Source organism: Arvicanthis niloticus, chromosome 26 (assembly GCF_011762505.2).
Source record: "Arvicanthis niloticus isolate mArvNil1 chromosome 26, mArvNil1.pat.X, whole genome shotgun sequence".
In the NCBI taxonomy this organism is placed as follows: Eukaryota; Metazoa; Chordata; class Mammalia; order Rodentia; family Muridae; genus Arvicanthis; species Arvicanthis niloticus.
Window position 1 is genome coordinate 36374146 of NC_133434.1, and position 134134 is coordinate 36508279.

General features: G+C 49.6%; 1 protein-coding gene and 2 long non-coding RNA genes across 3 annotated transcripts in view; 2 read left to right on the forward strand and 1 right to left on the reverse strand.

The window, feature by feature from the left end:
• Positions 1–3829: 3829 nt before the first annotated feature.
• Positions 3830–4682, forward strand: LOC143438902 (uncharacterized). The gene is made up of 3 exons (XR_013107449.1): positions 3830–4011; positions 4327–4455; positions 4554–4682. It is a non-coding gene; the product is annotated as an uncharacterized LOC143438902 (long non-coding RNA).
• Positions 4683–57130: 52448 nt separating this feature from the next.
• On the reverse strand, positions 57131–120982 carry Smad6 (SMAD family member 6). The gene is made up of 4 exons (XM_076925745.1): positions 119099–120982; positions 111242–111295; positions 106917–106994; positions 57131–57940 (listed from the first exon to the last, which is right to left on the reverse strand). Exons 1-4 carry the CDS (start codon positions 119925–119927, stop codon positions 57408–57410), a joined length of 1494 nt encoding a protein of 497 aa, XP_076781860.1. The 5' UTR covers positions 119928–120982; the 3' UTR covers positions 57131–57407.
• An 8191-nt stretch (positions 120983–129173) lies between these two features.
• Positions 129174–134134, forward strand: part of LOC143439399 (uncharacterized) — an 18096-nt gene continuing 13135 nt past the window's right edge. The window contains exons 1-3 of the long non-coding RNA XR_013107661.1: positions 129174–129542; positions 129837–129896; positions 131400–131512. This is a non-coding gene — a long non-coding RNA (uncharacterized LOC143439399). The remainder of the gene's footprint in view (positions 129543–129836; positions 129897–131399; positions 131513–134134) is intronic.

The window sequence follows — 134134 nt, forward strand, 5'->3', positions numbered from 1 at the left end:
GTGTGTGTGTAGAGAGAGAGAGATAGAGAAAGACAGAGAGAGAGACAGAGAGACAGACAGAGAGACAGAGAGAGACAGAGAGACAGACAGAGAGACAGAAGAGTGCACAGGTGGAGCCTCTATCTCAGCAAACATGTGAAAGGCAGAATAGTTTCCTTGAATCTAGGAGTGACATGAAGGGTCCTGATGGTATTGAGGAACCTTTGGAGAAGCCTAGTGATGCCACCCCTATATTTCTTTTACACAAAGAAGGAATTAACCCATGATTTTAGTTGTTTTGGAGAGCTTCTCTGAAATGTTGTTTCTACTTAACTCCACAACCACGTTTCCTTACCTACCAAAGCCAGCGCAATCATCTGACAGAAACACACAAAACAGGTGGCCCATGTAGAGTGGTGACCATGTACAGCCCTTCCATGGTGTTCCCCAACCCGTAGTGAGGAGAGGCAGTGCAGACTGTGGATCTAGGGGTCATGAAGAAGCGAGCTAGGATCCCTCTCCTATACAGCTCCTGGATCCTCACACCCTCCACATAGCACTTCCCATCCCAAGGGTGGCTTTGCCACACTAAAACTCAAGTCACACTCAAGGGGCGGAAAGATAGCTCTTCTGCAAAGGGCCCGAGTTCGGTTCCCAGCACCCACACGGCAGCTCACAACCAGTTCCAGGAGATCTGACATCCTCTTCTTGTCTCTGTAAGCACTGCACACACATGGTACACATATGAACATGCAGGCCAGCATAAAATTAAAGTAAATAAACTTTTCGAAAGGTTACATTTGATTCCCACTGTGATGCTTCCTCCAGTGGAGGGGAGCTGGGGAGAGGGGGTCAGGGTGGGTGGGGAATGAAAAGAAGGTGCCTTGATCTATTTCCATCCTGTCTAAGACAAAAGCAAAAGGGAGTGACAGTGGTTGAGCTCCTATGCCAGGCATGTCACACCCGATTTCATTGTATCCTTGAAGCTTATAGTTGGCATTAGTCACACCATCTTACAGGCAAGGAGGTTAGGGTCCAGGGAAGTTGAGGGACACATCTAAGGCCACACAGCAAATGTGGGAGTCACTTCTTCATCTGAGGAGCACACATCTCACGATTGCCTGAAACTTCAGACAGGACCAAACCCCTTTAAATACTAAGTCTGGGGGTCTAGTCTAACACACTGAAGGGCCTGGGTTTGATCCCAGCACCACAAGGACAGAGAAGTATTGCTTACACTACTATATTCTGAGCCAAGGAGAGAGCTCTGCAGGTAAAAGCACTCACTTCATAAGCTCGACAAGCTGAGCTCAGTCCCTGGAACCCACAGCGGCAGGAGAAAACCGGTCTCCGTGCGTGAACCACAGCATATGCAGGCCTGCACACACACATTTGCCCACACGCAACAATAAATTCATAAGAACATAATACATTTTTCACCCACACATACCTATGATGATATTTAACTTATAAGTCAAGTAGTAAGAGACTACAAATTAATAATTTGTAATCATTGGTGATGGTAATTGGGCTGGAGAGACAGGTCCGTGGTGAAAAGCATTTGCTGCTCTTCCACAGGATTTGGGTCCCAGCACCTAGGTGACAGCTCACAACCTTCTGGTAACTCTAGTTTTAGACAACCTGACGGCTCTTCTGGTCTCTGTGGGTACTGTATGCACACAGTTCCCATGCACGTGTTGGCAAGACCACCCATACACACACACACACACAAATGTTTTCTTAAATAATGATAGTGATTGTGGTGGTGTGAATGACGATGGTCCCCACAGGCTCATATATGTGAACGCTTGATCCCCAGTTGGTGGAACCGTTTGGGAAGGATTGGGGGGCGTGGCCTTGTTGGATAGGGTGTGTGTCACTGGGGGTGGGCTTTCAGATTTCAATAAGCCCACACCATTCCCAGGTAGCTCAGTTTCTGCCTCCTGCTTACAGGTCAGATGTAAACTCTCAGGACTCTTGATGACATGACTATCTAGTGGTCATTTGATGATTCCCCATAGTCTCTTTTTTGTCATTATTCTCTGAGTTGGCCAAACTGAATAACTCTTAGAGATTCCTATTGATCTTCATGTTAATGGACGCCCTTGGCTCATCTCTGTTCCTCTATTGAAACATTTTGTTATATTTTTTCATTTCTATAATGTGAGTTTAGTTCTTTTATCTTCTGGTTACTTCTTGAGACTTTTCATATTTTATTTAACCCCTAGAGTGTTCATCTGATTTCCTCCAGTGTGCTCTTAATAACTGCTCTTAAATCTCTGATCAACACCCCTGTTGTCAGAGTTAGAATTTACCTTCCTATGTCTGTCTGTCTGTTTGTCTGTCTGTCTACTCTATCAGCTGTCTTTTCACTGTGAATTGGGTTTTTTTTTCAGAGTTCTTCATATTCTAAGTTTAGATTGTATCCTAGATGTTTAAGTTATTGTTTATTTTTTGTATGTCCTCGTTTTCTTTTTATCGATGAGATAAAACACTCTGGTCAAGGAAAGAAACTTAGGGAGAACAGGGTTTATTTCATTTTATAGCTTATAACCCGTCATCAAGAAAAGCTCAGGCAGGAACTGGAGGCAGAAGCTAGAGCAGAAGCCATGCAGGACTACTGCTTATGCCTTACTCCGCATCATTTGGTCAGCGTGGTTTTTTCTTTTATAGAATTCTAGGACCACCCCCTTCAGGGGTGGCACCGCCCACAGTGGGCTGGGCCACATCAACCATTAATCAAGAAAATGCCCCACAAACCAGTCTGATGGAGGCAATTTCTCAGCTGAGGTTCCTTTTTCCTAAGTGACTCTAGTTAACGTTGACTAAAACTAACGAGCACTTTAGGAAGCCACGGGTCTTATTTAAATTCAAAGAAATTTAAATAAAACTCTACCTCTGGACACACAGAGGTAGAGTGCTTTTGGCAGAGCTGGGGCCAGGCTACGGGTTCCAACCAATTTTCTGCAAACTCGAGTAGAATTCTTCAAAGCCTTTTGCTCCGCTCTTTAAGTAGGTTCTAAATGTGCAAACAAGCGGCTAGTCACACCTACAGGACGGCCCATCGCCCCACAATTTAGGTCTCAGGCCAGAAAACCAAAGCACAACTGTCCTTCCCCACTTCCACTACATTGCCCTTGAGGCAAGGGTAGTCCTTGAGGGTGGTGGGCGACGGAGTTAGCAGTACCGAGGTGGGAAGAGGGATGCACCAGGAAGATCTGCTCCTTGGAAGATCTGTCTGGATGTAGGCTGATGTAGTCATGGACTCCTTCAGCCTCACTCAATCCCCTCCCCTCCCTCAGCCCCATTCCTACCTTCAGCCCCTCCTCCTACCTTCAAGTCCCTCCTCCTACCTTCAGCCCCTCCTCCTACCTTCAGCCCTGCCTCCTACCTTCAAGCCCCTCCTTTTACCTTCACCTTCAGCCCCTTCTCCTACCTTTTTTTTTTTTTTTTGTTTGTTTTTTTTTGTTTTTTCGAGACAGGGTTTCTCTGTGTAGCCCTGGCTGTCCTGGAACTCACTCTGTAGACCAGGCTGGCCTCGAACTCAGAAATCCGCCTGCCTCTGCCTCCCAAGTGCTGGGATTAAAGGCGTGTGCCACCACCGCCTGGCCCTCCTACCTTTTCTTATGTCTTGTCTGTGTCACACTCCGGCACAGAAGAAACACATTGTCAAGTTCACCCACTTCAGGTTGTTCGAAATTCTGGCACAAACGTGTGTTCTGCTGTCCCCAGTTCAGAGAGTTCACCTGGCAGGGACATTTCGACGTCCTCCCAGGAAGACTTCCTCTTCTCAGCCCAGGTCTTTCGCGCTGAGATCTGCTGTGACGCAGAGACGCCAGGCTCCTCCCACGGCTCTGGCTACAGCAGGAGCCCAGGCCTCCCTACAGGTGCAGCTTCCTTGCTCACCCTTAGAGGCTTAAGTGAGTTGTCGGTGGTGGGAGGAAGGAAGTCCTAGATTGAAATCCAGATGTCTAGCGGTCCAAGTTGGACTCTTCCAAAGGAGTGACATTCTGCAACATGCCTGGAGCTGCGGTTAGTATTCTAAAAGATCCTGTTCCCGAGGCACCCAGCCTAACATAGGCGATACAGGAAGTGCTCCACCTATGCTGAGGGAATAAGCCTGGGACCAGGCAGCTAGGTCTGCAGAGCCTTCCGGCTCTCCTGCATGGCTGGGTTCTGAATATGGACTGAGCACGGAGTCAATGCTTGGCTCTTTAGCTGGGGAAATGGGGTTGGGGGAAGTGGGCCTGGGTAGAAGCGGAAAGGTGGGGAATAGTGAACTCCCCCCTCCCCCCACATGCACCATCTCAGGGAAGGAAGAGTCTTCCTTACTCCTCTCCATTGTAGGGAAACTGAGACCCACTGCAAGGAACCGGAGAACCTGGATTAAAACTGCTCAACACAGACCCCGAGTCCTGCTCACTACAGTCCTCTCCCGTCTCTAGTTGATGTCATAAGACAGATGGGGAAGCCAAGGTCTGGCACATGTGGGTCTTGCTCAAGTTAGTAGGACAGTTGGTCCCAGCCCAAGACAAAGCCTGTGGCGCTGAACCTCGGTGGTCTTTCCTTCCCAGGGACTCAAAGGCTAGTGAAAACACACCAGCATACTGTTTGCTGTACAAGGGTGGCAACCATTGGTGAGGAATAAGGTGGGCTCTTGCCAGCAGAGGTCAGCCTTTTCAGGGTGTGCTGCATTGGAGGGGGGGAGGGGGCATTCTGACATCCCACAGCAGATGACGTGCCCACCTCTGCACTGAAAGAAATAAAAGTCCCCTTCACGGAGCTGCTGTTTGTCACAGTAAGTGGCTGTATTCAGCAAGACTCTGGCACCCACATGTCACGCTGCCTCATTTCCTGACCAGTGTCCACGTCCCACCATGGGAAGCATTCCCTTCAAACTGCATGTCTGAGGGTCTGTGGCTTCAGAGGGCGTGGCTTCTGCTGGGTGAGCATCTGAATAAGTGGATTTAACTTATTAAATCTGGACACACAGGGGCTGGAGAGATGGCTCAGCGGTTAAGAGCACTGACTGCTCTTCCAGAGGTCCTGAGTTCAATTCCCAGCAACCACATGGTGGCTCACAACCATCTGTAATGGGATCTGATGCCCTCTTCTGGTGTGTCTGAAGACAGCTACAGTGTACTTACATACATAAAATAAACAAATAAAAAAAAAATTTGGACACACAGATGTTCCAACCCCCTTCCTTGCAACCGTGGGCAGTGGTTGGAGCTGGCATCCTCTAAACCAGGCTAGCGAGAGCAAGCAGGACCATGGAGGCTGTGAAAATTCCCAATACATGGGTTGGGGAGATAGGGTTGGCTGGCAAAATGCTTGGTTCACAAGCATATGGACCTGAGTTCAAATCCTAGCACCCACATAAAAGCCAGATGCAGTGAGGCACACCTGTAATTCCAGGGATGGTAAAGCAGAGATGGGCAGACCTCTGGGACTTAGGCCAGCCAGTCTAGCACAACTGGTAAGCTTCAGGCTCAGTGAGAGACCCTGTCTCAAAAAATAAAGTGAAGGGCTGGAGAGGTGGCTAGCTTTGCTGTTCTTGCAGAGGACCCTCACCCGTTCCCAACACCCATGTGGCAGCTCACAGCTGTCCATAACTCCAGTTCCAGAAGGTCTGATGCCTTCTAGCTGCTGTGGATGCTACACACGTGTGTTACACAGACATACATGCAGGCAAAACACCCAAACACTTCAAATAAAAACAATTCAATTCGTTTTTTAAAAAGTGAAGGTGCTGGCAAGATGGCTCAGGCATGCTCAATGCCAGGCTGTCTAAGTTTAATCCCTGTTATCCACATGGTGGGAGGAGAGATTCTCAAAAGTTGTCTTCTGGTGTCCACATATTTGAACACAGAGAGGAGGAGGAGGAGGAGAAGGAAGAAAAGAAGGAAGAGGAGAAGGAAGAAGAGGGAGAGAAGGAAGAAGAGGAGGAGGAGGAACAGGATGAAGAGGAGAAGGAAGAGGAGAAAAAGATGGGGAGGGAGAAGATGAAGAAGAGAAGGAGGAAAAAGGAGGAGGGAAAGGAGGAAAAAGAGGAGGAGGAAAAGAAGGAGAAAAAGGAAGAGGAAAAGGAGAAAGCAATGCCCAGCACAGATCTCTGGCCCTGAGGATCATAACCGACCAGCAGCTGTGAACCCTTGCTGTGTCCTGTACCTACAGTGATGTACTCCACCAGCTTGCTCCAGTCAGTCGGTAACAGCCCTGTAAGGTCTGGGCATCCTCCCAGACTCCCCCATATCTGCCTCAGTCTCCATGGATGTGTTCTCTGAGAAACCTCTGACTCAGCATCTGCCTCTCAGAGAACTGGGACTCAACACAGGTCCTGACCATGAAGGCTCTTCTGTCATGAGACCTGCCTGGCCTTCTGAGGTTGTGGGACACTCATGGCCACACCTCGGAGCTGACATATTGAGCAGTAGGTACTCCCTACATCACATCCAGGACCTACTACCTGCCAGGAACTGTGTGCAGGTAGGTCCTTCTCCCTTCAGCCCTTAGAGCTCCCACTCCTCCCCCCTCCCAATTTCAGAAACCATGGGTCAGCCATTCTTCCCCAGGCAGCGGTGGACTGGAGCTGGGCTGAGGCAGCCAGAGGTCAAATAGAAAGATAGGGTCATATCTTTATTAAATTCTGAATGTCGTTGTTCATGAATTCATCCAGCACCATCTAAGTGACCGGCATGGTGACAGCATGTGTTCTAGTTCTCTGATGCAGGCTTCAGAGACTATCGGGAAACAGAGACTCCATTTGAACATTCACTCTAAGAGCTGTGTGATCCTGAACAAGTTACTAAGTGTCTCTGAGCCCATTTCTCCTCTATGTAAAAGAATTGCATTAGCAGACACTAGCAGATGTCTCCCAGGGGTCCTGCTTTGGCTACAGCTAGTCTATTTTTGAAGCAGCTACTTGGGTTTAGTCCTTCATTTTGGGCAGCCAGATACCATCTTCTCACAGGCAGATCAGTAGATAGAGCCGTCTTCTTGCTGAAGGGAAGATTCCAGTGGAGATTTAGCCTAGGCTCCTGTGGGGAAGCGGGAATCAACAGTTCAGTAGAGTTGCAGGAGTCAGCCTGTAGAGGGCAGCCTGGGTACTAATGGGAGGTTCTGTGTTCCTTGAAGGACCTAGAACCGGGGAGCCACCACGGAGCTGCTTCTCATCCAAGGGACATATACAGGGCATCTTCATCCCAGGTTCCCCAGGTAGAGTCTCAATTTTTCACATCCAGGAGAATGATGGCCCCAGAGGAGGCGCCATGGGGACTGAAAGCAGGAGAGGGAGATTCTGGAAGACACACTGAGCAGCCGCAGAGGTCGGAAGAAAAGCGAAGTGAAGTGGCTAAGAGGGTAAAGAGAAGCAGGCAGCCATTAAAGCATGCAGAGTCAGAGGTCAGGGATTCAGTAGAGAGGCACCAGGTCTAGGTATTGGGCAGAGCAATGCTACACAAATGTATTTGAGAGCCAGACAACTTGGGCAACCAGATAAAAGGGGGTTGGGGGCAGAGGGTGCACTTGGGAAACTTGGACCTCCCAGGCCGGACGGTGCTAGGGTTAACCAGGTTTGCTTTTGTTTTAAATAGCTCCCACCTCTCCACCCATGTTCATAGAAATAACTGAGAACTGAGGAAACTCTTGTGTCTTGAGCCTGTCACATACCACCCCCACCCCGTCACAGTCACCCCCAGTGCACATTCACACCCACACGCTCCGGAGGAGCAAGGAACAGCACCTTGGGTGCATGCCCAATGTTGACCACCAGAGGGCGCCATCACCATCCAGCAATGAACTCTTTAAGAACCCGCCCAAGCAAGTACAACCAAGCAACTTAGAAAAACCTGTCTTTCTGCCTCATTTCACGTGGGTGAGAATTTGAGACTCGGAAGGAAGGAGTGGCCACTTCAACAGTTGGATACAAGTGGTGAAGTTTGGAAGTAGACACATTAAGCCCAGGAATGAGGCACCTGCCCTCATGTAGGCAAACACTTGAATGTTGAGACTATCCTTGCTTGTTGTTGTCAGGATACGACACTAATTAAAAGCAACTTGGGGTGGGGGGAGGGTTTATTTCACTTACAGGTTATAGTTAATCACTGAAGGAAGCCAGGACAGGAACTCAAGACATAGAGGCAAGAACTGAAACAGAGACCATGGAAGAAAGCTGTTTATATTAGTCTTATACAGCAGGGGCGCACCTGCCTAGGGATGGTACCACCCATAGTAGGCCTGGCCCTCCTAATCAGTTATCAGACAAGAAAGTACCCTGTAGACATGCCATATGCCAATCTGATGGAGGCCATTCTTGAATTGAGGATTCTTCTTCTCAGGTGTGCCAAGATGGTGACTAATGTTGGCCATCACACCCCATCCTAGACAAGGGCCTTCTAGCTACCTGTCAGCTCCCTGCATTCCCACGAGGGGGATACTCTTAGTTCACGCCATGTCTCAGCTTTTAAACTCTCTTTCAGTCTCTCACTCACTCTCCACCCTTTAGACCAGCCCACCCAACTTCCTCTTTTTTGTGGCCCTGTCCCAGTGTTCTCCAAAGCAGCCACCCAAGCTTCTTGTTGCTCACACCCTCACTGGATCCCAACACACTCAGAGCCAGAGACAGGGCCAGAATAGGGAGACGCAAAGACCAAGCTCTGTTCAGCCGCCAGCTCTTATCATGGTAGAGTGTCCCTCTGCTCTCTGCTCTGTCCCTTGAGACTAATGGCCTGGACATGCACACATCTTGAGTCTGCTATGCTCTTCCTAATACTCCTTCAGGAGAAGCCCTTCTTACTGTCTTTGTAGGGTACTTCCAACTCCTAAAATGAAGACATGCAGCCGCTATGTCTTGCCCAGCAACCAACCAGTATGTAATCCAGCATGTACAGGGACACACACATACAGGATAAACAAAATCTTGAAGTGGAAACTTAAGGGTTCTTTGGAAAGCTAGTTGTGTTGGATGGTGTTTTGCTGGGACAAACACACAAAGGAGTGGACACAGATGTGAAAGGCTAAGGCAGACTCATGAAGGAACGTTTCACTGAAGCAGACACAGGAGAAAGGATGTTCTGCTAAAGCAAGCACGTGAAAGGACACGCGGTGAAGGATTCACGCATGTATTGGTCTGCCTTACATTGTGTTCTTGAGCTCCGTTGTCGGGACTCCATAGAGAGGAACGCGCCAAAAAACTTCTGGTGGCGTGCTGCAGTTTCTTGTCACTTCCTTGGACTTAGGATGATTGGCCAAGTGATATCAGCTGAGACAGATGCACGAGCTGAGGCAAGACCCATGGGGAAGGAAGACACATGATGTTTGAAGCACCCTTCAAAGGGTTCGACAGACAGTGAGGGAGGCTGAGCTTGGCTTGCTTATAGAGCTGGCTGTGCAAAGCTTGTCAGACTCAAGTCTTCACTGATCTTTGCTTTGCTGAGAAAGGCACAGTGGAGAATTTTTCCTGACGTTCCTCCTGGTCCCTCCTGCTGACTCTCCTGCTGAGCCCGAGGCCAGGCTGTCTCTGCTAGCTGGTGCCACCACTGCTGATTCGTGTTTGCTATCCCGACTCTACTGAGCTAGACTGCTGGTGCATCCACAGAGTGTTTGCGAGTGGATCGAGCTGCTGTTAACCTGTGAACTGAACAGTCGGTTTCTAGACAACACAGACAGGAGTTGCTCCAAAGAACCTTTCTAAACAGGTGTTCTCCTGTACTCTTTCTTTCCCACTTCCTTGGGGGATGGGGGGGTACTAGAAGGGAGGTTAAAGCGTTTAAGAACCATCATTAAAAAATAGACTTAAAAAAATTAAAGTTACAAAATGTGATCAAGTTTTTTAAAGAAAGATTTTAGGGTCGGGCATTGTGGCACATTCCTTTGATCCCAGTACTCAAGACAGAAGCTGACAGGTCTCTGTGAGTCCGAGTCCAGTCTGATCTACTAAGTAAGTTCAAGCTAGCTGGGACTGCACATTGAGAACCAAAAACGTGGGGAAAAGAAATTTTTTGAAAGACAAAAAGCCTTTCAGATTCCATAGACTGCGCCTAGCTAATTTTTGTTGTTGTTTTAAGACAAGAGTATTAATTACTATGCAGCCCTGGCTAACCCGGAACTCATTTCTAGGAGTGTGACACTGTGCCTGGCTCGAGAAATCTCACTTAGCAGCAGGTATGGAGAACTATCTGAGGCCCTCTGACTCTGGCTAGCCTCTCTCTGCAGAAGAACAAGTCATGGTACTTCATAAGTGAGGAAAACACTCTGGAAAACACCTTAAACTCTGCGCCTGGCTTTCCAGTTCTTCTGCAAGGCCGTAGAGAAGAGGGTGACAGCGGGTGACAGCCCAGCATCTGAATTTGAGAAATCTGGAGGTGAGTAGAGCTGAGACTGGTCTACTCAAAGGTTCAGGAGGTCATCTGGCTGGTCATTTGGCTAGGCAAGGGCTCACACGCATGAAGGTGTGTCCCCTACTTCATCTAGGTCAGTGCTTCTCAAGTCTCCTAAAGCATGCACCTTTAATACAGACATCCCCTCATGTTGTAGTGACCCCCCCAACCATAAGATGTTTTTGTCGCTACTTCATAACTGTACTTTTGCTACTGTTAGGAATCGTAATGTAAATAACTGTGGTTTGGGATGGTTTGGGGGGTCGTGACCTACAGGGTGAGAACCCACTGTTTTGAACCCTTTCCTCTTTGGTCAAACACATAGACCATTGGGAGATCACAAGGGTAGTTAGGGGAGCCCTGGGCAGGAGTTCAGAGCCTCAGACCTCGTTACCATGCATGCTGCCAAGTGCCTTTCCATACCTCGGTGACTCATCAGACAGAGACAGTCACCACATCCAAACTACATGTCACACTTGCTATCACAAGGAATATATCCAGACCCCATTCCATACCTGCCCTTGTAAGGAACATACAAGGGAGATGCCACTATGGCCCCTATTGTATAGGGGAGGGAACTGGCAAGGGGAGGTTGAGTGGGAGAGGAAGACATGACCTTCCTTTCATTTCATGAATAGTAACATTATGGCACTCAGAGCACGGAGGCCTTCCAGGGATGACTCAGAGGTAAAGAGGGCTTGCCGCACAACCATGAGGACCTGAGTTCAAATCCCCACTGGCTTGGCATTGTGGGCACCTGCAACTCCAGTGCTGTAGTGGCAGAGACAAGAAGATCCCAGGGCGCCGGGCAGTGGTGGTGCACGCCTTTAATCCCAGCACTTGGGAGGCAGAGGCCGGCAGATTTCTGAGTTCGAGGCCAGCCTGGTCTACAGAGTGAGTTCCAGGACAGCCAAGGCTAACAGAGAAACCCTGTTTCAAAAAACCAAAAGAAAAAAAGAAAAAAAGAAGATCCCAGGGCTTGCTGGCTACCAGTCTAGTTCCAGGCTCTGTAAGAGATGATGTCTCAAGGGAATAAGCCAGGGAGTGACAGAACAGGACAGCTAGACTCCACAATGTTGTGCACATCAGCACAGACACACACACACACACACACTGTGCAAAGCTAGGTGTGGCCATACAGAGCTATAATCTCAGCACTTAGTAGGCTAAGGCAGGAGCATAGAAAGTTTAAGTCAGATTGAGGTAGCAAGAATCTGCCTCAAAGGAGAGAGAAGGAAGGAACATAAAAGGCATCCTAACTACTTTATCAGACAATTCACAAAAAGACATGCAAATGACCCTCCGCCCTCTGAAATGCTTCCTGACAAGGCACAGATAAAAGAAATGCAAATTCAAACTACTCCAAGATACCACTTCTCATCTATCAGATTGGCAAAAATCCAAAAGTTTGGCAACTCTCCTCACTGGGAAGGCTGCAGAGAAGCAGGCGCTCTCACAGAGGGCTGATGGGAATGCGGAAGTGGTTCGGCTTGGGGTGGGTGAGGCAGAGCTGTTCTTTTCTTTGCAGTTCTGGAGACTGAACCCATGGCCTCAGGCATGTGATCCAAGCCCTCTACCTTGGAGCACACCCACAGAGACACGTCAGCGAAATGCTCCTGGGTCAACAGAGAGCTCCTTACTGCGGTCTTATTTGTAACAGTAATCACCTAGTGAGGGGCACCCATGTACAGCGGGTTGTGCTGACAACACCAGAGAGGACCTGGTGGTTGCAATGGAACCCAGGAAAAAGTCCCTGATCCTGGGTGGCAGGGCCTGGGGAGGGATAACAACGGAGAAAACAAGATATAGGAAAGAATGACTACACATTGGTCCAAGGAAAGGGTCAGGTTGCATGCATGTAGGCAAGGGTGCTTTGTTTTTATCTTATTTTTAGGGGTGTGTGTGCGTGTGTGTGTGTGTGTGTGTGTGTGTGTGTGTGTGTGTAAGGGCATGTGTGAGTGTGTAAGTGCCTTAGCAGGCCAGGAGAGGGTGTCAGATCACCTGGAGCTGGAGTTATAGGAAGTTGTGAGTCACCCCAAAAAAGGCACAGAGAATAGAATTTGGGTTCTCTGGAAAAGCAACAAGTGTTCTTAACTGCTAAGCCATCTCTCCAGTCCTAGCAATTACACTTTATAGATAACTAAATCGATATAAACTGATGTAAGGTTAAGGCATAAACTTTCATTAAAGTGATGAGAAGGATTGGGTAAAGGGGACACAAAAATTGGGTCTCTCTGAAGACCTTTTATTTTGTCTGGAAAATGAATTTAATTAGCTTCCCATCACTGTGACAAAATACCCGAGGAAGACAACTTAAAAGGAAGAAAGGTTTATTGGGAATCACAGGTTCAGAGGCATCAGTGACTAGTTGCTTGGTCTAGCTGCTCACTCAACAGCAACTGGGAAACAAAGAGAAAGGAGGGACCAGTGTCCCAAATACCTCTTCAAAGAGGAACTTCCCACGTCTTAAAGTCTCCACCATTTCCCCAAAACACCAGCAGTTGAGGCCATTTTCAACAAATAAGCCTTTGAGAGATAGTTAGTAGTCAATCACAACAATGGACTTTGGCATCATAAGGCAGAGTTAGAACACACCTTTAATCCCAGCACCCAGAAGGCAGAGGAAGGAGAATCTCTTGAGTTTGAGGCCAGCCTAGTCTACAAAGTGAGGTTTTGTTGTGGTTGTTGTTGGGTTTTTTGTTTGTTTTGTTTGTTTGTTTGTTTTTGTTTTTTGAGACAGGGTTTCTCTGTGTAGCCCTGGCTGTCCTGGAACTCACTCTGTAGACCAGGCTGGCCTTGAACTCAGAAATCCGCCTGCCTCTACCTCCCAAGTGCTGGAATTAAAGGCGTGTGCCACCACTGCCCGGCCAAAGTGAGTTTCAAATTGGCCAGGGCTACACAGAGAAATTCTGTCTTGGGGGGAAAAATTTCTCTAAATAAACTCATAGAAGTCTAAAGCGAACCAGTGCAAGCCAGTTTATGCATGGCATTGCTAACCATGGTGAGAGGAGCCACACCAGACTTAAGTACACAGAACAAGTCACAAAGCCCTCTCATGGTTTGCCTTCTGCTTCAAATAAATCACTTTTTAGAATATGATACAGTTGGGAAGATGGCCCAGTGGTAAAGCAGTTGCCTTGAAAGGGTGAGGACCTGACTTTGGATACCTGGTATCCACATAAAAAGCCAGGCATGGCTTGCTCCTGTAATCACAGCTCTGGTGAGACAGGAAGCAGAGCTGGAAGGCTTCCTGGACATTCACGGCCAGTCAAAGCTCTCAGCCAAAGAGAGACACTGTCTCAAACAACAGGCAGAAGACACCTGAGGACTGACAACCAAGGGTGTCGTCTGAGCTCCACATGTGTGTGCCTTGCACGTGCGCACACACACACAGAGTGGTGTCCTTGAGACAACGAGGAACAATGGACACTGACTATGTATTTAAAGCTATTAAAATGTGATCATGGTGTAACTCCAGTGAAATAATAAGGATACTGTGGCTTTAAAAAAACAAACAAACAAACAAACAAACAAACAAACAAGATGGGCTGGTGAGAGGGCTCAGCGGTTTAGAACACTGATTACTCCTAAGGTCATGAGTTCAAATCCCAGCAACCACACGGTGGCTCACAACCATCCATTAATGAGATCTGATGCCCTCTTATGGGGTGTCTGAAGACAGCTACAGTGTACTTACATATAATAAATAAATAAATAACCTTTGGGCCGGAGTGAGCAGGGCAGGAGCGAGAGGGAGAAGGGAAGGGGGAGGGGGACAAGATTCTTGTATTTTAGAAATGATGTTGAATACGAGTGAATTGAGGGTGACTTCTGGAAGTTTCTTCAAAAGTGATTTAGCCGCTGGGAGCCAGTGAGATGGCTCATAGGTAGAGGGGCTTGTCACGCAAACGTGATGACTTAAGTTTGCTCATTGGATCACACAGTGGCAGAAAAGTGACTCCACAAAGTGTCCTCTGACCTTTACACACTCATGCCATGGCACACTAGAGCCCCCCCCACACACACACACTAATAATAAATACATTTCAAAATAACGCTAATGATCTGAATTATTGGGGGTGATGGTAATCCATGCAGTGGTGACTGCTGAAGCCACTACGGGTCTCAGAAGCTCTTTGAACACAATTCTTTCTACTGTCACAGATGTTAGAAAGTTTCCTTACAGAGCTGGCTATGCCACTCACTGGGGCAGTGCTCACCTAACAAGTATAAGGTCCTGAGTTCTAATTCCCAGGACCTCAAATAAATGTTTTTCATGACAAAACATTTTTAAAAATCTAGTGCTTAGTAAGAGTTAACTTTGGCTAGCAGCTGCTGCTGCTGCTGCTTCTTCTTCTTCTTCTTCTTCTTCTTCTTCTTCTTCTTCTTCTTCTTCTTCTTCTTCTCCTTCTCCTTCTCCTTCTCCTCCTCCTCCTCCTCCTCCTCTTCCTCCTTCTCCTTCTCTTCCTCTTCTTCCTCCTTCTTCTACCTCTTCCTCTTCTTCCTCCTCTTCCTCCTCCTTCCTTCTCTTCCTCCTCCTCCTCCCCCTTTTCCTTCTTTTTCTCCTCCTCCTGTTCTTCTTCAAGTAAGGTCTCCTCATGCCTCCACCTCCCAGTTTGTGAAGAACAGGGGATGGAATCCAGGCTTCATGAATACTAGAGAACCACTCTGCCAACTCAGTTAAAGCTCAGCTCTGGGGTGGTGGTGGCACATGGCTTTAATCCCAGCACTTGGGAGGCAGAGGCAGGTGGATTTCTGAATTCAAGGCCAGCCTGGTCTACAGAGTGAGTTCCAGGACAGCCAGGGCTACACAGAGAAACCCTGTCTCGAAAAACAAAAAGAAAGAAACAAACAAAAGCTCAGGTCTGACAGTTTCTTAGGAAACACCAACCACTTGACCCAGCAAATCCACTCGCTGCCATCTGCTGATGAAAACTAAAGCTAGCTTACTCACTGTCTGTCTTCTGAGTATGGATGTGGCCAGTTGCTTCAACTTTCTGCTTCCTTGACTTCCCCACCAGGATGGACTATACCCTTGAATTGTGAGATGGAATAAAGCCTTTCTTTCAGAGAGGAGAGGGGGCGGGGGTAGGGAGCGACAGGCGAGTTGTTATTGTTTTAGTTTATATTTCTTGCTTGTTTGATACTCAAGTTAAGATTTAAATGTTAAAAGTTATGCTTTGGAAATGATCCAGCTGTTCTGAACTATAGTTTGGCACACAGCTGTGAAGCTAAACACACATGTCCCTGTAGTTCCTCTGGTAGAGATCAACCCCAGAGAAGTGGCATCTACATCTGCACAAAATCTGGAAGTGTAACGTGTTCAGTGACACTCTTTATAACTATCTCAAACTAGAAACAAGTCCCTCATCCAGCAAGCAGACAAACAAATGGCACTGTGTCCATGCAAAGCCAAGAGAGAGGAGCCAGATTCCATGTGCAAAGGCACACTATGGGGACAGAAAACAGAGAGCAGGCTGGAGGTGGGAGGAGGGGTTGCCTACAGCAAGACTTGATGAAAGGGGTCTACATCTTGATTGTCATGATGTTTATACAGTTGCTATACATTTGTCAAGTCTCACAGACTGTGCAGTTTCAAAGGCTAACTCTTACAGCATGGGACTAAATAGAACACGGTGCTTGAAAACTGACCAGCTGTGTGTTGATTGACTATCTGATGCACGAGTGAAGGGGGAAGAATCATCTAGCAAAAAGAAAGGCACAGGCAGGAACGCCTAAGACCCACAGGATCTCAGGGTGGGCGTGACCAGTAGGCAGCAGGACATTAAGAGTGGAGGAGACCTGGAGGCCACAGGACCTTTGACTCTCAGCTGGCATTCCATTCTCCTGCCCCCACCACTCATGCATGCCACCCTGCCTCCTGGGAAAAGCATCTTTAGTTCCATGCACTACCCAGCTCACTCAGATCACACGTCACTACCCAAGTCCCCGAAGGGCTGAGCAGGGACCCGAGTGTGCAGAGAGGCCCGAGCTGGAGCCCACAAGGACCTTCCTGTTATTTCTGTATCTTGTCCAAGTTCCAGGAAACAGGAGTCTCACCTGTGTGGAGAGAGCCACTCTCATCTGCTTCTCTGAAACGGGCTTATCCCAGCGTGGGAAAAGGAAAGCTTAGCCTCTGATCAGGGGCATGGGAGAGCAGAGCGAGCGTCCCTGGACTGGAGAAATTGAGAGCCACTTTGTGGTTCTCGGGTTTCCCAGCCTCTCTGCCTTCCTGAAGACAGAGATGCAGGAGGAGATAGTTGTGTTTTAGCCATGACTAAGGATGTTTAGCAAGAAGGGGTGGGAAAAGTCCAAACTGAGGGGGGAAACCTTAGCACATGGGAAGGTGCTGGACCAAAGAGAGGAAGAAAATGTGGAACATACAACAGGCTTGTTAAACGGCACAGGTTGCAGAGCCATTGGTAGGCTGCTCAGGGAAGCAGGCCAACCTTGCAGGAGATAGAGGAAGTTTCCATACCCCACCCCCGCCAGGGGGAGTGCATATGCCACTTCATCTGCAGTGGCTGCTCTGTGTTAGTCCTGCCGTTCACTAATTAAGAAGATTAAGAGGTGGTGCAGGGAAACCACGGTGAAGCAGCCAGGAAAGCAAAGGGCAGGTTGCCCTCCACTATGAAGCTACATGGCCGTGGCCAGTTCACTGCACATTTCTGGGCGTCCGTTCCACCTCTGGAAAGCAGGGCGGTGCCTCTCCCACTCAGAAAGGACAGGAAAGAGATGACGCTGCAGACATCCACAGAGTTCGGCCTGCAGGAGTGTCTTTAGTGAGAGAACAGAAGAGGTAGGTGATCTAGCCTCTCAGCTGGGGGCTGAGTGAGCCCTGGTGAGGAGGCGTGCCCAGGGAATGGCCCTGAACACCAGGGAAGCTGAGGTTTGACCAGCACTCAAATCCTGACTGTGCCCGCAATTTGCCGGGGAGCTTCATCAAGTTTCCTTCTTTCTCCGAACTTGGATTCCTCCCTCCTTGAAGAAAGGGAACCATATCTGACTCTTGGAGCTCTGTGTATGATGAGAAGCTGCCATGTCCTGACCCAGCTGTTCCCTTCAGCTCCTCCCTGTCCAGTGGCTCTGGGGCCACCAAATCTGAAAAGAGGGCAGGTAGGGAGAAGGTCACCAGAATAGGCTGGCTCCCTATTTAGGGCCCAGAACAGGACACTGACCCTCTGTGAAACCCTGCATATTTCCTCACATTCCCCGGGAAGCCTGAGTCCCCAGGAATGGCCCTCTAATGCCATCCATAGCAGGGGCAGAGAACAAAGCGGGCGTGAGTTTTAGAATTGTTCTGGGAGCCATAGCTACTTTCAAGGGGAATTCCCCAAGGAGTTCACAGACGACACTGGAGGAGCCAGGGCAGTGGGACACAGGAAATCCTGGCACAGGAACACTGTCCTTTAAAGGGGGATCTGGGAAGACTGGGGCCTCACGGTGCCAGGCCCCTCCTCTTAGGAGTGATACAAGGACTTGGGTGAATTCCTGGTGGCTCCAGCTTTGAGGACGCCTCAGGCCTTATCTTCTACTGATATATACTGACAAGTTTATGGTTGAAATAACATGCCTGGCGTGTGCTTCAAAAACACCCAGTTGCCAGGAGAGGCAGAATGTTTGCATAAGGAACGAGGCTGGCCATGACTGATGGACAGTGGTTAAGTAGGTGATTGAAACATGGCGCCCCTCGCAATGGACTTTCTGCTTTCCATAAGAAAATATTCTCTCAGAGCTGGAGCTCAGAATGCTTGACTAACACGACATGAGGACCTGGTTTCCATCTATCCCCAATACCATATTCTTAAAACCCAGGCATGGCGTGGACTCCATGGCTCAGCAGGGTAAAGATCTTGTTCTGAAAACCATACATAGCCTGAGTCCCATCGCCCGACCTCACAGCACAAGCAGAGATCTGGCTTGTGCAAGCTGTCCTCTCTGACTTGCACACAAGTGAGCATGAGTGAGTGTACACCAGCGCCCAAGCACACACATGCGTGCACGAGTACACACACACACACACACACACACACACTAATTAATTAATTTTTAAGAACAGGCATAGGGATTGGATAAATGGTTCACTGGTTAAGAGCACTGGCTGATAACTTTAAGAGGACCTGGGTTCAATTCCCAGTACCTACACTGTAGTTCACAAATACCTGTAACCCCAGTTCCAGGGAATCTCATGCCTTCTTCTGATCTCTGTGGCCACTGCATGCACACAGTACATATCTGAGTATGCAGACCGAATACCCAAACACATAAAATAAAAATAAGTCTTTAAAAACAAGACAAAAAACAAAAACAGTCATGGTAGTGCTTGCCTGTAACAGCAGCATCAAACTACAGAGGTAGGACCACTCTCGGTGGCTCACGCCTTTAATCCCAGCCTTCCTGAGTGAGAGGCAGGTGCATCTCCAAGTTTGAAGCCAGCTTGGTCTACATAGTGGGTCCCAGGACAGCCAGGGCTACACAGAGAGAAACTCTGTCAAAAAACAAAAACAAGGGATGGGCAGTGGTGGCGCACACCTTTAATCCCAGCACTTGGGAGGCAGAGGCAGGCGGATTTCTGAGTTCGAGGCCAGCCTGGTCTACAGAGTGAGTTCCAGGACAGCCAGGGCTACACAGAGAAACCCTGTCTCAAAAAAACCAAAACAAAACAAAAACACAAAAACCCAAACAAACAAAAACAAAGAAACAAAACAATAGGGAGCTGGAGAGATGGCTCAGCAGTTAAGAGCACTGACTGCACTTCCAGAGGTCCTGAGTTCAAATCCCAGCAACCACATGGTGGCTCACAACCATCTGCAATGGGGTCTGATGGCCTCTTCTGGTGTGTCTGAAGAGAGCAATAGTGAATAGTGAATAGAGAAAAGAAAGGAAAGGAAAGGAAAGGAAAGGAAAGGAAAGGAAAGGAAAGGAAAGAAAAGAAAAGAAAAACTGTAGATATGGGTGGATCAGAAGTTCAAGGCCAGCCTGAAACTTGGAGGCAAGCCTAGGCTCCTTAAAACTCTATCTCAAAATGAGTTCATATGTCCACACACAGCCCCGTGCTCCAGGACTGGGCCCCCAGCCAGTGGCCTCCAAAGTGTGGCACAGGGAGCCGCTCAAGTCTTTCTGGTGGCCAGCCTGATCTCCACATGGCCACCAGAGGGAGCCCTGGACAGCGCCAGACTTTCCAGCCTGGCTCAACCTTGCTCTGTACCAGTTCTCCACACTAACTTCATCTGGCCACCACTTCAGCCAACCTGCTCTGCTGCCAAAGCCCCGCCTACCACACTTTAAACACAGCAGTGCTGTAAGGGCCACAGTTACGTTGTATAACATGTATCTGCTGTTTATCTGGAACTCAGACTTGAAGGAACAATCTCTGTCATAGCCGGAAGATGACCTCTAAGAAATTCTGTGCTCTTCCCAAAAGAGACATGCCATCTCAGTGTCCCCAGAGCCCGGTATCCAGAGGTGCTCCTTCCTAGCAGAGACAAAGCCTTAGACTGAGTTATACCCTTGTCTGCCAACAAGGATTTTAAGCTTGCTTCAGAAGACAGATGTCGATTTGTGGTATGCAACCTGCCCAGCTCTCCTGCAGTCCTGCAGGAGGCCAGACAAGCAGGTACTTTCTGAGTGAGGAGACAGACTTCTGGCTTTTGCTTCTCGCCAGTGGGGCGCTGGGACTGGCAGAGTGTGGCCATGTCCAGGCCTCAGCTGGCAGCCTGTTCTGGGTGTTTCTGGACTGGGGCCCTATCTGCTATGTGTCCCATGGTAGTGGGGAGAGGGACCCTGTGCCAGGCGCCAGCTGCCCTATGGCCTGAGGGTGTCCACTGCAATTATTACAAGTAATCAGTTGACCAGCCCGGCCCCAGCCCTCCTCCCACACCAACACTTGACCCTTGTTCCTGGACAGGCCCCTCTGTGTCCCGTCCTTTGTGGCTGACATTTCATTAGGATAAGGCAGCACTAGGGTAACCCCAAGCCCCAAGCCCATTCTGGGGAGAGGGGGCTGGTCCTGGCCTCGCAGATACTCGGCGTGGGGAGTCCAGGCAGACTGGCTCTCGCCAGTCAGGCAGCCACCCCCTCCCGCCCCCAAATATCCAGTGTGGGCCACAGGCTGATGCAGAGCCATGGGAACGCCAGCTGACTCCGGATGCTTTTGTTCTGGGCCTGGAGTGGTCTAAGCATGGTGGCTCTTTCACTGAGGAGACGCAGATAACAGGCAGCAGGGCCTGATAAGGTGTCTGCCAGTGGTTTTCTCCCAGACAGGTCCCATTGCTCCTACAGGCCCAAGAAGACTTGGCCAACACCAGTCACCAAAGGAAAGCTCTCCCTCCCTAGGGTCTCAGCCCTCCCTACACAGGCCAAAATAAAGGCCAGAGGAGGTTTCGAATGGAGAAGTCAGAGAATCCAGAGGCTCCAGGCCCAGAGCAGGCTTGGGTACCTCAGTTTTCTTCCCGTGAAGAGAATGTCAGGAAGGCATCACCCCTGGGAATTCTATAATGCACTTATAATAAACTGGGGATCCTGGGCTGGAGTTGGGGGGTCCCTGGACTTCTCTAAATCCCCTCAAATGGCACCTAGGATACACACAGCTTCCTCTATGTAAGGCTCTATGACAGGGCTTAGGAAGAGATAAGACATGGCCCAAGACTGCATGGGGCTGCCAAGAGGAATCAACTGAAAGATCCATCACCACTCACCAACCTAACCCAGACCAGACCCCCAGCCCCAGGCTCACAGATTGGAGGGGGGCCTGGGGTGAATGTCAGTATGAAAAGACCACAGCCCTGAGAGCTGAGGTGCCCAGGAGCAAGTCTAGTCTGATGGAGGAGGCCGGCCTGGCTTCCTGGGAATTGTTTGTTTACTCCTGACAAAAGCAACTTAAGACAGGAAGGGCTCATTTTTGCCTCACAGTTTGAGGAAGCAGTCCACCACGGTGGGACGGATGTGGCAGCGGGGCACATGGACTGTGCCACAAGAGGAGCTGGCATGGAATTGGCAAGGTAGAACACGGTCAAACCCCAGACATCTCTAAACTTGAGACCAGCAGGAGTAGTTTCCATGCCTGCCTCTAAGCACATAACCTGGAGACCCCCAGCCAGGTGGTCACAGGTAGTCACACAGCACAGCATCTGGAACTCTTCCCCATGCAAATGAGGCATCTCAGTAGCCTCAGCCTTCAGCCAATGACTTTTTCCCATGCAAATGAGGCATCTCAGTAGCCTCAGCCAATGACTTTTTCCCTCCCTGGATATTCTTTCCCCAAAACAATATAGCCCTTGGTTCACCCCAAATAAAGTGTCTCGAACAAGCTAAGATCATCTCAGAGAGCTGTTTCATTAAAGATCATCTGAGAAGACCTTCATCTAAAAGAGCTGTAACACTAAGATTCTCAAAGAAGGTTCCCATTCCCCCCACTTGTTCCCAGCAGGACCTGGATCCCATAGACCCCACGGGTTTCTCCAACTTGACGACGTCCAGACACCCTGAGAGGGGAGGTGGAACCCAGATGTGCTGCATCTGCAGTCAGGAAGCAGAGAGATGAACACTGGGACCCAGCCAGTCCCACCCACCCTACCCCCTGCCCCGGGTGGGATCCCCAGCCCGTGGAATGACACCACGTTCATTTAGAGTGAGTCTTCCCACGGTAGTGAACTCAGTCTACAAACTGCCTCACAAATGCACCCAGAAAATCTCCGGGATGGTTCTAGATCACATCAGGTTGTCAATATTAACCATCATAAGAACTCAAGGAACCCTTGGAAAGACTTAGAAAAAAAACATGGTCTTCTGAAGTCAGGCTTCTAAGTACCCCAAAGGGTGTTGGAGTGATCAGACAGCCTTGTGAATTACTTGGGAAAGGCTTTCTGACAGTAGTGGGTGTTCCCCTCAGGCCTGCATCAGAACCCTGGGCTCTGAATTTAGCCATAGTAAGCAGAGGTCAGGGCTGGCCAACTGCCATGTGTCAGCAGCATGGACATGAGGTAGGTGGTGGGAACTAGCCTAGGCAGCAGAGTCCTAGCTTTCCCTCACCCTTGATGTGTGTGGCCTTGCGCACTCTGATTGCTCTGGCTTACAGGCTCTCTGGAGCCTCTTAGGGATTAAAGCCACAGGTCAGTGGCCTATATGACTAGAGAGAGTGGCCTGGGCTTCTTCCTGCCAAAACATCCCAAGGAAGAATGAACACCCAGGTCCCTGCACCTGTAGTCTCTCCAAGGGACCTGACAGTACCACAGCCAGGCCCCACTCCCACTTCTCCAGCCCCCCCCCTCACCAAAAACAAAACAAAACAAACAAACAAACAAAAAACCCTGGCGGAGTTCTAGAATTCTGCTTCCCTACAGAAGCACATGACACCTTCTGCTCTGACCTTCAAACTCACCAACCAGCTTTCAGAGGCCTCCCCAAGCAAGGCCCAGTCAAACCAGGATCCTGCCTCACCCACCCACGTGCCTCTTCCTTCATAATCAAAGCCCATTTTGTCCCTGGCACCATCACACCCTTTCTCTAAGTACCACAAGCCAGGATGATGGTGACAGAACAGCTTCTGCCCTAGACACTTACAGCTCTGCAAAAGGCAGAGAGAGCCATAGAGACACAGGAACAAGGGGGGAAGGTCACATCTTGGGCTAGACCACTATGTAGTGAGAACTCTAAAATTTTGGTTTCCTTTCAAAACATAGAAATATGTTTTGTTTTAATCCCAGATGTGGACGTGAGGGGCTGTGTTGGACTGTCTGCAGCAGCTGACTATGATTTGTCTCACGCTCTAGCAGAGGCATGGTTTTGCCAGCGGCAGATAGTTTCTGTGATTATGCGACGTTTGAAATTCTGGGAAATTTTCAGGGGGTATATAAATACTTGAGTCCTCCTGATAGGTGGGGTTGGTGGTTGTTGGGTAAGTGTGGGGAGTTGTGGTTTGTTAGTAGTCATACTCAGAGAAGAAACAAAAGGAAAGAAATTAGATTCAGATCTGTCTCTCTGTCTTTCTATGTCTATGTGTCTCGTCTCTGTCTCTTTCTGTCTCTGTCTCTCTCTCTCTCTCTCTCTCTCTCTCTCTCTCTCTCTCCCCCAACTTCTCTCTCCTCTATCCTTTCTCTATTATCTAGTGATAAGGGGTGAAACTAAGGGAATCAAAGGTGGGAAAAAGAAGAATTCTCAAAGTAGCTAAGTCAAGCTACATTGCTATCTCTGCTCCTTCCCTCAGGCCACCGCCTCACTCCCAGCAGAGCACCAGACTACTCATACCAAGATGGTACTAAGACATGGGGAAGCTATGGAAGTAAAACAGAGGGCTGGACTGTGAGCCTGAGAGAAGAGCTGGGGTGACAGGGTTCACCCTGTACAGTACCTGGTAGTCATGATATGCTAAATTAATACTGAAAGTAAGCCATCGTTAATCCATCAGGAGTCCCCTTCAGAGCAGGGGATGAAGACAGATGCCAGCCTGTGCTCAGGAAGGGCCTGACTTGGTCTCTTACCTCCCTACTACCCAGAGTTTGGCCTGGATCTGCTGCACATTTCTCCTACGACCTTGGACAAATCACTTTCCCACTCTGAGCTTGAAACATTAACAGGGAAGGCTGAATGGATAATGAAGGTGCTTTGCAGTCACATGGGTAGGGTGTGGCAGCTCCTTGCTTGGCCAGCCTGAGACACACACACCCAAGCCCATCTTTGGGGAACTCCTTCCAAAGGGCAGAGTCACCCCTGACTCTGAGATCTTTACTACACACCAGGCCTGGGGACCTGAATGCCAGTGGGCAGTGATATATGATCTTAAGTGCTCTAACTTGCTCAGCACGAAACAAAACAGAAGAAAACAAAAATCAAAGGAACCCAAAGCCCAACAGCACAGCACCATGCCACCCAGAGCCACTCAGTTGCCAGTGACCACAGCAGTGACAGCAGCTGATGGGAGAGTGGACAAGAAAAGGGACAGCTTTCTGGAAAGCAACATCGTCCCTCTGGAGTGGTGCCAGGAGGCAGGAATGTTCACAAGCACCCATCCTGAGGAAGGCATAGCTGCAGCCTCCCTCACTCTTGCCCGCCCACACAGGCTTCGTGGGGTTTCCTCTTGTTCAGCCTTTATATGAACTCCACTGTGTATACAGCAGGCATGCAAACATGTACATGCATATACATTAAGCCATACATGATGCCAATCAAGATAAAACATTTCCAGTGTGCCAGAAGCTTCTCTAGAGATTCCTTCCAAGCAGCTCCCTCGAGGATAACCACAGGCTCAACTCGCACCATAAACTGCACAGTCTGCTCTGAAAAACACTGATGGAGGCTTGCAGCCTGTTCCTGTGCCTTTGGCTCCTTCACCCAGCAAAATCTCAGACTGGCTCATATTGCTGAGTCTACTGCTAGTTTCTTTCATTTAGTTATTTGTTCTTTCTTTTCTCTTTCTTTCTTTCTTTCTTTTTGTTTTGGTTTTTCGAGACAGGTTTTCTCTGTGTAGCCCTGGCTGTCCTGGAACTCACTCTGTAGACCAGGCTGGCCTTGAACTCAGAAATCCTCCTGCCTCTGCCTCCCAAGTGCTGGGCTTAAAGGCGTGCGCCACCACTGCCCGCCCCCCCCCCCCTTTTTTTTTTGAGACAGACTTTCTCTACTTAGCCCTGGCTGTCCTGGAACTGGACCAGCCTAGCCTCAAACTCAGAGATCTACCTGCCTTTGACTCTTGCATGCTGGGATTAAAGGTCTGTGCCCAACTTGGTGGTTTCTTTTAAAATGTTGACTCTTTATAATTTCTGTTGTAGGATTTCTGTTTTTGTCCTTCTCTTTTTAATTCCCCCTCTTCCTCCTCTTCCTTCTCCTCCTCCTCCTCCTCGGTTACTCCCCCCTCACCTCTTGTTTGTCTGCTTTTTGAGAAAGGGTTCCTTCTAGCCTAGGCTAACCTCAAGCTAGACAGCCAAGAATAACCTTGATCTTCTGACCCAGCTGTCTCGACTTCCTGAATGCTGGCATCACGAGCATGTGCCAACACACCTGATTTATACGGTGCCGGGGGCTGAACCTAGAACCTTGTGCGTGCTAGGCAAACTGAGCTGTTTTTCCAGCAACTCGATTTTGTGTTTTCAGGGTCTCCCTTTGTATCCCCGACTGGGCTGGAACAACTCATTAAATAAACCACTCTGGCCTCAAACTTGAGACAAGTCTTCTGCATCAGCTATCTTAGTGCTGAGATTATAGGTATAAACATAGCACACTAAGCTTTGTATATGTATGTGAGTGTGTGTATGTATGTGTTTGTGTTAATATGTGAGTGTGTGTATATGTGTGAGAGTTTAAGTGTGTGTGTTTATGTGTGAGTGAATGTATACATGAGAGTGTGTGTATGGGTGTGTGCATGTGTATACATATGTGTGTGTATTTAGACAGAGTATCTCCCATGTAGCCCTGACTATCCTGGCACTTCTTATGTGGCACAGGCTAGCCTCAAACTCACAATAATATGTCTACCTTAGCCTCCTGGGAGCTGGGATTACAGATATGTACCATAACATCCTTTCTTGCGCTGATAGGCACCAGGGTGGATCTCACTCGGGGCTACTGTGTCAACAACCTGCCTGAGCCTCTTGGTCATGTACATCTCAGTCTTATGGGTGGGCACCTGCACCGAGTGCTAGCCGTCATTTTCACAGCAGGTCCATTTCAAGGGACAGACAGGAGGTTCACAGAGTAGAATAATAGCCCTTCAGATCACACAGCACCTGAGTGCGCACAGGTTGTCCCGGACCCAGAGATTTCTGCTTCTGGAATCCTTTGGAATCGTCAGCTTACTTATCCACCTTTCTAATTCTGTTTTGTTAAACAAGTGGGAGAAGCCTGAGATGGTGCAGGTACAGCACATTCCTGCCTCTAAGCCCAGGCCCCTGCAGACCCTTCCTTCTGTACTTGTGTGCCCTGACATCAGCATTTCTGCCCCACTGGTTGTGGTGATTACCTGACCCAGCCTAGCAGATAGCTTACCCCAACACCCAGGCTCCCTTTCAGTCCTTTGCTTTTGTCCCACCCTGCCTGCCCAGCTTTGTGTTTCGTATATACTCACTTAACGCCTGTTCCCACTCTGTGATAGGAACTCTGAGGCTGGGCAGGGCCCCTCTTTGCTGCTCCACCCTCACAGGATGACATCTTGCAGCTGGCACATGCTTCAGAAATAACTTCTGAATGCAAGAATGAATGAAGGAATGAAGGAATAAATGAAAACAACTAGACACAGTGCAGGCACACACTAGGGGAGGTGGAGGTAGGAGGATCAGAAGTTCAAGGTCACCCTCAGCTACAGAACAATTCCAGGCCAGCCTGGGCTACATAAGACTATCACTGAGGTTAGGGGTTGGGGGTGAAAAGCAGCCCTGTGGATCTGGGTGGCAGGCATCATCAGTCAGAACAGTCTCTGGAGGGCTATCCTTGGCTACTGACATCCAAGTCTCAAGGAAAGACCCCAGAACACTGGTGTATGACCCTGGGGTAAAGTAAGGCACTATCCAGGTGGCTTCTAAGTACTGTAACAACTCAGCTGTCACAGCCAGCTCTCAGGAGACCTAGACCAGCACCTGACCCCATGAGCTGACCCTTTATGATGGGCTCTTCAGGATTCCTGGGTAAGAAGAAGAGTCTTGGTTCTCCCAAATGACTTTCACTTGTAGGGAAATAGACCAAAAAAAAAAAAAAAAAAAAACAAAAACAAATAAAAAACAAACAAAAAAACAAAAACAAAAACAAAAACAAAAACAAAAACAAAACAAAAAAAAAACACCTGTGTCCCTGAGGTTCCCAACTGCCCCGGCCTGGAATATATTAGTCATTCCTGCAAGGCTCTGCTGACTTGAATAAATGTTCTAGACCTTGGTTTCTCCCATTTATGAAATAGATGGAATTAAGCCATGAAACACACAGAGAAATGGTCCCATAGCCAACATCTCGCCCAGCTGGTAAAACCCTGCCCTCTCTGGTCTTCAGATTCCCCGGGGGTCAGAGGAATAAGCTTATCAGATGATTGAAGGATTGAAACCGCCCCTTGGTTGTAAAGTTGAGTCACAGACTCCCTGTCTCTCTCTTCAGTGATTTCTGTCTGCTGGATTGGCCGGCTAGTTTGTATTTGGTTTTTGGAAACAGTATCATGTTCTGTAGTCCAGGTTGTCCTTGAACTTATGATTCTCTTGTTTCTACTTCCCAAGTGCTGGGTTTACAGGTGTGGTTTCCATATCCAGCATATTTCCTGCAGGGTACAGGGAGAGTTTGCCAAGGGAGGAGGGTCAGGGTATGAAATATTAGCTTGGCCAGTGTGACAGGTTCCAGCCAGTACAGGTTTACTGGAGATGCCCCTCTGAACTATACTAAATCCTGGCTGAGACACAGAAGCCTGGTTGAAAAGGAAGGGAGCCGTTGGTACAGCTGTGGCACACTCCTGTTGACAGAGTTGGCTCTCGGCACCAGAGGGTGACCAGCTGCTGGCCCCAGCTGGGCCTGTCTCCCAGAGTTTGTCCAAGTTTCTCAGATTTCCAACAGCAATCTCCCATCACTACAGAGTAAGGAAAGGTGATTCCACCCTTTACTTCTAGTCAGGGAGACACAGAAACTGGGGTCCTTTGGGGAACCCTACAGTGAATCCTCTTTCTTTCTTTCTTTCTTTCTTTCTTTCTTTCTTTCTTTTAATTTTACATTTTTAGATTTTATTTGTTTGTTTGCTTTGTTGTTATTATTGTTTGTTTGTTTTTGTTTTGAGACAGTGTTTCTCTGGGTAGCCCTGGCTGTTCTGGAACTGGCTCTGTAGACCGGCTGACCTTGAAATCACAGAGATCAATCTGTCGGTGTGTCCCAAGTACTGGGAGCGAAGGCGTGGGCGACCACTGGGCAACCCATTCCACATCAAGCATGCCTGAGCTCCAGCCTGCAACAGGCAGTACTTCCTCACTGAGCTGAAGGATCGCCTTACCCACGCAAGCAAGCAAGCATGTCCTGCCCACCAGTCGGTGCGAGACTTATTTCACAAAGGCAAGTAAGTGATCGTGCAAGGTCACAAGGCTAGTGAGTTGCAGAGCCAGAATCTGAAGCCAGGTCTAGGGCTGGAGGTACAGCCAAGCACCGTGTTCCATTTGCCAACCTAAAATAAAATAAGTAATAAGCAAATGAGGACTGCCTTTTTGTGCTATGCTCTGAAGCTGAGGGTAACCTTCATCCCCCTCTCTGCCTCCCAAGTGGTGTATACAGTGTTGGAGACAGAACCCGGAGCTTTGTGCAAATCAGGCAAGCATTCTATCAACTGAGCTACATGCCCAGCCCCTTCTTCTGGCTTGCCACGATTTTAACCTCAAAGCTGGACTCGGGGCCTGGCCTGTGTTCCTGCTGGGTCCCATAGTCATTTTGGCAGAAAGCATGTACAATCACCCGTTGACCTTGACCAGTGAGAAAGCTGAGCATCAACTCCCTGCCAGGCGCACTGGTCCTTGGGGTCCGGGGCGTTCTGGCTCTCAGCCCGGCAGGGACCGCGGGCTGCCCTGACCCCCACCGCGGGCCCCCAGACTCGGGGCGCCGCAGGCCCCGCGGGCCAGGGGAACCGGCAATTTCCAGGGCCGCTCTGTACTTATCCTGATGAAGGGTTCCGCGGCCCTAATGGCCGGGCGGGCTTGGGTTCAGGGCGGGCACAGCCGGCCCAGCCGGTCCCGTGCTTCTCTCGCAGGCGGCCGCCTGGCCTGTGTCATCCACCAGGAATTTCTGTTTTCCCCTCCGCGGGGTTGGAAGAAAAAACAATAATTAGGTCACTGGGCAGGCGGCAGAGAGGGTGTGGGACAGGCCAGTGGCGCCCTGTTGGGCAGGGAAAGGGTCTGGGAAGCCCCAGGGTGCTGCCTCACCCCCTCCAGCACAGCGGGATGCAGGAGGGAGCCCTGCTGTCCCCACCCCACACTCTGGCAGCGTCCATGCTCCCCACTGCATTGACCTGGTACTTTCTGCAACAACCTCTGATCCTGAAATGAAAGAAGAAGGGAGTGGGGTGGGGTGGAAGGGAGACAGAGACCCAGAGTCAAAGACTGATAGTAGCTAGCCATCCTTAGGTAGATAGGCCAAGGAGATTCCTGGGAGGGGGGTCCAGGGGCATTAGAATGGTAAGACCGGAAGAGGAAGGAGCCTGGGCAAGCCCCCAAGAGGCTAGTGGGAAGCAGGTGGGATGTTTTGATAGAAAGAACACGAATGATAGAGGCTGGGGGAGAAAATGCAGGTCCGCTGCTGGCATGGGTGGCCACCAGAGATACACAGCGGGTACATTTGAGTGTGACCGCACAGACTAAAGACAGGTTTTGGGTGCGACGGGTCCCTTAAATCCAAGCCAGATGCTTTAGTTGGTGCTCAACTAAAGAGCCACACTAGAGGAAGTCAGTGTGGGCTGGGAGGGAAGTTGGTCTCAGCAGCCTGCCTGTAAGTAACTGTGCCTGTAAGAACCGGAGCCTAGATTCCGCTGAGTCCTCTGCTGTGTGTGCCATCCTCTGAGCTCAGAACAGCCCCTTAGACTGGATGGCAGAGCCACATTGTTGCAAGAGCTGAGCTAAGGCCAGGAGGGCAGACTGGGACAGGAAGGGTCCTACAGGTTACAGCAAGGAGTTCCGGCTTCAGCTGAAGGAACACGCCGTGGTTTAAAGCAGAGTGGAGGGACAATATTTCTGGAGGCTCATTAGCTGGATAATAGCTGCCATTTCCTTAGCACCTGTTAAGAGCTGGTGCTGACCAGGTGTTACACCCTGTACTGAAGGTGACAGCAGTCCTGTTAGAGAATTGCCAGGCCTCTTCACAGGAAAGGGAAGCAGGCAGGGACCCGGAAGCTCACCTACCAATCTCAGAACCAGATCTCTGATATCCTGGGCCCTGCCTCGCCTGGGGGCTCTGGAGAACTTATCTGCAGGGGAAGACTCACTCAAGTCATCTCAGCCAGTCTTGTTTGCAGTTATCTCCTGGATGTATCTCCCAGCTAGGGACTGCCCCAGGCTGGGATGGTGTTCTTACTCGGTGAGGTCCTCTGCATTTAAGCAATTTTTGCTTAGGATACTCAATGGATTTCCCTCCTTGTTTATGTTCTGGGCAGAGGGATACTGATGGAGAGAACCCCTGTTCTCTCCACTTAGAGTATATGCCTCTGTTCACAATTCACTGGTACAATTTAATCACATGGGCACACTTTGGTGCAAAGGACATTGGGCAATGTAGTTTTTAGCTCATGCGCTTACCAAAAACAAAACGTAGAGGGCTACTATGCCTGAGGCCCTGAGTTCTTACCCTGAGAGGGAAGGAACAAGGACATTTGACAACGTGGAATAGGAATTGATAAGCCTTTTCTATACAAGGCCAGTTTTTGCAGGCTGTAGTGTTCTCTTAGCCTGGCCTGCTTTTTCACAGATGATGAAGCAGTAAGCACCCCCCCAAAAAATCATCCTTTCACACACGCTGAAATGTGCATGCATACCATCTAATCACCATGAGCCCCAAAATATATTTCTTTCATGTTTTTCAATCACTTAAAAATGTAGACAATAGCCGGGCGGTGGTGGCGCACGCCTTTAATCCCAGCACTTGGGAGGCAGAGGCAGGCGGATTTCTGAGTTCGAGGCCAGCCTGGTCTACAGAGGGAGCTCCAGGACAGCCAGGGCTACACAGAGAAACCCTGTCTCAAAAAACAAACAAACAAACAAAAAAATGTAGACAATAGCGTTCCTGTAATCCCAGCTCTGAGGATGAAGAGGTGGGTGGGTCCTCGGCAATTCATAACTGCCCTGCTCTGTCTAGTAAGGTCTAGGCCAGCAAGGTCTACATAGCAAAACCCTGTCTCAAAAAATTTTTTTTAAATAAAATGAAATGTAACTGGGGACTGGAAAGATGGCTCAGTGGTTAAGAGCACTGGCTGCTCTTGCAGAGGTCCCGAGTTCAATTCCCAGCAACCACATGGTGGCTCACAACAATCTATAATGAGATCTGAGGCCCTATTCAGACATGCAGGTGTACATGAAGGCAGAATGCTGTATACATGATAAATAAATCTTTAAAAACAGTAAAATATATATATATATATATATATATATATATATACATACATACATGCTGGGGTTGTATCTCTGACACACCAATAAACACTCCAAGATCAAAGATAAGTTAATATGAGAAATTTGGGGAACAGCACTGGTCTGAAGTATGTACATGGTAGCCTACAACCATCTGTAACTTAGTTCCAGGAGATCTGTGGTGGTATAAGGAATGGCCTCCATGGGCTCATATAACTGAATGTTAGCCATCAAGAATCAGAACTACTTGAGAAAAATTAGAAGGATCAGGAGGTGTGGCCTTGTTGGAGGAAATATGCCACTTACATCAGACCCATCAATCTCTCCCTTCCCATCTCTCTCTTTCACTGTCTCACACCCCCCCAACCCCCACCCGCCCTCTCCCCTTGCAGAAGACCAGGGTTCAGTTCCTATTATGCATGCAGTAGTTCACTGCCATCTGTAACTCCGGTTCCAGGAGATCTGTGCTGGCTTGAACATAGGTCTATACGTTTGAATGTATGTACCAGTGAGTGTGCGCAGGCATGTTATACCATAAGGAGAGAGAACCTGTCCTCTCCTTTCCCATTCCTCTGCCCAGAAAATAAACATGGAAGGGAATACATTGAGTACCCCAAGATGACAAAAGCCTCCTAGGTGCTCTGATGACCTCACCAAGTACTTGTGCACCATCCCAGTGTGAGAAAAATCTACATCTAGGAACTACATTCAGAAGAGAACAATGAAACAAGAGCTGGCATGGGGGCTGAGACATCTTGAGCATGTATCCCATCCCCCCACTTCCAAACAACTAAGTTCCCCAGAGCCCCCAGGCAAAGCAGGCAAGGCCCAGGATATCAGAGACCTGTTTCTGACCTTTGGTGGCAGGTGAGATCCCCCACCCAGCCTGCAATCAGGAAGTTGTTCTCAGCAACCACTCCAGAGCGATGCCGGTGATCATGCTACCTGCTGTAATGATAAGGGACCAAACCTCTGAAAAGCAAGTTCCTGGCTAAATGCTTTCTTTTATAAGAAAGAGACACCTTGGTTGTGGTGTCTCTTCACAGCACTGGAACAGGAACTAAGAAAAAAAAAAATCCCATCTCTTCTTCAGGTTTCTGCCCACACTGCACAGATATGATGCATATATACACATGCAGATAAAATATAAAATAAGCAAATTAATTAGTTAAAAGATATTTGGGGGACTAGAGAGATAGACAGTGGTTGAGAGTATTTGCTGCTCTTACAGAGGACCCAAGTTTGGTTCCCAGCATCTGCATCAGGAAGCTCACAACTGCCTGTACCTCAAGCTCCAAGAGACCTGGCACTGGCTCTCTCCATCCTGGCTGCCTAGCTTGTCCTGGCAGGGACTCATGTCTCTCAGTACAGTCCCAAGGACAAGGGACCTTGGATTAAGGCAAGGAAATAACGCCGGGCGGTGGTGGCGCACGCCTTTAATCCCAGCACTTGGGAGGCAGAGGCAGGTGGATTTCTGAGTTCGAGGCCAGCCTGGTCTACAGAGTGAGCTCCAGGACAGCCAGGGCTATACAGAGAAACCCTGTCTCGAAAAACCAAAAAAAAAAAAAAAAAAAAAAAAAAAAAAGAAAGAAAAAAAAAAGACAAGGAAATAACAAAAATTACTATCTCTGCCCTCTGTCAAGACATTTTAGATTTCCTAGTCCAGGCTCAAACCCTTGTGCTCCCAAAGAGCAGGCTTTAGCTGGTAGAGCATCTCCTGACAGTGCTTCTCCAAGTCTCGAAAAGAGCCAGACAGTAGGCTTTTGTGACCATGTGCGTCTGTCTTCCGTGGATCCCCCGTCCCAGGCAGACTAGGTGGAGGAGGAGAGGGTGGCTATGAAGAATCTGAGCCCTAAACTTGACTCTGAACCTTGGATTTCAACCATGGCTTTGAAGTCTGCCTGTCAATCTTTCCCTAGAGCTTCAGTTTCTCCTGAGAAAATAGAACCATGCCGACTGCTTGACTTTAGAGCTGGAAGCAAAGTAGGTAGGTCTCAGGCGGGTGTCTCTGGTTTTAGCAGGGACTCTGGTCAAAGAGCCCAGACTGGGGATTTCTTCTATTTCTCTTTCCTTTATCGTGTCTCTGCATGGGCTGACTTTCCATAGACAGATTAGAAAGGATGACAGAAAGGGGGCCAAGGCACAGGGAAGGCACTTGGCCGACGTGTGCTGCATTAGTAATAGTTATTACTTCACACATTGCCCCAGAGGTCAACAACACACAACAACCAATATTTATAATGGCAGTTTTGTGCTTCAAGGGTCTGGGCATTGCCTGGCAGGGTCCTCCGGCCCAAACTGAGACTGTCATCAGGCTGTGGCCAAGCCTGCAGTCTGAGACAGCTGTCTTAGGAATAGGGTCTTTCCCAGTTTGCCCTCACAGGTCACTGGCCTGGGAACCTGGAGCTTCTCTCTGACCTTACTGGCCTAAAGAGTCTTGGCTGCAGACCTTCTCCTCCTCAGACTCTTACCGCTTGATCTTCACTATGCAACTTACAACTATGGTCTCCCTCAGAGAGAGCAAGAGAGTACCTCATATGAAACCCCATGGCCTACAATCAGGAGAAGCACCCTATACTTTTGTTTTGTTCTGGTTGTCAGAAGTAGACAGGTACCAGGTTCTGTGTATCTCAAGTGAAGGAGGATTACATCAGGCACTAGGACCAGAAGTGGGACCGGAAGTGGGGTTATTGAGATCTATCTGAGACATTCCTTAACACAACACCGTAACAACCCTCCTCCATGGAAGGGGGACACATGGAGAAGACCCACAAGCATGATGTTACTGAACAGAGGACCTAAGGCAAACTCCAAAGCCTGTCCACCCGATCTTTATCTTTATCACTGTGTCTGTTTGATGGCCAGGGAATTTGCAGCCAGCAGGGGCTGCGTTCCAGAGCTGGCACTTAACATTCCAGAGGCATTCAACTAATTAGTGCTTTGACTGTCCCAGGCCTGGACCACCCAGCTCCCCCAGAGTTCCCATGGTTTGGCCCCAGGGACACCAACCCCCCCCCCCACTCTATCCCCTCTTCCCCATTTGACAGCTTTGGACCACAATGACAGGCTCCTGGGTGGGCAATCAGGGTCACACGGTCATGAGTCAGCGATAAGGTTGTAACCAAATTGTAGGGTTATTTTACCCATCGATTAGTGCCAGAACCTCGGGACTGGCCCTCCTGGGTGAGGAGGGGTGCTCCAGCAGACTTCAAATAAGTGAATCTCTACTCCCTCCCTGGTAGAAAGGGAAACTCTCTCAGATCCTAAAGCCTGTGACAGAATGACTTTCACTGTCCAAACTTAAAGCAGGCTTAAGTTCTTTCTCGCCGGGTTTCATTCTGTGGCCTTCTGCTCCTCAGCCTGCCTGGGCAGTTTTAGAAGAAGTGCCCCTCCAGGACTCTGGAATTTCCAGCCTCTTTTTATTCACTGGCTACCTAAGCCCCAGTGGGTCTGTGCTGAGCTGGGAGTTGAGCCCAGACTCTCCAGGGGAAGTCCTCCCTTCTAGCTTGCTTTCTATTGCCATGATAAACACCATGGCCGATAGCAGCTTGGGGAGGAAAGGGTTTATTTCAGAGTATCACTTATAGCCATAACGAAGAGAAGTCAGCACAGGAACCTGGAGGCAAGGACTGGTGCAGAGGCCACAGAGGGATGCTGTTTACTGGTTTGCTCCCTTTGGCTTGTTCAGCCTGCTTTCTTATAGAACCCAGAGGTGCCGCTGCACACCACAGGCTGGGTCCTCCCACATTCATCATTCATCAAGGAAAGACACCACAGACTTGCCTACAGGCCAATCTGAGGGAGATGTTTTCTCAACTAAGGTTTCTCTTTGACTCTATCGTGTCAAGTTGAAACAACAACAACAACAAAAAAACCCTAACCGTCATATCTGCTCAGAAGTTCCTGTCTCTCCCATGGGTGACAGTGGGTAGGAGGAAGACCAGAGGCATAGGAGAGTTGAGGATGAGGGGTGTCTACCTAGTGAAAGGCCACATAACAGCCTGTCTACAGAGTGACTGGGCTGAGCCAGCTGAGGTCCCAAGAAAGGAGTGGAGGTCTCCAAAGGCAAGGAAGAGGGCAGCCACCGCTGTGCTTCAGATCCTGCCTGTGGATAAGGTTCCTCTTCCCCTGGGACCACTGCTTCGACTATCTTTGCTCAGTGTACCCAGTTTTCCAGGCTCTGCTCCCAGCCTTAATGTACAAACTCTGAAGCTGTAGCTTGCAGGACTCATGGTTGCTCACAATTTAAAAACTGTAGTTCTACAGGATGAAGCCTTGCCATAGCTTGCAAGTGGGGTGTGTATATCTAGGTGCGCCACTGAGGGGAGACAGTTGCTGGGGATGCAGCAGCCACGCTGACCGTAAGGAGATTCATGAAGTGGACAGTGGAGAAAAACTGGAAAGTCTGGATGGCTGTCATTATGGCATCCTCTGTTAGCCCCGGGCCTCTTAGAGACCAGATTTCTATGCCAATCACAAATAAGCCTCCACAGAGTGAAACTACTGCAATATTTGTGTTTGATACTTTTGATTTTGTCACTATTGGTTTTTCTCAGAGCTGTGCCATAGCCAGATGAAACCAGGAAGTGTCTTGTCAGGCTACAAAAAGGTAGCATCCCAGTGATCATTCCCAGCTTCCCAGATCCCCACTATAATAAGCTGACCATTCTGCTCGTTCTCTCTCCCTCTCTCCCTCTCTCTCTCTCTCTCTCTCTCTCTCTCTCTCTCTCTCTCTCTCTCCTGCTCTCTCTGAAGAACGGATGAGGAAACTGGAGCACAGAGTGGCAGTAACCCAGGGGGTCACTAAATTGTCTAATATGTTCATAAGAAATTTCATCATTTCATTTTACAGTTGAATGTGTTTTGCTTTTTATTATATATATATATATAAAAGATATGGCATTACCATAGGTGGTCCATACCTTTAATCCCTGCTAGAAAGAGGCAGAGGCAGGCCAATCTTTTTGAATTCAAACTGGTCTACAGAGCCAGTTCCACCATGACACCCAGGGCTACACGGAGACACCAAAAACAAACAAGAGATGCGACATCTGTTTGTCTACACATTTTTGTGAACAGAGCTGTCCAATTCTCCTGGTACCATCTTCTCTTTTTTTCCACTGGGAATGTCAGAGATCACGTGAGTCTATTTCTAGGCCTCTCCTTTCTCTTTCTACTCTGTGGGTCTATTCTGTCACCAGTGTCACAGTCCTGGCAGCTGCCACTTCCTAGTGTGTTCCAAGGCTGACGATATCAACCTTCTTGGTTCTTTGCTTTTAGGATTTTATTGGCCTTTCTTTCCATATCCACAAAGTAATTCACTGGGTTTAATTGAGGTTGTGTTGACCATTCAGAACAAACCCAAAAGAAGCGACTGGATCTGATCCACATGATTGGGGTGTGGTGGTGCACACCTCTAATCCCAGCACTCAGCAGTGGCGGGTCATAAGTTCAAGGTCATTCTCTGCTACCTAGAGAGTTTGAGACCAGCCTGGGAGACATGAGACCGTGTGTGAAAAAATAAAGTCTTAACAAGGCAGAAGGTTCTTATCAGTGAACTAGAAAAACTAGAACAGCTTGTGTGTGTGTGTGTGTTTTGTGTGTGTATGGGTGTGTGTGTGTATTTCTGTGTATATATGTGCGTGTTTTTATGTGTGTGTGTTTTTATGTGTGTGTATGTGTGTATTTGTGTGTGTGTTTATGTGCTTGTGCTCAAGTGCACTTGTCTTAATCAAAGTTTAATATTTATTCCAGGTAAAGCATAGACTTAGCCGTAATTAGCATTACGGCTAAGAATATCTTTTTGTTTTGTTTTGTTTTCGAGACGGGGTTTCTCTGTGTAGCCTTTGGCTGTCCTGGAACTCACTTTGTAGACCAGGCTGGCCTCGAACTCAGAAATCCGCCTGCCTCTGCCTCCCAAGTGCTGGGATTAAAGGCGTGCGCCACCACCGCCCAGCTACGGCTAAGAATATCTTGAAGCCATAGCTATCATTGTCATTGCTACCGCAGCTGAGCAGCAGAAGAAAGTAGACACACAGAGTCACTGGCATGCTTGGGAGCTGAGGCTAGCCCTAAGCCTTCATTCATTGGCATGCTTGAGAGCTGAGGCTAGCCCCAAGCCTTCATTCCTGCAGCCCCCTCAGCCCTCTTCTCACCTTCTTCTTCCTTTTCTGGCATTGACACAGTCCCCACACCAGCCTAGGTCCCTGAGCCCCTGATGGAGTCCTCAGTGTTAACCGTACCATCTCTGATGTTGTGGAGGTCGAAATGATCGGCCTGCTTTTCTGGAATGTGCTTGGTTTGTTTCATGGCCTTGACGCGCTCTGTGATACTGCCACCATCGTCCCCTGCAGGTGAACTTCAGCTAAGCCCGGTTTGCCTCTGGGATGAGTTCATTGGTGAGACAGACTATTTGCCCAATCACCTGCTGCACTGTCTCTGTGAGCTTCTGGCTGGCGTTCGATTCTTCCATGTACAGTCTTGGCGAACTCAGTCTTGCTCTCTCGCCAGTCCTCCCTGTGTCCTACACGTCCCCCCTCAGCTGCAGCTCCTCCTTCTCCTCAGGTACTCCTGCTGCCTCTGCTCGGGATACACAGCCATCACTGATTCGTCACCTTCCTTTTCAGTCACTTCCTCTTCCTTTAGGCTCACAGAGGGCAGAGTCCTTCAGATATGCTTACAGATGACAGTAGGCACTTCTGACAACAGGTAGGTGAGCTGCCTCCCAGGGGCAACCTTTCCCATTGAGAGGGTGTGATGATTTGTATACATGCTCGGCCCAGGGAGTAGCACTATTAGAAGGTGTGGCCTTGTTGGAGTGGGTGTGTCACTGTGGGTGTGGGCTTTAAGACCCTCATCCTAGCTGCCTGGAAGCCAATGTTCTGCGAGCAGCCTTCAGATGAAGCTGTAGAACTCTCAGCTCTGCCTTCACCATGCCTTCCTGGAGCTGCCATGTTCTCACCTTGATGATAATGGACTAAACCTCTGAACCTGTAAGCCAGCCCCAATTAAATGTTGTCCTTTTTAAGACTTGCCTTGGTCTTGGTGTCTAAGATGTTCACATGAATAAAACCCTAACTAAGACAGAGGGTGTCCGCAGTTCCCTCTTCAGAGGCTCACTCTGGGCGGCCTCCTGCAATCAGGCCTACGGTTTCATCTTGCTAGCCACCTGGTTACCCTCAACCTGGCCCACGGTCACCATGGCTCTCCTCACCAGCCCGGCTCCTGGAAGGTTCTGAATATGAATGTGAGCTCGTGGGCAGGCAAGATTAGGAAGTCGGAAGCTTAGGACAGTATGGGCAGTGCTGCTGGCACCTCCTGGGATGGGTGAACAGCTAGCCAGTACTTCAGATGTCCCCTTAGTCAGTCTTCTGTGATACCAGCAGGTCCCACTGGTAGGTTGAGTAGAATTCTTAGGCATTCAGGCTGTTCCCTGTTCCCTCACCTTTACGGCCCTTGGTTTCATGCAGAGCTAGAAGCACAGGGAGCTGGAGGTGCTGACGACCTGGAGCTTGATGGCTTACTCAGTACCCTCGCTATGGCCCTCAGCCGCGTCGGATGAGATCATCCAGGGCCGGCTCATTCTCCAACACCTTGGAATAACGCAGGCTTTCCTCACTGCTGCCTCCACCCTTCTTGAACCTTCTGGGAAAACAAGGCAAAGTCTTGAGCGGCACTCTTCCTGCCTGCCTTGTTCTTACTAGCTACCTCCTCGCAGTGCCTTGTGGGAACTCAACCAACTCCCCAATTCAGCCGGCACCCTCTGCAGCCTCTCTCCCCTCTTCAGCTGGCTCTCAATCTGAGATGACAGACAGCGTGTTGGGGAAGCTTCCCTTTCTTTTTTTAATATCTGCATGGGAATGTAAGTGGACCTGTGTGTGGTGCAGTGGAAGGTCAGAGGTCAGCCACATATGTCAGGATGTCATCTGCGTTCTATTTTAACAAGCCAGGGTCTTTCACTGTATAGAACTGGCTTACACAGGTCTGGCTATACGTGCTGACTGTGGCGTTCTGGGGATCTTGTCTCTCCATCCCTGGATTATAAGAGTTTGTAACCATACCAAACTTTGCTGGGCAGTGGTGGTGCACACCTTTAATCCCAGCACTTGGGAGGCAGAGGCAGGCAGATTTCTGAATTTGAGGCCAGCCTGGTCTACAGAGTGAGTTCCAGGACAGCCAGGGTTATACAGAGAATCCCTGTCTCAAAACAAAAAACAAAACAAAAAAGTTATTTTAACTTTATTCATTAGTGCGTGGTATGTGTATAAGCGCATGTGTGCACGTGCGCGCGCGCGTGTGTGTGTGTGTGTGTGTGTGTGTGTGTGTGTGTGTGTAGCACTTCATACCATACATTTCTGTGGAGGTCAAATGACAACCTGATGCATTTGGTTCTTACCTTCTACTGTGAATTCCAAGAAGAAAACTTGAGTTTCCAGGTTTGCTGCAAGCCCCTCTACCTGCTGCCGTCTCACCAGCACCTTTTATTTTAATGTCAGGTCTGAGGGATTGAACTCAAGTCTCTGTGCTTGCCTGGCAAACACTTTACTAACTGAGCTATCTCCCCAGTCCTTTTCCTTCAATCTTCTCTTTCATATACGGTCTCAGTATAAAGGCCAAGCTAGTCCTAAAATTCCTCTGATCCTTCTGCTTCTGCCTCTCCAGTGCCTGAGCCCAGGCATGGTACCATGTCAGGCTTACCCTGTACTTCTTGAATTTGAGTGTGCACATGAATCCCCCGGGGTCTTGTTAACATGAAGACTATTCCAACTCACTGAGTTTTGGGGAAGGCCCAAGACTCTGCATTTCTAACAGGCTCCCAGCCTTTAATAATGACTCTCATAGTCAGGTCCAACCTGTGGACCAGGTTGGCTATGTGTACAGCCCAACACAAAATCGTAAACTTAAAGCATTACAAGGTTTTTGTTTTTTGAAAAAAAAAAAAATGTAAGCACCTCCATTGGGTGGTCCTTCAGTATGAAACCCGTGTTGCAGTATCAAAAGGCTGGGCTGCCTGGAGCGTGCATCTTTTCTCAGGCCTTGCAATGCTCCCTCATTCTTCTTTCTCTACCTGCCCAGTTTCGTCTTACCCTCCCAGTTCTAAGAGAGCTCTGTTAACCAGCGACCTGTGAAGGTGGCAGAAGCTCCTCTGAAAGGCATTTAAAGAAAGCTACCTAAGGGCCAGTGAGATGGCTTAGTGGTTAAAGGTGCTTGCCACCAAGCCAGATGACGTAAGTTCAATCCCTGGACTGCATATGGTAGAGGAGAGAATGGTGTCCCACAATCAATATCTCTCTCTCTCTCTCTCTCTCTCTCTCTCTCTCTCTCTCTCTCTCTCTGTCTCTCACACACACACACTCAAACTAGGTCCAGGGTTAAGCAAGTCTCCTCCTTGCTGCCTGTGGATCAACATACATAACTCTCAGCTCTGTCTTTAGCACCACGCTCACCTGGACACTGCCATGCTCCCCACCATGGACATAATGGACAAAATCTCTGAAACTGTGAGCCAGCCCCAAATTAAATGTTTTCTTTTGTAATAGTTGCCTTGGTCATGGTGTCTGTTCACAGCAATAAAACCCCAACTAAAACAGAAGTTGGGACCAGTGACTGGAGTATTGGTGTGATATAGGCTTGACAAGGTTTTTGCTTAGAGAAATGTAGATTTGGGGCGTCGGATTGGGAAAGCAGGGGGTGGGGGGGAGGGGGTTAAGGGGCTGTCCTAGTAGGAATATGGAAGATATTGGTGCTGCAGGTGATTTGAACTGTGGGATCCTGGCTCAAGAGGTTCAGAGGAGAGAAATTTTAATATGTTGCCTAGAAATCATTCTTGTGATATTTTGGAGAGGATGAGGCTGGTTTTTGTCCTGCCTGAGGCTAAAGTGAGGAGATTCAGATTCATTGCATTGGCAAAGAAAATCTCAAAAGAGCCTAGTAAAGACTCTGCCCTGCAGGTCACTCTTCCCAAGAGTGTTTTGATGAAACTTGGGAAGAAAAACACAAAATGTCTGGTTTAAGGATAAAAGGGAGCCAGGCGTGGTGGCACACGCCTTTAATCCCAGCACTTGGGAGGCAGAGGCAGGTGGATTTCTGAGTTCGAGGCCAGCCTGGTCTACAGAGTGAGTGAGTGAGTTCCAGGACAGCCAGGACTACACAGAGAAACAAAACAAAACAAAACAAACAAACAAAAAAAGGATAAAAGGGGCACCGGGAAGTGGCATGAAGCTAACTCCTGTATTCAAGGAAATAAACAGATTAAATATATTAAATGTAATTAAGAAAGTGGTGACCTTACAGCAAGATCCCACCCAGCCAAGCTTCCATCTTGTAAAAAGGAATAAAGAAAAGCCCAGGTCCAGCCCTGGTGGCCTTTAATCTCAGCAGAAGGAACTTTTAATCTCAATACTCAGGAGATAAAGGCATGCAGATCCCTGGGTTCAGGGTCAGCCTGGTCTACAGAGCAAGTCCAGGACAGCCAGGCTTAGGCAGTGAAGAAAACTATAAAAAACAGAAAGCTGGTGAAGATGTTCCAGCCCCAACAAGCAGCAGAACTTCAAAGTTTTGGCCAAGTGGTTCTGGCTTTAGAATCAAGAATGGAATTCCACCCCTCCCCCTGAGACTAAGGGAAGCTGATGAGGCCAGACATATGTCAGGGGTATCCCTGCATGGAGGCCCAGAGAGGCAATTGTGTGAGTCTGAGAAGGTGAAGCCTGCATTGCCTTGGAGACTCTAAGATGCCAGAGCCGAGGGATACCCACTGAGGAGAGCTGCCAACAGAGAGAGGATCCAGCCCAAGAGAAAGAAGTGGGTTGCAGTCGTCAAAGCTGAAAGGAGTTGGAGATCTGAAGAGCACTTTGACATCAGACATGGAGATGCAGAGTTTGGAGTTTGCCCGATAGCTTTCAGTCTTGCTCTGGTCCAGCGTCTCCTCACTGTGCTCTCTTCCCTGTGTTTGAAATGGTAATACACACTCTGCGCCATATGTTCAAAGTATGTGATTTGCTTTTTGTTGATTTTTATAGGGGATTACAGTTAAGAGATTGCATGAATCTAAGAAGAGATTTGAACTTCGGATTTTTAAACAATGTTGAGACTGTGATAAACTATGGGGACTTTTAAGGTAAGGCTAAGTACATTTTGCATTATGTTATGGCTACAAGCCTATGGGGGCCAGGGAGTGTGGTGGTTTGGATAGGTATGGACCCCAGAGACTCGGGTGTTTGAATGCCTGGCCCATAGGGAATGACGCTATTAGAAAGTAATGCCTTGTTGGAGGAAGTGTGCCACTGTGGTGGGCTTTGAGGTCTCATGTATGCTCCAGCCGTGCCCAGCGCTGAGCCAGTGTCCCCGCTGCTGCCCGTAGGTCAAGATGCAGAACTCTCAGCTGCATCTCCAACACCATGTGTCTCTCCACAGCAACAAAACCCTAAGACAAAGGTGACGTATTAAGCATTGTTGTCCCCCCAAAGCATGCATTCCACATCACTACTTGTTAAAACGCTAGGCTCTACCTCGGCTTCAATGCAAACATGTGTGCTACCACTGAGGTATATACGGCCGGCCTCTGCTTTTCCTCTACGTAGGTCTGGAGTGGACCCAGGACGTCCTTTCTCCACCTTTCTCAGGTGTTACTGATGGTGCTGGCTCAGGGGTCAGCTTTTAGAACCTCGGAACCAGGAAACTTCCTTTCCAGAAAAGCCTGAAGGCCAGAACTGGCGGCGCTAACCTTCATAACAGCAGAGCCAGGAGCCTTATCGGCAGCCTGGGTGGCAACAACACCAAACTGTCCAAGGCCCAAGGCCCCTGTGCAGGCCTCTCCCACAGGCCTGCTGCCTCCTGCCTGGCCCAGCACCCTAGCCCTCAGAAGGCCCCTCCACCCAGCTTTGTTTGCATTCCTGAAGCCTGTGTCAGCCTGGACAGCAGGCGTGGCTATTGGGGCCCGGCCTGGTGCAGCCTTGATGGCTGGCGCTGCTCTCCAGGCCTCCTGGGCCAGGCGGAGGTGGCCACACAGGGCTCCCTAGCGGGCCAGTGACTCACGCTTCCTCCCAGATTCCAGGAAATGCTTTCCTGCCACTGCCACTTTCTTCTCATTTAATGAAAAATTATCTCAACATTTCCATGGCAACCTAAGGATGGGGAAGATAAGGACAGGGATGGCCAAACCTATTCCTTAGAGAGGCTCCAAGGGTTCCTGCCACAGAATGCACACACACACACATGCACACACACACAAACTCACACTTACATATCCCATACTCACACACATTCACACACACACACACACAACACACACTCACTCATGCATGCACATTCACACTCACACAGGCACAGTCACACACACACTAAACACACACACTCAACACATACATTCACACACACTCAGACACACACACATTCACACACACACACAACCTCACACATACCCCACACTCACACATTCAACACATATACACACTCACTCATACATGTACATTCACACTCACACACATATATTCACACACACTCACACACACATTCACACACCCCACATTTACACACCCCCCACACACATTCACACACACACTCACATGCATTCACACAGATTCTCACACACTTTCACACACATATACTCACTCATACATGCACATTCATTCACACTCACAAGGCACATTCACACACACACTCGACACATACATTCTCTCACACACACACACTTGACACACACATTCTCTCACACACACACTCGACACACACATTCACACACACACACACACACACACACACACACACACACACACACACTCACCCTCCTATCCTCATACCAGCCCCAGCATTAGTCCCCAGTCCACTGTAGACCTCTGGTTCAGGAAGGCCAGCCCCAGAAATGCTTGCTCTTATTAAAAAGGAATTGGTTTCACAAAGGCACAACTGTAGGAAAGGTTGTAATTTGCCCAAATAAAACTTAATTCGATCCATGAAATAGCTGTGGTCTATTGTGTAATCAATGTGCTATGTGTTTCGATTTAAAAGAAGCCAATATAACGGGGTAGGCAGGCACCTCTGGGGGTCCACCTCTTTCCTTTACACACAGTAGGGCCATATGACCTTGCCCCAGGACAGGATAGTCTAAGACCTCTGGGTAGAACCACAGAGGCTCATGGGAGAGACAGCCTGGGGATATCTGTGAGAACACTTGAAGCTGGTGTGTGGGGAAGGGAAGAAATGAAAACCACCCTCTTTTCCAAAGTGAGTCTGTGCTGGGTGCCTGAGGAGGGAGCTTGGCTGTGGGGACCAAGTCGCCTTCCTGTCTGCTGGGGGTGAGCAGGGCTGTGGGAGAAAGAAGCTGACCCTGTCACCTCCTATTCAAAGGAGTCCCTCTGGAGGCTCTGGAAGAATGCAGTGACACCAGAGTGACAAGACAGTGAGTGGCCTGTGCCCATTTGTGCCCTGGCTCGGAGTGAAAGAAGTATAGGCTGGGAGTAGGAGTGGAGCCCAGGGTGGGAATGCACTCTGATCTGGGGAGGACTCTTGCAGTGATGCAAGCCTGCATCCCTGCCTTTGCCTGCCCTGGGCATCTAGATAAAGACACAGAGATATTTAGAGTCTCAGCTGGGTTTCATTCTAGAAACAGACAAGTAGTATCTCAAATCGGCCACATACCCAAAGATGACCTTAAATTTCCGATCTTCTGCCTCCACCGCCTGGCTGTTGGGACTGCAGATGCCCACCGCCGCCATGCCCAGTTTTATGTAGTCCTGGGTATCAAATCCACATCCCTGCCCTCGCTTTAGAATCTTAATGTTATTGTCCTGGCACGGAGGTTTAGTCGCAGTGCGATGCCAGGCCACATCTATAGTCACATCTCCTTGGGAACAGACTGACAGACACCACTGAGAAAGCAAAGCGTTCTTGCTTCGAGCATGTCGTGTGCAACCTGTGCTTTGAGGAAGGATGCACCTAGCAGCCCCACCCCATTTCTCCTCTCTCTGATTTCGGAGCTGTGGCCCAGCGTGTTCCCAGTACATTCTTCCCCTTAGGTGGCTTTCTGAAAAGTGCCTTTCTGTGGCTCAGTGTCACCTTGGACAAGCCTTGAGCTTCGGTTTTCTCAAATTTTCAAAATGAGGATAATTACCCCCTCCCCCAACACACAGTCAGAGACCATCCTGAAGATTAAATGAGAGGGCCCCATGATAGAGCATTTAACTCATATGTGCAGGGCCCAAAGTTCAATTCCCAGCACCACATGTTTATACAGAAGAATCCTCATTGAGCATGCAAGCTATGAAAGAACCCTTAGACATTATATTGGAGGCAGAGCACCTCAGATTTGAACTTCGAGTTTGCCACCAACTCACTGGGTATCTGGATGAGATGGATTTTTGTCTTCCATGGCGGAATCTCACTTTTATCATCTGTAAAATGGGTATAACAGGGATGGTGAGACAGTGGAATGCAATGATAGATGGCACACAATGGGTGCTTCATAAGCAGTCATTGTTTATCACTATCTTCAACAATACCACCACCACCATCACTACCACCATCACTATCACCACCATCACTATCACCACCATCATTATCACCACCATCATTATCACCACCACCATGATTATCACCATCACCACCACCATCACCATCACCACCATCACCACCACCACCATCATTATCACCACCACCATGATTATCACCACCACCACCACCATCACCACCACCATCACTATCATCACCATCACCACCACCATCACCATCACCACCATCATTATCACCACCACCACCATCACCATCACCACCATCACCACCACCACCATCACCATCACCACCACCATCACCACCACCACCACCACCATCACCACCACCATCATCACCACCACCACCATCACCATCACCATCATCACCACTATCACCGTCACCACCACCATCACCACCACCACCATCACCATCACCACCACCATCATCACCACCACCACCATCACCATCACCACCACCACCATCACCACCACCACCATCACCACCACCACCATCACCACCACCATCACCATCACCACCACCACCATCACCACCACCACCATCACCACCACCATCACCACCACCACCATCACCACCACTGCTCTTTGAAACATCTTTGTAGGGTTTGGTCTCGGGTGTTAGGACAATGTGTGAGACTTTCCTCAGGTACTTATTTGTGCTGCTCTCGTCTCCAAACAAATTTTGTTGTTGTTGTTTGTTTGTTTGTTTTCAAGACAGGATCTCATAGTATAGCCCTGGCTGTCCTGGAAGTCACTCTGTAGACCAGGCTAGCCTTGAACTCATAGAGATCTGCCTACCTTTGCCTCCCGAGTACTAGAATTAAAGATGTGTGTTAAGGCCGGGCAGTAGTGGCGCACACTTTTAATCCCAGCACTTGGGAGGCAGAAACAGGCGGATTTCTGAGTTCGAGGCCAGCCTGGTCTACAGAGTGAGTTCTAGGACAGCCAGGGCTACACAGAGAAACCCTGTCTCAAAAAAAAAAAAAAAAAAAAAAAAGATGTGTGTTAAGGTTACACACACACACACACACACACACACACACACACACACACGCCGTGCTTTTCCTCTGAGTTAGGTCTGGAGTGGACCCAGAGCATCTGTGCTTGTGGTCCATGCTCGGGTGCTACTGCTATTGCTGGCTCAGGAATCAGCTTTGAGAACCTCTGATCCAGGCAGCCTCCTTCTCAGAGAAGCCTCCTGGCTCTCCCAGCAATTTTTAAATCTACACTCTGCTTTCTCTGCCCTCTGCATCCTGCTCTGAAGCCGACCACATGCGGGTCCAGTGACCGAAAGGATGGATGGCAGCTACCCACAAGCACCGGCCTCTCCTTACTTCTTCCAAGAAGGTGTCAAGTCATGGCCAGCCCCATTGCTGGCTGAGAAGGGCAGGCTGTGGGACACGGGGAAAAACAACACCTCATTTTTTCAGGACACCATGTCCCAGGCAGAGCAGCCAGAGGCTTCCTGTGAAAGTTGGAGCTCTGTTGTGCCCCCTTCCACCCCACAAGGACTGTGGGGGCTTCTCTCCCCCTGTTGCGTGCTCAGACCCCCTTGGTGTCCACTGAACCACAGAGCAGAAGATCAGATGGAAAGCCACGCTGTGTCCTGTGCTTCCAAGATGGTCCGATGCAGCCCTGGACTGCAGGACTGAGACCCACCCACAGCCGCAGCAGGTGGGTGTGAGCACTGTTTGGCTGATATCCAGGAGTCTCAGAGCCTTACAGGAGTGCCACAGGGAACTCGTGTGTTCAGTGTCACCCACAGGAGGACGGTTTATCATCTCTACACACAATAAACTTCAATTAAGCAGAACAGTGGCAGTTAAAAGGGTTTAATGGAGGGTCAACACCAGAGCTTCTCGGTTGGCATTTATCACAGAGACTCTCTGCTTATGATTATAATGTATAATGAGGTTTATTGTGATAGAGATAATATATTATTTGTGTGGAAAATTTGAAAGAAGCGACAAAGTATGAGAGAAACGGATAGAGACATGCTCTCTCGCTGCTGACCGCAGGCAAGCTCACAAGCTACCCGCTACATTCCAATACTCATGCCTTAATGTAATGAAAACATTTCAGAAATAGTTAACACGAGTGACAAGCAAGAAAAATAGACAGTCTCGGGGCTAGAGGGACAGCCCAGGGGTTAGAGCACTTGCTGCTCTTGCAGAGGACTGGATTCAGTTCCCAGCACCCAGGTCTGGTGATTCACAACCACCTGTAACTCCAATTCCAGGAATTCCATGTCATTGGTTTCCATAGGCACACACACGTGCACACACAGGCACTCATAACTCATACTCACACATACACATCAGCACACACACACACGTACATGCACACACAAATGCACACACAGGCACTCATAACTCATACTCACACACACAGACATCAGCACACACACACACACATGCACACGCACACACAGGCACTCATAACTCATACACACACAGACATCAGCACACACACACACACACACACACACACGCATACACATACATGTGCCTGCACACCTTACACACATACAACTCTCACTCTGTCTCTGTCTCTCTTTCACACACGCACACACACACACACACACAAACTGAAAATTAAAATAAATCTTTAAAAACCCCACAATATCTCCATTTCAACGGACACTTATGTTCTAAAAAGAAGTAAATTTTTTTTCCATTTAGCTATTTAAACATTTTTTTCTCATTTATTGATTTTTTTCTTTCCTTCTTTTTCTTTCTTTTTATGTTAAGTAGCCCTGGCTGCCCTGAACTCACGGAGGTCAAACGGCCTCTGCCTCCTGAGTTCTGGGACTAAAGGTGTGCGCCACCATGCCCGGCTGATTTTTTATTTTTATAAAAGTTGCATTTATGTTAACTATCTATAAAGGCTATACCTGAGGCAGGCGAGAGGACCCTACAAATACAGGCAGTGCTGCTAATGTCCAGGCCCTTTCTTATGCCCCACAAACAGATCGGAACACGATTCCACTAAAATCCACTCTGGAGAAGCACTGAGCTTATAGAATTCCGTAAGACGGAGCAGAGGTGAGGGGTTACTTACAGGAATGTGGGTGCTCCTTCCCACAATGCCACACCTGGGACAAGAGCTTCCCATAACCCTCATAGATGGGCTCCCCTTCTCCAAGGGTTCAGGCGTATACTCCAGCCCCTCCCCACCACTTGCAATAGGCAGAGTTGCATTCTGCAGGTGTCAGGGAGTGGCCGGAAGACCAGATGAAGGTCTTCTAATCTTCTCCGCCCTTCCATGAGGGGATATAAACACTGTTCTTTCACACAGGCACAGCCGCACTTTCCAAGACTGTGGTGGTTTGGCTCAGTCTAACTACATACAACAGGTTATTTCATCATGGTCTGAGCACCCTAGTGGGATCCCCAGAACCTGTGTAAAGATGGGAGTTGTCCTCTTACCCCCACATGCACATCATGCCAGCCCGTCATGCACGCAATAATAATAATTTTTAAATGTTATAATTATTTTTAAAAAAAGTTTGAGACAAGGCTGGCCTCAACTTGTATAGTTGATGACCTTGAAGTCCTGAACTTCCTGCCTCTCTCTCATAAATGCCACATCCAGTTATGCAGTGTTTGGTACCTATGAAACCCGGGGTTTTGTTATAGTAAACAGATTACTCTACCAAATGCACTACCCCACACACACAACAGCCCAAGGATCTGGGTTTTTTTTTTTTTTTTTTTTTTTTTTTTTTTTTTTTTTTGGTTTTTCGAGACAGGGTTTCTCTGTGTAGCCCTGGCTGTCCTGGAACTCACTCTGTAGACCAGGCTAGCCTCGAACTCAGAAATCCGCCTGCCTCTGCCTCCCAAGTGCTGGGATTAAAGGCGTGCGCCACCACCGCCCAGCTAAGGATCTGGTTTTTTAAATGACAGAAAGGAATCAGACATTTAAGCACTAGGGTGAGTGGAGAGTGTCCCAGGCTGGGGGCACGTCTTACATAGAGGATTGGAGTCATAAACCAGCTAGTTCAATTTGGGGAGCTTTACTGATTCAACCTAGGGAGAGGGAGGGGCTGCAGACTGTGGTGAGTCCTCTGTGGCCCCATGAGAGGCTGGGGCTTGCGAGTTAGCCAGTGAATGGCTTTCCTGGGGGATGTCTACACTTTAGGCAGCTTCACTTTAGGGTCACTTCTGCTCAGGTCCAGCCTCGAGGGCTTGGCTTCTCTGGGAACAAGAGTCAATTGTATAAAAACTTCAGGCGCTCAAAGAGAGATCAGACCAAAGCAGCTCTGCCTCTGCCCTTCACCCCCTTAAGAAAGCTAGTGAGCCTGACCGAGCCTCCTTTCTCCCCATCTGTAGAAAGTAAGTCTGGTTGTCAGTCTTCCCTTAGAGAATGGTCTCACAGCTTCTACTAACTAACATATGCACAAAGCTCTGTGCTGTTTGTCTAATGTGGTTTTCTAGCCCAAGAGGGAAGCTGACAGGGAACGTGGGCCCAGGCCCTGTCATGTTGCCCATTCCAGGCCTCTCAGGGGCCTCTCATCCCCTCCTGGGTCAGCCTCAGGCCCCTTCTGCGTCTCTGTTCGTTCTTCACAGCCAGGCTGCTGAAGCAGGCAGGCCTCAGACCTCAACCTTCTAAGGCACCAAGTGTGCAGTCCAGAGCCAAGGTCAAGGCCGAGCACAGAGCAAGTGCTCCCTCAAGGCGAAATAATTGTCATCGTGCCTGGGGCGTGTCAAACTCTGTTCTCCCTTTGAGAAAAGGACGAAGGGGCAAAGGGTCACTGTAAAGGCTTCCAACGCGTAAGAAAGACTATGGATGTAGAGCGGTGTTCTCAGCCTTCCTAATTCTGTCACCCTTTAACACAGTTCCTCATGTGGTGACCCCCAACCATAATATCATTTTCGTGGCTACTTCATAACTGTAATCTTGCTACTGTTATGAATCATAATGTAAATAAATACCTGTGTTTTCCAATGGTCTTAGGTGACCCTGTGAAAAGGTCATTCGAACCCCACATGGGATGTCGACCCACAGGCTGAGAACCACTGATTGAGACCATCTGTGAGGTCCACAGTGAATGGACTCCTTTGGAAGGTTTTAGTTTTCTCCCATACAAATTTATGAGCGAATGCGTTCCCATTGAAGTGTTAGGGAAAGTGTATGTTGGGCCGTTGACAAGTATGTACATGGTGGGGGTGGAATATAGTGTGTGTGGTGTGTGTATGTTGTGGGATTATGTGTGTGTGTTTATGTGTGTGTTGTCTGGGTATGTTTGTGTGTGTCTGTGAGTGTGTGTGTATTGTGTGGGTATGTTTGTGTGTGTATGACTGTGTTGTGTGTGTGTTGTGTGGGTACGTTTATGTGTGTGTTGTATGGGTATGTTTGTGTGTGTGTGAGTGTGTGTGTATGTGTTGTGTGGGTATGTTTGTGTGTGTATGTGTTGTGTGTGTTTATATGTGTGTGTGTGTGTTGTGTGGGTATGTGTGTGTGTGTTGTATGGGTATGTTTGTGTGTGTGTGTTGTGTGGGTATGTTTGTGTGTGGGTATGTGTGTATGTGTGTTGTGTGGGTATGTTTGTGTGTGTGTGTTGTGTGGGTATGTGTGTGTTTATGTGTACATGTGAGTGTATTGTGCCTGTGTGTGTGTTGTGTGGGTATGTTTGTGTGTGTGTATGTGTGTATGTGTGTTGTGTGGGTATGTTTGTGTGTGGGTATGTTTGTGTGTGGGTATGTGTGTTGTGTGGGTATGTTTGTGTGTGTATGTGTGTGTGTATTGTGCCTGTGTGTGTTGTATGGATATGTTTGTGTGTGTGTGTGTGAATGTGTACATGTGTTGTGTGGGTATGTTTGTGTGTGTGTGTGGTGTGTGCTCATGTGTACATTTCTTGACATGCCAAAAGCTGCATTTTGTTTGTCACCCATTGATGGGAAATCGAAAGCAAAACTGTTAAAAATAAACATTTACAATAAATATGCTATTTAAACAGAACTAACAAAAACAAAACCCTGACAGTAAACAAAATTTTAAAAACAAACACTAATCACTGTTCACGGTGGCCAGGCCAGTCTCAGCTCTTCACAAACACCCACTCTTGTAAGCATGTGCCTTCCTAGCCACCCTGGGCACAAGGCCCTACTCTTCTCCCTCTGAGGAGATTGGAAACTGAGGCTCAGGATCTCGAGTGACTTGCTGAAGGTCTCCTGGCTGGAGGCAGAGCTTGTCCTGGAGCCCCAGGGGCTGAATCAGAGGCCTGCATATTTAGCAGCAACAGTGGCAAGTGGAGTCCAGACATGGGGCTGCAGCAAAGGGAGAGAGGGGGAAACAGCAGCTGTGGGGCCCCGTGATGTGGCCGTGAATCCTCTGCTGCTCCCGAGATGTGTAACGTTGCACACCTTGCTTCACCTGTCTAAGACTGTCTAACACTGGCTCCACAGTGTTGTCCTCTGACCTCCACACGTCCTCCATGGAAAGCAGAGCATGCGCGCACACACATAGTGATGATTAAGAATAAAGTGGAGGCCGGCCAGTGGTGGCGCACGCCTTTAATCCCAGCACTTGGGAGGCAGAGGCAGGCGGATTTCTGAGTTCGAGGCCAGCCTGGTCTACAGAGTGAGTTCCAGGACAGCCAGGGCTACACAGAGAAACCCTGTCTTGAAAAAATCCTCCCCCCCCCAAAAAAAAAGAATAAAGTGATGGCTCCTGAGAAATGACACCTGAGACTGACCTTTGGTTTTCACAAATAAAACGTGTATGAGTGCATGCCTGCCTTCACAAGTGCACATACACACACTTGTACACACACATGCATGCAGGCATATGCACACACACTCACTACCACACATATATACATGTATGCATGTACATGCAAATGCAGATACCACATACATTCACATACATGCTTATGCATGCACACACCCACACAGTAAGTTTTGCTACATATATTTTACTAAAAGTAAAACCCGAACAGTTGACCTGCCTTCCTCGCTGGTCCAAGGCCCTGCTTAGGTTGGTGCTGGTCTCACCTGTAGGTGCTCCAGGTTTGGCCTCCATTTGCCACTGCCCTGCTATGTGGTCTCCATGAGCACTTCACCCTCTCTGGTTCTCAGTTCTGTCATGGGAATAGAACTGGAGGGATTCTGGGGACCTTCTCAGCACTGGCATGCCCCAACCTGCATTCTAGAGTCCCATCTCCTCGGACTTCTAAAAAGATAGAAGGCTGCAGGTTCTGACTCTCTAAGCCGGGGGCAGGGTGAGTAGCCTTAGTAACTATAGGGAAAGCCAGCTGGGGGTTGTCACACCATCCTAGTAAACAGACCCCTCTGGAAGCTGCATGTTCCCGTAAGAGTTTATAAAATACACCCACACCCATGCTCTCTGTGACCCTTTCATTCTATAAACATCCCAGATCTGTCCCCTGTGCCCAGGACTGGGCTAGCCCTGAACTATGGGGGAAGGGAGATGCCTAGAGTCAATGGTCAGAGCATTGGATAGGGTAGGCTGGAGACATGAAGGCAGGGCCTGAGGAGAGGCAGGCCATGCCAGGTTCTCTCTCCCCTCCCCAAGTCACTGTAAAGGCTGACCTCCATCCTCAGGGAAGGGAGTCAGCCCTGAATCATGGAGGAGGCACGCTGCCACTGTTGGTGGAGAATGGACTGGAGGAGAAACAGGCTTGGGTGTCCATGACTTAGGCACAACGGGTCACAGGTGACTGGCTGGAGTCTCCAGAAAGAGACAGGTCCGGCTTCAAGTTCAGCCCCCTTGGGTCAGCCCCAGGTCCCATGGTAATGCCACTGAACCCTCAATGTGTGCTGGTTCTGAGTGCCACTACATGTCCCCTCACAGTTCCCTGTACTAGCCAAGTCCACCTTTACATCCGAGGCAGCCGAAGCAGAGATCAAGTCACTTGCTCCAAGGCCAGCCACAGCCAGAGGCACCTAGAGTTTTTACACCTGCCGTGTGTAGGGCAGAAGATGGTAGGGTGGAAGAGGGTTGGCTGGGGAACTAAGAGGTCTGTAGCACTAACAACTTCCTAGAGATGAATGAAGTATGCCTATGCTGTGTGACCTCAGGCCACTCATACTCCCTCTCTGAACCTCACACTGACTCGCTGAAGACAAGAACACAAATATTCACACTGGCCACTACTCCCCATACTCCTAGTTTGCTTTTCTCATTCCTAGATCAATGGTCTAACCTTAGCTCTCACATATACCCAAAGACAGAGGCAGAGGAAGAGCCAGAGATGAGGGCAGTGTGTCCTTCTTCAAAAACCTGGTCCATTTCAGGTGCCGGGGCATAGGCTGCCTGAGCTTCTGTTTGAGACAGTACCTCTCACCTCTCTCATTTCCTAGGGCCAGCAGGGTCCAGGCTCCCAGAGCTCCGCTCCGAGGACTTGGGCTTTGTTTAGAAGTGTGTCCTTGGAGCATGAGTCACCAGATCCTGGGTGGTCTGGGGGATAAGCAGGATGTCACTGCTGGGTACTGGGCTGGAGGGAGCCGCTCCCCAAGATGGCCAACTTAGCAACTCAACCGGCTCCAGGATCCTCACCTGTGACCTGAGGGGCTGGAGCAGAACCCAGACCCTCAGGAAGAAAGGCAGCCAAAGAGCAGTGAGATAGCTCAGCTGGTTGATGACACAGTGGTCAGTCTCAGGACCTGGAACCTGAATGGCCAAAGGAGAGTCCTGGGCCTCCTCCCACATATAAATACACAAGATAGATAGATAGACAGACAGATCGAATTTGAAAGGAAAATGGCAGCCATAGGGCCTCCTTAATATATAAAGCCGCTGAGGACCGTCATAGTGCGAGTCTCAGCTTCCTCAGCCATTGCATGGAGGTGTCAGTATGCCTTTTGTTCCCTGAGGATAGAGAACAGTGACAACATGTCCATTCCCATGAAGAATAACCAACTCCTACTTTCTCTGAAAGCCCAGACGGGCTGGGCTGAGCCCTGTCCCCTCCTGCATCTGGGTCCCTACCAATGATCTTTAAGAAAGCCCAGATCAGGGCCAACAAGATGGCTCAGTGGGTAAAGGCACTTGCTGCCAAGGCTGATGAGGACTGGCTCGCTGGGATCCATATGACAGAAGCAGAGAAGCCTCCTCCTGGAAGTTGATCTGTGACCTCTACATGGATGCCAAGGTACACACAGAGAGGCAGACACACACAGAGATAAATACGTACATTGAAAAAAAGAAAGTTGGCCGGGCGGTGGTGGTGCACGCCTTTAATCCCAGCACTTGGGAGGCAGAGTGAGTTCCAGGACAGCCAGGGCTACACAGAGAAACCCTGTCTCGAAAAACCAAAAAAAAAAAAAAAAAAAAAAAAAAAAAGTCTGGTCCTGATTACCTCATGGGTCCATTTAGAACCCAGCTGCCTTCCCACTACCCATGGAGTCTCAGCCTGGTACTTTATGTCAGTGTCTCAGGCTCCCTCTCCAGGTTTGCTGTCTTAGTTACCCTGGCTATGAGCTGGCAGCCTCTCTCCAGAGTACAAGCCTATGAAAATGCCCCGTCCCTGCTTCCTGATCTCATGCACCCCAAATTCTTGGCTCCACCTCTCACTGCTATCTTGTCATTTGTCCCATTAATAGAGAGAGACAGAGCTGAAAAGATTGTCCAATTTTACCTTGGCACCCCCACAGAACTCATTTCTGAATTCACCAATGGTCTACACTAAGCATTGGATCAGGGCAGCACATGAGGGAGAGGCTGGAGTATCTAAGACAGGGCCTCAGCGGAGAGGTCCTGGAAGAATCGACTGTGGTCAGCTCAGGGACACCAGTGACCTTTGGCATGGGGACAGGATTACAAGAGGCAAGGACAAGATTACAAGAGGTAGAGACAGTCCGTGGGCAAGTAACACTGGGAAACAAAAGTTATCTATCACGCCTGTCACCTGCCCGGTGCCACCTGTACCCTCTGGTAGCCACCACACATACGGGTAGAAAGGGCATATGTGACCAGTAGAAGGTGTAAGAGTAGAAGGTGTAAGATTGTGGAAGTCGCCTTTGGTCAGTCCCAGGAATGCTCTGGGAAAGCCTTGTCATGAGAATTCCGAGGGGCGGACCCTTTGTTGAGGAACTGGCCCTGTGAGTGGACACGGAACAGATCCCTTCAGTCCACAATAGTGGGCTGTGAGAGACAGTAGTGACTTAAAGCCGCCACGGTGGGTAAAGTTACAGAGGTCTCAGAGCCCTTCTGTGAGGATATCTTCCAGGAAAACTGCTTTCCTGTAACTCTGGCCTTAAAGTGTGATGGACCAGTGAGTCACCAGCTCTGCCATGAGCTAGCCATTCACCCACCCATCTAGAAGGGCAACATGCCCCATTTTTGAATCAGAAATAACATTCCCTGCCTTTCATATACCTTTAACACAGCTTGTGTGGCAGATTCTGAGGGTGGTGGTGGTGTGTGTGCGTGTGCGTGTGCATGTATGTGTACGCATTTGTATCCTATTAAGGTCCTAAAAGCAGCCTCACTCCTGGGTTTGAGATTGGGAAGTAGGCCTCTTTCTTCTTCAGACTGTGGGGAGAGATGGTAGATTTTCTAACATGCTCAGAGCTCTGAGATGGGAGGCAGGGACCAGAGCTTCTCCCATCAGACTGGGGACATGGCAGAGCCTCTCCCATCAGACTGGAACATGGCAGGAACCTCCCTAATCCAATAGGCATGCACTTCCTCACCCCTCCCCCATCCAGTGGACACACCCTAGCTATGGGCAAGGAAGAAACCCTTGCCTGGTTCTTATGTATAAACACACACACACACACACACACACACACACACACACAAGCACACACACCCCTTTCCTTTGTTTTGTAGCCCAGAACTCTTACATAGCTGAGGATAGCCCTGAACTACTGATCCTCCAGTCCCCGCTTTCCAACAAGTACTGGGACTACAGGCATATGCCACCGTGCCCTGTCAGCTCCATCTTCTGTTGACTTGCTCTGCTTCAAACTCAGTAAGTACTGAAACCATGTTCCTAATGGCCCCAAAGCCCACTGAAGTCCTGAATGTTCTTTGTAAGAAAGACAGCTTAAAAAAAAAAAAAAAAACCCTATGATGCAAACATTTTATTATCAAGAGTGACTGGTATTAGTTTTTTTGTTTTTTGGTTTTTTTTGTTTTTGTTTTTTTTTTGGTCTGGGCATTAATATTTTTTTTAAAAAACCATACACCAAACCCAGGCTTTCCACCTAGTTCTGCTGTATAATTCTCTTTAAAAAAGGAAAGAGGGAAAGAAAGAAAAAATATATCTGTATTGAAAGAATTACAAGCCAAAGTGCGTCTTTCTTGTTTCTCCATATACACACATTGCACCATATATAAATAATTACGTTGTAAAAATGACTCCATAATTACAAGTATAATATATATTTCCATATAATATATAAAACTTTATATTAAATCTAGGTAGATGATATCTGGGGGGAAGGCGAGGTTGTCCCTGGGGTGGCGACTCTGGGCGCTGGACCCCAGAGGTTGGGGGATGCTGCGGCATGGTGGCAGCCGCTTTGCTATCTGTGGTTGTTGAGGAGGATCTCCAGCCAACAGGGGCAGGAGGTGATGAACTGTCGCGAGTAGCAGGGTCCCCAGCCCTTGGCGAAGCTGATGCGCACGCTGTGCGGGTCATAGGGGCCATGAGCGGCGTCTGCGTGTTGCAGCAGCCCTGAGCGTTCAAAGTCGAACACCTTGATGGAGTAGCCTGGTGGCACCTTGCGCACGACCAGGGCGCGGCCTCCAGGCACATCCAGCGTCGGGGAGTTGACGAAGATGGGGTGCTCGCCCCGGTTGTAGGCCCACACGCCATCCGGCTCCTTGCTGAGCAGAATGCCAAAACCGATCTTGCTGCGTGTGCGCCGCACCGACTCACTGCGCTGCTCCAGGTTGAGCTGGCCCAGGCAGAAGCCGCTGCCCTGAGGTAGGTCGTAGAAGATGCTGACAGCCTGGTCGTACACCGCATAGAGGCGGCCCACGCGTGTCCGGTGCTCCCAGTACGCCACGCTGCACCAGTGGCTCGGCTTGGTGGCATCCGGAGACATGCTGGCATCTGCAACGCAAGCATAGGAAATGGCAAGGTTATTGCAGGTTTTCCAAGACCAATCAGTATGTGGGCACCCACTGTATGACAGGCTGCCAATAATTTAGCACACAGTGGGAATTTATATTTCTCTCTCAAAAAAGTTACATTTTTAACGTGTGTGCAGGCGCGCGGGAGCGCGTGCGTGCATGTGCGTGTGTGAGCGCGCACGCTGAAAAAAAAAATCAAACCTCTTCAAGCTTGGCAACAAGCGTCTTTACTGTCTCATACTGCCGCACATAGGATGATGAATCTACAGTATGCAAACCAGAGTGCCTACTGTGTGCTAGACCCTGGGATACACAGATAGGAACCTCATTCAGGCCCCTGCCCACTATAATTTTACATCTAGGAGAGAGAAACACCAACAAACACAAAAAGAAGCTACAATCTACCAAGCAAGTGTGGCAATCTTCTAAGACCCTGTCTGTGAGGCCATCATGACCTGCCCAGAGTGCACAGAAGCCAAACCAGAATGTGATTTGGACCCCTCAGTCCAGGACTTTATCCCTACAGACCTCCTCAAGGGGCCTCCAGCATAGGTTAGGAGTGAGGTCGGGATCTCTTACAGTAAGATGTGGTTTCACACTCTGCTGGCCTTTGGTAAATAAGGCCCTATCTCCCAGGTACTCAGGAGGCAGAAGGTGCAGGATGTTTCAAACCAGCCTGGCAAGCATCCCCCAACAAGAACACTGATGGTATTCCCTTGCTCCTTACCAAGCAGACAACCTGAGGCCCACCACCACCCCTGAGCACCGTTACTTGTGGCTGCTAAGTGCTATTTTTTAAAAAGTGGGCTTTGTTCTTCAAAGGACGTGGATGTCCAGTCCTGAGGTTTGGGCTGCTCCACTCCGGGCCTCAGTTTTCCTGGTGTATGGCAACGCAGTGGCCTGCGTTTTGTCCGGGTGACCGTGAAACACTGCCCCACTCCACTTGGGGGGACTTTCACAAGTGTGGGGACCTGATACAGACAAGTATACTTCCAAGTCAGACCCGGAATCCTCGCTGTTGAGCGTAGCCTACTTTTCAGATGCTGAATCCTGTCTTTGCTTTGGGTCCCCACCTCACCCTCTGAAGTGACATGATCTGCCATGCCCGCTTCTGGCTGGGATCTTCTGAACACAGAACCAAGGTTCATCCAGCTCTTCCCAGGGGACTTGACCAAACCAACCTAACCTCCAGTGAGCAATCATTTCTGGGGCCATGAGGCCAGCTCTGCAGTCTCCACTTAGTCTTCAGAGGGCCCTGGACCCTCTTCTCACACAGAGTCAGGAATCTGCCCAAGGTAGCAGCTTTCTGTAGGCTGCTACCTTAGACCCTACGAACAGGCCCATTTGTCACTCAGGAGCCAGCAACAGGTTCCTCAGTCTGCTGAAGACAGTCAGGTCTTCACACCAGCCGAAAGCTAGCTAAAGGTGAGGAAATCCTGGCTCTCCCCAACTAAGTGCCGTTGGCTAGTGGACACAGATAGCTCAAGCCCACAGCAGGAGACCAGGACCAGTGAGGTCCTGACCTCCATCCTGACAAGCCACTGTTCCTCCCAATACCCATCCATATGGCACAGGCCCGGGAAACTTGAGGGCCAGAAAAACAAGGCCATGCCCACTGGCCATGAACTTCTGGTACTCTCACAGCCAGCAAGACTTCCTCTAGTGTGCCAGGCCAAGTGAGGTCAAGAAGCTGTGTATACCCTGAGTATGGTGGGTGCAGAGCCAAGGTGGTTACCAGGGATCTCTGGGTACCTCCTATGAGCTAGGCACTGCCTTCATGGGTGAGGGAACTGAATCCCTGGTTACACACCCCAGAATTCTGGAGCCAGCTTCACTGAGGGCAAACCTGTGTGTGTGTGGTGCCAGGGATGAAATGCTTTTCCATCCTGCTGAGCTACACCCAGGTCCCAAGCCAGCCACACTAGAGGGCGCTCTGCTCCATCCTCAGGCCAGTGGTTCTCAACAATCCTAATGCTGCAACCCTTTAATACAGTTCCTCGCCCTGTGGTGATGACCCTGGACCATAAATTTTCGTTGCTACTTCATAACTGTAATTTTGCTACTGTTATGAATCCTAAGTAAATATTTTTGGAGATAAGAGGTTTACCAAAAGGCAGAATGTCAGGCAGGCTTCTCCTTAAAACTGCTCACTGGACCAATCACTTCCCTTCTCTGAGCCTCAGTTTCCCTATCTGTAATAGCATCTGCTGTAAGGGCCTATGAGTCCTGTGGGTGTTTACTTCATTCTCTCACTGAGGGATGGGTCTACTAGTTACAAAGTAGCCTTGTGTCCAGGTCAAAATAGCAGCTTCAAGACAGGGAGCGCCTAGCAGCCATAGGCAGGTAGGGGACACTTTCTTCTTGCCAACATTTAGAAGGCTTTGCAACTAGAAGTCCAGTGGGACTTGCTCAGCTATCTTTCTCTCAGCTACCTGTCTGATCCACAGCCTGGTCACATTGGATGTCCAGGCTTGACCCATCTCCACCCTCTATGGCAATGAAGCTGACTGGCTTTCAAATTCCGGAACGGAAGCAGCCTGCTGCCCTGTATGGCCTCCTTTGAGGCCCTTCCTTGGCTGCTTTACTGCCAATCCTCTCTGGACCTGGATCACAAGCCTGCTGTGGGTCAGTGGCTCTGGGGATGGTCTACTCCCCACAAGGATATGAACACAAGGGTCTCAGCCCTCTGAGTCCTCCCCCAAAGCTGCAAACATCCTTAGGGTTCTGTGAACATACTATAGCAGGGAAAGAAAATAAATAAAACACATCTTAAGCGTCCATGGATCTTACACATAGGAAGCCTGCTCCGGAGGTGGGCTCTGGTCTGAGAACAGTGGAGGGGTGGTGGGCAAGGGCTTAAAGACCCTGAGAGTGATCCCCCCAGCTTTAGAGCTCCCCAGGATCACCTCATCTGGTAGGGACACCAAGGGCTCCCTAGAGAAGGTATGTTTCCCCCTCCCCTTCTCCCCTCCGGGGTGTGTGTGTGTGTGTGTGTGTGTGTGTTAGGGAGAGGTTGAACCCAGGCCTTGAGGATTGCTAGGAAGGAGCTCTACCACTGAGCTACACCCCAAGCCCAAGCCACATTTTTAAATGGGAATGGGGCGGATAGCCATGGCACTGGTCGGTCTGCTTCATTTTGTCCTATGGGTATTCATTTTCAAACATTTTTTCCTGTGACGAACTAAAGAATCCTTTGTTCTAGAGAGGGCCTGTGGGTTCCACAAATGCAGCTCCTTATCTCTGGAAGGTGGCACCGGGGTTATAATGACTTGCCGGAGGACACCCATCAGAAGAGGCAAAGTTGGGACCAGGCCTTAAAATCCTTGAATGAGCCAAACACATGGCCACAGCCACTTGACTGGCAAGCTTCTCCATGTACCCAAGCCTCGATTCTCCTCCTCTGTAAGAGACTTATCAATCATTAAGGGCTCTGTTCACAGGGGGCCACTGTGGACTCTCTAGAAACTCAAACAGTAAATCAAGCACGTGCAGAAAGACAGCCATCTTGCTCACTGGCTCCAAGCTTGTTGGGCCAACCCAGGCAAGGGGACTCGAGCTCCGAGGGGCTTCAAGAGGACCGTGGGTGGAAGGGGCCTCTTCGCTCTCTATCAAGCACCTTGGTTAGTTGGTTAGTTCCTGGTCAGGCACCTATGGTGACCGTCTAGAATGAGCCCGGCTGTGGGTCCATGCTCTAAGAACTCAACTGTGTGGAGGCATGTCTGCTGTAAGCTGGTGTGCCCCAGTGGTGCAGAGCAGACAGGCTGTACCCATGAGCCCACATGGCCCTGGCCACATCAGGGATAGTGTCTTATAGAAAGAGCCTTTTCTCTTTGGGGTTCCAAAGCTCTGGGCCTGTCATCTTCCACAGTCACCGGCCTAATTAGGAACCATCTCTTTAATTGCAAATAAATACCAGGGGAGTCAGACCAGAGCAACATCAAAGGTGACCGAGGTCTGACCGAAACTCATGCTCACCCCCCCCCCCCCGTTCCTCCCCTGCCCCCCCAGTCCCTGGCCTGCTCAGGGCCTGGCCTAGTTCCCAGTCAGCCATGGGTCCCGCTGGGAGGGGTGGGTGGGAGGAGAAACGCTGGGAGCCCTGCCTTCTAGCCAGGATCAGTTAACTGCCTCCTTTCTCAGCCTCAGTTCTCCTGTCCTCCCGTCTGAGTACCGAGGAAATATCTTTAATGTGCAGCTCTGAATTTCTATTCTCAGCAAGTTCTAGTCAGTCCCTTGCTGGGGGAGTCCTGCTCAGCTGTGCTCCAACAGGGGGATGGTGTAGCCCTCTGAGAGACACCGGTTAGCAATGAAAGGAACCAACCAACTCCACAAACACCCAGTAGAATGGACCACCCTTAAGTGCACCTGCTTGGTGAAGGAAGTCACACACAGAGAACCCACTGAAGGCCAGAGGCAGGAAGGTCTCAGCAGGCAGATCAGCTGATAGGACGGGCAATAGCAAAGTTGGGCTGTAACTCCCAGTGAGGAGTACTGGTCTACATGTTCAAGGCCCCAGGTTCCATCCTCTAACACTGCAATAAATAAATACAAAGAAAAATAAAGGAGAAAGGAGGAAGAGGAAGGGGCAGGAGGAGGGGGAGGAGAAATCGGGGTAGTAGACAACCTGGGGAATGGGTGAGCAGGAAGGGGCTGAGGAAACTTCCAAGACTGGAAACGATGGGAACTGGGGTATACAAACACAGTGAAGCACCGCCACAGCCTAAACACTAGGCTAAGCATGGTCTTGCCGTAGTTATGATACCCACGGTGGTCTCAGAAGGTCCACAGGTGACCCAGGGGACAGCCCTCCACCTCCCTTGTCTCCCAGAGGCACCCACATTCCTGCCACCAGAGGGTGGTGGCAGCCTTCTCAGAGCACCAGGCAACAACCCCAACAAAGGCCCAGCCACAGGCTGCCATCTTCCACCAGACTTCTGTGCCCAGGCGGGGTGCCTAGGGACCAATATGTAATTTTGTGTGTGTGGGAAGGGGGTGCTGGACCTCAGGGGGACTGGCTGGAGTCCTGAGGAGGTGGGGAGGGTTGAAATCCCAAGGAATGTCTTTAACTTCTTCGAATCAGCAATTTTCTGTGAAAACAAAGGGCAGGAGCGTGGTTGTGGGCTCTCGCACGGGGCCCAGCTAAAGCAGGACTGCGGTGAAATGTCTTTTCCTGCCCTGTCTCTGCCTTTTGACCACAATGCCCGGGGTGGGCCATCCCAAGAAGGAACTGAAACAAGTCCCAGTTAGATGGAAAGGCAGAGCACTCTCGGGAGGCCTGTGGGGTGGTCCATGCCCACATAGCCCTAATATTTTCTGAGCTTGACATCTACTTAGCTTATACCACCTTCTTTGCCACCAATTAAAAACAAACAATAAAGACTGCTCACCAGTGAGCTTCAGACAAGAACCGAATTCAATCCCTGTGGAGTGCTGAGAAGAGAGACCGGCTCTCTAAAATCCAGAAAGGTGAAGCAACCAGCTCAGGGTCACACAGCAAGTTGGTGGCAGAACTGGAAATAAACCTAGGGCTTCCTCTCAGCCCTCCCACCCTCCTGGAAAACTACTTTCTTCTGTCCCATGTCATGCCTGTGGCTTCAAGTTCCCTTCATCCAACCGGCGGCTTTTCATCTGTGGCTCCGGGGCCTGGGAGCCATTACGAAGGACCTGTGTCTGGTTAACCTAACACCCCTTTTAAAGCCTTGTTTACCCATTAGATAAGCAGTTTTTGTTATCAAACTTAGGGGAAGAAACGAGTTTCCAATGAACCCTCCTTTGTCCTTTGGAGCTGAAGAATTGGCTTCAGGTTTTGCGGCCAGTCCAGCAAGCAGCATTCATTAATGGTCTGCTTTCCTCACAGGGGAGGGAGGGCCTGTCCTTGTCCCTGGCTGCTGCAGGAAAGCAGGGGAAGAATGTGCACAGGGCCACGTTAATGGTCAGCAGCTTAGAACCAGCCGAGCCTCTGCTGAACGAGGTCCAGAAGCTGGCCCAGCTGACAGGAGTTTCCTCCCCCCAGCTCCCACCCACCTCCCCAACCCCCCACCTCAGAGCCAGCACCTCGGGCTCCCAGAGGAAGCCTGGCTTCCAAGAGGAAGTTCCTAATCGCTCATTACATCACAAGCGATCTGGCCACCGCTGCTGACTGCCTGCACAGGGCCCACCGCAGGGGCTCTTTCAACTGTGGGTCTCCAGAGTGGAGACCCTGCTGTCCTCCCTCCCCAGGTGGCTACTTGGTTGCTCTGCTGGCAGGAGCGAGATGGGTGCAAAGAGGGAGAATGCCAGCAAGAAGAGGGGAGAGCCCAGGAACAGGAAGTCCACTGGACTGATGACTGCGGGGAGGACTCACGGTCCAAAGAGGTGAAGTGGCTTACCCAGGTCACCTTAGAAATGCTCCATGGAGTCGGGACCAGTGGTATCTGCTCAGTGGGCATGGGGTTTATGCACTGGATCAACAGCAAGGCAGCCTGTGTGCAAACCCCAGCCCTGCCACTCACCAGCAATTGTAACGATCCCCACAGAAAAGATTCTAAAGAGAGACACTTGTGACCCTCCCTTTGGCTATCAGACAATTGCCCCCCCCCCCCCCAAAGAATTGGAATGTCCCCAGGAATCTCATGCTGGGAGCGGGAAGAGGCAGAAGGCTGCTGTCAGCAAGAGGGAGAACAGAGCTTCCACACTGTTCTGACAACTTGTCAGTCCACCTTGCAGGAGGGACTGGATCCTAGGCATTGATGGAGCAATGGTGCCCAGGACTGCCCCTCGGACTGGGACTATTTAAACCTGAACCTCATGTCAGTCCCTAACGGTGGCCTTAGGGGGGCGCTGTCGCTGGACCTATTTATTTGTTCCTCTTCCCTCGGCGGCCACACGGAATAAATGGCCTTTTTCTGCTTTTCAGTACTCCATGCCTTTTTAATGGGCTTATTGAGGATGAACAGGGGAGCCCAGTTTTTATTATTATTATTATTATTATTATTATTACTATTACTATTCATAGGTAAATCAGTCAACACTGGAGAAGGCCTTTGTGAAGGCCAGGCAAAGTGAAACAGGTTAAAGACACTCTGAGGACAAACTGCTAATCCTCTCAGCTCCCCTTGTGTTTTCGGACGTTGTGTGATGTCTGTGTGTATGTGTGGGCATGCATGAGGTCAGAGGTCAACCTCAGCTGCTGTTTCCAGAAGCAATCCACCTTTATTTTATTTTATTTTATTTTATTTTATTTTATTTTATTTTATTTTATTGAGACAGGGTCTCTCCCTGAATCTGGGGCTTGTCAATTAGGATAGACTAGCTGGTCCCAGGGGTCCTGTCTCTGCCTCCCCTTCACTACAGGTGTGAGCCACACTGACCAGCTTTGATGTGGGTCTTGGGGTATAGGAATTCAGGTCCTAATACCTGGGCAGCAGGTATATTCCCAGCTGAGCCCATCTCCCCAGTCCCACCCCTCCCATTTTATGATAAAGCTGTGTCAACCTTAGAAGCTTGAGTCAGCAGGTAGGAAGTCTCAAGATTAGGATCTGATCTATCTATGTAGGCTTACAGATGCTGTGTGTGTGTGTGTGTGTGTGTGTGTGTGTGTGTGTGTGTGTGTGTCTATTCCCATGTGTGCTGCCAATCCCAGTGGCAGCGTGGATAACCTCACAGGCCCAAACTTCTAGCTCTGCCAGGGCCACGCAAAGATGGGACGCTGAAAGGGGTCCTCGGCCTGGGATGTAGCTTCAGTGGTATAGAACATCTGCATGTTGGCCACCTTCCTGGGAGGACAGAAAGACTTTGTAATGCAGCCTCTGTCGCTGCTCTGAAAACGCATGGCCTTTTCATCTCTTAGAGCACCCAAGTGGCTCTACCTGTCTAAACCACAGCAGGGAGTGTGTTGTAGGAGAACCACAACAGTGAGGTGTTCTAGCACCCCATTCTCAGGGCAGGCCCCAAGCCGGAGTCTCTTGAGCTACCCCTGAATCCTACCCCGGAGTCACCCTCTCTGCTGGGATCGACATGGTGGTCTGAGTCCTTAGAAGCATCATCCAGGAGGATGCTGGATCCCTCAGGAATCTGGTGACCAGCTTCCGAGAGGCCAAACAGAGCTGCAGAAAGGTCTTCATTGTGTCCTGGCCTTGGCTGCTCAGCCTCTGGTCTCTAGTGGAACAGGGCGGTAGCCTGGGCTGTACTAGGTAAGGGTTCCACTCGTTTATCTCAGATTTAAACAGTATTTAAACAGATTCTGAAAAGATGAACTCTTCCAGTAGTCCTGACCCAGGATAAATTTCCCCGGGTCTGTTCTGTCATTGCTCCTGCAGGGCGGTCAGGAGCCCCAGACTCAACCACAGTGGGCAGAGGGACCAGTCAGAGTGCCTACATCCATCAGACCTTATACAGACAGCATCCCAGGCTTCCCCTGCCAGAGACTACCTCCCACCCACGGAGTGTCTGCCCAGGCCCCAGCACTGAGCTTGATGGCACACTGTCAGTCACTCCAAAGAGCTACAGGGGGAATGATGGGTCATCAGAGCCAGCTCTTCTGTGACAGCAAGGGGTGTGTGTGTGTGGGGGGAGCAGATAAGGACAGAGACACAGGATGAAAACCAGCAACTTCAGTTAATAAAAAAGACAACCAAGCCCCAAGGAGCAAGCAAGTCCTCAGGCACTGAGCAGGAAAACCCCAGGTGAGGGAGGGAGGGAGAGGGAGGGAAGGGAGAAATGAAGAGAGGAAGAGAGGAAGAGAGGGAGGGAGAGAAGACAAGCAGCTGAGCACCAGGAATCCACCAGGTTTAGGGAAAGGACCAGTTCTTGTCACAAAAGACTAACCGTGGCCCCCATTCCAAGGCTTCTTGTTTTATACCAAAGTTGAAGTTGAACCTCTCTTTAATTTAGGGACAACCCAGGGTGGGGAAGCCTCAGTTTTCTACTGCTCCTGGACAGTCTGGTTAAGAATGGGAAGCTGGGGGCTCCTTCTCCAGAAAGGCAGCTGCTCTCCCATTGCAGGTGTTTGTAGGGAACTGCTGTATGCTGGATTCCCAAAACCCAGGTGTTTACTGGGCTAGGCCTGGGTTATCATCTCAGACTTTTTTTTTTGACCTTGAACCTCTGATCCTCCAGCCTCCACCTCACCAAGGGCAGGGATTGCAGTGTGCGTAGCAGGTCTAGCTTACAAAGTGCTGGAGACTGGAGACGGAACCCAGGGCCTTGTGCACGGCAGACAAGCACTCCGACATGAGCTGTATCTCTAGCCGGTATCTCAGGTTTTCAAAGTCCATGGTTACCCTCTGAACCCACGCCTCACTTCCGTAGTGAACCTGAGATCACACCAAGCTACATCTACCCTCTAGGAGTTCAGGCGGGGGCAGATGGGGCACGTGGCATTCTGCTCCAAGTTCCCACCGTTTAGGTTGGGGGGGGGAGAGACAGACAGACACACACACACAGAGATAGAGAAAAAGAGAGAAAGAGAGAGAGAGGGAGAAGGGGAGGGAGGGGGGAGAGAGGGAGAGGGACAGAGACAGAAAGACACAGTGAGACACAGACAGAGAGACAGAGAGACAGAGCTAGGGCATTTCCATGGTTTTCCTATTTTCTAAAAGCAGGCTGAGGTTGACTGACACGCTTTCTTCTACCTGAGACTTATCCACAATAACATCCTCAAAACAAAGTACCTGAAGCCCATCCTCCATCACCGTTGCAGCTGTCAGAAGCCCAGCTGCTTGGGTCTCTGCTGTCAGCTTGACGCCTGCACTCTGAACCACCCGGTGCACCCCACATCCATCCCACATCTTGAGCCATATGGCAGGAAAGGCCATAAAAACTGTAAAGATGCCAATCTGAACCAAGCCTGGAGAGCGTTGGTTTATTCCAGGGAACATCTCATCCCGAGGTGGAGTGGGGCATAGCGGTGCCGGCCTGTACCGGGGAGCTCTGATTTCTCTGGGTTGTCTCCAAGTGTAGAAGGACAGGGACATGGCTTCAGGTGGCCGCGCTGACTTCCTTACTTGCACAAAGCTCCGAGACCCAACTGGACATTATGTATGTCTTTATAAGTCAGTTGCCTCTACATTGATTGTCACTACCATTTTAAAATCCAAGATGGCTCAGTGGGTAAAGCCGACCTGAGGTGGATTCCAATCCACGTAAAAGTACATGTACTTTTCCGCCTTTACGGAGGGAGGCAACTCTATAAAGTCATAGCAGTGTCCACAACCACACACAATAAATAAACAAATCGCTCTTTCATCAAACCCTTCCCTTTCATCTCTCATGAATGCCTTCACCTACTTAGCCGGATTCTGCAAAGCTATTAACAGCCATAGAGAGCGTGTGTGCTGGGCAGGTGGAATGGGTGCGTTCCTGAGTCACCGGACGCCTGGAGGGCTCAGGCACCTGCCATGAACGCCACCCCCTGCCAAGCATGGCTGATACTGAGGAGGATTCGGTCACTCCTACAGCCTTGTCCTCAGTCACCTCAACTCCCTACTAAGCATCCTCTGTCCATACAACCCACCTAATTTATTTTTTTTTTAAAAACTTAGTACATTTACTTACTTGTGCACAAGCACATATGTATAGGCGTGTGTGTGTGCCAAGCCCCCCCCCCATATGTGGTCAGAGGAAAACATGCAGAAATTGGTTCTCTTCTTCCGCCATGTGGGTCCGTGAGATTAAACTCTCGGCTTTTTGTTTGTCAGGCTTGGTGGGAGGCACCCCTATCTGCCAAGCCATCTTACTGGTTCCAACCGACCTAACAACACCCAGTACAATCTCAGAAGGCGGGTAGGTATCAATGTGTCGGGTACATATATGTAGAAGAGAAACAGAGGCTCAGGGGAATGTTTCACCCCCCCCCCCCAAGCCACAGCCACCATGGCTCCAGCTGGAGGAAAGCGCAGTCCCTCTCTCTGAGTTCGCCCATGGGTGCAACTTGTACCCCCTCCACAAGACTGGTGCCTGCCAAACCACCAGCAGCCCTTCCTCCTCCCTCCCACGGGCACTAGTGGCCTGCAGGCTGCTGGCGTCTGCATTCCTAGAGCCTAGGCCCCAGTCAGCCACTGAGGAGGCTCCCAAGCAATCCAGGCCATAAATCACAGCCATTGTGTATTACCCTCTTAGCCACAGGCAAACCCGACTTTCTCCTCCCCACTCTGCTGTTAACTACCCCTTGGGTTCACTGTGTTTCCCACCCTGCCTGGTGGAGGCTGCATTCCTGGTCACCTAGACATTTCCTCCTTGGTAGGCAACTCACTGGCCTTTGAGTGACCTTGAGCCTTTCACTATGACCCAGCCATGTTTTGTGGAAAAGGTGTTTAAAGCCAGAGCTAAATACAGACAACAGTGGAACACCCAAACACCTTGACATCTCCCTTCAGCCTACCTGGGATGCTACTGCAAGATGCCTTCGTTTCTCAGTCTGTGAAATGGATCAGTGGTGTGTTTGTAAAGGTGTCGGGTTACTATAAAAGGTCTCACACCTGGTCATCCTCACTGGCCAGAACAGTGACATCAAACTTAGAGCCCCACTGAAGACGCAGCTCAGTTGGAAGAGTACTTGCCGCCCATGTTCAGCACCCTGGGTGCAGTCCTCAGCGCTGCATAAACCTGCCATGGTAGCACACACCTATAATCCCAGAATTTAGGGGACAAAGGCAGACAGCTCAGAAGTTCAAGGTCACCCACAGCTACAGAGAGAGTAGCCTGGGCTACACAATGCTTCTTAGTTCATTTGCTCACTTCACCTTCTACTAGATGCTAGAGGGACAGGCCTTTGGGGGACAGAGGCAAGCTGGAACTCAGAGGCAAATAACTGCACTGTGTGTGACCCAGACCTCTCTCCATGTCAAAAGAAACCACCGGTGGGCTGGGAATGGAGGAGCACATTTTTAATCCTAACACTCAGGAGGCAAAGGTAGGTGGATGTCTATGAGTTCAAGGCCAACCTAGTCTACATAGTGAGTGAGAGACACGAAGAAGAAGAAGAAGAAGAAGAAGAAGAAGAAGAAGAAGAAGAAGAAGAAGAAGAAGAGGAGGAGGAGGAGGAGGAGGAGGAGGAGGAGGAGGAGGAGGAGGAGGAGGAGGAGGAGGAGGAGGAGGAGGAGGAGGAAGAGGAGGAAGAAGAAGAAGAAGAAGAAGAAGAAGAAGAAGAAGAAGAAGAAGAGTTATTATTATTGTTGTTATTATTATTATTAAGAACAAACAAACATAGGTGGATCAGAAAGAGAAAATCCAAACCGATGTGGCTGAAATTCTCAGAGCACCCTTGCCCCAGCTTGGTGCACAACCCTAGGGCCACCAAGTACTCTGTCTTTAATCACAAGAGGTATCTTCCCGTACAGTAAGCTACAAGTTCAATTAAACACTCTGTGCCACCAGGAAGGCAAAGTGGCCAGTGACTGCAACAGAGATTTGTGGTCACCCTCTAGCCCACACTACATGGTGGTGGCCTGATCTCTCTCACAGGGGTCAGCCTATGGATGCCAGAGACTTGGCACCTTAGGAGGACAGTCCAGAGAAGGTTTCTGCATCCCCTGCTTCACCTGTTGTGGGTCTTATGTCTGTTCCCTCTTCCAGTACTGGGGTGGGGCACAAACCTAGGAAGCCCTGCATGCTCTCTGTCACTGAGCTATCTCCTCAGACTTTTTACTGTTTATTTTGGCACAGGTTCTCACTTAGGTAGCTCAGGCTAGCCTGAACTTGTGATCCTCCTGACGCAACCTGCAGAGTAGCTGGTATTGCTTATGACCCCATGCTCAGTTCACGACTGGACCCCAAAGCTTTCTATAACTCTGATGCTCTGGGCGGGGGGGGGGTGATAAAAGGAGACTTTTGTCTTCCCTTCCCCCTAAGCACTGAGGCTTCTGGATATAAAACGTGCATTTGCCAAAATAAATCGTCACGCATATATAACCAGGCATCAGTATTTAGAACCCGTAAATCCAGGCTTTGTAATAATTCTGAAAGTAGCAGGGTCGAAGTTGAGACAAGGCTCTGATAAACAAATGCAATATATAAATAAGATTTAGAGCAACTGTTTATCTCCCCAGCACTGTATAAACAGTGTGCAGCAGTTACGCACTGTGTTCATCTATCTATAACTCAGTTCGCCGGGGATCTCTCCCGGGAAACATTCCCAGCCACCGGCAGTCTAGGACAATTGAAAAACCGCAAAAACCTGGGTTCTTAGTGTCTCTTCCTGTCACCCCTCATCCTGAGCTGGTGACGAGCCCGGCACTGCCACAGTTCTATATTAGGAAAAGAAGCCGCCGGGATGGCTAAACTTCCCTGGCCCTCCTCTGGTACCCAGTGGCCACCCAGGAAACAGCCTCTTGACTCTACATGTCACTCAGTTCTGTGTGCCAAACTTCAAAGAAGCAGCACTTGATAGGGTCTCTGGCCAGCTCAGGCATTCCCACTGAGAGTGAGCAAGGAAACCCCCTCAGGCATCAGCTGCAGCTAACAACCAAGATGTCTCGTTGGTGGTGATTCACAAATTACATCTGCTGACCTCCCCAGGGAAGCCCTGAGTGGACTTGGTGGTCAGTAGGAAGGCAGGAGCGGAGATGGGAGAAAGTTCAGTCAATACAAGTGCCAGTGTTGCAAGCCTGAGGACCCGAGTTCAACCCCCAGTACCCATCTAAAAAGTCCGATGTGGTAGTATGTATGTACTTGTAAGCTCAGCACTGGGGTAGCAGAAACAGAAGGATCTCAGAGACTTGACTGCCAGGTCAGCCTAGCCTAATCCGTAAGCCTAAGGCAGTGAGAGACTCTGCCTCAAAAAAGTAGGATGGGCAACTCCTGAGGAACAACATGCAAGGTTAACCTTTGAGCCTACACATTCACATCACACACACACACACACACACACACACACACACACACACACACCCCACAACAACATACACACAGGAAGTTATGGGAACTCAGGACCCCACAGACAAACAGGGTATAGGGCAGCAGGAAAAGGCTCTGTGGACCCGTGAAACAGTCGGCTGATATGATGCCTAGGTCCTGCCTTGAGAGGGACAGACTGCAAGGCCCCAGAGATGTGGGCAGGAGGCCAAGCTGGAAATACCGAGAGCTGTTCCAGCTTGGAGAAGTGGCCCTGCCAAGTCGGGAAGGCAGTGTTGACGGGGATGGGGTGTTGGGGGGGGGTGTATAGTGGCAGGTTCCAGACAGGCAGGTCCCTAAGGGCACAGAGTCAGGAGCAGCCTCTGTGTCTCAAGGCACGTGGGAGCTGGAGTTCAACCAGGGAGACCCAGAGCCGCCAGTCTTCCCAGGGTACCTCTGTCCTGGCACTACCCCACAGCACCGTCCTTGGAGACACTGGTTAGAGTGCAGTACACAGGGACATTCTTTCCTCACTTTCTAGCTCTTCATCCCAAGGATGTTCACCAGAGCCCACCAGGACCACCTTGTAGGCATTTTGGAATCTTCTAGCTCACTAACACTCAGACAGGATGCATGCAGGGTGAAGGAGCCAGCCTTGGGGTGGATCACAGGGTTGGCCAGGGCCTCTCTGTTCCCTCTGGAGAAGAGTCATCCTTCAGAGTAGGAAGCCTGGTGTTCAGAAGGTACTCTCCACCCCCACTTACACAGCAACTCCCCTGCCTCTTACTGGTGGGATTTACACACTGCTACCAATAGGGCTGCTGTAGAGTGCTTTCCTAGAAGGAGCAAAGTCCTGGCTTTCATCCCTAGAATATATATGCATTAATAAGACAATGAGGTTCAGCTCGTCACATGCACATGCCCTACCACAAGGCAGACATTTCCCACAGACACACGGGGACTGTGACCCTCATCAGTCAAACTGTCTGACTACAAGCTGAGCAGCAGCTCAACCCCTCTCCTTCCTCTCGACATTTACACGAAAACTCACAAGCCAACTCACTTTATTGTAAGCTCGCAATCAGCATGCCACAGAGTCCAGCCACCTCTATCTACCTTGCCAAGAGCCCCTCCTACCGACTCACAACACAGTGAACAGAAAACCACCCTAACCGGGCCTTGAACACGTGGAGCTCCACTCAAGAAACCACGGAAGCACACTCTCCCCGAAGGGAAAGAGTGGGTAGGGTGTTTTCGAGAGCCATTCATTGTGGGTTTGGGTTCCAGCCAGCAGAACTGCCACTGAGATGCAGGGAGAATTTGCTTAGGGGGTTGGGCTTTGCTTGTACCCGACATATACCTACCTACTGCCTGCAGGGGCAAGAGACTGGAGCGACACTGGGGTTGTATATGGAAACTGGGGAGACGTTTGTTTATCCCTTCTGGTCATCTCTGAGTTATTTAGGGGCTTATGCACACTTTATTGTTTTCCCCCACCAAAACAGCACGAATAATTCTAGCTGTTGTTCTACTTGCCGGCAGACCCGCGTAGAAAGTCCTGTTGGCAGGCAGTGGGAGCCACCATCCTACCTCTGCCTCCAAATGGTTTCTGTGGACTGAGGAAACTGGCCACCACCCCAGCTGGTCATATGAAGGTTTCAGGGCAAAGGGGCCTGCTCACTTCAGACCGATAGAGCTCTGAAAACTCCAGGTGGCTTTGCATACTACTGTCAAAAGGCACCGTCAACTGCCTCAAAGAGGAACCTGGGGGAAATCTCTCACAGATTTGTGGATAACTGTTATAACTTCAGGGCTGGCGTTTACTGAGCTCAACCTCCTCCATGGAACAGAGGCATGGCAGCAGAAGTCCTCTCTGACCTGACAGGCAGGACCCTGTCCTGGGTACCAACGAGCCCGAGAAACTGAGACAAGTACCACCAATGAGTCCAGCCAACATGAATTATTTTTGCTAAATGGTCTGTTTGTTTGTTCTTGTGAGTAGCAGGGAGTCCCCCCCCACACCCACCCCCAATCCCTGGACTGTCGGAACAACTCCCTGCCTGTGCCTGAGAAATGACCCGCCCCGGCACCGCCATGGACTCTCAGGCAGAGGATGTGCGTTGCAAAAATGGGGCAAAGTTTCCTATTCTGAAGATAACATTGTAAGACACAGGAAGTCTGCGAGCAAGGCCTGTGTTTCCAGAAAGCCTGTCTCTGTTCACCCATTCACAGCCATTCACGGTCACCTCCGTTGTACAAGACAATCTTGAGGCTTGACGGGATCCGTGCTGTTCAGGACAGGGACAGTGTTGCAAATGACAGTAACTACAGGCTAGGCTAAGAGACCAGATAGTGGTTTTACAGGCCATAGGCCTGCTGGGTCTTTCACCAGCAAAGCCTGACACTCCTCTCCAAGCCCTGACTTCCCTACCACATTAGAAAAGAGTTAAAAGAACCTGGGTTTCTTCTATTCTGGTGCCTTCAAGTCAAGATTCCCAGGCCCCACCCCTGGAGACTCTGATTCATGGGTCCTGGGTGGAGTCTGATATTCTGTGTTTTGCACGAGATTAGGAGGCCCCTCTGCTGGCCCTGACGATCACAGGTCACGATCACACGTTCAGCAACCTGGCCTAGAGGTAGGACAGCTGACTTCCTGGTAAACAGATGACAAGGGCAAGGGTACCAAACTGAATCAACCTCCTAGCAGGAGACAGATGCAGCTGCTCTGGTGCCAGCACAGATGAATCTGACTCTGTGGCTCTGGGTGTGTTTGATGACAAGTCCTTGGGGGAGTGTACACCTTTCCTGTGGGATTTGGAATCCAGGATCAGGGTTCAAATCCTGCCTCTACCACTGGTTCAGATGACTACCTGGGATGAATGGTTTTAGTGTCCCTGGGCTTCCGTTTCCGTAGCTCTGTAACGGGTCAAGAACACTTGTCACCAAGAACTGCCAGAGGATGAAAGACCTAACAGCTAGCATGGTCTGTGAGCTCACCATGTATCAGGCACACTCAGTCTCAGAAGGACCCTGACAGCTAGGTTATTAACTGATGAAAAGAAACTAGGGCTCCTGGTCCATTCAAGGTTATGCCCAGAGGGTGGCTCAGGACTCACACATCCAGTCTGAGGCTGTATTCCATGCAGGAAGGATCCCCACCGGGCTGCCTTCCTTCCTTTGCACTGAAATGCACAAGACCTGGCTAGCACTGGTACGCCTCTGTCATTAAGGACATGACCTGAGCACTACAAATGAGGGGCAATACGGACAGCTGTGGGGAGAGGGCAAGCAGAGATTCTGAGGAAGCTGTGAAGGAGGTGAAAGTATGGAGAGCCACACTGTGGAGACAAGGCTACTACGGCCTTCTCTGGAGCTGATCCCTGATCCCTGGAGCTGGAGTAACAGATGGTTGTGAACTGCCAGATGTGGTTGCTAGGAACCAAACTTGGGTCCTCTGGAAGAGCAATGTGCTCCTAACCCACTCACTGAGCCTCCAGTCCCAGGAGCAACCCGAGCTGACATGAAAGAGACACCTGCTTTATCCATTTGTTTAATCTTTTTTTTTTTTTTTTTTTTTACAAAGATCATATAGTTATACTGTTTGTGTAATATCACATTGCTACAGATCTAACAACAAACCAACAAACCAGGAGTTCTGAAGAGCCAAGAGAGCGGAGATGTAGTTCATTTGGTAGGGGGCTTGCCTACCACACACCATGCCTACCACACACCTGAGTTATAAGATAAAATAGCCAGCCAACCTACCTACCTACCTTCCTTCCTTCCTTCCTTCCTTCCTAAGTTGTTTTTGGTCATGGTCTTTATCACAGCAATAGAAACCCTAACTAAGACAGCCTCATTCCACTGGGCACATGCCTTTCATCGCAGTACTCCAGAGGCAGAGGTGGAAGGATCTTTGTGAGTTTAAGGTCAACCTAGTCTTTTAAGAGGAGGAGGAGGAAGAGGAGGAAGAAGAGGAGGGGGACGAGGAGGAAGAGGAGAAGGAGAAGACACAGACAACATAGACACAGCAACTTGATATAAAGTCAGTATAGCACATGCTTTTGGGAGGGTCCCCACCCTGTCCTTGACACTAGTCACACTAATGTGGCTGTCCCTCTCTTGTTCTACCTTTGCAGAGAATCTAATGCTTACCATCCAGACTCTGGACTAGGCCTCCCATTCTGTCACCCTGACATAATTTCCTTCTTGGTCTGTGGACACCTAAGCATTCATAGCAGTATTCATGCTCGGGGTAGGACAGGTCCCTGGGGGCCCTGAGCTATTGTGGCCTTGCCTGCTCTCCAGCCGTGTGCGCAGTACCTCCTACAGCCGAGGGACATGGCCAGGGTCCGGAGGCCTGCGTTGATGTCTCTAGCCATCTCCTGGGGTCTCAGCAGCCTCTCAGCTACTTCCTCCTGGGCTCTAAAGTGCTGGGGTTGGGCAGTGGTTTGAGTTTACAAAGCCATCCCCTGGCCATCTCTCGGGGTCTTGGCAGCCTCTCCATTTGGGTCTTTACATGGCTGGGATAGAAGGATATCACCTAAACTTGAAGATGAGGAACTCAAGACCAGTCAACAGTTGGGCCCTCTCTCCACCACAGTACAACTGCCCCAAATAGACATGAGGGTGGATCAATTGATTGATTATTTGTTTGTTTATTTGGGCTTTTGTTTATTTGTTCACTTAGGGTCTCTCTCTATAGCCCTGGCTAACCGTGAACTCACTATGTAGACCAGGCTGGCCTTGGTAGGGAAGGAGGAAGTTGCCTTCCCAGGGAGAGGAAACAGCCCTGTTCCCACTTCAGCCTGTGATCTCTAACCACTCCGTTCCTAGTAACTCTAGATGAGTTACTTCCCAACTCTGGCCTTCATTTGTTCAAACCTAGAGGCTAGACTATCTGTAACCCTGCTGCCCTTGCTGGAGCTACTGGGGCAGATGGCTTTCGGGTGGAAGGTTCTGCTCTGTAGCGGGAGACCCTCCCCTTTGTGGGTACGTGGGAGGGAGGAAGGAGGGCAGGCAAGACAATGGAAACATGCATTTCAGAGCTGGAGTAAACAGTCCTGTTGGCATAGCAGAGCCAGCAGAGTCGATGAACCAGAGTCCTGAAACCGTTAAAAATAGGAAAAGAAATGGCACAGTTCACATATTTTTGCAAAGCTAAGTCAAACCAACATCTGCAAAAAATATCCCCGTTAAACAGAATCGCAGGATTTCATTAAGTAAATTGCAAGTTGGCAAAAATTCTGAAAGAAGGGGAAAAGCCACGGGCTGGCCTGTGATTTAAACCTTATTTTAACTGTGACAGCGTGACTGCGGAAGGGCCCCTTTTCCAAACGAAAGGAAAAATAAAATAAAATCTAAGGGAAAAAAATAAAAGAAAGTTTTTTTTTTTTTTCCCAAAGAGGGCCTCCCGCACGCCGCCCCTCCCCCAGCCTCCAAGCAGGCAGCGTTTTGTTGTTGTTTTTTCTTCTTCTGTAATTGCAGTGGTACCTAGTTTCCCAGTTTTCCCACGGATACAACAAATGGGGGGTGGAGGAGGGAGGAAAGAGTGAGCAACACAGACAGAGTCACCCCGTCACCTCTAATTAGGGTGTTGGTTTTTTTCCTTACCAAGATGGCTAGGAGCACAGACCCCTGGGATTCCTTCCTTTTCTCCTCAGGCCTTCAAGTCCAGCCCCACTGTGGCTTCCCCTGGCCAGACACCCTTAGGAGGTGGAGGCTGGCTCCAAAGGGTTGGTCCCTACTGCTCCCCAGCCTGGACCCTTTATCATTTATCTTTAAAGTGGGGTACGAACAGCCAACCACAATCTGGGGTACTGGTGGGGGTGTGAGTAGCAAAGAGGAAAGAATCCCAGAACACTCCAGGGGCCCACAGAGCCCAGGGAGGGCTGGGGACCACTGCTGTGGGCTTCTGGGCTGGGATAAGTGACCAGTGCGGCCTGATTGTAAAGCCACTAAGGCAGAAGCAGTGAGGACATCTTGGAACTTGAATCTGTACTCTCTGTACGATGGGGGATGAAACACGGAGGCTTAGCCCAGGCTAAGAACGTGTTCTAGGGGGAGCTGCCGAGGACCTCAGATCCGCCTCGGCATTTAACACACGGTGCAACCTCTGGAGGAAGTCACCAATCTAAAACATAAATGACAGCTACCCGCCTCTCTCCATCCTGCCTGAGAGAATCTGAACATCCTCTCCTGGTACAAATGGGAAACTGAGGCCTAGAAATGGGTAGTGAGATGGTCTTCGCCACACAGCAGGGAATACGGCCCTGTTTCCATAATGATAGGGCCTGGAAGTCCAGAAAGACCTGCTTGTAAACTTCCTGTGGGCTACCAGAGTACCAACACTGCCTGCCTGCCTGGCTATGTCCAAGATCACCCATGGGAAACAGACTGCAGGAGGGATTGGAGCTCAGAGCATTTTTTGCTGGAGCTAGGGTGGAGCCATGATGGCCAAACTCACCCACAGAAGCTGCCCACTACCAAGATGATACCAGGACAGGCTAGGTCCTACATTCCTGGGCACATCCTCAGCCAGATTCTAAAATAATCGAGATGGTCCTAGCGGGCCTCAGGGCCTGTGTGGGAGGCTGTGGAGAAGCAGAGCCAAGGATGTATGTTCCTTGGTCCCTGGGGTCATCAGCACACTGGTGACAGTTAGACAAACCCGGATGTCCATCGTGCCATCTACATATAATGACCAAGACCACAGAGTATCCTTGCAAACCCTGTGACATCCCATGTCTCTGGCCCCCCCGAATGTCACTCACTATATGTACCTTCTCCAGACTCACAGACTCTCCCTCCAGACAGCCTTTTCATACCCACCTGAGCCACACCGACTACAACATACAGAGGTCTGTGTGGGTTTCTAATCAGGCTGGGAGGGGAGAGCCAGCTACAGTACTATGAAGAACATCTATCCAGAAAAAGGACTCAGAAGTCCCCCACATTACCTACAAGCTGGGATCCATTCTGGCATTCTGGGCTCCAGCTGGGGGTTTCTCTACAGAAATCATGCCCTTGGCCAAGTCTGTAGGTCATCAGAAGATGGAGAGGGTTTCTTGGGACCACAACATCTAATACCCAACAGCCTAGCCACCCTGACATACCTAGAGCAGTATAACTAGACAGGACTTTCTCCTGAGGGGCAGAGACAACACCAGCTCCCTGGGCTTCAGGAAGCTCAGTGCCTTGATGCTATTCAGGACCCAGCTCCTAGGAGGTGCCCACAAGTGGAGCCTGTCAAGGTTGGTGAGTCACTCCGGGAACATCCACTGGCCACAGGGATGTCCCAATCTCCTGAGCATACAGAAGAAAGCCTGTCCTTGTCCTCAGGGTACCTCCAGTCTAGCTGGGAGATAAGGGGGAAATGCCTGCATAGAAAGGGGTGTGTGCTACTCCAGGGCCTGCGTTTGCCATCTTTCACTGAAAACTGACTTCAAGCAGGGTAGCGGTGGCGCACGCCTTTAATCCCAGTACTCTAGAGGCAGAGGCAGGTGATCTCTGAGTTTGGAGCCAGCCTGGCCTACAGAGTGAGTTCCAGGACAGCCAGGGCTGTTACACAGAGAAACCCTGTCTCAGAAAATAAAGGAAGGGAGGGAGAGAGAGAAAAAAGAAAAAGAAAAAAAAAAAAAAAAAGAAAAACCCTGACTTCAAGTCCCTCCAGGGTCTGGTTGTGAGAGGCCCCTCTGTGCGTCCCTGGCAGTTAAGAGGGAGCCCTGGACACCCAAGGTTATCACCTAAGGTTATCACCGAAAGTTCACCTTTGAGAGAAAGCATATGCCCAGGGCCATGTGTGCTCTCAGGTATGCACCTAGTAAGTAACCCTGAAGGATAAAAAGTGGCCAAGGCTGGCCACCTTGCTGCAAATACAAGTCTTCACTGGCTCCATATAAATTGACACTTCTCACTAAATACCAAGCTCTTGGGCAGGCCAGTGGATGCCCAGGGATACTTTATCCCGGTCCCTTCCTTTCCTACATTTGCAGAAAGCCTGCAGAATTTCTACTCATTTTTTTAAAACCAAGTCCAGATGACGGAAGCAGATAGAGAACCACAGACAGCCTGGGCCTCGGTATGACAATGTCAGAAATTGAGTTGGTACACGGGAGTCCCGAGTTCCGTCTTGTTCTAAATAAAACAGGTGCGCTCGCAGGATCCCAACACTGGACAGGAGATTACAGGTGGGATCATCCTTAGCTACATAGCCAGTTTACGCCAGCCTGAGGTGCTGGAACCCAGGGCAGGGAAAGGGGGTGTGGGGGAGGAAGAGGGAGGGGAACAAAAGAAACTGAGTCTCAAAGAGGGCCAGGGACTAACCTGGACCGCACAGTTCACGCCCAGAAAAAAAAAAAATACACCACTGGGGACATTTAAGAAAGCACACCTCTTCCAAGTCTCTGCCCGTGGCTTTACAAGGAAACTCCCGCGGAGTCTCCTCTTCCCGATAATCCTGGGCAAAGGCGAGTAAAGGAGCTGAGCAGGGGGTGAGGGGCGGGGCAAAGGGGTGCGTGGGCGGGGCAAAGGAGTACGTGGGAGCGGCCCCCTCCCGGGAAAGAGTCCTGAGAGCTAATGCAGAGAGTCCGGGCAGTTTCCAACTCTGGCCTTCAGATGAAAGTATACCCTTCAATTAAATGTTGAAACCATGTTTTCTCATACTAAATCACTGAAGCGTCTGCGCATTCCTAGAATATCTCAGGGCACTGTTCATTTTTATTTATTGTTGTAACCCAATGCCCTTAGCAGCGTGAATGGTGCTATTCGAGGGAAACTTGTTTTGCAAAGGGAAAAGCTGTCCCAGGTCTCTTAAAAGGTTCATTATGTGCAGGGTAACTCGGCTCTATTAATAATCCGGGCTATATGGGCAGGGCTTGCTTCCCGGCCAGCATTTTATTTTCCGCCCTTCTGTAAACAGGTTCTCTGCACAAATACTTTGATATTCAATTCCTCGCCGGCTCCCCCACCTCCACCACACCACTCTGCTCTGAGCCTGCTCCTCATGGAGGAGGGGGGTAGTGGTGGAAAGAAAGAAACCACCATGCTCACATATTTTTTCAATTAAGCCATGCTTGGTGCCAAAATATATGGATTCCCACTAATAGCCATAAGTAATCTGCCGGTCTTTCCCCCAAATATTTTGATTATTTTACAAATCCCCCAAGGAATGTGCTCTTAGGGTGATTTATGGTGCCCAGGGAGGCTTGTGATGAGAGGGAGGGATCTGGCTGCAATGGGGACAGGTTAGGATGTAGGGCTGGCTAGGTGCCAGAGTCAGGAGAAGGCGGGCTCTCAGGAGAGATGGCGGGCTCTCCGGGGAGATGGCAGGTCACCCCTCAAGGGTGGATAGGGTGAGGGGCAGTGGGTCTGAATGGGACAGATGGCTGTAAATGGCTGTAATCAGTGGCTAAGAAAATGACAGCTGAGGGAGAAGTGACCAACACAGACAGTCCCCAAGTCCACACGTTCCAAAGCTCTTGGTTTGGTTTCTTTGTTCGTGTTTTTTTTTTTTTTTGCTTTGAGACAGGGTCTCACTAAGTTGCCCAGGCTGGCCTCAAATTGCCTATCTACCTGTGGCAGGTGCCACCACCATGCTTGCTTTGGACTTGTGCATTGTGTGTGTGCGTGCATGTTTGTGTGTGTGCATGTGTGTGACTATATATATGTACATGTGTGTATGCAGAAGCCAGAGATCAACACCAGTGTCCTTCCTCAGGAGCCACCCATTTTGTTTATGTGTATGTATGTGTGTGTTATCTTATTTGTACATGTGTGCACATGTGTAGATTGTATGCATGTGTGTGCATACACCCATTCTTGTGTATGAAGACCTGAGGTTAACTTAGTGTCTTCTTCAACTGCTGTCCATCTTATGTTTGAGATAATGGTCCCTTCACTCAATCTGGAGCTCACCAATTGGCTAGCAAGCCCCCCAAATCCTCCTATTCTCTGCCCACCTGTACTGAGATCACACGCACGGCCATGCCTGGCCTTACTTTCATGGGTGCTGGTCTTCATGCAGGCATAGCAAGCACTTCTCCCACTGAGACACCATACTCATATATGAGTTGGGATTTTCTGCTGAATCTCTGTTGAATTAACACCTCTCACTTTTCACCTCCTTTAAAAAAATTATATTATATTATTTATTTATTTAGAGGCCACAGCATGTGCCATAGCGTGTGCATGAAGCTCGGAGGACAACTTGCTGACTTGAAATTCAAACTCCTCATGAATAATCTTCGCATGAACAGCAGTGCTGGTACAGGGATGAGGAGGTGGCCACGGCCCGCTGGCTCTGCCAGAACCTCCCAACTCCTACGACTCCCTCCACCTAAAGCAGCAGCAATTCCAAGGGGAGAAATGAGCTGGGACCCACAAAGGTCAGTCTGGACAAGTGGTTCCCACTATGAACACCTCATCAACCAGAGGCGCATAGTAACCATGTCCCAGAGGGCTCACCCTGTGGCCCCTCAAACCATCCAATCTCTGGCCAGGCCACATGCCAGACACTTGCCAGACAGAGGAGAACGAATCTCTGTTCTGTTCTCTTGGCTGAAGGCTGTCCCAGAAGAGCAACAGACCGGTTATATTAACTGGATTACTCTGTAAAACGAAGATTAGCCAGAAGGAATTTCACATATTAGTGTCGTTATCCCAATAATTGACGTGCTAAATGTCCCATCACGCACCATCCTGAAACGGGGCTTAAATATACCCATCCCTTACTCACATTTCAAAATGATGTTGTCCTGAAAGCCTATGTTCTTTGCAGCCCTGGGTCCACACAGCAACCTGAGGGATTCAATTCTGACTTAAAGCTTAGAGAATCCATGCTGGGGGGGGTGGGGGGGGACGTGCTGCACTCACGGGTCTTCACTGTCTGTCAGATTCACAAGCCTCCACTAAGATGCCAAAATGAAAGATGTCAAAATGTCAAAACTAAGATGTCAAAATGAAACTCTTCTTCAACTGACCCCTGAGCCTCAAGTCAGTCACGTGGCCAGGCCTCATGTGACAAAACCCAAGATTTAAAAATCAAGGTAGTCAGTATATCTCCCTCCCACACTCAAAGGATATCCCAAAATGCAAAATGCCACCCTCCCCAAAGGAAATGACTCTTTTGTAGGTCTCTCTAGGTAGCTCTGGTTAACCTGGAATTCACTCTGTAGACCAGGGTGGTCTCACCTCACAGAAATCCACTTGCCTATGCTGGGACTAAAGGTGTGAGCCACATACCTGGCTGTCTCACTTTTTGAGACAGGGTCTCATGTAGGCTAGCCTGGGCCTGACCTTCAACCTCTGATCCTCCTGACTCCATGTCCCCAGTGCTGAGATTACAAGTACACACCACCATGCTCACCTTACACGGTCTGGGGACAGAACCTAGGGTTGTGTGCATGCTAGGCAGGCACTCTCCAACTGGGCTATAGCTCCTGACTCAGACAGAAGCGAGGTTTAAAAAGTTATTTATCTCTGCACGTATGGGTATTTTGCCTGCTATGTCTTGGGCACTATATGCACGAAGTGTTTATGATGGCCAGAAGAGGGCGTCTGATCATCTGCACTTAAAATTACAGTGGGTAGTGACCCACCATGCAGGTGCTGGGACTAGAACCTGGATCCTCTGGAGGAAGTCAGTGCTCTTAACCACTCAGCTGTCACCCAAGTGACTTTTGCTAAGTGGATCTGTACACAGTCCTATCCCGGCCCATGTACTACCCCATTCCAGGGCTAAGCAAGAGGAGGGAAGAACCATCTGAGCAGTAAACAACAGGCTGCTGGCAGGAACATGAAAGATACAGAACAAAGAGACAGCTTGTAGGGAAGGAGACCTTTACTTCCAGAAACTCGCATGTCAACCTAGCTGCATCCCACATGCAGCCCCATGGGCCTTTTGGAAGGTCCCCAGTTAGTTGGGGACAGAAAGTCCCCAGCCTTGTAACCATGTGATAGGACAGGGGTCATAGGCTGTGTGTCTACCGGACCCTTCTCTTACCAAACACTCCATTGCCCCTGCCTTGATGCCCTTCAGCAAATCACAGGAATTCTAGCCAGGCACCCAGCAAAACTCCTGAAGGCCACACCTCCTGCTTGGACCCGGCCTTTGACTCTGGCTCCAAACTGGCTGCAGGAAGTGGTATTCCAGAACAGTGCCACAGGGCTGTGGAGGGACTTCAAGGGGCCTTCCCACCAGACATAATGAGATCATCACTACGAATAAAAGCAGATGTGCAAAGAACCCGGGAAGCATCGACTACCAGCTATTCCCTGTGCTTCGGTATCCAGGCTCAGAAAAGGAAAGGGACTTATCCAAGGTCACACAAGAAGCTGGAGGCAGAGGCTGTACTTTCCCGGCCTGGCCCTCTGTACTAGGCCACTGTGTCGAATGCCATGAGTAAGGACAGGTCAAATTTAGGGGAAAGGGGGAGGGGAAGAGGAGGGAGCCTTTGAGAGCTGCTCTAATGGAGACTGAGCGGATGAGGAAGGGGTTCTCCCAGGAGTCGGGAGCTGAGGCAGAAGGCACACCAGCCTGGAGGTTATAGAACATGGATCTGGGGATGGGGAGAGAGCTGGTTAAAAATTTAGATTTCAAAAGCAGGATGCTTGGCTGGGGCTTCTCTTCCCGAGAACATAAACAGCACACAATTTTATTCAAAACAGAGGGGCTGGGGGAGGGGATGGCTGTCATGCTCTCTGGAGGTGGAGAGAAGAAGTACCAGGAACCAGGGCTGGACAGCTAAGGATCCTCATCCTGGGTCACCTGGGGAGCCTGAGTCTTGCCGAACCAACTCTTTTTTCCTAGTCTCCTGACAAAGGCATCCAGACTCTTGGTCCCAAAATAAATAACAACAAAAAGTAAAAGGCCTCCTGACCTCAGAACCAAGACTAAAGCACTTAAATATAAAACAAGAAGAAAACAAACAAAACGAGTACGGCTTAGTTAACTCTGGGCTCAGCACTCAGCTCATACAATGACCTGGGACAAGAAGCATAGCAGTGGTCCATCCTGTGCTCGTGCCTTCCCAACTCAGACCACTTCTCCCTTTCCTGGGCTTTGGGTGCCCACTCACTCAGGCATCAACTGTGGACAGGGACAGGCTTGGTGAAGCCATGAAGACGCGCGTCTGTGGCTAGGGAGCTCGCCACGGGCTACTGATGCTCTCCGTGCAACCCTAGCAGATGCCAGGGGCAGAGGTTGGATGTCTGTCCATCTGCCCTTGGTCCTCCTCCTGCAGGTGGAAGCCACCTGAGGACAGAGGCTGGGTCTGAGCCCTTTGTTCCCCGGGGACCAGTAGGCAGCAGGCATTCACTTAAAACCTGGGAGCGGACTATTTACCCAACACCTCCCTTCCTCTGCAGGAAGTCGCTCCCAGAGCGTCAGGTTTTTATTTTTTAATATTTTCCCCCAACTCTTTCTGGGCTCTTGGTTTGGAAACCTCAAAGGAGTTGGGAATTATAGGATCTTGGATCTGGGTCTTCTGCTCCATCGCTGTTGGGAGAGAGAGAGAAAAGAAAAAACCGATCTGGCCTTTGCAGAGGGCTCTTTGACTTTAAATGGTATGGCCTTTGAGAGGGCAATTCCATTTCTAGGAATTTATCCCAAGGAAATTGCCAGTGATTTGGATTTAAGTGCAAGCATGCTGTGTTCATGGATGGGGGGGTAGGGGTAGGGGTGGTGGGAGAAAAAAGAAAATCTCTCCTATCCTGTAAAGGCCCAGGGCTGGGTAAACATGCTGGGTCCAAGAGCAAGGGTACTAACCAGCGCTGAAGGTCACAGGGAATATGTGTTGAATTAAGGAAATGTCCTCAATATGGCTGAAAGAAAAGGCGCCCCAACTGCGGAGGCTTCTTCTTATCCGTTACAACGTATGGAAAATAACACACCTCCCCGTCCCATGTCTTAACTTCCTTTTTTAACTCCTTTATTCCCTGAGAAACAAGTGGACAAGAAAGAAATATTCCAAATGATTATAACAACAGGACTGCTTGCTCTCAGAGTAACACGAGTTGAAGGTGGCTGGTTTCTCCTGTAGGCTCTTCTTGCATCCTAAAGGTTCCATGTTAGTCATAAATTACAAGAAAAGACAGACAGAAGATGGGGGGCGGGTGTTGGGGGGACCAAGGAACAGAGTGCTGCTGACATGCAAGGGTTAACTCCAGCATTTCAGAGGTAGGTCACAGGAGCAAAGTTCAAGGTCATATCCAGCTACATGTGACCTTGCCTGTATATGAATATATATATCTATAAATATATATTATATATAATCATAAATATATATTATATAATCATATTTTTATATTTTTAAAGAGGGTTAGGGAGGTTAGAGGTGGCTTAGCTGTTAACAGCTCTTCCATCTCAGGCAGGGAACTAAGATTGGATTCCCAGCACCCACCTGGGGGTTCATGCTACCATCTGTAAATCCAGTTCCAGGGGATCAGATGCCCTCTTCTGACTACCTTGGTTTACTGGGTGCTCACAGCACACACACAGGTACCCTGCAACTCAAAAGCATACCCATAAAAATAAACAGGGTTAGGGTGATGGTTCAGTGTCCAAAACCACTTGCTAGGGGGGGCCCTGGTGGTACACGCCTTTTATCCCAGCACTCGGGAGGCAGAGGCAGGCGGATCTTTGTGAGTTCAAGGGCAGACTGGTTTACAAAGCAAGTTCCACAACAGCCAGAGATACACCAAAAAACCCTGTCTAAAAAAAAAAAAAAAGACTACTATGAGGACCAGAGTTCAGATCCCCAGGACCAACAGGAAAAACAAACAAACAAACAAACAAACAAAACCCCAAAAACCCAAAAGCTGAGTGAGTGTGGCAACCCACATATAAAGCTGGAACTCAGAAGACAGAGACAGGGGATCCCTGGAGACTAGCTATATTGGAAGCTCATAGTTCAATAGAGACCCTGCCTCGATAAGTAAGGTGGAGATCAACTGAGGAAGACCCCTGATATAAGTGAGCCCCAGGCCTCCACACACATGTACACTCAACTTGCATGCGCATGTGCATGGGCAAGCACATACACAAATACACACACAGACACACACGTGTGTGTCTGCACCCACATGTGAATATGCATGCACACACATACAGTAAAAACGGGAAGTTTATTGGTTCATTTGCTAACTGGACAGGTAGCAAGGGTTTCAGAGGCAATGACAGCCAAGAAGTCGATTCTTACACAAGGTCTGTCCTATGTCATCACGTTTTACACTCACAAAGCCTTTCCAGCGCACATCCATTTAACAGATACAAAACTGACTTGATGCCATTGGCCCAGAGGCCCCCTGTTCACCACTTGAGCCCTGATACCTGCTGGTCCAAGGGGATACAGCACAACAGACCTGTGGTATTGGGGAGAAGGGCTCAAGGGGGAGGGGCTACTAATTCTAGGAAGTGCCACTGTCACTCTCCCCTGAAGGCCAAGAGGACTCTCAGAACCCTGGGGGATCCTGCTGGCTAGAGCAGCTGTCCCTCCCTCCATCTTCTGTGGGCAACTTCTATCCCACAGGCATCAGCGACTCACAGAAGGACAGGGAGAAAGGACCTGTTATTGTACAGATGTGGTAGCTGAGAGCCACGGAGGAAAAGCTTGCACAGCCAGGATGTGAGCCTTAACCAAGGCTGAGGTCAGAAGTAAAGGAAGAGCATTTGGGTAAAGCCAGGGGCTGACAGAGCACCCTAAAACACAGAAGATGGCAGAGAGATGCCAGGAGGGTCCCAGAGCTGTAAGGACAGGCCAACCCTCCAGCCCCACATAAGAACAGCATTTGCTGATGAGCACAGCAAGTCAGGTTCACTCTGGGATCTGCCATTCACTGAAGAGAGGGCAGAGCACTAGGCGGGCCTTATGTGGAGGTCAGGACACCAAGGACACCTGAGAGAGACTGTCTTGGTCAAGAGCACTGTACATCCCAGGACAGGACATGGCTTGCTTCCATCATGTGTTAGATGCTAAGGGTGCATGGGGTAAGACCTTGTCCGTTCCACTGACAAGCTGGAAGCTGAAGTGGCTCGTCTCACTTGGTGGTGTCTTTCACCTTTAATCCAACACTCAGGAGGCAGAGGCAGGCAAATCTGAGTTCATTAGGTCAGCCTGGTCTAGAGTGAGTTCTAGGGCAGCCAGGGCTACACGGAGAAATCTTGTCTCGAAAAACAAAAAATAAAAGTAACTTGTCTCTCCACTCCAAGATTCTGTGACCCTCATGGAGTCCGCACCTGCTAGGGGGCAGAGTTTCTAGACATGCATGGTAAGGTAAGCTGTTCACAGGGGCACCTTTGAAGATGTGATAAGGTGGGATTATGAAGAGAAGCCTAGGCCCTTGTGCCTATTCATGGCATAAGGGAAACACTAACATGAGGCCTGCAGCAGAGGAAAGGGCTGGCCTGAGGGTGAGGGCTCCCCATGGACTCTGACAATGCCATGAGCTGCTTGGGCCTGAGACTGGGGTTAGACTCACCTCTTAGGGGCCCCAGCTCCCTGGAAAGTGGTAGGAAGGCAAGTTATTTATTTACTTATTTGTTTGTTTGTTATTTTTGTTTTTTGTGAGATAGAATCTCACATAGTCCAGACTGGCATCAAACGTCCTGTGTAGTCAAGAATGACCACGAACTTCTGATCTTTCCACTTCTACCTCCCGAGTGCTGGGATTACAGGTACAACACACCCCATCTATGCAGTGCCAGGGACAGAACCCAGGTTAAGTTAGGCAGGCACTCTACCAACTGAGTCATAGGCCCAGCCCTGCAAGTCATCTTAATTCAGACTCTCTCAGCAGGAGAATCCAACCACAAGAGCAGGCTGGTACCCAGGCTCACAGTCAGGCACTCAAAAGGGTCTACACAAGGACGCAGAAGGCCCCAGATGAAAGGGTCCTTCATTCAGAGGGCATGGTGTATGGTCAAAAGGACTCTGAGGTCAGTCTCCCCTGTCTTCGTGTGGGTTCCGGAGAGAGAACTCAGTTGTCAGGTCTGCACTAATGAACTTACCACGGTGCTATCTCTCTCACCCCTTAACTTCCAGTTTTAAAAACTGCCTCTAAATGTACACTCATGTATACATTTAGATACATACACATATACATACATACACATACATATACATACATACACATATACATACATGGTAGATGTCAGGACAGGGTTTCTCTGTGTAGCCCTGGCTGTTCTAGACTCACTCTGTAGACCAGGCTGGCCTTAAACTCACAGAGATCCGCCTGCCCCTGCCTCCTGAGTGCTGGGATTAAAGGTGTGTGCCATCACACCTGGAGACAAAGCCTTATTTTAAAGCCAGAATCCAGTAAAACAGATAGGAGAGGACGAAAGAGAGCAAGCCTGGCAGACCCAGTGCCTAGCAGGCCACCCCACCATTCCAGCAATATGCATTGAAGTTCTGAAGTTTCTTCCTGGAAGCTCACAAAGGAGGCTAAACACCCACTGTTTTTCCCTGTTAGGGTTATCTTCCTGGAAGGGCCACAGTTCAGGACTGGGTCTGCAGAGAGGCTCAAAGAAGCACATTCTGTGCTACCAAGTTAGATGCCTAGTTCTGATAACCAGGCCTGACCAGGGTAGAGTTCAGCTGGAAGAACAGATTTTGTCCTGGGCAAGAGTCTCATCACACATCCTTACACAGGTCCCACCCCAGCCAGGGCTTCTCTGCCTGCCTGGAAGCTGGGTTGAGTCTCAGGCTAAGCCTGTGTGTGGGGTGTGTGTGTGTGGGGGGGGGGGGTTGTGTGTGTGTGTGGGGTGTGGTGTGTGGTGTGGTGTGTGTGGGGGGGGGTGTGGTGTGTGTGTGGTGTGTGTGTGTGTGTGTGTTGTGATGAATTCTTTCATTTGTTTGGGGCTAATGATCAAACCCAGGGCCTCATTCCAGGCAAGTGCTATACCTCTGAGCTACACCCCCAGCAACAAAACTAACTAACTATCTATCTATCTATCTATCTATCTATCTATCTATCTATCTATCTATACACACACACACACACGTATATATAGATATACACACACACATATTTTAAACAGGGGGCAAAGTTAAGCATAATAAGTCAAAAATACCGCAAGAACAATGATGATATTTCCAGTGTTGGATTCTGGGAGCTCCCAACATCTCCCTGCTCAGGGCATTTCCCCTGCCTGCACTCCCAACCCACCACACACCTCTGTGGCCAGAAGGCCTGAGCAAGACTTTCCCCGGGAACTTTGGGAAGATGGAAGCTGACACACACAGTCCCCTCTGTGGCTACAGGACCCACTCCTGGGTTTCATATGCAGCCAGGTGAGAGACTTAGCTTCTCCGAAGCAACTCAGGGTCTAAAGAAGGATGGCTGTGAGCATGCTACAGTAACTCAAGAGTCATCTTGGCTCCCTCTGCTCATGACCTTGCTCCAAAAGGGAAGAGTCTCCCAAGCTGCCAAATTGTCCGGTTAGGCAAGCATTCAACAAATTGAGCTACATACCCAACACCCAGTCCATCACTGATCTTTTCCCACCCCCAGACGGTCATCACCAATACTTATGATGATGCAAGCAGACACCATCGGAAGTTTCAATCTACTTGCAGTGTGTAAGGAGACTGTGCACATGATCACACTCTGAGCTCCGTGTGAACTCACGATTCTTTCACCCTTGCCCTCCTGGGCCACGTGGTCCTATCTGCCCTGGGACTGTCTGCCTAGGACAGGGGCTCACTTCCTTTTTTAAAATTACTTTTTAAATTTGAGGAGAGAGGGGGGAGAGGGAGAAAGAGGGAGGAAGGGAGAGAGAAAACACCCACATTTGCATGGAGGTGGGGTCAGAGGACAACTGTTTTTCTTTTCCCCTCCTTTGCTTTCGTTTCTTGAGGCAGGGTCTCACTGTGTAGCCCTGGCTGACTCTCCCCCTGCCCCTCCACCAATAAGGTAACACATGATGATTACACAGGATGGGTTGCTAGAATGTCAAGAGTCTGGCAGAGCACTCAAAAAATGGTTCCGAAGACAGGGAGATGGTGGAAGAGCCCATGTGCAGGAAGTCCTGCTGAACTTCTCCCTCCTCTTCTTGCAGATTGTTGGGAGGATGCTAAGTTGGGGGGGGGCAGTGTGAGTTCCCAGGGGGCTGGAGCTCCAGCCTGTCCCTAGCATAGTCTTGGGCACCAATCAAGACAAGAGCTTCAGGAAAGTGCCAGAGGTTCCCTCTCCAACTCTAATTTTGCTTTCTACATTCCTACACGAAGAAATCTGAATCCCCCAGCTAGGAATCCTTAGCCCAGGCCATCCTTGGTCCAGGTCACCCATTTACCAGGCAGTGTGCCGTTGGTAGGCATTAGGAGACAAGAGCCCATAAGCCAGGGTCTGCACGGGTCAGGGTTGCATCTCAGTTCTTCCTTTTGTAAGGTCCAGGAAAGGCTGTCAAATAACCATAGGGTATGCAGGCAAACCGTGGGTCTCCCATGTACAGTGAAGGAAAGTTCTGGTATGACAGTCCCAAACACTGTTAGAGACATGCCCAATGCAAATTATCTTCACTAATTATCTCAGATTTGAATCCCAGTGGGGAGCCAGTTGAGGCGGTATGCACCTCCAATACTGGCGCTCAGGAAGTAGAAAAAGAAAGATGAAGAGTTCAAGGCTAGCCTGAGCTACAGGAGACACTGTAAGACAGGGTGGAGAGACGGCTCTGTGGGTAAAGCACTTGCTGTACAAGTATGATAACTTGGATTTGAGTTCCCATAACCAAAATAAAAATCTGGGCAACGAGGCTTGTTCCTGTAACGCCAGTACTAGGGTACCAGGCTGGCAGAAACGGTGAGCTTTGGGTTCAGTGAGAGACTCTGCCACAATAAATAAATTAAGCGACCAATTAAACTGAAGTGTGATTGAGGAAACACCTGACTACGACCTCCTAGTGTGCTTATGTATGCAAGCACCGCCCCACACACCACACATGAATATACACTTGAAATGCAAAGGGGCAGTGTATTTATCTGCCAAACCTACACCCAGGACCAGGTACTTCAAAGCTCTCATCTGAATCTCCCTTCGGTGGAAGGGGAAGGGACGAAGCCTCCTTCCTCTTAGAACTCCGCCTTCGGGAGAGAATTTTTGTGTTTTGAGCCAGGGCATCTTGTAGCTGAGGCTGGCTTTGAACTCACATCCTCTTGCTTCAACTTTCCAAGAGCTGTTTTTACCAGTGTGAACACCAAGCCCAAAAGGGAATTAGGTTTAGATGTCCTTCCCGAGTTTACTCCAGTCTCTAGTAGGGAAAGAAGTCACGGCTTCCAGCAATGTCAAAGGTCAAATAGCAGAGGTCAACAGGCAGGCACTGTGCCGTCCACTCTCACTTTAGTCCAGTACTGGACCATGTGGCTCTCATCCTTATATGAATCAAAAGCTCTGGACAGTGTCCTGACTTTCCCAGTTTTCTGTTCTCCAGAGGCCACACCATGCTATCCTGCTAGTTAAAGCCCCCATGGCCTTCTGCCTGCACCCTGAGGCAGGAGGATCTACCCTCTACCACACAGTGAGCCTGTAGCATCAAGAGGCAGCCTGGGCAGTACAGACAATTATGGAAAAATAAAAATACACCAAGGGCTAGAGAGATGGTTCAGAGGTCAAGAGCATTTCTTTCTCTTGCAGAGGGGACTAGGGTTCAATTCCCAGCATCCCGTGGTGGCTCACAACCATCTGCAACTCTAATCCCAGACGATCATATGCCCTCTTCTGACCTCTGTGAGCACCAGGCATGCACACGGTACACACACAGGCAGGAAACCACTCAAACAAATAAAAATTAAAAGTCTAAAAAAAGAGAAAACACACCAACCACAGCTAGCAAGCTGATAACTCAGTGTGCAAGGGCACTTGCCACCAAACCTGACACCCTGAGTTCTATCGTGGTGTTCCATGACAGAACACCCTGAGTTCCACATGGGAGGAGAGAGATGACTGCCAGAAGTTGTCTTCTGGTTTCCACATACAGGCCATGGCATGTATACACGCACAAAAATTAAAAACACGCAACCTAAAGACTATCTAAACAGACCAAAGCTTACCGATCATAACCACTTTAGATTTTTAGTCCTGTGGCAGTTAAGTATGTCCAAAAATTGTATAGCAAGCAGCACCGTGCAGCTCCAGATCCCCCTGCCCTGTAAGTAGTCATACTCCATTGCCAGGTTTGGGAGTTTAAAATTGGGGACTGGGAGACAGTTCATCAGCGAAGCACTCAATGTGTCCAAGAGTGAAGATCTAGGAACCCATGCAGAAAGCCCAAGACAGTGGCACACACTTGCATTCCCAGTAGTAAAGGTGGGACACACAGGCAAGCAGAGACAGTAGGACAAAGGGGGAGGATTCTCGGAGCTCCCAGTCAGCTGGCCTAACCTACTTGGCAAAGTTCCAAGCCAACCTTATCTAGAACAAAAAGTGAAACCCTGGGGGATATCCTCTGACTCCCACATGCATGTGCACCCATGTTTGTCCTTCCACACGCAAATGCACACATGTGAACACACACACAATTGGTTTTGAACCACAGCTCCCGGAGTGACTGGTAGGTGAACGAAAAGGGTTTTCGTTTCTTTACCTGTAACACACAGAGGTTCCAACTCAAGTCAGCACTAACAATGGGTTGTCAGTAAATGCTTAGAGCCCATTCTGCCTCTATCTGAAGGCCTAGCTAGGGACCTCTTCTCCCTCTCTGAATCCTGTCTGTCAGGTTCCTGGGACTTCGGTGGTAACAAAGAAAGAGACAATTGCCTCCTTCCAGAGGTGGAGCAATGGAGGCCAGTTCTAACAGGTTCCAGTGTTTTCCCCAGCTCTGTCCAGAGCCCCATTCCAAACCAAAGAGTTGCAAAGGCCTTTAAACCCCACACTCATCACCTCAGGGTGAGGTCAGCCAAAATCCGCTCTTCCAAGCCCCAGGCTCTGAGATTTTGAAAACAGTCAAACATGAACTGGCCACCTCTCAGTGTCAGCAATCCTGGAAGGGCCCTGAGCCTCCTGGCTGCCAGCACCTATGGCTGCCTCTGGCCTTGGAACTTCCTTCTGGCCCTGCATAGTCCAAAGCTCCTTCCATCAGCCATTATGCAACCCCAGGCTAAGACTCTGGCAGTTTCAGATCCATGAGAAAAGGAGAAAAATCCCCCTAAAAGGCATTAGCCATCCTCCAAGCCTCAGATACTTGCTGCCTGCAACCCTGACAACCTGAGTTCCATCCCTAGGACCCACGTGGTAGAAAGAAAGAACAGACTCCCACAGGTGTCTTCTACCTCCACATATGCACTGTGTCATGCACACCCACACATATATACACAAAATAAATAAATAGAATTTTAAAATTATATTTCTTCACCTGCAACACGAGATAATTTCTAATGATTAATAGTATGGCATCTAGAAAATGTTTGTGGGGTTTGGGGGTGGGGATTGGTAGGGTTTTGTTTGTTTGGAGACAGGATCTCATGTAGCCCAAGCTGCCTTTGAAATTGCTACATACAGACAACAGTGATCCGGAACTTCTGATTCCCCTGCCTCCAACAACCAAGTTTTATGACATATGTGAACTACAACATCTAACTTACGCAGTGCTGGGGAGTGAACACTGGGCCCTGTGTGTACCATGCAGCACTCTACCCACCAAGGGGCATCCTCTAGAAAATATAAAGTATCACTTTATGGTAATTGTAGGGTGATGGTGGCACACAGTATTAATCCCAGCAGTCGGGAGGCAGAGACAGGCAAACCTCTGAGTTCAAGGACAGCCTGATCTTTAGAGTATGTTCCAAGGCAGCCAGGGCTACACAGAGAAACATGTCTCAAAAAAGAAAGGAAAGAAGGGGGAGGGGATAATATGGAAGCCCTGTGCACACACTTAGCTGAGACACTGATAAAAGATGTGGTGAAAAGGATTATTCATTAGCATATTCATTAGCTGAGGAGTCAAATGACCGTTTCTTCCACATTGATCTTCAGATTCCAGGCAGTCCCAATACACATCCCACTGGCCTTCCTGTGGCAGTCAGCAGGCTGATCTAAAATTCATAGGCTAATGGGAATAACATGTAGAAGCCAAAACTTTGAGGAGAAGGTTGAATAACTCAAACTACTTGGTTTCCAAGCTCGTCATAACACACACACAGTAGTAACCAATACTCAGACATATCGGAACAAGAAAAGATACCAAAACATGTAGAAGGATCCAGAAGGAGAACCGCATGTGTCATAATCATGAACTTTTTTAAAAGGCAGAGCCTCATGTAGTCCAGGCTGGCCGTGAACTCACTATGTAGTCAAAGACGGTTTTGAGCTTTTGCTCCTTCTACCTCTGCCTCCTCCGTGCTAGGACTCACAGCCCCGTGTTCCTGCAGCTGGTGGATACAGTGTTGCAGACTGCGTGGCTTCCTGTACCTAGGTAAACACTGAGCCACAGCTGCAGGCTCATGGATTGGCTTCTGACAAAGGTACCAACCAACATAGTTCCCAAGAAGGAAATATCTTTTGAATCAATCATAGGAGACTTTCGTTTAAAAAAAAAAAAAAAAAATTGACAGCCAGCCAGTGATGGGGCACACCTTTTTATCCCAGCACTAAGGAGACAGGGGCAGGCAAATCTTTGATTTTGAGGCTAGCCTGGTCAACAGAGCAAGTTTCAGGATATATATATATTTAGTTTCTTTAAAAAAACAAAAATCAATTCATCATAGATTATAAACCTCAACACAGGGCTGGAGAGATGGCTCAGCAGTTAAAAGCATTGACTGCTCCTCCAGAGGATGTAAGTTCAAATCCCAGCATCCACATGGTGGCTCACAACTGGCTGTAACTCCAGTTCCAGGGGATCCAACACCCTCACACATGCAAGCAAAATACCAATGCATGTAAATAAAAGTAAATACATTTAAATTTTTTTCTTTTTAATTTAAAAGCCTAAACCCAAAAACCCCAATCAGATTTCCAGAAGTAAATCTGGTGACCCTGGAGTTTGGAAGAGCCCTGCAGAAGGCATGATAAAGAACGACCATTATGAGGTAACAATTCCAAAAGGGCAAACTTCATGCAGCAGGATACTTAAAATTTTCAAGAGCATACATTGTATCTTAACTGGACAAAACCAAACCAAACCAAAACAAACAAACAAACAAACAAAACCTGTCTGCTTCAGAGAGTTTGTCTTATTTTTTTCTAGTTACTGGTGACACTGACTGACTGACAGAGCCTGAGGCCATGCCAGCCTAGAAAGGTACAGGGTAACAGGCTCTGGAGTCACGCTGACCTGGGTGAAGGTACCAGTGACCCTATTCACTTGTCAATCCTGAGCACCTTACTTTTCTAATCTGGGCCTTGGCTTTCTCATCTGTAAAATGGACACAAATTACCACAGAACCTAAATCATTAAGAATGAATAAGCATATGGAATAAGAAACGTGGTATGTACATTCATCCTGTACTTGGCCACTATGATACACCCATCATGACTGTCATGTGTTGCCCAAGAGCAGGTGCAGACCCAGGTCCTGACCAAAAGTCATGCATTGCCTGGCAGGGGACAGGTCTATACAAAGTCCTCTGCATAAAAGAAGTAGAGAGGTGGTACCCACAAAAAGTACAGATAAAAGAAGTGGCTGAGGGCTGCAGTCTCTGAAGGCTTCCTGGAAAAAGAAGGCCACCTCAAAACCAAATTAGGGGTTGTGGAACTCTCTCAGAAGGCAAAGCACTGACTGTGCAAACAAAAGATCTGAATTCAAATTCTCACACTCAGATAGAAGTTGGGATGATCTATGCCTGTAACCCCACTTGGAGCAGAGGAAGGGAACAAACCCAGGCAGATCCCAGAGGCTTGAAAGCCAACCCCACAAAAACAGTGAGCTACTGTTTGTTCAGTGAGAGACTGTCTCAACAACTAAGGTGGATGGTAAAGCGAGAGAGGAAGACACCCCACCTCTTGTCCTATGCACTTCAGTGCATATACACATCATAAATACCACACACACACGTACAAAGGGAGGGAGGGAAGAAGGGAGAGGGGACGGAGAAAGAGGAAGAAGGGAAGGAGGGAGGGAGGATAGAATAATATAGACTCTGGAGATATAGCTCAGCCAGATGAGTGCACAGACCTCTGGGTCTGCTCCACAAGTAAATCTGGGCATTTGTGGCACAAACCTATATTCCCAGCCCTCAGGATGTGGAGTCAGGATCAGAAATTCTAGGCCATTCTCAGCTATAGAGCACATTCAGGGCTAGCCTGGGCTACAGAAGACTGCCTCAAAAAAAAAAAAAAAAAAAAAAAAAAAAATCCAGGCAGGATATTGAATCAAAGGATCAAGCGCCTAGGAAGGGAAGGCCTGCAAGATTCCTTTCCCCATCCTCTCTTCTCCACCAGATGGCTCTGCCCATCCTCCTAGGGCTGGCGCCCGGCACTGTGCATCCTTGCCACTTCCTCCCCCAAACAGCCCTATGCCAAGGGGCATGACAGCAGAGCTTAGGCCCTGCATGTGTGTCCCCATTCCTGGAGGGTGGGGCTGGCCTGGGACCTTGGGCTTTACCCACCCCACCCCAACCCATACAAACACGCCAGCGCACTCGTTCCTTTCCACGGCTTGAATTTCAGTTTGTCCGAGGTGTTTTCTTAAGCCTAAGTGTTTTCTCTGCAGCCCAGTCACCCCCTGCCTGTCCCCCTCAGAGGCCTGGCCCTAGTCCCCAACCCCAGACCCCTCGAAGCTCTGACTGCCAGGCCCCAGTGCCGCCTTTGATGCACACCACCCGCTAGACTTCAATGCCGCTGTGTGCGCGGCCCCTTTAATAAGTTATTTCCGTGGAAAACCCTGGTAACTGGGTCGTGAATCAAGCCCATAAACACCTCTTACCCATCAAAGCACCCAAGAAAGGGAAGGTGGGCAGGCAGAAGAGCCCCTTAGGGTAAGTGCACACTGCTCTTCCTGAGGCCTACAGGAAGCCCTCCCTGTGCACCTGGGCCACAGCAAAAGCCCTGAAAAGATGATGAAGTCGCCCCAAATCGGCATCATCAAACGGCCGAAGGACACTGCCGGCCTGTGTCCCAGGGACCGTCTCAGCTCAGCTCCAGGCAAGATTTACAGCTCAGAGAGGCAAGCTGGCTGTGGTTCCTGGGGTACAGGAATGTCATGTTTTGGCTACCGGTGAAAGGCCTGGCTCAGTGGAGACACACTTCTTTTCCAGCATTGAGTTTCCTTCCCTCCTGCCTCCTTTGTGCTTTTCCCAGAGTGCACTAACTGCCCGGGGCCCTAGGAGATGCGGAGCTCTGGCTGAGCCCAGGACTCAGATCTACTTGAGTGATAGGTTGAGCATGGCTGCCATGTAGGCAGGAGTCCTGGACCCGGAGGAAGAGCCCAGGGCTAGGCCCAGCTCTGCTGCTCCAAATGAACACCTCCCTCCGACAGCCTGGACCCTGGCCGAAAGAAATACACGTGAGAAACTGTCTCAAAGCTTCAGTCTGTGAACTGCTTCCCCTGTGAGCATGAAGCCCTGAGTTCAATCCCCGAGGACCTACATTAAAGAATAGGCGGGGGGGGGGGGGGGGGGGGGGGGCAAGAATGGTAGAATGGTAGCATGTACTTGTAATCCCAGCATTGGGGAGGTGGAGACAGGCAGCTCAATGCATGTTCACAGGTCAGCCAACCAGCCAGTGGTAAACTTGCCTCAAAAAAACAAGGTAGATTGCATCTCAAGGAATGGCACATATGGTTGACCTCTGGCCTTCAAATACACCTGTACATGCATAAACATATGTGCAATCACATGTACACACACATTAAGGCTATGACCGTGGAAACGATCCCCAGATCCTTTAGAAAGAGGTGACAGGCCGATAATGGTTAGCCGGCATCTCTATGCCCAGGTATGCAACCAAGAGAAATATGTCCCCTGACTATGAGAAGGCCGGCAGAGGAACGTTTACTGTTGCATCATGGGTAGGAGTCCCAGACTAGGGGCCACAGATTCCTGGAGCTGTGATGTAGATGAGACAGAGCGCACAGATCCTTTCCACGGCCCACAGAACTCCATCCAGAAATGACAACAGCGGGCAGCTGCACACAGCAGCAGCAGCACTAAGCACTCTGCTGAAAGAAAGAAGCCGTGGAGAGACGGCTCAGTAATGCGAACACTGCCTGGCAGTCATGAGGACCAAAGTTCAGAGCCCAGCACCCTCATAAGTAGTTGGGTGTGGTCCTGAACACAACTGTAACCCTAGCCCGAGTTGGACAGAGGCAGGAGGATCACTGGGACTTCCTTCAGTCTAGCTGAGGAAACTCTAGGCTTTGGTCTGGAACAGGGACCTGGGCTAGGCCACCTCCAGGACTCCACTGTAGTCTGAGAGTGGAAAAGGTCCTGGCTCTGTCCAAATTCTGCAAGGCTGCCCATCTGGGGCTGGCCGCCCCGTTCTCCCTCACTGAGCAGAGAATACAGACAGTCCAAGGGGCTTCTGAAGTATAAAAATAGCACTACCCAGCCAAGAGTCCAGGAGGCCTAGGCCTTCTATCCTTTGGTCATCTCAAACTGCCACCACATGGCCTTTCCATCTGTAAAATGGGTCTATCAGTGGAACTCTTGATTCTCAGCTTTGCGCATAGCCCAGCCAACTCAGTCCTTCCCAGTCTCACGCTGAGTGACTTCCCTGACATTTTACCAACCTGGTGCCAACCCTACCTGGCTGGTGGTTGGTTTCTCCAGCCCTGTCCACTCTTGCCTGATCCCAGACGACTAAGGAAATAAAATCATTTCCAGGTTTTTTGAGACAGGATCTTATGTAACCCAGGCTGGCCTCCAATTCATTATGTGGCTGAGGGTGATCTTGAACACCTGACCTTCCTGTCTCCACCTTCCAGGTGCTGGCATTACATGTATGGACAGCGTGTCCATTATATGTGGTACCTGGGGACTGAACCCACGGCTCTGTGCATACGAATCAAGTTCTCTGATAACTAAGCTATGTCTCCAGCTCCTCGATTCTCTTTTAAAGGTCACTAATATGTCGGCAATGATTCACCTCACAGTCTGGGCTGGTGGCTTTGAGGCCAGCTCCAGACACAAGACCTCTGTTCTTCCAAATCCAGAAACTTCTACCATAAGGTGAGAAGGCCCTTCTGACACAAGGCTTAGGGTAGGGTGGGGGATGGGCTACTTTGTGGACTGCAGTCCCTCGGGCTTTACATTCTCAGGTTGGGGACCCTGGGGACAGGCCATAAATCTCAGGCATTCTTTCCACAAGATGGAGACAGGCGGCCAAGGGTCATGAAGGGAAAATGTTTCATATGAAAATGTCTGGTCAAGTATCTTCAGGATATATTTTCTGCATGAAAGAAACGCCACTCAACCCAGACAAGGAAACGTTTGAATGTGTCCCCTGAGTGTTGCTGATGCTCAGGAAGACTGGGCTAGAGGGATGATGTGGGCGAGTACCAAGGGCGGGCACACACACACACACACACACACACACACACACACGGCCAAATTAGATAGGAGGACCCTCTAGAAGGTCCTCAAAAAGCCTGTGCCAGAGACCACCCAGCAGCCTGGGTAACGGCATCCCAAGATGTCCTGGAAGTGGCTCAGAGTCACAGCACCCCCGAAGACACGCAGCAGCCACCTCTCAGCTCCTCCACTATCTCCCTGACTATTCGCTCCTTCACCTACCACCAGCCAAGGAGCAGAGATGACCTGGTGCATCCCATAACAGGTTCACGCCACTGCCATCTTGCGGTGGGTATACCTGGTAGCCATGGCAACTAATTCAGCAGAACAATACAGTGACAGCTCGGTCCATGGTGATAGGCAAGGAGCTGTTGACACTCCCTAGTTAGAGAGAGGGAAGTAAGGATCACAAGATCCTTGCTTGGGAGGCCAGCCATGACTTCCTCCCCTCTTCCCTAGCCACTGTGCTCTCGGAGGAGGCTGGGGCATATAAGAGAAAGGAGGACTCCATGATACAGCTTCCATGACAGCACCACACATGATGGGGTGGAACTTGGCAATGATGTGGAGCTCTGTGAGTAACCCTTTGCCCACATTCTCCAAGCCGGCCAATACACTCACGGTTCTCCAAGCTGGACTTTGTGAAAATCCTATTGTTGGTCACTGGTGCCCTAACTAGGGTGACAGACATTTGTTCATGCTGAATCTTGGTTCCCTGAAGGTAAAAAAACCACAGAAGCTCAAAGACCATGTTTGAATCCTGTACTGTCCAGGGAGCAGACGGGGTTCCTGGGAGGCCCCACAGAGGCCAGCCAAGCTTTCCAGCTGAGTGAGCTTAGGCAAGCAACTCAACCTCTCTGAGCTTCCGTCATTTCTTCCTTTAATTTGGCTAATAAAGTGGCTGCTTCATAGAGGTGTTGGAAAATTCCATGAACTCACAGATGTATGGCACTTGAGACAGTGCCTGGCACGGGGCTCTGTGCTTCCAGGGCCATTAACTATATAGTATGTGTGTGAGTGCGTGTTTGTGTGTGTGTGTGTGTGTGTGTGTGTGTGTGTGTGTGTGTGATGAGAGCTCCGTCTTGGTCTCCATGAACTCTCAGGATTTCTCTGCTTACAAAAGGAGTCCCTGCTGTGGGCTAGCCTAATGGCAGGCAATGTCCTTTAGGACCAAGCATGTCCTAAGGTTCCCTGGTCCCCAGGGACCATAATCCCTCTGTTCTTAACCACAACATTCAGGAGAACCACTCAGGACTCTCCACACCCTCCCGTCCCTCCCACGTCTACCTTCGGCTGTTTCTGCACAAGCTGTTCCCTCTACTGAGAGAACACTTACAGTCTGTTCTTAGCAAGCGCTTAGTCAGCCTACAAGACCCAACCCAGAATGGCCTGCTCTGCGAAGCTGTCCCTAACACCCACAATCCCAACAGAGTCCTGGTATCTTGGACACGAGCCCTCTTTTCTCTTCCCGTAGCTCTGTCAAGCTGTGCATGGGGCCATGAAGAGAAGAGCTGCTAAGATGGTGTACGACATAAAGGCCAACCTCGAAACCCATTTACCTCCTAAGGCCTAAGAGCTAGAACCGGCATCCAGAGCCACATCGGCACCATGGAGCTGGAGATCCCTGACCCAATGGGCTCCCTGTGTAGCATCACAAACTGAGGTGCTGGAGGCAAGGAGCTTGCTTACTTGAAGCCACCCAGCAGGAAAGGACAGAGCTAAGCTTGGACCCACCCCAGCAAACTGCCTTATCCCATGATGCTCCATGGCATACTCCTGAAGGTACCTCTGTGCGAGACACACACACACACAAACACACAAACACACCAGGCACTTGGTCATTTTGCAGCAGCCACCTCTATCCCTCTGCATGACCCATCACCCTTGGCAACTAGCCTGGGAGAAGGGAGTCTCTGTGAAGTGTCAGGAGCATAAAGAAGAGAAAATGGAAATTTAAAAAAGAACCCAGGGAAGGGTCTTGCCACTAACAGACACTGTTGATGGGAGGACAGCGCCGGCTGGCCTCTCCCCCCCCCATTATCCCAAGATGCCTCTTTTATCCAGGGAATCCCCATGGTCAAGTATGAGACCATCTAACCAGAGTCTCACTCCAAAGCCTAAGAAAACCATCTTTTCAGCTAGCATTTCCTTCCCCATGTCTCCATTCCCTCCCAACCACCCAGTATGTCTAGGCTCATCCCAAGAACACCATTCAGAGGTATGGTAGCATCCAGGCCCCACGGACCACCAGGTGTGACTGCTACTGGAACTCACTGAGCTGGCCCTGTATCCCTGCATCCCCCCCCGGGGGGGGATGGTTCTATTGGGTGAGGTGGATGCTGCCAAGTCTGACAATTGAGTTGGATCCCTAGGTCCCACATGAGTGGAAGGAGAGAAGCAACTCCCAGGAGCTGTGCTATGGCACTCAAGCTCACACACGTGTGCACATATGAACATACCACATATGCACATATGAACACACCACACGAGCACATATGAACACATCACATATGGACATATGAACGTACCACATGTGCACATATGAACATACCACATGTGCACATATGACCGACCATATCACACATGCACATGTGAACATACCACATGTGCACATATAAAGAAACCAACAGTGGCAGACTTCTAGCTATCCTTTAAAGCCCCACCTGGGTAATCCCCTTTTCTGAGACTCCTGGCCTCCTCTCAACAGGAGGCTCCTAATTGCCTCCTACCACAGCACCTGATGTGGGCCCCTGGAGGGCAGAATTGATACAGGTCTCATTTCCAGGTCAGGTACCTTTAAGAGCCACACCCGCACAAAGGACTATACCTTTCTGACCAGAGGCACAGTTACTCCCTTCTTTAAAGGCCATTTTACTACTGTCTCCCATTCCACAAGTAGAAAAACTGAGGGGCAGGGTGGCTAAGCAGCTGCCCCCTCTCAACTACTCAGGAGGCAGAGCAGAGACTTGAACCCAGGGCTAACTGTGATGAAGCCTCTGCCTGCCACTTACCTCTGCAAGGGTAGATGTGTGCTGGCTGAAGCTGCCAGAGCCCTGAGGAACACAGACAAGACCTGTGACCCCAGCAATCAAAGAGAGACAGCAACACTGTCTCATCTGTATGGACCTGAAGATGTGGGCAAAGAGCACTCAGTTGACAGCCAAAGGCCATGGGACAGAGAGCAGGTGAACAAACAACACAGGGCCACCTACTTCTTGACTAACTCCAGCTACCAGTGCTTGCTGTGTGGCTCACGGCCAGTCTCTTAATCTCTCTGAGCCTGTCACCAAACTGTTAGCTTGGAGAATGGGAGCATGGATAGGAGGGCCTAGGTCCCCAAGGAGCTTCAGATTAGGTAGACACTCAAATTCAGCCCAGCTTCAACCACCACCACAGTGCTGCCTCCTCCTGAGGAGGGTATGCTTCCAGTGATAGAGCTCAGATGGAGAGGCTAGCAAACACAGATAAGGCCAACAGAAGGGCCTGCCTAGTCTCCACTACAGGCAGCTTACATGGGATACAGACAGTGCTGCATTAAATAAACACCTGGCCAATTATCCGAGAGTTCTTGGTTACCAAATGGTAATCGTGGAGTATACAGATGCCAGCCAGGTGCCCCAGCATGGGACTGGGCAGGCCTACATGTTCAGTGGCCTGTCACCTTGAGTTCTCATGGAATGACTTCAGTTCTTCCTTCTCTCACCCACCCAGGGCACTCTCTTCTTCTAGGCTGGAGTAGAGGATGCTGGGAGAATCTTTCCCATCCCATCAGCTCTCCTCGAACCACCAGTTCCCACTGCCGCTCACACTGCACTTCTATGATTGAAAGCATACTTTGCCTTCCAAAAGAGGATAACTCGGGCTGGAGAGATGGCTCAATGGTTAAGAGCACTGACTGCACTTTCAGAGGTCCTGAGTTCAAATCCCAGCAACCACATGGTGGCTCACAGCCATCTGTAATGAGGTCTAATGCTCTCTTCTGGTGTGTCTGAAGACAGTGTACCCATATATAATAAATAAAACTTAAAAAAAAAAAAAAAAAAAAAAAAAGAGGATAACTCAGAGCCACCCACACCGAAGTGTGAGTTTCTTCAGCTGATTGCGCTTATTCTAACTATACTGAAGTCAAGGGAACAGGAGAGAAATGTCAGTGCTTTAAAAAAGATGCCCTGGTCTTTCTGATTTCAAATCCCTCCATGCCCTCCTGCGTGACATCACTCTATCCTCACAGGGTGAAGTAGTCATGACTCTCCTATCCACCAAGGCCTGTCATCCCCTGGGATGTTTCCCCACCTGCCAAGGACCCCCGCCCCTCTAGCCAATACCAACATAGCCCAAAAAAAAAAACCATTCCACCTGCTTACTCTGACCAGTATCTCTGTGTCACCTTGGCTATCTTGGATCTCACCCTATAGACCAGGCTGGCCTCAATTCATAGAGATCTCCCTGTCTCTGACTCCCGAGTGCTGGGATTAAAAGTGTGCACCACAACCGCCCAGCCACTTTTATTTTTCCGTGACGATCAAGACCAACAGAGGCCTCTTCACTGCCCAGTACTACAGGATCAGCTCTGAGATATCTGGGCAGAAGTCCCCAACACAGTCCAGCCTATGGTCCCCACATGTGTGTGGGGTGCTCTCTGCAGGAGCCTGGTTGGGGGAGGACCTCCTGCAGGTGTGCTTTGAGGTCCGGTCCTTCAAGCAGGAACCAAGCAGTCTGCCTCCTCTGCAATCAAGGAAACTCACAAATACAAATACACTGTGAAATACACACCAAACACACACCAGACACACACACACACACACACACACACACACACACACACACACACACACACGTTTCCACAGTTGACAAGGAAAAAAGATGTCTAAGCACCTATTTATCCTGCAACCTAAGGGCACCAAGGCAGTTCCCCTGACTTAACAGCCATGAGAGCTGGCAGGGACCCAGAATCATAAACTCAAAAATAATCAGTGTCCCTTCATTTCAGTCACATGTGGCTCTGCCTGCACGCCGGAGGAGAAAATGGGTCTATGCTGTAACTTGGCTCACCTGGCCGAATCTTCCCCCTGCCCCCGCCCCTCCCCCACCCCTATCCCTCAAGAAAGGGCTTCTCTGTGTAGCCCTGGCTGTCCTGGAACTCACTCTGTAGACCAGGCTGGCCTCGAACTCAAAGATCCACCTGCCTCTGCCTCCCAAGTGCTGGGATTAAAGGCTTGTGCCACCATCACCACCACCCGGCATCCTGCCTGGATGGATCTTTAATATGTTTTTTGTCCTTTTTTGTGACAGGTTTCACTATGTATCTCCAGTTGGCTGGAACTATAGACCAGGCTAATCTGTATCACAAATGTTTGTCTGCCTCTGCTCCCTTGAGTGCTAGGCTTAAAGGCATGGTGACAGGCAGCTACCTGGGCTAGATCTTTAAGGGCCCAGAAAGCCGACAGGAGCTGGAGATAGAAGACCTGGATTCCTATGCCATGTGGGCCACAAGCTCACTGAAAGGTTTCACCTTCTGCCTTCATCTCTTAAAATAACCATGGTGCCGTAGTCTCTTCCCAAGAACTCAGGAAGACCAGGAACCGGACAGGGAAGGGCTCTAGGCTAGGGAAATGGAAAAGTGTCTGGGAGCAGCCAGCACTGTCACCTTAAGACTCATAGGAGCACAAGAAGTGACAGAGGGAATTCTAGAAATAGAGTCATCAGGGTACACTGAACTAGCAAGGAGCTCAGGTTCCTGTGGCCACAAAGGCTATGTGGCCCTGAGGGACACAAGGAATCACTACACGTATGGGTTGACAGCCCAGCTGTCTTGACATAAAGTAAAGCACTGAGGTGGAGCCTGGCTCACCCTGGTCACTCATCGCCACTAATCTACTTTTATGGCTTGGATGTAGAGTCAGGAGAAGATGCAGAGGCCCAGCTAGCTAACCCCAACCCCAGGCCACAAACCCAGCTGCCACACCGCACACTACCAACCATGCTCCCAGAAGATCACAAGGACCTCAGACACCCACGTCTCCTGGCCCTCTTGCCCCAGTTCCTCCTACCCAGCCTCTCATAGGAAGTTCCCTTGAATCTGAGAGGTCTTAGGGCCAGCATCTGGGAATTTCAGTCAGGGGACAGCACCAAAGCCGGGGGTTCCTTCCTCCTCCTTCCTGCCATGTGCAGGGCACAAACACCACCAGCTTTTAGCAAACTGCCCCCTTGCCAGTCTGCCCAAGCTATCCCCTTAGCTTACCCACAGTCCCTCCCCCCAGAGCATGGAGGGAAAAAGATCCACCCACCTTGAGGTCTCCTATTACGGAGAAGTGTCCCAGGCTACAGTGATGGAGAGACCTCTTTCTAAGCCATGGAAATGGCAGAGACATGGTGGAGAACTTGGTTAAAACCTGGCGAGTTACTATCTTCAGGTCCCCATCCACACAGCTTTGGAGCCCAAGACGGCATTAAACTCCTCTCTGGCTTCAGCCTCCTGAGTACTGGGCTGACACACATGTAATGCCACACCCATTTCTTACCTCCAAGAACACCAGCAAAAGACACACACACACACACACACACACACACACACACGCCATCTTCCCATTTACAGAGTAGGCAAGTAAGTGCACAAAAATCACAAGAAATCAAAATCCGTTCCACCAACGTACCCGCACCTCTCCCCACCGGTACCGCCCATATCGAGGAGTAAGGAGAAATATGCCAACCTGAGAATTCACCCGGAGCAGTGATGAGGGAGTTGGTGGCCTCGGTTTCAGTGTAAGACAATGTAGAATCGGACAGATCTGTTTGAGGAGGAAAAAAGAGAGCTCAGTTGGCCAAAAGGCATGCACACACAAAGGGCAATGGCCCAGGGGACCACGGATTTATTAGTTATTTGTTCCTGTAGCTCAGGCTGACCTTGATGCCAATACCTAGCCAAGGATGGCCTTGAACTCCTGACTCTCTTGCTCTCACCTTCTAAATGCTGAGATTGCAGGCCTGAGCCTTCAAAGCTGGGGTATGCAGTGCAGGGAACCAAACCCAGGGCTTCATGTATGTCAGGCAACCACTCTACCAACTGAGTTATAACTCCAGCCCCCAAGTCTCTAATGTCACTCTGGAACCCAGTCTCAGGATCACGGCAGACCAGGCCAACTATCTAGTCTCAGAACCCTTCTGGGAAAATGCACACCACTGTGACCCTGAAATAAGGAAGAGTCTCAGATGTCCTGACCATAGAAACAGTCCGTGTTCAGGGGACTGAGCAAGCACGAACCTGAAGCCTGTTTGGGTAAGGTTAAATTAAGTCCCTGAACAATTCATAGCTGCTAAACTTAATCACAACCATTAAAATTCTTGAAGTTGTTCGTTCTTGCTTCCCTCTCTCTCTCCCCTTCCTTCCTTCCTTCCTTCCTTCCTCCTGAAGCTGGGAAGCTTAAGAAGTCGCTAGCCACTTCTGCTCCCACAGGCCTCTCACTAAGGCCCAAGTGTTTGCTCTCAGATTAACTTTTGCTATCTCTCTCAACTCTCCCACTCCCCAACATCCAAAGAGCCGGTGGAGCTTGGGCTGGGTTCTGCATTCATGCTTGTTTTTAAAAAGCAGGCTTAATTAAGCGCTTGCAACACTGGCAGTCCCCTGCCTGCGGTGAGAGCTGAGATGGAAGGGAGCGTTTTTTTTTTTTTCCCTACCTCACTGGGTTCATAAACTGGTGCTCTGGGGAATGGGAAGAGTTAGGAATTTTTTTCCTCTGAGGTCTAGGCCTCTGTTACCAACAGTATGAGGTTGTGCCCAGTAAGGAACAGACAGGTCTGTCCAGGAGTTGAGATGCATGGACAAGGAAGCCCATAAGTTATTCAGCTCATCCAGCAGAAGCTAGATCTGGCTTGGCTAGCCCCAGATGGCCCAGCAGCCACCAGGGGCTGGGACTCCTGGAACAGTTCCCTCAGCTTAGGCTCTAGCTAGCCAGGATTCCATTTCATTTTGCAGAAATTTTTTCCTTTTCCTGCATGGCTTGAGAAGCGGTAAAGATGAAACAGGAACCAATTCAGTTTTTTTTTTTCCCATTTCCCACTTGCCAGATGCTGAATTTGATTTTGGTTCTTGGTCTCATGTCATCAGAGAAGCAAATAAGTAAGTTAATTTTGTATGTGGGTGTATGTGTAATTATTATATAATATATAGAATATATAATAATTGTATAAATAGTAAAAAGGGAAACAATGCAAGGAAAAAGAAAATAATAATTTAAAAAATATTGTACTATATCTCAAGGCACAAAAATTATCTGATGTATTGAAGATAAAGACATAAGAAAATCTTCAAAATAAACCCTTCAATGCTCAAGTGGAACATTTAAAATTTTGCACTTTTTGTATGTATGTGTGTTTGCATGTTTGTGTGTATGTAGGTGCACACTGTGCACATGTGTGTGTGTGTTTGTGTGTGTGTGTGTGTGTGTGTGTGTACACACCAGAGGTCAACTCTGGGTATCAGTCCTCACCTTGCTTTCTGACTTTTTGAGGCAGGGTCTCACTTGCCTAATGTCCACTGAGTAGGTTAGGCTGGCTGGCCAGCCAGTCCCAGGGAGAACTTCTGTCTTGGTCTCCTCTGTAGTGGGACAGGCATGTGGGCTTGAACTCATGTCCTAACACTTTACTGATTGAATTCTCTTCCCCACCTTGAGTTTGCATTTAATACCTAATGTCCCGAGAATGCCTGGAGCCTCTGGTGAGGCTCGGTGAGGGAGCTATTCCTGGAATCTAGTGTGCTAGTTCTAGCTTCCTTTCAAAAAGTCAGTAGTAGAAATACACAAAAGGCATGGAAGGTCTTGTTCTTTAAAATGTCGAATATTGCTAGTACTGAGCCTTCCACCCATCATCTGAAGGAGAACCACCAGGTCACGGGTTGGTTGGGTCCTATTACTTTAAAATATATTTTTTACTTGTATTATTTTTAATTATGTGTAAGTGTGCGTCTCCATGTATTTACTGAATCTGCAGTTACGGATGGTTCTGAGTTGCCTGATGTGAGACTCACAACCCTACCCTGCTCACTCAGCTCCGGAGCATTCCCACCACCGACACTTTGTAGCCGCCCATGAGGGAGTAGTCTTGTAACTCTATTATTTTTCCCACATCATTTAAAACATAAAAACAAAGCCAGCCACAGTGGTGCACATCTGTAATTCCAGCAAGCAGGAAGGGGAGTCTAGGCAAGAGGACGGAAAGTTTGAAGGGACGCCCACTAGACTACGTAAGAATATCCTATCTCCATCAGCTTGATTCGATTCGACCAGTATAAGCCATTCTTAGCTCTTATGCTAACATGAAGTTCTGTGAGCCCCAGCTAGAGCCATCTTTGCTTTCTGGGACTCAGGAGTCCCACTGTGAAGTAATGCAACACCTGATAGCATCTTTCCATTGTTGTTTTGTTGTTTGTTTGTTTGTTTTCAGACAGGGTTTCTCTGTGTAACCTTGGCTGTCCTAGAACTTGCTCTGTAGATCAGGCTGGCCTTGAACTCCTGGGTGCTGGGAAGGTGTGTGCCACCAAACATGGCTTCCTTTTCATTTTTAAATGGTCACTCTTTATGGCTTTTCTGCTTTTCCTCAGGCTGACAGACAATTCCCCTGGCAATGATCCTACCACTGGTTATAAACCTTTTGAGTTTTTTTTTCTCTAATGGAGCAAGGCATCCTCTACAGGACTTAGGAGATGCCGAGGCTGGCCTGTGGCCATGGCCTGAGCTGTGGCTGCCCTGGGTCAGTCTCTCAGCCCTGCAGCTCCTCAGCTAGGGTCTCCCTCTCCTCACTCAGGTGGCTCTTCCTCATCTACCCTGCGACCATGACCCCACGATAGTGAACAAAGCTCCCGGTCACAGGGCTTACAGGTGGGACAAACCTGCTTAGTCACTGCCTCCCACACCCAAGAGGGGCAGCCTTTGCTCTATTTTTCATGGATCAAACTCCTCAAGCAAGTCTAGGGTGTCTGTATCTCTGACTTCACTGGAGATAAAGGGTTGGAAGGAACTTGGGGGTGACTACCTGAGTCCACGACCCAGAGAAGTGACCTTCCAGCCAGAGCTCACACACTTGAGAGTGAAAGCTTCTACCAGAAACAGTGCAAACTCATTCTTTGTGCTCACTTGGGAATGTTCTAGCACCCATGCCATGCCAATAGACTTTGGAGGCCTGGGCCTCACAGAAACTACTAGTCAGAGGGTTGCTGTGTTGGAGCTCTTAAGGCCAGCTCACTTGTTACTGAAACTCCATGGACCACATGACTGCCCTACATCCACAGAGGAGAGACCAGGGCCCAGGGAATCTCTGCTTTTAAACAGCCAGTTAGTTAGTTAGTCAGCTAGTTGTATATAAGTGTGTGTGTGCACGCCTGAGTGTTTGCATGTACATCAAGTGCATGCAAGTACCCTTGGAGGCCAAAAGAGAGAGCACTGGAGCGGCAGGCAATTGGGAACCACCTGATGCAGGTGCTGGGAACTGAATCCAGATCCTCTTGGATGAGCAGCGAGGGCTCTCAACCATGTGCCATCTCTCCAGTCCCTCGTCTGCTTTTTTAAAATGTATGTGTAAACCCCAGAACATAGGCTGACACTTAGATGCCAGGCTATACAGAAAAGACAGCTTGCCATAGCACAGAACTTGTCTGGAATGACATACCCTCTCCCTCAGAGACAGCTAGCCTCTGTCTATCTGTCCAGATGGGGGACAAGGACAGGTATGGCTAAACAAAGACTCTGCCCTGTGTGCCTGTCATACTCTCAGTTAACACACTGGTGGACAGTTACCCAAGTCTGGGGGAAAAAAGGAAGAAAGAGACCCAGAAATTCCAACCCACCTTCAAAAGAACAGCTTAAGTCAGAACCTATTTCTCTCCCACAGGCCCATGTTTAAGGGTCACAGAGAGGTTAGTGAGGAGCCTGGAATTTGAAGATGTAAATAGTCTTTCTGCAGCAGCCGTGGGAGTGTTTGTAAAACTTCACCCTGTTTGAAGGCACCCAATTCAGCCCACCCATCCAGGGGTAGGCACACTTACCCAGTGGCTTGTACTGGTCGGGAGACAGTCGAGAATAGGGGGGCGGCGGTGATTCTAGAAGACAGGATACAGCATGTCACACCTGGTGTTCCACGTGCTTTTAACTATCAGTTTCCTCAAACCCCAGGAAGTCTCCCACGTCTCCCATCATCTCTGCTGCCCAAATCTAAGGACACAGACAGCCTGGGGCTCAGTCCCTACTTGTGACACCTGTGCCTGGTGAGCTCCAGCAAGTTCCCTCCCCTCTCCAAGTCGGTTCCTCAACTAAAAAAAAAAACGGGGGTGATAATCACAGACCTCTCGGTTTTGCCAGAAGGGCAAAAGATAGCGTCTGTAAAACGCTTAGCGCAGATCTTGGTCACACCCCCGTAAACAGCACCTTTATTATCATCACAACTAGAAAACACTGGTGCAGAAGTCTGCGCATGCACGTGGCCGGACGCTATGCAGGAGGCTCAGCTCTGTTTGCATTTGGGCTAAACACAGCATACAGCCTCTTTAGTGTTAGCGCAAGCCCTACAGCATACCTTGAATATACTTAGACCGAAATATCATGTTGCTTGTGTGAAATACAACCTGAATAAAGGCTTCCTCAATTTTCATTTGCACAGTCCGACAAGTTAAATCAGAGTTCCGAAGGTCCACACATGGAAATGTGATGGGGGGGTGAGCATTGGGGGAGCCAGGGGCTGGTGAGGTGGCTTAGCATGTAGAGAAGCTTGCTGCCAAAGATTAAGAACCTGAGTTCGATCCCCAGAACTCACATGGTGGAAGAGGAAAACAGATGGTCTGGAGTTGTCCTCTGACCTTCACATGTGTTTCATGCCATGTATGCACCCTCGCTACATACATGACAACAATAATAAAATTTTTAAAAATTATTTTAACCCACGTTAGAACCACCATTTCTGTTGTGAGGAGGACAGCAGAGCTACTGAGACCCTGGAACTCCCCAGTTAGCCGCCGTTTTAGGCCAGTTACTTTCAGCCTCTAGTCTTAGTCTCATTTTGTAAAGAACAGGCAGGAGTGGGTCCCAGCCTTCCAGCTCAGACTCTGATTCCTGGTTGTCTATGGTGTTCGCCTTTGGGCCGCCTGTCTTTTGCCTAAAATTCTCCTCTTTCAAATCATATCCTTTGCCTTCTGAGGAATGTCTTAGGCTCTTGCTTTACCAGGGAAGTAACAATTTGCTATACTAAGTAACAATCTAGCTGAATGAAATGACCCTCCATTTTCTGTAAATGAAACCAAACCCCACCAGATCGCAAGCTAAAGCACACTGACTGCATAGTAATAAAGGAGTAATAACTATTATTAGGTGGCTATCAGGAATGACACAGGAGTAATGAGTGTTTTCGCAATTATAGGAAGGCACCAAGAGTTACAGGAGCGTTGGTTATGTGTGCTCCATACACCCAAAAGACGCTTCCCTCTCCTGCCCCAACCCTGTCCTCTGCATCCAGAAATGGCTTCCTCAAAGTCAAGACTCTGAGTCTAAAGCAGGGACTCTCTGTTGACATGGTCAAAGAAAAGGGTTCAAATCGGGCAAAGCCATTGAAGAGACCAGAACATTCACTCAGTGCCAGACACTTCTACTTTATGTATTGTCTCTCACTATCTTTTTTTTTTTTTTTTTTTTTTTTTTTTTGAGCCAGGGTTTCTCTGCATAGTCTCAGCTGGCCCAGAACTTGTTCTATAGACCAGGCTGGCTCTAAACTCTGCCTCTGCCTCCCAAATGCTGGGATTACCTGGCTTCGGAATGTTTAAAATATAATTTACTCTTATTTCATGAGATTGGTATTCTGCCTGCATGTACGTCTTACGAAAGTGTTGGATCCGCTGGAACTGTAGTTACAGACAGCTGTAAGCTGCCACATGTGAGAGCTGGGAATTGAACTCAGGTCCTGTAGGAGAGCGGCCAGGGCTCTTAACCACTGTTCTCTCTGATTCCTACAGACCGCAAGTACACGATTATATGTATTAGATAGTATCCATGTTCCTATTTTGCTTATGGGGAAATGCCCTGACTCCTGACACCCAGGACAATCAAGGCAGAGCTGGGATTTGCACCCAGGTCTAACTTCAGCTTCACTGTTCCAAGAGACCAAGGACCAAGGGCCCCTCTCCACCCAGTGCTCTCTCAGGGTTTCTAGGCCAGGACAAGAGTGGGAGAAAGGATCTGAGAGCCAAAGGGGACCAATCAGTGACCTCAAACAGGATGCACAGAGGAAGAACATGCACTTTCAGTAAGAGCTACTTCACTTGCATTCATTCATCCTGAGCCCAGAGGCCAGACCTGAGAGAGGTCCAGCTGCCCAGCATGGAAAGGCATGGAGCTCTCAGGGAGAGAAGACTGAGCCTGGGTCCCCACCACAGAGGCCTGGTGAATGGAAGTGACTCCCAGGGAAACTGGCTGTGGGGCCAGAACTGGAGTTGGCCTGGTGTGCACACCCTTTTTTACAACCCCTGAAACCCAAGGCATGGCTAGACATCTGCCCCCACACCTGTCTCCAGCAACAGAGGTAGTAGCAGGAGTGTGGCAAGCAACTGACACCATCCCAGTCTTCCCCCATCTATCGATATCTCTCCCCAACTCTCTTGAGTGTGTGTGAGTGTGAGTGTGTGTGTGTGTGTGTGTGTGTGTGTGTGTGTGTTTTGAAACAGTAGCTCTTACAGCCCAGGTTGCCTCTGAATTCAATATAGAACCAGGAATGACCTTGAACTATTGACCCTCCTGTTTCCACCTCCTGAACACATGACAGGCATATCCCTGGCCAGCCCTAGTACTTCTTACAAGGACTTTACCTGAAAGGGAAAAAAAGGCAGAGGAAAGAAAGTCCTCACCTTGTTTCCCCCAAGAAAGTAGCCACTGCTACAATCCCAACAACTGAGACAGGGTTCCTAACATCATGAGACAGAAAGAAAAACCGATAAACCAGAATTACAGACCTGCAGCCAGCGAAAGACAGCTAAGCTTCCAGGAGGGACTTCATCTAACCACAGAACCTTCTAGAAAAAGCAAGGTTTCTAGTCAGCAGCCCACAAAACACAACTCTAGCTCATCTGATTCAAAGGGGCCTGGGCTTCACTAGTTCACTGAGTCTTAATGCAATACCTCAGGCTAGCCTCAGGTATTGTGCCTCTGCCTCCTAAACACTGAGGTTACAGGCCTGCCCCACCAAAACAAAGAATCTTAATTCCTTTTTATTGATGGGGCACCTGACATCCCACCAGGAAGGACCCACCCAAGGTTGTACTTGAAGACAGCTGCATAAATTATCCTGTTGCTATTGGAGACCAACACTAGGTAATCTTTTTATTTAGAAAGAAAGAAAGAAAGAGAGAGAGAGAGAGAGAGAGAGAGAGAGAGAGAGAAAGAGAGAAAGAGAGAAAGAGAGAAAGAGAGAAAGAGCTGGATGGTGATAACGCACACCAGAGGATATCCCTCGCCATCCCTAACAGGGTGGGTAGTTCTCCTCCATGAGTTCAAGTCCAGCTTGATCTACACTGACCTACAGAGTGTGTTCAGGACAGCCAGGGCTACACAGAGAAATGCTGTCTCTAAGAAAAGAAAAGAGAAGAAAAGAAAGAGGCAATATAGGGGGTATAAACCCACAGGTCACAAGATCCACCCTCTTAAAATATACAACTTAGTGGTTTGGGGTGCATTCGAAGAGTTGTGTGACCATCACCATGATGTAATTATAGGAGAGTTTCATCACCACAAGAAGAAACTCTATCCCCATTAATAGTCACTTCCCATCTCCAACCCAAACCCCAGGCAACCACTAATCTACTTTTTGTCTCTATGGATTGCCTACTCTTGAACATCTCACGTTCGTGGAAATCACACAGGCCCTTTGTGTCTGTTTCTTTCACTCAGCACAACGTTCTCCAGGTTCATCCACGCCATGGCATGTGTGTGCACTTCGCCCTTTTTTACGGCTGGATGATATCCCATCGTGCGGCTACAGCACGCTTTGTTTATCCACTCATCAGCTAATGGACATTTGGGTTGGTTCCACATCTTGCTGTTATGAATGGTGTGCCGGGAACAATACCAGTAATTCTTACCTGTCGCTCCCACTCCCTCCCACACAGCCTCCAGGATTTGGGAGAATGGAGCTATAGGAGGTGAGCCCTCCACTAGTTGAGACGGGATCAGAGGAGAATCTTCTAGTTGACCCCTAGCTCCTGTCTACTGTCTAGATGTCCTACTTATTGTTAAGAGTGATAATGATTTGATATTGATATTGATTTGGAAATTATTTACATGTTCTAAACTCAAACACTTCCAGTCTCTGCAGATTCCTCTGAGAGAACTAGATATGGTCAAAAAATAAAAATAAAAAAATAAAAAACTCCAAGCCCCTCAGACCTCCAGCCCCAGGCAAGACTAGAAGAACCTCCCTTAACTTCCTCCAGAAGCTAAGTAGTCAGCCAGGAGCCAAGAGCACCAGGACTCAGTCCAGGCCTGCCCAGCCCAGCCACCCTCTCTGGTCAGCCTTCAGGGACTACTTAGCCTTCTGGGATCTAGACCTTCATTTGAGGCCAGAAAAAAGTTCACAGCCTCTCTCTGCGCCTGGCGCGACTTTCCATTTGACACTTCCCACCCAGCTTTTCAAGGCAGCCCTTTGCTGTAGAACAAGATCCACATGCTTGCTTGCCTGGCCCTCCGACTTTTCTTTCTCCAGAGAGTGATACCCGGGCGGGCGGGCGGGCGGGCGTGGGGGGTGGGGGGGCTCCTGGGCGTCTGTTTCTTCTTCCTTCTGAACCTAGGGCTCTGATTCCAAGCTCCGAGATCGGAGGACAGAAAAGGAGCTCCTGGCGCTTTAAGGCTGAAGGAGCCTAACTGCCCAGATTCCCCCAGCAGCCAGATAAACAGCGCAGCCGGCTGGCGCCAGCAAGAGGCAAACTGGGCATTATCACGGCTTCCTCACCTCCAAGAGAGGAGCGGGGAGCAGACAGGCAGGCCGAGGGGCCGCGAGGGGGTGGGGCCGGGAAGCCCAACTTGAAATTGATCTCATTTCAAAGGGATAATGCCCGGCCAAATAAAAGGAAAAACTTTCTAGCCCATTCTAATTCCTCCAGGCCTGGCCTGGGAACCCTGTGTTTTCCTAGGCAGCCTCCTCCAGCCCTTTAGAAGTTCTCGCGCTCTCTTTCCCGAGCACAATTTGGATAATAGTAATTTACTGAATATAATTACAGAAAAAAAAATAGGGAAGCAAAGACCAGGAGATTCATTCCAGAGTTAATGGATACTTGCAGGAGAAAGGAACTCTATAAACAGGTCAGAGCTGTGATTAAAGTATTTCTCCACATTTCCGTCCACATAGGCAGCCACCAAACTCAGCGCTGCCTTTAGTCCTAAACAGAAAGACCCAGGGAAAGGTATCTATCTTTCAGGGGCCCCCAGACTAAAACATGCACTGAGACTGGTCCTCTGGGTGAGGCCTCTGTGCATAAAACCAGTTTCTGAGACAAAAAAGCCCAAGGAACCCGTAATCTGCCCATCACCACCTCTTCTCTTCAGTTCAGGCCAACTCAGAACTTTACAGATGGGAGGAGGCCAGGGCCATCAACTTGCCGTGCTCAGAAGGGGACCGACCACACTTCCCACAGGTCTTGACACTGGGACTCCTTGAGGGCGGAGGCCAGGTACGAATGACTGGTGCTGGGTGTTCCCGTGCACTTTACTCTAGTGGTATGCCCAGTCAGTCAGTCTGTCTGTCTGTCTGTCTGTCTGTCTGCCTGCCCCATGCCTCAGCCTTCTTCCCAGAGCTGGAAAGTTGGGAGGAGCGGTCTCCTTATCAGGACGCGCTCGGCTGAACCCCAGCTATGTACCCGCCCATTTCTAGGAGCCAGGCTGGCGGCCAGCCCCGGGGGCGGGGTGGGCAGCAAAGGGCTTCCCCGGTCCTCAGTCCCAGGGAAGACAAGAGGGTCCACCCTTGCTTCTTTCCCACAACCAGTCTTCAGAGATGCCCCCAGTTGGCTGACTAGAGTACTAGGTTTGTAGCTTGCAGTACCGGAGAACAGACACATGCTGTATGGCGCCCTCCTCCCAACGGGGAAGAGCTTCAAGGGGGAGGTAGGGAATTAAGTTCCAATACTTAGTTCGGTTGAACATGTTTTTAAAGCCACCCCCCCTACACATACACACTCTTTCAAAGTCACTAAACCTAAGCCTATAGTTCATCTGGCCTTTCGCAACTTTTCAGTGGTTAAGCAAAGACAACGCGAAGTGCAAAGACAGGAACTGAGTGGGTCCTAAGGCCTCCCGCTTTTCACCCCTCCTTTTCCGGTCCACCCACCTGAGCAAGCCCTCCTTAGGTCCACCCCCCTCTTCGGAGGCTGCTCCAGGTTAAAGGCAAGGCCTCCCAGAGATGATCCAGTTACATGCACGCCCACAGCCATCCTGGAGACTCAGACCACTGACCTAGCCCCACCCCCCTTACCTCCTCACTTCTGCCCACCTCTGAGGAAGATTTCTTGACAGCGTGAATCCGACTCTGTTCCCTCCCCAACACACACAACAGAGTACCTTAGTACAGAATAATGCTTAACAAACCTGTTAGTTCTGTGACTTGGGGACAGGAAAAAAAAATCCACTAGGGCCTAATTGGAAGAGTGTAGTGGGTCCCACCGTCTATCTTCCACTAGGAAACGAAAATACAGGAGAGGCCATACAACCACCTTCTCCCCAGAGACAGAGATAGCAGTCTCCCCCAGGGGAAGCTGTCAGTGAGCCTCCAGGCACAGACAGCCCAGTGTGGGCACAGGCCAAGGAATACTCAAAGCCTCTACACTGAGCCTGGAGAGGCCATGAGGGAAACACATCGGGAGCTACACTAATAGGAGGGAAACTTCCTTTCTCTTCACGCCGCCGCTAGGCCCTCATCTATACAGGGGAGAAGTGAAGCTTCCTAAACTGCTGGTCTGCACTGAGTGAGGAGACCCGAGAGCTGACCAAAGCCAATAACCTGTAACTACCTATCCCATTTTTCCCTGCAAATGCAAAACCCCCAACACCTTGGATGTATTCACCTACACCTATAGTGAGTGGTCCTCATGGTATAGTAAAGTGGGGGGAGGGGTGCGCGCGCGATGGCCTGTCAGGGCTCTTCATCTGTCCTCACCTCTGCTCCTGCACCTGAGCCTGCCTAGCTAAGCAAGGCAAAGGTAGGGTGTGTGCAGAAGATCCCAGGAGAACAAAGGGGCCAGTTCTCAGGGTAACAAAAGAGCTAGCAGCCTCTGACTCCCAGATGCCTCAGGTCCCTCAGAGGTAAGCTAAAGGCCAGAATTAAGAGCCATGATGGTGGAGGAACCTGGCATTCCATCCCAAAGGATGTTGGAAATGAGGGATTGCCCTGCAGAGTCTGGGCTCAAACCACAGAAAGGGACAAGTCAAACAGTTTGCAAACACTTCTGGCGCTAGGCATGATTTCCCTACAGACAGCTTCACAGCCATACCTACGTGGGTGGGGAAGAGCAGATCGGAGTATAGGATATGCTTACAAATGCTAGAAGTTGGGTACCGACTGAGGTGAATCCCCAAAGGAGAGGTGGCACTGACTCCTTTGGCTCTTCCACGGCTTACTATCCCGTTTCACAAAGCTGCAATCTACTTAAAATCCCGGAGGCTGCGTACGGAAACACAAATGTGTCCCTTTCTCTATTCGCTGGAGCCACAAAATAAAGTTACCATTTGAAATTGCAAACATCCACCCCTCAACTTTCCTCAATCCCCTGCAAGCTCCCAGTACCGGAGGGGCATCCCTAAAAGTGTCCAACAAAGAGGAGGCCGCAGAAAGGGACCAGAAAGATACAGTCGGAGGTCGAGGCGACCCCGCGCGCGCTCACCTGGCCCGCAAAGCCGGCTGAAGTGATAGGGGTTGCAACACACCGTAGGCCCGTCGGCGGCGGCGGCAAAGCTGTGGCAGCCGCATAGGGGTTTCAGCTCCACTGCGTGCTGCAGGTCTGGCCAACGGAAGAGGCGGCCGAGCAGCAGCTGCGGTGGCGCGGGCTGGCCGCCCAGGCGGAGATCGGCGCGCGGCACCAGCACGCAGCCACCCGGCACGCCGCCTCGGGACTCCACAGCCTCCAGCAGCGTGTCCAGCGAACGCTCCTTGAGCCGCTTGAGCAGCGAGTACGTGACCGTCTTGAGCTCCTGCTCCAGAAGCAGCAGCCGCGAGCGGGCTTCGCGACTCCGAGGCCCGCCGCCCTCCTCCGGCTCCGGGGACTGCCTGGTGTGGGGATCACCAGAGTCCCGGGGCGCGCCTGCAGCGTCCCGCTCGGAGAAGAGACAACAGGTCACCGTCTCGCAGTCACTCTCAGGCAGCCAGCCCGGGCCTCCAGGCTCGGCCACATCCAGCGGGGAGCCCCCAGCTCCGGCCCCCAGCTCCGAAACGGGCCTCGGGGGGCCCCCCGTGCGCCGGCGCCTGCCCGCGATCGGGGTGCCTCGCGGTCCCACCGCGTCCCGGGGCCGCCGCGGGGCTACCGTGCGGACTTCGGAGCGGCCGCAGCCTCCGCCCTCTCGTGCCCGCGGAGCAGGCTCAGCTCGGCTGCCCAGGCTCCCATCCTCGTCGCCACCGCCGCCGCCGCCGCCGCCGCCGCCGCCTTCCTCCCGATCAGGGACCACACGACTTCGCCAAAGTCGCCGCACCAGCCCCGAGCGTTTAGACCTGAACATACGATACCCTTTGGCGCCTGGGGTGGTGGGAGGGGAGGCGGTCTCCGGTTACCGAGGGTCCGTTCCCTCAACGAGGCGCGGGCTGCGCGGGCCGCAGCCCCACATGAAGCTCTGCCGCGGGGCGCCGTGCAGACCGCGCACAGCCTGTCGTCGAAGGGACACCGCAGGGCTGCAACATGAGGGAACTCGCGCCGGGCCGGGCCAGGCCGGGAACACGCGCGCTGCTGAGCCGCAGTCCGCGAGAAACCAGCGGGCTACATGGATCGCGATGGGCCAGGACTGCTCAACTCCAGTTGCTTTGGAGCCTTAGGGAAGCCACCGACGAGACGATGCTAGAGACACCCTGCATGGGCCGGCGAGCCTTCAAAAGTTGCTCGGCTGCTACACGAGCACAAAGCGCTTGCGTCGTACCCCCAAATGTGTCTGCACAGCTCTGCCTTCAAAAGCCAAGCTTTATGCTACATGGGCTTTCCCTGCAGGATACGAAACTAAGACTTGTGGATAACTCCCAGATCCCTGCAACAAAATAAAAATAAAAGCAAAGCAAGTAAAAGGTCCCAAACAAAACTCAAAATGCTTGGATCTGCACGCAGGAAAAGCAATTCCGTCTCAGGTCCCGGGCGCTCGGTGCACTTGGGGCAAGTCTCTCCTGAACGCGGGTGTCAACACATGAGTGGAAGCCGGAAAAAAAAATCCCAAAGAGCTGCTAGGAATCCTTAATTAAAAATGCAATCCACCGAGGCAGAGGTCGCAGCCCGCCCCACGCTGCGCTGGGTCGCTTCGGGCGCCGCGGCTGCCGAGGTCGCCCCCTCCCCCCTCCACCAAAGTGCCTCCTGGTGGCCCCGCGGTCCCAGCGAGGTTTGGCGAGGCAGCGCCCGGCGGCTCTTTCTCTGGGCTCAGCTCCCTCGCTCGCTCCCCCCGCTCGGCGCTCTCTCTCTTTTTTGTTCTCCTCAAACGCACACTGAGGGCCCCCGGAGGAGCGCCGCGGAGTCATTGGCTGCCTCCCATCATATGCCAGTCTAGACACTTTGGCGGCTCCGCGGCGCTGATTGTTGCGCAAACAAGGTTTCAAGTTTCTTAACTCTTAAAGGAGAACACGTCCCATTGCTGAGCCCCAGGCTCCGAGGGGGCTGGTTCCCGGGGCGGGCCGAACCCGGGCCCCCGCCCCTCGCCCGCCCCAGCACCCCCGCCCGGAGGCTGACAGTGCCCGCGACTCGCTCTGGAGCTCACGTCGCGCCTAGGACACGGATACCATCGGTCCTGCACACGCGCTAACAAACACTCACACCCTGCTACCTAGCTCTGTGTGGGTGAACCCACCGCGACCCGGGCTCCAAGGCGGCCTTTTGCTTCTCTCTGGCTAGTGCCCAAACTTGCAAACGTGCATTGCACTTTAGAGTCAGTCCAAACCTCCCCCCCTCCCCAGCCTCGGCGCGAGCTAATAAAAATGGGCGTGTGTGCGCGCCTTCCTGCCCTGCGTCTCTGGGGAATTGGGGGGCGGCGGAGAAATTGGGATAGCGGGTTTCTTCCCTGACCCATGAAGGCTCCACGCACCCCGTGCCCAGAACTAGGGGTCGCTCCGCCTAGGCTACACAGGATGGCGAGGGATCAAGGGAGCTCCAGGATTGCCCGAGGTGGGGACTTGGACAGAGTGGGGTGGAAGCAGGAGTGCTCTTGGATGGCACCTCTTGGTCGCCTAGGTTCTCCCGCCTGGCGTCCTGGGCTCCTCTCAAGGCCGGGCGCTTCCTTCTCCCTTCGTGGATTTACCTTATGCCCTTTCGAGAGTGATGGAGGGGAGTGTTTTCCCCCAGCTGTGTTTCACTAGGAAAACGGAGGCAAGTTAGGGGCAGACTTGGGGACCCGGCATGGGAAGGGTTAAGGCCGCTCCTGCCCTGGAGCCGGCGCGGCGGGGTACCTCCTCGGGCGTGCTTGCTAGTCCGAGGGTGGCAAAAGTTCAAGCTTGTAAAGTCGGGATTGGTCCCGCGCGGAGGGGAAAAAAGGCCTGGTTCCCCCTCCCCCTCCCGGGCGTGGCGCCGATTGGCCCAGCCGCAGGGCCGGCCCCGCCCTCCCCTGGCGCGCCGCGGCCCCACCCCCGGCGCAGCACCACGCCCCCTTCCGGGCAGGAGAGGGGCCCCGAGCTCAATGAAAGAAATTCCGCTACTCTCATTGGCCTGGGGCTTGATGCCGCACCCCGCGGGAGGCGGAGTGGGGAGGATGGGGCGCAGACTTGTGATCCCCTTTAGGATACCCGTGTTCTGGACTGCTGCTGTGAAGGTGGCGTACACATCCAGGCCCAGGTCTGGATGTGCGCTGTGGGAAGGGCCGTGTGTGTAGAAAAGATACAGAATACTTTCTCGAGCCTTACCTGGAGCCAGGTACTCCCGTGCTGCAAGGACAATTGTCACACCCACCATTCATTATTTTGGCCAAGGTGAATATGAGTAGCTGTCCTGGCCTTGATTTCTCCTTTGAAAATGCTGGTGATGATGCCTGCCTCACAGAAGGAAGATTTCTAGGAAATAGTGTTTACTAATATACACATTAAAATTGGCCAAGTAGTATCCACACAAACTGGCCTTTTAGCTTCTGTTTCACACCTGAAGAAGTCGATGATTCTAAAACACAACGAGAGCCCTACAGGGTTGTATACACCCATTAGCTATGCTCTTGGGAGGTAGAGGGAGGAAGATCAGGAGTTCAAGGCTACCCTGGACTACACAATGGCCTGGAAGCCAGCCTGGGCCTGCATAAGACCCTGTCTCCAAAAGTCCCCCAAAATAAAATAATAAATACAAAGAAGCAATGGTATTTTCTTTTATGAAGATATTTGTTGCCTCGCCTCTGGGTTACTCTTAAGAACAGATGCTTTGAGCTCTTTGCCATGGTAGGAGAAGTTTCAAGCCTAAACAGCTAATCAGTTCTATTTTCTCTGTGTACAGATGAGGAAACTGAGGCACAGAAACTTACTCATTTAATTTGCCATTGAAACCTATTGGGAGCACTAAGACAACAAAACCAGACATCAGCAGGAAGAGGCATGTACCCCGATGTTATCACAACCAACCTGTTAGGGGAGTGGTTTCCAAACTTCAGTGCCTGGTACTGCCTCTATTAGTCCTGCTGGATGGACATTCCGTAGGAGGCCACAACTCCCCACTACAAAGCTCCAGAGATGAGGGTGGATGGTAACTGCCATTAGCCAGAGTGCTAAGGCCTTGGACACAATAGCCTGCACAAGTCTGTCATTACTAGCTGGGGTGAGACTTGAACCCAGCTAGAAAGAAGTATGAGTGTCAAAGATGCCAAGACGTGAAGGAGGGGCTCCCTGCCTGTAGACAATTTGCACGGCCTCCCTTATGGTGGAGAAGGACACTTACAGACACATCTCTACACCTGGAGAGATATGAGTTAAGACCTTCTGTCTCTCCTGCTCCTCACTCTGAACACAAGCATCTCTCCCTGAGATATACCAGGTTAGGAGAGCTCTTAAAGGCTTGTTTTAGTCTTTAAGAAGCCTGCTACTGTGCAGTAGTGGTGCACGCCTTTAATCCCAGCACCTGGGAGGCAAGGCAGGCAGATTTCTGAGTTCAAAGCTAGCCTGGTCTACAGAGTGAGTTCCAGGACAGCCAGAGCTATACAGAGAAACCCTGTCTTGAAAAACAAAACAAAAACAAAAACAAAAAAAAAGAAGCCTGCTACCTTAAGCTAAGGGCTGGAGAGATGGCTTATCACCTGAATTGGTCCGGGGGTGGGGGGGTGGGGGGGTGGGGGGGAGGGTGGAAAGCCAGGCACAACAGTGCTGATCCAAAAATCCCAGAATTGAGGAGATGGGACCAGACCGAGGCAGATTACTGGAGCTCTCCCACCAGCCGGCCTGGCTGAATATGAGTTCTAGGTTCAGGGAGAGATCCTGTCTCACAAACAAACAAACAAATAAATAAATAAAAAGAAAGGAGGAGAGTAGTCAAGCAGACAGTGTCAACCTCTGGCCACACACACACACACACACACACACACATATATATACATACATACACACCCCTATAGCACATATACCACAAACACACACGAAACAATTAATTAAATGAAGGAATAAATAAGAAGGCTGCTAACTTAAGCACAAGTTAGACCCCTGGCCCACACTTACTGCGAGATAGGGTGGGGTAGAATATAGCCTAGAAAGGATGTCCCCTGCAACTACAACCAGAGTCTGGTACGTCTCCAACTGGTTAAGTGTAGGTTATCCACTGTAAAATGGGAACAGCGATCATGCCGGGGCAGCTACCAAAGCTGACCGACAAGCAGCCTTAGAAGGAGCTGAAGGACTGCTCCTCCTCAGGCCCATTCAACTCAGTGCTCGGCACACCTTGTAACCACTAGAGGGTGTGTGCTGTGGTGTCCAGCTGCACAGACCTGCAGAGTGACAGCTCTGACTCCACCCTACTAAACTGCCAGGCTGGGATTCCCTGGGATAGAGGGGAAAGAGGGGAAAGGAGGAAGGCTGGACCCTATCCTCAAGGTCCTGAGGCTGCAGGAAGTCACCCAGGAAGAAGTGACTGACCTCTTACCTTTACACCTGTGCCCTCCTTCCTCCCCTCTCTCCTCATAGCACTCCATGACCCCTTCATTGCAGTATCCATCGCCCCACTTGCTGACAGCACAGTTCCATGTTCTTCCTCCTGAAACAAAGGCCCATAAGGGCAGAGATGGGGAAGTAGCCAGGCTAGGTCACCCACATCAGTGTGAATCAGAATAAGACCACCGGACACTCTCCTGTCTGAGACACTACTTGCCTCGCTTCTCCTGGTACCAGAACAATCTGTGGGATGGCAGAGTTAATATTCCCACTTCATTGAGCTCCCATCCTCCCCAGACAAACTCCCCTAGGCACCATCTTCTCCAATCCTCCGAGAAACACAAGGAAGGTCTTGTTCCTAAACTCTTCCTTAAAGTTCGGGATACAGAGGTTAGGCTATTTTGTTTCTGCTCATACGGCCAGTAGGTGGCAGAGTTGAGACCAGGTGAGTGAGTGTGCATCTCCTTAGAGAGCACCTGGTTCTACAGAAAGAAAAAAGTTGGTCTTTTGCCCTTGGAAAGTTTCCACATTAACTAATAAGGAACAAGGCATGAAACAGCAGAAGTCACTGAGGCTACAGCTTACTTCTGAGTGATGGGGAGGTTTGGGGATCTAGGAAGCAAGATTGACAAACAGAGAAGTTACATAGAAAGGTTGCCATGACTAAATGAATTGACAAGAAGATTCACCATAACCCATTGCACAGGAGACTGATTCAAATGCCTGGGTCCTGCCTATTAACTTTATGAGAAGAATTATACACTCAAATGTTAGAGACCAACTCTAGGGCCAGCTGGCTAAGGGATATCGTCTACTCCTTTGGATGGCAAACCTGCTTGGCCAACATAAACCCAAAATGGAAAAGTTGGGACACACTTGAAAGTGATAGACAGGCCTTCTGGAATTCTGATACATGCGACAGACTCCCCCTTGGGGGGCTGGGGGATCGCCCATATACTCTAATGGAGCTCTGTGTTTGTTGGTATTTACTAAACATCTGCTGAGTACCCACCCCCTCTCCCAGAGCTGGGGAACCTGCAATAAGTCAAGTCCAGTAATTCCAGAGTTCATGGAATCTGGTAGGAAAGAGACAGGCCACAACCAAAGAAGCAGGGTGCACAGCCCACTGAAAACAAGACTCCAAGGTCAAAGAAAAACAAAAAAGAGGAAAGAGGGGTGTTGGGGGCCGATATCAGGTAAAGCTTCCCTGGGAAGGTGACATTGGAGTGAGGGAGTGACATTTTATTCAGTGACACAATTGGGTTGAGGTCTTGGTGGTGACATTGAAGTCACTGTGGTAAGTGGGACAAGGTTTTTTGTTTTGTTTTGCTCTTATCACAGTCTGCTTGCAAAAAGCTGCGGGAAGGGATAGCAGCAAGCACAGGAGTCCTGGGGCAGAGTCCTGCCTGGGATGCACTTGCTTAGAACGTTCCAAGGTACACAGAGGTAAAGAAGCCAGAGAAATACTGGGGGCAGGTGTAGGCTCGTGCAGGCCATTGTTGGGTCTTTGACGTGCGTTCTATGTCAGTTGGAAGCCACTGAAGGTTCTGAGCAAGGGAGAGGCAGAACCTGCTTTCTAGGTTATATGGTTAATTTTCAGGATCAAACCCTGTGGGCTATGTGCATGCTAAAAACAAATATTCTAACACTATGCTAGGCCTCTTAGCCCAGGATGGCTCTCTGTTTTATTAGGTTCCACCTAACTGTATATAGAGAATAGCCTGCTGACCAGGCAGGAGCAGAGCCCATCTAGGAGAGTCCGAGGAGGCTTGGAGCAGGGTGGAGGCACTGGAGAAAGGGAAGATAGACAGGGCACCAGAACCCCAAGGACCTGCTCCCAGGTCCCAGAGGAATGTGGCTGAGATCATGTGACTGAGCAAGTTGGAGGTGTCACCCTAGGGTGCTCCCAGGAGAGGTGTCTGTACTACTGTCTGCTCTGAGTCCCCAGGGAACGTGTGGAGCCTGGGGTGCCTACTGCCTAGTGGGATCCCAAGGCTTATCTAGGGGTTCTGCAGTGAGACCAGGCTGGGGCCTGGTGGACTTAGGGGTTTTTCCTGAATAGGTGACTTGACTCATAGTTATTGAGGAAATATTTTTTCTTCCTTTAAAACAGCGTCTCGTGGAACCCAAGCTGGCCTTGAACTTGTTGCATGACCAAGAATTAACTTGAGTTCCTGAGCCTCCTGCCTCCACCTTCCAAGTATTTGGATTACAGGAATACACTATGGCGGATCAATAAGGTGCTCAGGATCGAACCCAGGACTTCTCGCCTGAGCTGGATCCCCAGCACCAGGAAATGTATTTTTACATGATATATTTTTCTTTAATATATACATATATTATATAAATATATGAAATAGATAATATATTTAAACTTGTAATTGCTTGATATTTTCATACATTTCATAATGATGTTCAATTGTTCCACTCCCTACCCTCCTCCCTCAACTCTCTCCCTCACCTATTTTATATATATATACATATATATATATGTATATGTGAGCATGTGTAAATGTGTACATGTGTACATGTGTATATATGCATATATGTACATATATACACACACACACACACACACACACACACACACACAACATATTCCACATTGACATTAAAGCTAATTCAGGCCTGGAGAGATGGCTCAGCAGTTAAGAGCACTGACGGCTCTTCCAGAGGTTCTCAGTTCAATTCCCAGCAACCACATGGTGGCTCACAACCATCTGTAATGGGATCTGAGGCCCTCTTCTGGTGTGTCTGAAGACAGCAACAGTGTACTTACATAAAATAAATAAATCTTTAAAAAACAAAAACAGAAACAAAGCCCACTTAATCCAGAGATACCAGGCAGTAGAAGGAAAATCTTAGATGCCCCACCTGCTTCTTTCCTCTTCCCTCTGTGACTCCTGACCTCAAAGAGCTTCCCGAGTGCTCACCGCTACCCCAGCTTTGCTGTGCGTGCCATATGCTTTTCTGTCTGAACCCCAAGCCTCTCTTCCTTTCAGGACCCTAGCATTGACCCCTCTTCCTTAGAACTTGAGATAACTTGCCACACCCCTAACCTAGCACCCTGGAGACACTCCAGTAATGTTGGGAGAAGGGAGGGGGATTGGAATTTCTAACAGTCAGCCAGCTTGCCCTCCTGTCTGCAAGGCTTACGCTTATCAGTCCTCACTCTCAGCCTACGCACACCCCGTGCAAACGCACTTGCAAAGGAGGGGTTGTGTGCTACTTCTGACGAGTGCAAGTCTCATCCATAACTATTATTTTATAAGAAAAGACAGGCTCTGTGCTTTTTGGGTTTTCAAGACAGGGTTTCTCTGTCTGTGTAACTCTGGTTGTCCTAGAACTCAATCTGTAGACCAGGCTGGCCTTGAGCTCAGAGATTTGCCTGCCTCTGTCTCCCAAAAGCTGGAATCAAAGGTGTGTGCCACCACCACCTAGCAATAAATTGTTAAAGATGTAAAACAAGAAGGCGCAGCCCGCAAGGCATCCACCTACAGGCACGGGGCCCTCTGCGCTCTCTCTCTCTGACCCGCGGGTTCAAATCCCACTGGCTCCCGTGAGTCTCCTCCCACGTCTCGTGGGGAAAATAAAAAAGATGTAAAAGAAAAAAGAAAACAAGAAGTCTAAGAGTTTGACCACAATGGACATTATACCACAGGCCCATCCCTGCTATACCAGGGATTGAAGCCTTTGAGCAGCAGAACCAGCTCACCACATGTTACTTTTTTTGTTTCATTTTAAAAACAGGGTTTAATATAATCCAGGCTGGCCATTAACTCACTTGTAGCTAAGGATGGCTTGAACTTTTGATACCCCTGCTTCCTGGGGTGCTAAGACTACAGCTTACCTCAGTTAAAAAAATATGTTTACAGATGCACAAACTAGAAATATGTACAATTAACGCCAGGCATTGATGGTACCTGCTTGTCTTGTGACAGGAGGATTAGCGTGACTCCCAGGCTGTCCTAGGCTACCATGTGAGGCCCTGTCCTGGGATAGACGTGGTAAGGATGGCTGGATTCACTCTTCAACACGGAACCGTTTGGTGTCCTGTTCAAATGCTTGTCATTTGGTTTGGTTATGCTGTGTTGTTTTTGTGTATTGAGATAACAGTCTCACTATGTAGCACAGGTTAGTGTCAAACTTACCATCCTCCTGCCTCAGCCTCCCAAGTGCTAGGATTACAGGTAGTATCCTCCACCCAGTCTCAACTTTGTTATTTTTATTTTGTTAGATCGAATTAACTAATTGATTTTGGAGGGGCATGTGTGCCATGAAGCAAGTATGGAGGTCAGAATAAAACTTGCAGGAGTTGATTCTCTCTCCAATGTGGATCTAAGGGATCAAGTTTATGATATCAAGCTTGGCAGCAGGTGCCTTTCCCCAAAGCCATCTAATAGAAAATCACTAATATTTGCTCTTGGCACAAAATCTAGATAGTTCTATTCAGTAAAAAGCCACATTCTGCTCTGTGTCCTGCACCCCAGCAGACAGTCCCAGATGTCGGTCCCCTCTGAATGTTCCCTCTCCCAAGCTGTGTCCTTAGAAACAGTTAAACCAAATACTCAGGAATGACAAATTTGCTGTCTAAATTATTAACAGTGGTTGCAGATATGAAGAAAATCAACAAAAGAATTGTTTATTAAAGAATTCTAATCTCTGAAACAGTCCGTTGTCCTGCAAAGCAGGACATGACTCAAATGACAAATGAAATGACAAGACCAAGCAGAGACAGAGGTAAGAGTTGACGACAGTGGGGCGGTACATCCTGTCTCGCCTTGCTTGGGACTTCCTGTGTGTACGTCTTCCTTTCCAGCCAGGCCAGGGCTGGCTTCATGCTTTTGTTCTCTCCAAAGCCTGATGTACAGGAGGCCATCAGAAATACACCCTGTCCTCATTCCGTCTGGCGAAAGTCACCTTCAGGGAAGGGACAGAGGACAGAGTCAGCTACATCCTCCAGAGCCTGGTGCTGGACACAAGACAACATTATGACCCCTGCATACCCTGGACACTTCCATCTTTGGACACATACTTTTGTAAATAATTTAAAACATATTTCACAAATGTATTGACATAAAAACCATGCCCAGGCTAGATTTGTGGATATCTATTTATTTTTATCATGATGTTGCCCAGTGGGCCTGGAGCTAGTCCTGGTCCTCCAGCTCTTGGCCTCTGGAATAATGGGCAGTACAGCCCTATGTGCCTATAAGGTACCAGTCCTACTTTACAGGATTCTAGGGATCCAACCTAGGTCTTTTGGTACACTAGGATGGCACTCTAACCATTGAGTTACATTCCTAACCCTTGTTTCTTTTTAATTTAAACAGAACTAAAACATTCTGTAAAGGATTGTGGACAACAGGAACTGCAGACACAGTGCCTAATGGGTAAGTAGACCCAGCCTGGACCTCTGTTCCAAGTATGGCTTTTATTTACTAACCAGTGATGCTTCTTAAGAACAGCTGGGTTCAGCCAGGCAGTAGTGACGCACGCCTCTGATTCCAGCTGTGAGTTTGAGGCCAGCCTGGTCTACAGTGTAAGATCCAGGACAACCAGGGATACACAGAGAAACTCTTTCTTGGAAAAAAAAAATCTGGGTTCTGGGAAAAAAAATCTTTGGCTTTGCATCCCTGATGATCCAGGCTGGATTCTAGTCCCAGCATTTACCTACTGTGTGGCCAGGCCACCACTAAGGCTGCAGAGTTCGTTAACCCTGGTAACATGCCCTTTGCTGGTGATTGAGTAGTCACCACAAAAGAAGGGGTGATGTTCTAGTGGGCCAGGTCCCTTGTGAGAAAGAGGCAAAGGTGGCAGTGGGAGGCACAGGAAGATAATATCTGGCTCTCATCCTCTCAGGCACTGGGACTGCTCTATGTTTCCCAGTCACCTGGGTGTTTTGAAAACCACTGGCTAAATAACACTCCTCTCCCTACTCCCAGTGTTTCAGGATATTTGTGAACCTGTGAACCCCAAGATTGTGTCAGATACTGAATAAAACCTGTTTCTAGTTGTAGTATGTATGGCTCAGCCCTTAGTACACACCTTTAATCCCAAACTAAGGTAAAGTTAATTTGTAGAAGGAAGCACCCATGTTTGAAAGTGATGTCTAATTGAGGGGCAGACAAAGTGATGAATCAGAGAAAGATTTGGCAGAATAGGATCTTCCTAACTCTCTCAAGAAGAGAGAAGAAAGGGAAGCTACTTAAGGAAGAAGTGCAGAGGGGGAGGGGGAGGGAGAGGGGAAAGAAGGGGGAAAGCAAGCAGTTTTACCTGGAGAGTTTACAGAGATAGAATTAAGAGAGAACAAGCTAGACACAGGTAAAAACAGAATGAGCTAGAAAACATGAAGGAGCCAGAAGATTAGAACAGATGACTACAGTTAGTTTGAGGCCAAACAGAGCAGCAATTCAGGAGACGCTGAGAGTACCCAGATTGAATCAGTAAGCCTGGAGAAAAGTTTGAGCCAGAACAACCCAACTGAATCAGTCAGGCAAAAGTTCCGAAAGAAGGGGTAAGCTTATTCAGCTCTAAGTCTCAGAGGCTGAAAACATCCTAGACCTAGATTAGATTGTTCGGAGGCTAGAATCTTCCAGTATTAGGGCCTAGGTTTGCAGATAGAGGCAGTAAGCCTCTGAGGTGACAATTACATCTGGAGAATAAAAGCAACTTTTACACCCCAGACCAACCTCATGAGTACTGAGACTACAGGTAGGAGCCACACGCCTGGTTCATGGCGTGCCAGGCTGAGCCACGGCCTCATCCCTCAGTGTGCTTGGCCTTTGGGCTTTCTGTAGTTCCCCAGGGAATTCTAATACACGTCACAGTTACCTTTCTGTTGCTGCAATCAACAGACTAAGGCAACTTAGTTGGAAGTTTGCTTGGACTTACAGTTGCAGAGGAATGAGCCTGCCGTGCTGGATGGCCGTGGGAACAGGAAGCTGAAAGCTCATAGCTTAAACCAGAGGCAGAAAGCAGAGTAAGCAGATTGGAAGAAAGAAGAAAGGTAAGCTCTCTTTTACTCTCAGTCTGCCCCCAGTGACGCACTTCCTTCAGCCAGGCTGTATGACCTAAACCTCCCCAAACAGATCCGCCAACAGGGACCAAGTGTTCAAATGACAGACACTATCAACAAATGGGGGACATTTCTCATTCAAACCAACACAGGGGCTAAGCCCCCCAAACCCCTCAGTACAAAGTCTTTGCTTTAGCTGGAAGGAGGAGGCTCGGGAAGGGGCCTCTCACCTGTCCAGGTCTGAGACCATAAGGCCTCTCAGCAGCTGCCAGAGGCAGAGTGGAGTTGGCGTTCTCACCTGGGGCGCTTCTGAAGGCCTGTGTTTAACGACACACGCTCTTCTTTCAAAAAAAAAAAGTTTGAGATTATGATATAATTACATCATTTCTTCCTTCTCCTTCCTCCCTCCAAACCCTCCCATGTACCCCTCCACAATCTCCTTCAAATTCACTGTGTCTTTTGTCACTAATTGTTATCGTGTATATGTATGTGTGTGTCCATTTTGGCATGTCCATTGGTGTTGAACCTGTTCAAGTCAAGTTTGGGCTGTCATGCTGGTAAGACTCTATGGGTACATAAAACACCCATAGGTTACTAGGAGACACGATCTCACAGCAAGCCCCCTGTCCTCTGTCTTCATGGTCTTTCCACACTCTCTTCTGCAGTGCTCGCTGAGTCTTAAGTGTGGGAGTGTTCTGTAGCTGTATCTACTGACTGGGCTCCACAAGTCTGCATTATGATAGGTTGTGGTCTTCTGTAATGGTCTCTGTCTGTTGTAAAGAGAAGTTTTCCTCGATGAAGGATGAAGACAAGACTAAGGTTTAGAGAGTGTGGTTAGGAATTATGCTGATTTGGTAAATTAGTAGTTGTAGACTCTCCTGCAATAACTGACTTCACCAGCACTAAGAAGTTAGCTAGATTTCCGGTATCACACATGGTTTTCCTCCCGTGGAGGGGCCCCAAGTCTAGAGAACTGTTGGTCACTGCTGGAGTATTCATGTCACTACTGTACCCTCAGGGTCATCATGCCACCCTGGTCACTGATGTTTATAGGTGTTTGCCTGCATGTCTGTGTACCACATGCACGTCTGGTTCCCTGAGAGGCCAGAAGAGTTGGAGCCCCCTGAGACCAGAGTAACAGACAGTTGTAAAATACCATGTGGGTGCAGAGATCTGAACCTGGCTCTTCTGGAAGAGTTGCCACTGTCCTTAGCCACTAATCCATCTCTCCAGCTTTCGACACGCTTGGATTCTTTGTCTTAAGGACAGTCCTTCAGGCTGGGGATATAAGTCAACTGGTAGAGTGCCTACCTAGCACACACAAAGCCATGAGTTCAATTCTCCAGCACCAAAGAAACAGGGTGCATACCCCTGTCATCCTAACACTCAAGAAGGTCAGAAGTTCAAGGTCACCCTAGGTTACATAACAAGTTCAAGGCCAACCTGGGCTATATGAGAGCCAGTAGGAAGGGCGAGAGGGAGGAAAAGAGAGGAAAGAGGGAAGGAAGAAGGGAAGGAGGGAGGGGGTATCCTGGATCTATCCTGGGTGTCACAGTCAGAGTCTTCTTGAACCCTGGGATAGAGGGGGCAGGGGACACTCTGCCTAACTGGATAGCTAACTTAAGGGACTCTATGTCAGTAGTTTCTTCAAGGTGTTGTCCCCTATCCATACCTGAAGTCCTTGGTATAAGAAACCATCCGAGTCCAGAGCCACCTCAGACCTGCAGACTCAGCTGACCTGGGTTAGCCACAGTCTGTGCTTTCATACATGTCCCCAGGAGATTCTCGGGCTCCGTGACCCGTTTATTTATTTATTTATTTATTTATTTATTTATATTCTTGCATTTTCTGAGACAGGTCTGGCTTTGTAGCTGAGGCTCGCCTGGACTCTCCTGACTCTGCCTCTGCTGCCCAAGTGTCGGGATGACAGGAACACGCCTCCACAGCCAGTTCGTAGTGACAATTTTGAGTTATAGGGAGAACCTAAGGTCTCTGTCTCGCATCCTAGTCTGGAAGGAATTCCATAGTGTACACGTAAAACAACAACAACAAGGGGACTCTCGGTGCACACCTGAAGGAAGGAGGATCAGTCAGGGAGCTTGCCTAGAGGGGTTCTTTCAGCTGGGACTAGGTAAAAAGAGCGAAGACCAGGTTAGAGGTGCTTGGGAGGTCTTGTGGGGGAAGGCCTTGTAGTGGCAGCAGGAAGATGGTAGGTGGGTCTGACATGAGGTTGGTTCTTAGACTGGCCAGTCCACTGCCTCACCTCTCCCAGAAGCAGAGCATCCTCAGAAGTCCACAATCCCTGTGGTCATCAAAGGTAACCCACGGAAACTGTCAGCTTGCCTCCAAGTACACCCAGGTCACTCTCCTCAACAAGACAGCATTGTTTGAGATTCCAGTGCTGGGCAAGAAAAACAGAGTTCAATTGTTCCTGTCATAATGGCTATATAATTTATAATAATGTTGGCTATTAAGGGATTTTTCATAATTAACTGGCGGTGGTGTGCTATTTCACTGCATTTTTGCCTGTCATAATGATTTTGAACTCTGCAAGGCGGTTTTGAACTTGTTCAAATTAAGCCCTGAATATAAAGAAGGGCAAGATCCTTTCAA

Coding starts and splice junctions, on each gene's coding strand:
- Smad6 (XM_076925745.1), bottom strand. CDS start 119,927: ATGTTCAGGTCTAAACGCTCGGGGCTGGTGCGGCGACTTTGGCGAAGT. Junction 106,995..111,241: donor CGACCAGTACAAGCCACTGG/GTAAGTGTGCCT, acceptor CTCCTCAAACAG/ATCTGTCCGATTCTACATTG. Junction 57,941..106,916: donor TGCTCCGGGTGAATTCTCAG/GTTGGCATATTT, acceptor CTTGCGTTGCAG/ATGCCAGCATGTCTCCGGAT.